At 41.9% G+C, this 144179-nt stretch overlaps 1 protein-coding gene across 2 annotated transcripts; it reads left to right on the top strand.

The window, feature by feature from the left end:
• The first annotated feature begins 43872 nt into the window (after positions 1–43872).
• Positions 43873–143865, top strand: WWTR1 (WW domain containing transcription regulator 1). Of its 2 annotated transcripts, none has more exons than XM_056564865.1 (6): positions 43873–44815; positions 103148–103284; positions 119651–119871; positions 136176–136309; positions 136414–136526; positions 137945–143865. In XM_056564865.1, exons 1-6 carry the CDS (start codon positions 44406–44408, stop codon positions 138124–138126), a joined length of 1197 nt encoding a protein of 398 aa, XP_056420840.1. In that variant the 5' UTR covers positions 43873–44405; the 3' UTR covers positions 138127–143865. The 2 variants fall into 2 exon arrangements, with proteins under 2 accessions (XP_056420840.1, XP_056420841.1); XM_056564866.1 differs by having other exon boundaries at positions 43879–44815; positions 119651–119856.
• The last annotated feature ends 314 nt before the right edge of the window (positions 143866–144179 follow it).

The following is a 144179-nucleotide window of genomic DNA, read 5'->3' as shown; positions in this document are numbered from 1 at the left end:
GTGCCACAATTTTGTCTTGCATATGTGGTGCTGAAGTTCAGATGCAGCAAGCATAGTAAAAGTGGACCAATGTGTATAATTTTGAAACCTGTATTTAAAGGAGTACTCCGTCCCTAAACATCCTCTGGATAAGGGATAAGATGTCTGATCAGGCCGATGGAACCCCCCGTGATCAGACATCTTCAGGCTGGTGACCACGATGTTTGCAATGTTATGCCACGCCCCCTCCATTCATGTCTATGGGAGGAGACATGACGGCTAGCACATAGTACATGATGCAGTCACATATACACAAAAATGGTGTTGATAAAAATTACAGATCATGGTGCAAAAAATTAGTCCACAAACAGCTGGTTATATTGAATAATAAGAAAGTTATAGTTTTACATTTTAAACATACTTGTTTTGTAAAAACAAACAAACAAAAGTTTGACTTTTTTGAAAGTAGTACAATAATAGAAAAGTATGTAAATATGGGAATTGTTTTAATCATACTTACCCACAGAATAGAGATAACATGTCATTTTTTTCTCACCAAATATATTTTATTGGTTGCGCCAAACAAGTAAACGAGTATGGTAAAGTCGGGGTAACCATTATATTGAACATACTGCTATAGAATACTGTAGCTCTCTTTTTTAATACTTTACACCACTCATATGGCTTTTTGTCCTGCTTTGGAGCAACATGGCCGTCATCACCCCTCACATACTGTTAAGAATGAGGGGTGCTGCACAGAGAGGTCCCAGCGGTTGGGGATGGGGATAAGATGTCTCGGTGTGGAGTACCCCTTTAATAGACAGGGGTGTGCTCCTTCTGTCTAACCCAGTATTTCAAAACCAGGGTGTTTCAAAACTACAACTCCCAGCATGCCCAGACAGCCTTTGGCATTTCCTGTGCCTGCACTGTCCCCAAGCCATACATGTACCATCTGTATAGGGGCAGCATCATAAATGTACATCAGATATCAACATGGAGTTGAATATATTGATTCTGTCTACAAATATCATAAAGAACATTTTATATACCGTTATAGTTTATTTTTATATGTTCTCTCACCTGAAAAAAATGAATGTGACATAGACTAAAAAAAAAAAGGATTCCAGCAGATAGGTCCCATAAAACGTATACTTTTATTTGTTCATCTAAAATAATTTCCAGACAGTACGGACAGACATGGAGCTGACGCGTTTCCGTCACAGCTGACCTTAATCATAGTGTATCGTCAGCCAACTTATAAGCACTAAAAACATATATGCCTGTTCTTTTTGCTATAAAGTAACCAAACCTTTACCTACCTCCCCCACTCCCCCAGTATTACCCACTATGATCCTCTTCCTGGTGCTGGAAGTCAGTCTGTCACAGCACTGCTCTGTAAATCGCTGCAAAATCACTGGCAACAGCAGTGTCCCTTTTTGACCAGTGAGTGGCACTAGGCTATGTTCACACTGTAAATCTGCAGTTCCATCCTGCAAAGCTTGCCGCAGAATTTCTGCAGAATTTCGGCGGAATTTCTGTTCGCTCAAAACACAGAATTCTGCTAAAATTCAAAGCCCCATTGAGTTCAATGGAATTCCTCCTACAATAACACAAAATGTTAAGACAGAAATTCTCCAGAATTCAGAATTTCTGTTGTGGAATGGGACAGTGAAATCCCCATTGAACCTAATGGGCAGTAAATTTTGCCGAATTCTGCCGTGTGAACATGGATCTAGGGATAACCACATTGGGGAGATTTATCAAAACCAGTGCAGAGGAAAAGTTGCCCATAGCAACCAATCAGCTGGCTTCTTTTATTTTTAACAAGGCGCGAAAGAAGCGATCCGATTGGTTGCTATGGCCAACTGGGCAACTTTTCCTCTGGACAGGTTTTTTGTTACTTTTTTAATGGGGTTGCCACAAAGGCACAATGAAAATGGCCCAATAAAAAAGTATCAAGGTGCAGAATGTGTTTCAGAGTTCTGGTTCTGAGTTACATGTGGCTACTGCAAGATTTCAAATGTGAAGGGAACCAAAGACTAGGCGCAGGCATTCAGTGAAAGGAACGCACAGCGTATATACACTGCTCAAAACAAAAAACATCCTAGATCTTAATGCATGAACTACTCCTATGAAATACTTTCGTCTTTACATAGTTGAATGTGCTGACAACAAAATCACACAAAAATTATCAATGGAAATCAAATTTATCAACCCATGGAGGTCTGGATATGGAGTCACACTCAAAATCAAAGTGGAAAACCACACTACAGGCTGATCCAACTTTGATGTAATGTCCTTAAAACAAGTCACAATGAGGCTCAGTAGTGTGTGTGGCCTCCACGTGCCCGTATGACCTCCCTACAATGCCTGGGCATGCTCCTGATGAAGTGGCCAACTACTGGACAGTCTGTGGTGCAACATGGTATTGGTGGATGGAGCGAGACATGATGTCCCAGATGTGCTCAATCAGATTCAGGTCTGGGGAATGGGCGGGCCAGTCCATGGCAAAAATACCTTCCTCTTGCAGGAACTGCTGACACACTCCAGCCACATGAGGTCTAGCATTGTCTTGCATTAGGAGGAACCCAGGGCCAACCGCACCAGCATATGGTCTCACAAGGGGTCTGAGGATCTCGGTAGCTAATGACAGTCAGGCTACCTCTAGCAAGCACATGGAGGGCTGTGCGGCCCCCCAAAGAAATTCCACCCCACACCATTACTGACCCACCACCAAACCGGTCATGCTGGAGGATGTTGCAGGCAGCAGATGTTCTCCACCGCCTCTCCAGACTCTGTCACGTTTGTCACATGTGCTCGGTGTGAACCTGCTTTCATCTGTGAAGAACATAGGGCGCCAGTGGCAAATTTGCCAATCTTGGTGTTCTCTGGCGAATGCCAAACATCCTGCATGGTGTTGGGCTGTAAGCACAACCCACACCTGTGGACTTCGGGCACTCATACCACCCTCATGGAGTCTGTTTCTGACCATTTGAGTGGACACATGCACATTTGTGGCCTCCTGGAGGTCATTTTGCAGGGCTCTGACAGTTCTCCTCCTTGTACAAAGGCAGAGTTAGCAGCCCTGCTGCCCACCTACAGCCTCCTCCACATCTCCTAATGTACTGGCCTGTCTCCTTGTAGCACCTCCATGCTCTGGACACTATGCTGACAGACACAGCAAACCTTCTTTCCACAGCTCGCATTGATGTGCCATCCTGGATGAGCTGCACTACCTGAGCCACTTGTGTGGGTTGTAGACTCCATCTCATGCTACCATTAGAGTGAAAGCACCGCCAGCATTCAAAAGTGACCAAAACATCAGCCAGGAAGTATAGGAACTGAGAGGTGGTCTGTGGTCACCACCTGTAGAACCACTCCTTTATTGGGGTGTCTTCCTAATTGCCTATAATTTCCACCTGTTGTCTGTTCCATTTACACAAGAAAATGTGAAATTGATTGTCAATCAGTGTTGCTTCCTGAGTGGACAGTGTAATTTCACAGAAGTGTGATTGACTTGGAGTTACATTGTGTTGTTTAAGTGTTCACTTTATTTTTTTTTTGCAGTATATATCGCACAAGTCAAGGCTGATTGTATTATTCCTAATAGTATGTGCGCCATAGAGACTCAGTAAATGGTCGTATTTAGACAGCAGTTCAATGCCATCTGCATGTTTAGGACCTCAAATTAGTGACCAGCATTTGCCAGCCCCACCAACAAGCAATAACAATTGTCAGAAACAGTTGCCAACAAAAGGTAACTTTGAGGTCTGCTATTTCCATTTGTCACAACTCAGCTGCTTCCAGCAGATACCTGTTGCTAATAATACCCAGAAAGCAAAACAGGCTGTGAGTCTTGTGGTGCATGTCATAGTGATGTATCCAGACCAGATCTGACATCCGAGAATTTACCAGCAAAGGACTGGCACATTGATATTGAATAATACCATTTATCTTCTCTCTCGCTCTGTGTGTGTGTGTGTATGTATGTATATATATATATATATATATATATATATATATATATATATATACACTGATGACCAGACACCCGGCAGTGGAGGGGTGGGGGGGGGGGGGGTTTAGTAATAGCTGATTTTGGGGGTATCACTAAGCTTTGGCGTAGTAATAAATTTTGCTGAGATGACTTCTTCTATTAAGTCTTTAAGTTAAAAGTTAAAATATTTTATTACAAAAATACCTCCCATCAGCCATTTTATGAACCCCTTAAGGACCAAGCCCATTTTGGCCTTAAACGGGTACTCCACTGGCCAGCCTTTCGGCTGCATTCAGAACATTTAGTTCCGAATGCTGTGTGCCCACTGCGGGGGTCGTACCATTTTTGTTTTGATGGGACTTTTTAATCGCTTTTTATTAATTTGTTTCCAATATATGATGTGAATAAAAATAAGTATTTTTGATGTTTGGTATTTTTTTACATTTACGCCATTCACTGTGCGGGATTATAAACATTATATTTTAATAGTTTGGACATTTATGCATGTTGTGATACCAAATATGCTATTTCTTTGGGGGAAAATAAGGGGGACTTTTTCCCCATAGGACTTTTATATGCAATCATGCAATCATTAGATTGCAATTAATGTATAATGTTTCAGTAGGCAGGAACACCGGTGGAGGTGGATCTGCTGGACCTGTGTGGCAGATGACACGGACCGTACCAGGGAGCGGAGTCTAAGGTGCCCCTGGTTTTCACTAGAGCCCGCCGCAAAGTGGGATGGACTTGCTGCGGCAGGCTGCAACCAGGTCGCTACCCCTGGCACGGCTCAACCACACAGGCGGCTGAGGAATACGAGGCACAGGTAGGATATGGTAACTTGTGGTCAGGATAGCAGAAAGTCAAGGCAGGTGGCACAGTAGTGTAGTCAGGAAAGTAGCAAGTGGTCAGTAGGCAGGCAACAAAGGAGCAAGGTCAGGTCCCGGAGCAAAGGATTTGATGCACAGCAAGGCAATACACAGGAACACTGTCTCTCAGGCACTAAGGAAACAAAGATCCGGCAGAGAGTCGTGGGAGGTGCAGAAACTTTTATAATGAATGTATATGTGCAAAACATAATTACGGGTGCACTGGCCCTTTAAATCTTTGAGCTCTGGCGCATGCACGCCCTAGAAGGTGGGGACACGCTCGCCGAAGCTGTGAGGAAACAGCAGAGGACAAAGGTGAGTGACGGGCTGGGATTCGCATGCGGGCGCGTCCCGCAGTGCGAATCCCAGCCCCGCCAGCCAGAGAAGGAGAGGGGACAATGTACATACAGCCAGGATGTGCGGCCAGAGTGCAAGATGTCACAACATCTTGCTACAGCCTGTCTTCAGTCTCTATTTTGCTGATCATAATGGAGGAGAAAACCAAGGTTGCGTCATACTGAAATGAGGAATGTTCTCAAACAGTAGTTAAAACACATGAAAAATTACATTTTGTAGTATCTGTAGTATATTGGACTTTCATAAGGTTTTTGCTGAGTTTTTTTCCCATCATCTCTATCTCTAGGCACAGTTGTCATCTACAAAGGAAAGCCTGTCATCTATAGTGTGGGTGAGCATACACACACATATGTTAAGCTGACCATTTAGATACAAACATTAACTTTGATACTGTGAAAATATCTTTGGTATCTACAATTATTTCCTTCTCAAACTGTATGCTGATGTATGTGTGTATATATATATATATATATATATATATATGTGTGTGTGTGTGTGTGTGTGTGTGTGTGCGCACGCGCGTGCTTTGTATACCCAGTATACTTGATGTAACAAACCCTCTTCCATGCAGGGGGGTAATAGGTATATCTGGCCTTGTCAATCATGCAGCTCATTTTTCATTTATTGCAATAATTTCCAGTTATTGGGGGTTTTGATTCCACACTTTGGGGAAGTACACAACTTCAATGAGAATACACCCCCTAATTATCCATAGCTCTTCCTAGAAGGTTATAGTATATGACGATTGTGCTTGAATATAGACCTCCATATTTACACATACACTTTTATGTCAACAATTGGAAGATGGGACCCATTTTATACAATCACAATCCATGGTAGCTCATACTTATTGGAATACTTGTATGACTTTACTATGCTTAGGTTTAGCATTAACACTGTGTTACTATACATTGGTCACCCATACCCATTGCAATCTCCATAGAACACAATCAGTATTTCTGCTTCATCATGCATGTAGTTCTATCTCTTAAACAGTCAAGCACCGAACAAGAGTGCTCCGTAATGCTTTAGAAACTTTACATTTGTTTCTTTAGGACATCGCTTGGGACACCTGTCTCACCATCATCTGTCCTTAGTCTCCCAGCAGTCCCAAGCCACATGGGGGATCTTTGATGGGATGATTGACATACCTAACATAGCATGCACAATCCAGCAAGAAAATGCTGCCACAAGAATCTGTCCATGCAACATTGTCCTATAAGATTTTGTTTATATCACATGTATTACATGTTTAGCATCTCTGTAGTGTATATTATTGCTGTGTAGACTTATTGCTGGAGGGTGAAGATACATTTTTTTATGCATTTATGCCAGACAACTACATTTATAAATCTGCCCTACTGAATTCATAGCAATACTTATAGCGTATAATGTTCACTTATTCTATTGCACATTCTGTGCATTATATTATAATATATAATACATATATTCCTGTAAAAGGCCTTCATACACATAAAACAGTGTCATCTGTGAATGAGCATTGAGAACCATTACTACTGTATATAGATCCCTGAACTCATCAACTTGACAATGGGAGAAGTGGTGGTGTAAAATCAGCATCATTGTAAGCTTTGGGAGCAATCCTGATTCACCTAGAGCTGCTGACGGATAAGCTTTATCTCACACAAGCTCATCTGATAGCAGAATGTAGCTCCTCAGACTCAGGTTAGGAGGTTGCTTTGGTTGCACTCTACAGACATCGTGCACTCTACAGATAGATCTTATACAATGGTCAGCCTTTTTAAGTACTATATACTGTTTACTGTATCAGATGTTACCACAGTGTTTCATTCACAGCTTAGACTGTTCAGTACTGCTGTATAATGCCCTTGATCTTGCTTATGCTTTTTTAGGTTTGTGTAGAGACACAAGCAAGATCTTCTCTTTTGTGTATAGTGTATGGGAGATATCATAGATGCTAAGCTCCACCCAATAGCTCAGGGACAACTGAAAATCATAGATGAAATGATACAATGTAAGTAATGGCCAGGAATACTGCTGCTCTTCATACACGCATGGCAGCTTATCCTGAAAAGTTATCTGAAACAGCAGGTAATGCTTCATATCATTCAAAAAATTCAACATAGAATATCTTAATACTTTAGACCAGAAACATGATCTGTCTCTTTCGGTAAGCATGGATCTGCCATACTAAGGGTCTATTCACATGACAGAATTTCCGCTAGCGCAAGCAGAAATTCAGAAGTGTGAATGGGAGTGCAGAATCCCATAGAAGTCTATGGGCTTTAATTTGAGGCAGAATTCCGCAAGCGGAAATTCTGCCGTGTGAATAGACCCTAAGATTGATGAACAGAGACATCTGCTTCAGGTCCCATTCGTGTGTATATGCCAGAGTCACAGCTCTGCTGATCAGTTGCTCTTTGAGCTTACAGAGATTTAGACACTCACCAGACATTATGGGGGCAATTTATCAAAACTTGTGCAGAGTAAAAGTTGAGCAGTTGCCCATAGCAACCAATCAGATCACTTCTTTCACTTTTCAGAGGCCATGTTTAAAATGAAAGAAGTGATCTGATTGGTTGCTATGGGCAACTGCTCAACTTTTCCTCTGCACAGGTTGAGATAAATCTCCCCCTATATCCTGAGGATAGGCCATCAATGGATAAGCCTTGTGAAATACCTTTCTTTTGCAACTTGTATACCAAAAAACAATTGCTTTATTTTGGCATCACTAGAAGACAGGCCTTCTGAACAGTTTTCTTTGGTGGGCCAAGGATCGTAGTCTACCTTACGGGAGAAGGACGCATCTCAGAATGAAATCTTGTTTGCACTTGTCCAGTGGCCAACTCCTGAGAACTGGGAGCCAGATCCTGTATGATGCCTATTATAGTCTTAGTAAATACAAGCTGTGTGCTTCTTTTAGTTTTCAACCACTCTTGCAATTATACTGATGTGACAGAAGCTGTAAACTCCAGGGAAAGACAGTGAGATCTGGCATGAAGTCCAGGCTGGGAAGCGGCATGCAGTTTAGTCTTCCATCTGAGTTTATAAGAGCGGTGTTTGTGCTTCAGTAGATTAGGCACTGTCTCCCCCTCTGGGCTTCATCTTCTCTTACACTAGATTTCTGTTTTGTTTTTCTCAGCACTGACGCCACCATGCACACACAGACGTTGATTCACAAAGCCAAGCCTGAGCTCTTTTAGAAACTTGTGCTGGAGCCATTAACATACTGAAACCCTCTTAAATTAAATGCCAGAAAAATGACGTCTTTCGACCCGAGCCATGTGATAGCGTCCCATGATCCTATTGCATGCAGCTCTAACTTTTTAATCCTTTTACTCTTTTCACACAAACCTTTGCATTACCTTTATTAACTTAATGAAAATAATATCCAGTCCCCATGGCTTCTGATTGTTTTAAAGGTATACTAAAGGTGTGTGTCTGTTTTGACCAACCAGTCTCTGACCAAGCCTTTCAAAGTGCATTGGTTATGGTGTACACCACCTGCTATGGTTCATTTCCTTTTGTTACTATTTCTTATGAAGAGGACCATACGAAATGTATGTATGCGTGAGTCACACATTTCCAGTGAGAAGAAATAGTATAGCTAGGCCTCTGCCACAATATAGTAATAGGCCCCCATACTGCCATCATTTAGTAGTAGGCTCCCAATACTATCCCAATATTGCATATTGCATAAAGCCCCTAGTACTAGTAGGCCTCAATACCTTTCCTCTATATAGTAGCAAGCCTTCATACTTCCCCCTATATATATGTTAGGCCTCCATAATACCCTCATATAGTAGCTAGTCCCCATACTGCCTCCATATTGTATTACCCCCCCCCCCCGCCACTCTCAATCCCTTGCAGTTTCCAATTATCTGCTCCGCATGGCTCATCCTCTCTGAGCTCCCGATGCAGGCAGCATAATAGAGACACTGCCCGTACCAGAAGCTCCAGCTGATGTGACAGAAAGGAGCCGCCAGCTCAGTCCTGTCACCGATGTAGCATACATATAACTGTGAGTGGGTCTTACAGCAGCGCACACAGTTGAGTGCTCGCTCATCCAGGGATCCAGGACACGTGTCCTAAATCCCCAGATGGACCCCCCCTTCCCCTGGTCACACCCCGTGGTCACACCCCATGTGACTGTGATTGTTACGCTTCTACTGGATCCTCATGATATTTTGGTCTTGGTTTACATTGTACCCAGCTACTCTGAATTTGGATGCATGCTAGAACACATTCATGGTTTACATGGTTTTGCAGTACACTTAGTGGCATCTATCATCCAGAGCCTCCCATGTTAGAAAAACATATACCATGCTGTATACTTTTTTTTTCTTACCAATATCCTCTGTATGGAATAGCCATGATGTATACTAGCCAGACATAGGGGCCTTTGGATCTTGTAGACATATGTTTTAGATATATCACATGGGTCAATAAAACCCAGTGTGAAATGACCTTATTTTGCTTGGACAAGTGGAAGATTTACTTTTTATTTTTCTTCAGGCCTGGGTGAACATTGTTGTAAATATATGGCATTATATAATTGCAAATGTTTTTATAACAGGAAAGAAGAATCTAGAACCTGAGTTTTTTTATGTGTTTACAGCTATTAATATACAAATTAGTTGTAAATGACAAATCTAAGATATTTGTCTCTATGGGGGACATTCATGAAACTTTGCTTCTGTAGTCTATTTTTTAGCAATTTTTTTTTCCACTACTGTTTTGCTTACATGCGACAAATTTATTATTCTGTCGCATGGCCTTAATAAATTAGGCGCACGTAAGCAAAAGCGGGAAAATCCCCCAGGTAAGGAAAAGCTGTGAGGTAAGTGCCGGAGATTGCTCTGCTGTTCCCGCGTTAGCTGCAGAGGTGCTTCTTTGCTGTCCTCACTTGTTTATCAGGCTCAAAATCATCCAGCGTTGCCTAACCCAGTGTGGGGCCTTTATTTTGTTGTGATGGCACAAGTAGGTGCTAAGAGGAGGTCCAAATCCAAAAACATATGTGTTGTTTGCTTTTCTCATATTGTGAAATTTGGCAAAGCTCTTTTGCGTTTTAAGTAAATAAAACATGTTCTCATATGTGTTTTTTTTTTTTGTCATTATTCTTTTTAGTTTTAAATTTGAAGTTTAAATGACGTTTTGACAAGCCAACATTGGAATTAGCTGGAGTTGGAGTAGAAGAGGTTGATTATGCCAATCAGTGTGAAAAGACAAAAGCCACACAAAAAAAAAATCATAGACAGTGCCCAAAAGTAAGCAATAAAAAATAATCGATTTTCTTGCTTTTCACACTCTTAGGGATGATTGTCGCACAGAAAATTGCGTAGGCGCAGTTGTGACTTTTTTGCGACAATTATATGAAAGAAAAAACGGGTAAATGCTTTCATAAATGTCCCCCTATAAGATTACATACTGCTGCAGCATTTACATGGCTAGGACCTTAGGGAAAACAACATGGACACCTGCAAGAAAGTACGGTCTACCTGCTGGGTATAATAACAGAGTTTTCTATTGTGTTATATATGGAGTAACCATGATGCCAGCATCCACTCTTCTGCTTCCTTTTTTTCTTCACTTTTCTTTTTTCATTTTCCAGCTTTATTTTGTGATTTTATTTACTTGTTTATTCTCACTCGTGATATTGGGGGGAATTTCTCAACAGGTTCAGAGCCTCTTTTGGTGTAGAAAAGTTGCAGAAAAGTCTCTGCTGCATAAAATGTGAAATTTGTGCAACTTTTTGCTGCTCCACCCTGAAGCAATTTTGATTAAAATGACTCTGGTACCCACTTTTGGTTTTTCACTTTGCAGTGATAGTCACACTTTTTTTTCACAACGGGTTAAAAAATTAGCAGAAGAGGAAGCACACAAAGTGGTATACTATATATAAAGTGTAATTTAAAAAAAATGTGTACTAGCACCATATTTATCACATGCCATGCAACCAATTAATAGCGTACATGCACATTAACACATGTTTAAAGGGGTATTCCAGGATCTTTTTTTGACTATGCTACAGGGGCTGTGAAGATAGTTTAGTTCATAATATACAGGGTGGGCCATTTATATGGATACACCTTAATGGAATGGTTGATGATATTAACTTCCTGTTTGTGGCACATTAGTATATGTGAGGGGGGAAACTTTTCAAGATGTGTGGTGACCATGGCGGCCATTTTGAAGTTGGACATTTTGAATCCAACTTTAGTTGGATTCAAAGCATAGACAATTGCCTTCAGATGACCCCAAAGATAAAAGTCTAAGAGGGTCAGATCGGGAGACCTTGGGGGCCATTCAACTGGCCCACGACGACCAATTCACTTTCCAGGAAACTGTTCATCTAGGAATGCTTGGACCTGACACCCATAATGTGGTGGTGCACTATCTTGCTGGAAAAACTCAAGGAACGTGCCAGCTTCAGTGCATTAAAGAGGGAAACACATCATCATGTAGCAATTTCGCAAATCCAGTTGAATGGCCCCCAAGGTCTCCCGATCTGACCTCCTTAGACTTTTATCTTTGGGGTCATCTGAAGGCAATTGTCTATGCTGTGAAGATACGAGATGTGCAGCACCTGAAACTACGGATACTGGAAGCCTGTGCTAGCATTTCTCCTGCGGTGTTGCTATCAGTGTGTGAAGAGTGGGAGAAGAGGGTTGCATTGACAATCCAACACAATGGGCAGCACATTTAACACATTTTATAAGAGGTCAGAAACTTGTAAATAACTCATGAAAGAATAAAGAACCAAGCACATCATTGTTTTTCTTGTGAAATTCCCAATAAGTTTGATGTGTCACATGACCCTCATCCTATTGAAAAAACAAAAGTTCGATTCAAAATGGCCGACTTCAAAATGGCCGCCATGGTCACCACACATCTTGAAAAGTTTCCCCCCTCACATATACTAATGTGCCACAAACAGGAAGTTAATATCACCAACCTTTCCCATTTTATTAAGGTGTATCCATATAAATGGCCTACCCTGTAGTGTCTGTACCTGTGTGTGACTGTGGTCTCACAATTGTTCTGTAATTATCGCCCCAATATTTATTTTTAACAGCATAAAAAATTACTCATGTCTCGGGATTACCCAGGTTGCAGTGCGTCGTGACCTGACATCACTAGTCAGGTGATCAGAGGAAGCCTATCCTGCTTCAATTTTGCAACAGCTGTAGGCCCCCTGGTTAGAAAACACTGTTTCAATGGGTGGGGTGGCTGATGTGTGGGAGGAAGGAAAGTGATCTCAAACTTTGAAGCATGGAACTGTGGGATGTGTAGTTTTGAGAACAAAATCCAACAGGAAATACCCAGTTCTGGCAGGTAAGTACTAAAATCCCCTTATGGGTACGTTCACACGTACGCAGATTTGATGCACAGGATTTGATGCGCAGGATTTTCTGCTGCAGATTTCAATGTAAACTAAATGACTGAGCAAAACTTCTAATCTGCAGTTACAAATCCTGCGCATCAAATATGTGTGAATGTACCCTATGGTGGATAACCCCTTTAAAGGGGTTCTCCGATGCTTAGACATCTTATCCCCTATCCAAAGGATAGGGGATAAAATGCCTGATCGCGGGAGTCCCGCCACTGGGGACCCCCGTGATCTTGCACGTGGCACCCCGTTTATAATCAGTCCCCGGAGCGTGTTTGCTCCGGGTCTGATTACCGGCGACCACAGGGCCGACGGCGTGTGACGTCATGCTCCGTCCCTCAATGCAAGCCTATGGGAGGGGGCATGAGGGGGCGGAGGCGTGACGTCACACGCTGTCGGCCCTCTAGTCGCCGGTAATCAGACCAGGAGCAAACACGCTCCAGGGACTAATTATAAACGGGGTGCCGCGTGCAAGATCCTTTGGATAGGGGATAATATGTCTAAGCACCGGAGAACCCCTATAAAGGTGTAGAAAAAATTTCATCTATATCACCCTTAATTAATTGCCCTACAGTATGCGCAACATAACTCTTTGATATTTGAACTCCATCTTTATTTGTATAGGATACTCTCTAGATATATTGTAGGGTCTATTCATCAGTGGATGGCCATTGTGTAGTATATGCCCATGTTTTCCTGTGACTTCCTCCTCTTCTTGTGGCTAGCATAACAGTGCTGCTGAATCTTGTGCCTTTTCAAACCCACAGAGAAATGTGGCCTTGAAGTTAAAATAAGGTCTTTATAGTTTCTAAAAAAAACGGAATATGACCTAATATCTGAGTTATTGATAAAGATCACTCCAGGATACAAAGGATTTCTCAGTACAAGCCTGTATGTCATCAATAGTAACCAGAACTGAAAAGCAGCTTCTATATAAAATTTCTGCACCCATGAGGCAATGTAGCTTGTTCTTCACCCATGGAGGGTTTATTCAAGGTTTGAGCTTATAGACTGGACAATAAAACATACCGTATTTTTCGCTGTATAAGACGCACTTTTTCTTCCCCAAAACGGGGGGGGGAAGTTGGTGTGTCTTATACGGCAAATGCACATTAAAACCCTGTCCTATCGCCGCAGTCCCTGCGGCCATCAACGGCCGGGACCCGCGGCTAATACCGGACATCACCGATCGCGGTAATGCCCTGTATTAACCCTTCAGACGTGGCGATCAAAGCTGACCGCCGCGTCTGAAGCAAAAGTAACACTAACCCGGCTGCTCAGTCTGGCTGTTCGGGAGCTCCGCGGTGAAAACGTGGCATCCCGACCAGCTTACAGGACACCAGGAGGGACCTTACCTGCCTCCTTGGTGTCCGATCGGCGAATGACTGCTCCATGCCGGGATCCCCTGCATGGCCAGCGCTCTCCTTCGTCGTCATCACGTCGTCGCTCACGCTGTCCCGTCATCCAATAGGAGCGGCGTGCGTAGCGGTGTGCGTAGCAACGTGATGGCGGCGACGAAGAGCGAGGCTACCGGGCAGCAGAGACATTCCGGAGCGACGGGGACACCCCAGGGACGCGGTGACAGCGATGGAGGGCGACATCCAGGGCAGCGGTGACGAGCGGTGACGGGTCCGGAGCGGCGGGGACACGTGAGTATTGCTTTCTATACCAGTGGTTTTCAACCTGCGGACCTCCAGATGTTGCAAAACTACAACTCCTGGCAGGCCCGGACAGCCAACGGCTGTTCGGGCATGCTGGGAGTTGTAGTTTTGCAACATCTGGAGGTCCGCAGGTTGAAGATCACGGTCCTATACTTTACATTGTATTTGGTTCAGAATCTTTTTTTTTCTAGATTTTCCTCCTTTAAAATTGGGTGCGTCTTCCATGCCGGAGCGTCTTATATGGCGAAAAATACGGTACTATACAAAATGTCAACATATCCTGCACTACACAGGGGTACTGGAAAACATTTTTTTTTTTTTCAAATCAACTGGTCATAGAGAGTTAAACAGAATTATAAATGATAAATGTATCAGTTGCTGTATGCTCCAGAGAAAGTTGTGTAGTTCTTTCCAGTCTGACCACAGTGCTCTCTGCTGCCACCTATGTTCGTGTCAGGAACTGTCTAGAATAGAAGCAAATCCCAATAGCAAACCTTTCCTGCTCTGGTCAGTTCCTGACATAAACAGAGGTGTCAGTAGAGAGCACTGTGGTCAGACTGCAAAGAACTACACAACTTCCTCTGTAGTATACAGCAGCTGATAAGAGTAAAATAAAAGTATTTTACAAATCTGTATAACTTTCTGTCACCAGCTGATTTGAATATAATTTAATACAGAGTGAGTTAGGATATGTAGTAAGCCCAACATATACTCTGGTGAGGACTGTATGATTTTACTATGTACTGACAAGGCTAAAGATACATGGCTGGACAAACAAGGCTATAGCTACATGGCAATATTGGCTGCAACAAGGGTCACATGACTGCAGTGTCGCACTTTGTGGATCAGGCCGTGACTGAGCTAAGGTATGTAAATGGGGTTGCACTGCGGCCCAAAATTAGCAGTGACTGTGACCTGACAATCAGGTTGTGGTCGCTGCCACTTTTGGGTCTCAGTGCAACCCTATTTATTTACCCTAGCTCCATCGCAGTGTGATTCACACAGTGCAACACGGCGATCTTTGGTTGCATAACTTTTGTCACGGCCAAAATCACCATGTAGTCCTAACCAAAAGCAAAAAATATATATAATCTGTATATCATCCCTCCATGAATTTACTTAGTGAATCTGTGTATCTGTGTAGACTTATGGAGTGAGGATGAACAACAAGAGGGGTAAGTAGATCTGTTTACCTATATATATCTTAAATGGGTACTCCGGTGGAAAACTATATATTTTTTTTAAATCAACTGGTGCCAGAAAATTAAATAGATTTGTAAATGAATCACGCAAAGGAAGAAAGAAAAAGAAGGAGAGCAACTCTGTATATGAGTGGTACCAGTACGAGGAGTCTGCGGCAGTTGTCAGGGTCCAGTTACTCCGTAATACCTGCGGGGTGCATGCAACTAGGTAAAGTATCAAAATCTAACAATAGAAGAATGTAGCATTCACTCACCGCAGCACTGGCATCAATGTTCCCGGCTAGAGGGGATCGCGGGTCGGTGTCTTGTGGACTTCAGGAGCGCTCAGGGGCTACAACCCTCTGAGCGCTCCTGAATCCACAAGACACTGACCCGCGATTCCCTCTAGCCGGGAACATTGATGCCAGTGCTGCGGTGAGTGAATGCTACATTCTTCTGTTGTTAGATTTGTAAATGACTTCTATTTAAAAATCTTAATCCTCCCAGTACTTATCAGCTGCTGTATGATACAGAGGAAATTCTTTTCTTTTTGCATTTCTTTTCTGTCTGACCACAGCGGTCTCTGCTGACAACCCTGTCCATATCAGGAACTGTGCAGAGCAGGATAGGTTTGCTATGGGGATTTGCTCCTTCTCTGGACAGTTCCTGATATGGACAGAGGTGTCAGCAGAGAGCGCTGTGGTCAGACAGAAAAGAAATTCAAAAAGAAAAGAACTTCCTCTGGATCATAAAGCAGCTGATAAGTACTGGAAGGTTTAAGATTTTTAAATAGAAGTGATTTAAAAATCTGTTTAACTTTCTGCCATCAGAAAAAAAGAAATCCACTGGAGTACCCCTTTAAGTTGTCACCAGGCATAGAAGGACTTGTAATGGTCAGGGATCAATACTTACCTAAAACTTACCTAGTCATCTTCTGGACTGTATGGCTTCTCCAGAAGAAAAGTCTAGTCTTTCCAGGAGGGTAAGAAACCCTTCACTTATCCAAAATTTTTTAAAGGCTTTTATTAGGTGACAGTATTCTCAGAATTTACTAAATGTATTGCTGGCTGTGATGATCAGACAACAAATAAGCATTCACTCGTTTGTCAGCTGGCCGTCTGGCTTATTACACTGGTTAAAATGATCCCCTACTCATATAGGTTTGATTTTGTCTTACTTCTGGAAAAAATCATAACTACATGCAGGAAAATTTATACGTTTAAAAATTTAATCTTCTGACCCCTATAACTTTTCAGTTTTCCGCATATTGGGATGTATGAGGGCTCATTTTTTGCGCCGTGATTGGTACCATTTATTGGTACCATTTTTGTTTTGATAAGACTTTTTGATCGCTTTTTATTCATTTTTTTATGGTATAAAAAGTGACCAAAAATACGCCATTTTGGACTTTTTTTTTTTACGTGCACGCCATTGCCCATGTGGTTGATACCATATATGTTTATATTAATTTTTATTTACATCATTTTTTTAATGGGAAAAGGGGGGTGATTCTGACTTTTATTAGGTAAGGGGTTAAATCACATTTATTAACACTTTTTTTGTTCAAAATATGTAGAAAAATTGGGGCTCAGAGTCGTGAATATTAGATACAAATTAATTTATTGATAAAAAGATATTCATAATATTTGTGTCTTTTGACCCACAGGGCCCTTGTGGGTCAGCAGAAATACACTGATATATTAAATAGTCTACACATAAAATATTCAATGCATAAAATATGGCAAATATTATTTAAAACTAATAAAATACATAAAATGAAAAAAACTTTAAAATTACTCGCTAAGTGTCCACACAGTCTGTAGAAATAATGCAGGTAGATAATGTGAATAAATATATCAGTTGCGGCAATAAATCCAGATGATTTAACTTCAATTATGGTGTTTGTAGATATTTTCTTTATCGGATACAGCAATTGATACAATAGTAACTGGGCAACAGATGAAACAATTTGTAACCTTATATGAGGTTGTGATTCTAGTTCTCTGCACCGCGCGCTACTAGAGACTTGGCGGTCTCAAAAATGTGCAGCGGCGGTAATTATTTTTGGTTGCTACTGGTTACAGTATTTGAAATGCAATATGGTAAAAGTTGGTACCTTGTTGTATGCTGGGTTGGTCGCCGGACGGGTTCCGGTTTCCCTAGCAGTAACAGCGCTGCTAGAGACACTGCTGTCTCACAGGTATGCAGCGGAGATGGTGTATAGTGGAAGCGCTTCTCACATAATAAATCATTTTTAGTTGGTACCTCTATTGTGTTGTCCTGATCGTCAGCCGGTCACAATCCCTGGGCAGAGGGTGCGCTGTTAGAGACTTGGCCGTCTCAGTTCGTAAAGCGGCAGCGGTGGGCTTGATCTGAGGGTACTGCAGCAGTTCTCCTGCAAGCAAGAAAAATGGAAAGCCAGCGATGTTCTCCTGGTGTGGATGGCTCGTAGTGTCCTGTGATGATTAGCAGGTGCCGTGGGTCTTTGTGTATCGCTGTATCCTTGTGGGATTTTGGTGGATGACACTTAGGATAAATAGTAGTTTAAGCCTGGGCGTGTTTCAGGTCCTCCATAGGGCCTTTCTTCAGCAGCTCAACATGCATACCTGTGAGACAGCCGTGTCTCTAGCAGCGCTGTTCTATTGATGTCGCGAACATAAAATTTTCAGTTCACGAACGCGAACGTCCTCAAAAGTTTGCGAACCGGGCGAACCGCAATTGACTTCAATGGGCAGGCGAATTTTAAAACCCACAGGGACTCTTTCTGGCCACAATAGTGATTTAAAAGTTGTTTCAAGGGGACTAACACCTGGACTGTGGCGTGCTGGAGTGGGATCCATGGCAAAACTCCCATGGAAAATTACATAGTTGATGCAGAGCATAAATCACCTATTATTCCTAAATGGTTTGGAATAACGTGCTTTAGCCCCCCTTAGGCATCACATAGTTAGATTCCCCCCTTTAGGCCGCACATAGTTAGAGCCTCCCTTTAGGCAGAACATAGTTAGATCCCCCCTTTAGGCAGCACATAGATAGAGCTCCCCTTTAGGCAGCACATAAGATTCCCCCATATTAGGCAGCACATAATTAGAGCCCCCCTTGAGGCAGCTCATAGTGGGATTTCAACACAAGGCCCCAGCGCTGCAAGGAAGCAGTGCTAACCTCTGAGCCACCATGCTACCCTTAGCATACATCTAATATCCACAGTTGCAAAAATGGACAGAGATGTCAGCAGAGAGTACCTGAAAAATTAGGCATGTACACATGCCTGAAAAATTTGAAATTGTTGCAGCCGCTTCTGTAGCAGCGGCCATACAAATTGCAGCACCATAACAAGTGCAGCAGCAGAGGCCAGAAAAATTAGGCATGTACACATGGATGAAAAATTGGGTATTGTCGCAGCGGCATCTGTAGCAGCAGCCAGAAAAATTGCAGCACCAGAAAAAGTGCAGTAGCAGAGGCCAGAAAAATTGGGCATGTACACATGGATGAAAAATTGGGTATTGTCGCAGCTGTAGCAGCGGCCATAAAAGTTGCAGCACCATAACAAGTGCAGCAGCAGAGGCCAGAAAAATTAGGCATGTACACATGGATGAAAAATTGGGTATTGTCGCAGCCGCAGCTGTAGCAGCGGCCATAAAAATTGCAGCACCATAACAAGTGCAGCAGCAGAGGCCAGAAAAATTAGGCATGTACACCTGGCTGGAAAATTTGGTATTGTCGCAGCCGCTGCTGTAGCAGTGGCCTGAAAAATTTCTGTTTGTTTTGCCAGGCAGAAAGTGCCCTAAAACATTGCAGCTTGAACCCTAGTTGGTGGCGGATAAGTCACGCAAGTCATCCGGCATTCAGAGTTCAAATACAGCAGCGTGTGGACCATTTTTAGGCCAAGGCAGCTCATCTGATCAGGCCTTATTCAGTCAAATGTATCGCCCAGTGTCAGTCCCTTCAGGATCCATCCCTCATTCATCTTAAGAAAGGTGAGGTAATTCAGACTTTTTTGACCAAGGCGACTCCTCTTCTCAGTGACAATACCTCCTGCTGCACTGAAGGTCCTTTCTGACAGGACACTTGAAGCGGGACAGGCCAGAAGTTCGAGCGCAAATTGGGATAGCTCAGGCCACAGGTCAAGCCGGCACACCCAGTAGTCAAGGGGTTCATCGCTCCTCAGAGTGTCGATATCTGCGGTTAAGGCCAGGTAGTCTGCTACCTGTCGGTCAAGTCGTTCTCTGATGGTGGACCCCGAAGGGCTGTGGCGATGCATAGGACTAAAAAAGCTCCGCATGTCCTCCATCAACAGCATGTCTGTACAGCTTCCTGTCCTTGCCGGTGTGTTCGTGGGAGGAGGATGAGGATTACTTTCACCTCTTCCCCTGTTAGATCCCTGTTGTGCTGTGACATGACTCTTATACGCTGTGTACAGCATACTTCTTAATTTATTTTGGACCTGCTGAATCCTTTCCGCTTTGCTGTAATGCGGTAACATGTCAGGCACTTTATGTTTATACCGGGGGTCTAGTAGCGTGGACACCCAGTACAGGTCGTTCTCCTTCATCTTTTTTATACGAGGGTCCTTCAACAGGCACGACAGCATGAAAGACCCCATTTGCACAAGGACGGATGCCAAGCTACTCAAGTCCCATTCCTCGTCCTCAGTGATGTCAGGGAAGGTATAATCTTCTTCCCCCCAGCCACGTACAACACCACGGGAACCAGATAGGTGACAAGGAGCACCCTGGGATGCCTGCTGTGGTTGGTCTTCCTCCTCCTCTTCAAAGCCACATTCCTCCTCCTCCTCTTCCCCACAATCCTCTTCCAGCATTGCCGCAGGTCCAGCAAGCGATGCTGATAAGGCTGTTTCTGGTGGTGATGGTGTCCACAACTCTTCCTCTTCACGCTCATCTACTGCCTGATCCAGCACTCTTCGCAGGGCACGCTCCAGGAAGAAAACAAATAGTATGATGTCGATGATGGTGCCTTTGGTGCGACTGACCAGGTTTGTCACCTCGTCATACAAATATTAATTGACGGCTTTTTCTTGTTGGAGCAGGCGGTCGAACATTAGGAGTGTTGAATTCCAACGTGTCGGGCTGTTGCAAATCAAGCGCCTCACTGGCATGTTGTTTCGCTGCTGGATATCTGACAAGTGCCCATGGCCGTGTAGGAATGCCTGAAATGGCCACACACCTTCCTGGACTGCTTCAGGACATCCTGTAAGCCTGGGTACTTGAGCACAAAGTATTGTACAATCAGATTACACACATGTGCCATGCAAGGCACATGTGTCAACTTGCCCAACCTCAATGCCGCCAACAAATTTGTTCCGTTGTCACAAACCACCTTGCCGATCTCCAGTTAGTGCGAAGTCAGCCACTGGTCCACCTGTGCGTTCAGGGCCGACAGGAGCACTGGTGTGGTGTGACTCTCCGCTTTGAGGCAAGTCAACCCCAAGATGGCGTGACACTGCCGTATCCAGGATGTGGAATAGCACCTGGGGAGCTGCCGGTGATGTGGAGCAAGACGCAGCAGTGGAAGAGGACTCGGCCGAGGATGTTATGGAAGAGGATGGAGTAGGAGGAGTAGAGGAGGTGGCAGCAGGCCTGCCTGCAAGTCATGGCGGTATCACCAACTCCTCTGCAGAGCCACGCATTCCATGCTTGGCAGCCGTCACTAGGTTTACCCAATGCACAGTGTAGGTGATATACCTGCCCTGACCATGCTTTGCAGACCAGGTATCAGTGGTCAGATGGACCCTTGCCCCTACACTGTGTGCCAGATATGCCACAATGTTTCCTTTTGCACAATGGAGTAAAGGTTGAGGATTGCCTTTTGTGCAAAAATTTTTTGTCCGGGTACCTTCCACTGCGGTGTCCCAATGGCTACAAAGTTTTTAAAGTCCTCAGACTCCACCAGCTTGTATGGTAAAAGCTGGCGGGCTAGCAGTTCCGACAAGCCAGCTGTCAGACGCCGGGCTAGGGGGTGACTTTGAGACATTGTCTTCTTGCGCTCAAACATCTCTTTGACAGACACCTGACTGTGGGCAGATGAGCAGGAACTGCTCAAGGCGAGAGACGGAGAGGTGGATGGTTGAGAGGGGGCAAGGAGGGAAGCAGTGGTTGACCTGGCTGAAGATGCTGGACCAGGAGGAGGATTGCGGCTTTGACTTTTTGTGCTGCTTGTACTGACGTGTTGATCCCATAGGCGTTTGTGATGTGACATCATGTGCCTTCACAAAGCAGTTGTGCCTAGGTGGGTGTTGGACTTCCCATGACTCAGTTTCTTCTGGCACAGGTTGCAAATGGTCTCGCTGTTGTCAGAGGCAGACACACAAAAAAAATGCCACACAGCTGAGCTCTGCGATGACGGCAGTGTGGTAGTGGCAACAGCATGCGTTGATTGGTGTCCCGTCTGGCTGACCCCGGGTGCCGATGCATGCTGTCTGACTGTGCCACTAGCTCCTTGCGACGACCTCCCCCTGCTTCCAACTCGTCTCCTCCTCCTCTCTGTCTCCCCATCTGAACTTTTCCCCTCTTCTTCTCTTCTAGCGGGCACCCACGTGGCATTCACGGACACATTGTCATGATCAACACCTTCACCGCTATCTGACACCTCAAGAAAAGAAGCAGCAGCGGGTACAACATCATCATCACATCATAGCTATCACGCCCCCTCCCGTAGGCTTGCATTGCGCGGCGGAGCGTGACGTCACACGCCGGCGCAGGCTTGACGTCACACGCCGCCTGCCCTATAGTCGCCGGTAATCAGTCCCGGAGCGAACACGCTCCGGGGACTGATTACAAACGGGGTGCCACGTGCATGATCCCGGGGGTCCCCAGCGGCGGGACTCCCGCGATCAGGCATCTTATCCCCTATCCTTTGGATAGGGGATAAGATGTTTAAGCATCGGAGAACCCCTTTAAAGCAGATGTTACACTAGTGCTTTAGGAGTAAACTGGACCCTGAATACACCACCTAGCAGCAACCTAGCTATCGCTTTCCCTATACAGCAGGAGCAGCTTCTCTGACCCTTCACTTCCTAAGCCTGCAGCATGCTGAATGAGGCTAAAATGGCGTCCGTGCAAGAGGTAGGAGGGTCTGGAAGGGAAGGACTGCTGCTGATTGGCTGTAATGTGTCTGCTGACTCTGACTCACAGGGTCAAAGTTTACTGCAATGTTAAAGTATAGGGGGCAGATCGAACTTCACATATGTTCGCCCGGCGATGCGAACGCGACCATGCGAAATTCGACGGGAACTGTTCGCCGGCGAACAATTCGCGACATCTTTAGCTGTTACTGCTTGGGAAACCGGGACCCTATCCGGCAACCAACCCAGCATACAACAAGGTACCAACTTTTATCATATTGCATTTCAAATACTATAACCAATCTACTGAAGGTGGCAGGTTCAGTTAACTTTTGTCTCAGGTCTATGAGCATATTTAGGCTGGGCCACAAAATGCTTTTTGGGAAGAAAACTGCTGTTTTTGTAGCAATTTTTTTTTATTCTTGTGCCAAAAAACAGAAGTGGGTTCAAAAGGAAGGGGGGATCAGCTACTGGATCCATTTCTGTCTTTCACTTACAAGAACTATATGAAAAACTGGAGGGCAGTTTTCTATAAGTATTCTCAAGTGGAACACCAACGTTAGGTTACGTTCACACATACAAGATCTGCTGCATATTTTGTGCAGCTTATTTTGCTACCTATTAAAGGGGTATTCAGTGCAAAAACATTTTAGCCCCTATCGAAAGGATAGGGGATAAGATGTCTGTTCGCAGGGGGGATGGGGGGGGGTTCGCCGCTGGGACCCCCGCGATCTCCCTGCAGCCCCCACATTCTATGCGGCGTGATGTCACGCCACGTCCTCTCCATTCGTGTCTATGGGAGGATTCAGAAACTGGAGACACAGCTGCAGGGAGATCGTGGGGGGTCCTTTGGATAGGGTATAAAATGTTTTTGCCCGGAATACCCCTTTAACTTTAATGGGTAGCAAATTCAGCTGCAGAAAATATGCAGCAAAAATATGCAGCAGATCCTGTATTAGGCTAGGTTTCCGCACAGGTTTTTTTCATTTTTATTATTTATTTATTTTTTTACTTAAGTTTTTAAGCTAAAACCACAAGTGGATCCAGTAAGAAGGAGAAGTATAAGTCCTTCCTTTATATTTCCCATTCCTTATGAATATACGTCAGGCTTTGGCTAAAAACTGCAGTGGCAGATATAAAAAAAATTCCAGGAAATAACCTGTGAGGAAACCTAGCCTTAAAGGGGTACTCCACTGGAAAACATTTTATTTTTAAATCAACTGGTGCCAGAAATTTAAACAGATTTGTAAATTACTTCTATCTAAAAATCTAAATCCTTCCAGTACTTTTCAGCTGCTATATGTTCCACAGGAAGCTCTTTTCTTTGTGAATTTCCTTTCTGTCTGACCACAGTGCTCTCTGCTGAAACCTCTGTCCATTTTAGGAACTGTCCAGAGTAGGAGCAAATCCCCATAACAAACCTCTACTGCTCTGGACAGTTCCTAAAATGGACAGAGGTGTCAGCGGAGAGCCCTGATGTCAGAAAGAAAGGAAATTTAAAAAGAAAAGAACTTCCTGTGGAGCATACAGCAGCTGATAAGTACTAGAAAAATAAAGATTTTTAAATAGAAGCAATTTACAAATCTATTTAACTTTCTGGTACCAGGTGATTTAAAAAAAATGTTTTCCAGTGGAGTACCCCTTTAATGTGACGTCATCCACAGTGATGTAATTTCCCTTAGCCATGTCACCTAGTCATGTGACTGCAATATCTAATAGTTCTTGTACTGTACACGTACAAAGTTAAAGCCATTGCATAACATCATTGATGACATATATATATATATATATATACAAGAAACAATCCAAATGAAGAAGCACCATGCGTGGCTGTTGCCAAGGATTCCAGATCCTGTTGGGTGCTCAGCTCCAGGGTCCGACTCAGGCCCCACGAGATTCACCACAAAACAAAGAGAGCGGCACTCCAAGTACGTGTAACCCCGTGCGGGTGTATTTATTCACACATCTGTAGAAAAGCGCAACGTTTCGGCTCCTCAATAGAGCCTTTCTCAAGCACACGTGTGCTTGAGAAAGGCTCTATTGAGGAGCCGAAACGTTGCGCTTTTCTACAGATGTGTGAATAAATACACCCGCACGGGGTTACACGTACTTGGAGTGCCGCTCTCTTTGTTTTGTGATATATATATATATATATATATATATATATATGTATGTATCTCTGGGGTTCTTATCCATGGGCATCAGCTTAGAATTACTTATGGAAATATATTCAGATGTGACCTGCTTTTAGTATTGCCACACTTTTATCCAGGGAGTAACTTTTCTATATAAGGCTAAGTTTACACATTGTAAAATCAGAACCAAAAAAACTTCATGGGGGAGATTCATCAAAACCTGTCCAGAGGAAAAGTTGCTGAGTCGCCCATAGCAACCAATCAGATCGCTTCTTTCATTTTGCATAGGCCTTGTTTAAAATGAAAGTAGCGATCTGATTGGTTGCTATGGACAACTCAGCAACTTTTCCTCTGAACAGGTTTTGATAAATCCCCCCCCCCCCCCCCATATTCTTTAACTCACAATGTATTATATTAAAACCTATGAAAAAGCAGTCATCAGTGCACACATTGGCCCTCTTTGCTATTGCAAACCCAACATGTTTTGTCGGGTTGTGCGCCAGATTCTGTTGTATTGCAGCAGTTTCTGTTTGCGCCAGATTTTGCACCAGAATTTAAAAAACCCCGACTAACTCTCCATTTTGCTAAGAAAACCTGAAAAATGGGCGTGGTTGCCGGGAAAAGGGGACGTTGTCTCCGAAAAAGGGGCATGTTCCCGACATTTTCACAGAAACCCAACATATTTACTAAGGTTTCCACATAAAATGTGGTGGATTTGAGCAGAGGAAAACCCGACAGATCAGAGCATGTGTAAAAAAAGCAAAATGTAGGGAAAGTTGAAAATGTAGGGAACCCTTAGTAAATACCCTGGAAAATAAATTGTAGGGAATTAAAACCCACAAAGAAACCTACACAACACTCTTAGTAAATAAGGGCCATTTTTGTGCATGTGTCTGGTTTGCAAATCACACCCAGTCCCACAAAGCCACATCCCCTTCTATTTTCAACTTAGGGTGCATTCACACCACGTTTTTACAATACAGTTCCCGTATACGTTTTCTATGGGAAAACCGTATGGAACCGTATTGGAAAATGTATGCATTGACTCTCCATTGAAAACCGTATGCCAAAAGATGCATCAGGTTGTGTCCGTTTTGCATCCTGTACGGTTTTGTCAGGTTTTTTTTCTGTATCCAAAACTGTAGTCTACCACGGTTTTAGATCCGGTTGAAAAACTGTATTAAACTGTATACGTTTTTTTTTAACATGGGAGTCAATGGGAACCGTACAGAACTGTATGTGCATACAGTTCCATCCGGTTTTTACCATACGGTTTTTGACTTTGCACAGTTTTTTGTCTTGGAATTTCAATCAAACAAGTAAAACTTTATTCAAAATGGAGTGAAAAGTTAAAAATGTATACGTTTTTTTCTTAAGAAAATGATGCAACCGGATGTCAGATTTCAAACCGTATACGGTTTTTAACCGAATACAGGTTAAAAATTGTACACACGTTTTGATACATCTTAGTCAGGCTTTGAGGAATCCGTTTTTCCTCAAAAACCTGATATGGGAACTGTACTGCAAAAACGTGGTGTGAATGCAGCCTTACAATATCTTCATCACAAATCAGTCCCACCTGAGGACAGGATATGAGGATGGAACATAAGGATGGGATATGAGGTTGGGATATGAGGATGGGTTTCAAGGATGGGATATAAGGACGGTATATGAGGTCGGGATATGAAGACGGGATATGAGGTCGGGAAATGAGGTCGATATAGGAGGATGGGATATGAGGTCGAGATAGGAGGACGGGAAATGAGGTCGAGATAGGAGGTCGGGATATGAGGACGGGATATGAGGACAGGATAGGAGGTCGGGATAGGAGGTCGGGATAGGAGGTCGAGATATGAGGATGGGATATGAGTTCGGGATAGGAGGACGGGATAGGAGGTCGAGATATGAGGACGGGATAGGAGGTCAAGATATGAGGACGGGATATGAGGATGGGATATGAGGACACGATATGAGGTCAAGATAGGAGGATGGGATAGGAGGTCAGGATATGAGTTTGGGATATGAGGTCGGGATATGAGGTCAGGATATGAGGAAGGGATATGAGGACGGGATATGAGGTTGAGATATGAGGACGGGATATGGGGTTGGGATATGACAACAATATATGAGGACAGGATATGAAGTCAAAAGCTTCCTCCTTTGTTGATTTTCCTCCCCAACAAGGATTAGGAAGGAAAAACCGGGCAACGCCGGGTACTCAGCTAGTGTGTGTGTGTATATATATATATATATATATATATATATATATATATATATATAAAACTCAATGTGTGTGTGTGTGTGTATGTATGTTCTAGCATCACCTCCAAACGGCTGAAGATATTAACATGAAACTTGGCACACATGTTACTTATATGTCAGCAACAAACATAGGCTAGGTGATTTAACCATTACCCGCCCCCATTTGCCAGGGTCAGGGTTTTTGTTTAAAGTTCCATACAAGTTTATGGGAAATATAACTTCCAAACCACTGGAGATACTTTGATAATACTTGGTCACATGTTGCTTATATGTCCACTTAACCCCTTAAGGACTCAGCATTTTTCCATTTTTGCATTTTCATTTTTTCCTCATCACCTTCTAAAAATCATAACACTTTCAATGTTGCACCTAAATATCCATATGGTGGCTTATTTTTTGCGTCACCAATTCTACTTTCCAGTGACCAAAAAATCCACGGCGAAATGGAAAAAAAATTCATTGTGCGACAAAATTGAAGAAAAAATGTCATTATGTAACTTTTGGGGGCTTCCGTTTCTACGCGGTGCATTTTTCGGTAAAAATTACTCCTTATCTTTATTCTGTAGGTCCATATGGTTAAAATGATACCCTACTTTTATAGGTTTGATTTTGTCGTACTTCTGAAAAAAATCATAACTACATGCAGGAAAATTTAGACATTTAAAATTCTCATCTTCTGACCGGTATAACTCTTTTATTTTTCCGCGTATGAGGGCTCATTTTTTGCGCCGTGTTCTGAAGTTTTTATCAGTATCATTTTTGTATTGATCAGACATTTTGATCGCTTTTTATTCATTTTTTCATGATATAAAAAGTGACCAAAAATACGTCATTTTGGACTTTGGAATTTTTTTTCCGCGTACGCCATTGACCGTGCGGGTTTAATTAATTATATATTTTTATAGTTCGGACATTTACGCGTGTGGCGATGCCACATATCTTTATTTTTATTTACACAGTTTTTTTTATGGGAAAAGGGGGGTGATTAAAACTTTTATTAGGGAAGGGTTTTTTTTTTCCACTTTCTTTTTGCATTGTTATAGCTCCCATAGGGAGCTATAACACTGCACACACTGATCTTTTACACTGATCCCAGTGTAAAGCTTTGCATGGATCAGCGTTCTAGGGGCTCAAATGCTCAAGCCTGTAGCTCAGGCTTGGAGCAATCAAACGCCGATCGGACATGACGGAGCAAGGTAAGGGGGCCTCCGCTCGCGTCCTAGCTGATCGGGACATCTCGATTTTATGGCGATAGTCCCGATCAGCTAGACTGAGCTGCCAGGAAGCTTTTACTTTAGTTTTGGACATGGCGATCAACTTTGATCGTCACGTCTGAAGGGTTAATAGCGCGCGGCACAACGATCTGTGCAGCACGCTATTAGCTCAGGGTCCCGGGTATCATTAGAAGCCGGGACCGACCCGGTATGACACGGCTTGACCCCATTTTAAATACTGGGACCGGGTGAAGGGCGTACAGGTACGCCCTGCGTCCTTAAGAGGTTAAAATATAGGATAGTTAATTTAACCCTTACTACCCCCATTTGTGAGGGTCAGGGTTTTTGTTTAAAGTCCCATGCAAATCAATGGGAAATGTTTGTTACTGCATAACTTCCAAACCACTGGAGATATTTCAATAATACCTGGTACACATATTACTTATATGTCAAATAAAAAGATATGATAGTTACATTAACCCTTATCTACACCCTTATATAAAAGATGGGTTTTTGTTTCAAGTCCCATGCAAGAATATGGGACTTCCAGTACCTTACTCCACAAGCTCCGCTCTGCATCTCCTGGTGAATGTGTCAGTCCGGCTTGCAAGCCATGTCCCCTTCGATTTTAAGCTTACAATATGTTTATCACTAATCAGTCCCACCTGAGGACAGGATATAAAGATGGGGCATAAGGACAGGATATGAGGACGGGATATGAGGTCAAGATAGGAGAACAGGAAATGAGGTCGGGATATGAGGTCGAGATAGGAGGAAGGGATAGGAGGTCAGGATATGAGCACGGGATATGAGGTTGGGATAGGAGGTCGAGATATGAGGTTGGGATATGAGGACAGGATATGAGGTTGAGATAGGAGGATGGGATAGGAGGTCGGGATATGAGGACAGGATATGAGGTCGAAATAGGACAACAATATATGAGGATGGGATATGAAGTCAAAAGCTTCCTCCTTTGTTGATTTTCCTCCTCAACAAGGATTAGGAAGGAAAAAACGGGCAACGCTGGGTACTCAGCTAGTTATTACATAAAAATGCTTTTGCCATGTGGCCAGATGTTAGTTGGAAGTCAATGTGGAATCCGTATGTGATACCTTCATACAATACTTTTTTCTTTGTGGCATTTTCTGAGTGTACTTTTTTCAAAAACGCACTATGCAGTAGGTGTAGTGTTTTTCTCCAAAAGAGCTCCATTGTTTTGCTTTTTTCTTCCTGCTCAGGAACACCAGTGTTGCATTTTTGTTGTGTTTTATTGTGGCATTTAAAGAGGTATTCCGGCCTTAGACATCTTATCCCCTATCCAAATGACAGAGATGCAATGTCACACCCCGTCCCCTCGTGACATCATGCCATACCCCCGCCATTCATGTCTATGTGAGGGGCATGGCTTGATGTCACGAGGGGCCCGGAGTGATGTCACATCTCCATCTCTGGAGCAGAACCCGGCACAGAATGTTGGGTGCTGCATGGAGATAGCGGGGGGTCCCAGCGGCGGGACTCCCGTGATCAGACATCTTATCCACTATCCTTTGAATAGGGGATAAGATGTCTAAGACCGGAATACCCCTTTAATCCTTGAATTGCATGATCAAAGAATGACATAACTTGCAACTGAAAAGTTCCACAAATAAATAAATAAATGTTTGTACTAAAACAGTACACAGTGTCAAGGCCTTTTCACACTACAGACAGCCCCTTCCAAGTGGGAATCACTATAAGCTGAGGCTCCTAGTAAAGTACTGATTTTGCCAGGAAAGCAAATGTAGTAATAGTCTCTTTGCAAACCACAATTATAAAGGTATAGGTCAGGGGCAGTAAGATTGCTCCGTCTTAATGACCACAACAACTTGAGTGTCTTTTGCGCTTTATGATAGAAAATTATAAGATTTCACACAGATTAAAAATGTTGGTACATATTTAACATTTTCTGAACACATTTAGATTGATTGCAGCTGTACTTTCTGGTATAATTGCACAAATCTTAAAGTATGCCCTATAAATGATGAACCATGCCAAAGGCCAAATTTAGATCACGGTTTAGCTCCGTCCAGGGGAGCTCTGTCCGTTCATTCGTATGTGACTACGAGCAGATTAAAAAACACTGCAGGTCTGGTCATTTCCTTTGCTCATCTCCTCCAAAACAAAGGACACAGAAAACTAGACGGAACTCATTTAAAGTGTTACTCCTCCCCTAGACATCTTATCCCCTATCCAAAGGATAGGGGATAAGGTGTCTGATCGCGGGGGTCCCGCCGCTGGGGAACCCCGGGATCTCGGCTGCAGCACACCTCTTTCATTACTGCATAGAGCAAACTCGCTCCGTGTGTAATGACGGGCGATACAGGGGCCGGAGCATCGTGACATCACAGCTCCGTTTCTCATGACGTCACGGCCTGCCCTCATAATGCAAGTCTATGGGAGGGGACCCACACCCCCTCCCATAGACTTGTATTGAGGGGGTGGTCCGTGACGTCATGAGGGGGTGGAGCCGTGGTGTCATGATGCTCCGGCCCCTGCATTGCCCATCATTACGCACAGAGTGAATTTGCTCTATGCAGTAATGACAGAGGTGTGCTGCAGCCGAGATGCCGGGGGTCGCAAGCGGCAGGACTCCCGCGATCAGACAACTTATCCCTTATCCTTTGTAAAGGGGATAAGATGTCTAAGGACGGAGTACCCCTTTAAGTCAATGGGATCCATCTGGACCTGTAGGTGTGCAAAGGACATGTTTGGCTTTTTTTTGTGATGTTGAACAGGCCCTTTGATGGAGCTACCCTAGTGGAACCCTAATTGTTAATATATATAGTGCAAGAACGATCATTAATCGCCCTCATAACAGTTTTTTTTTACTTTTCTACTAATATGGCAAAATTTTAATTTAGTTACAAGATGAGTAGGGCTAGGTTCACACAACAGAATATCTTCGGCCAAAGATTCCTAGTGAGGCTGGCACCAAGGCAACTGCACAGACATTGACCATAGACAGCAATGTATTCCAGTTTGATTTCGCCAAAGAATGACCAAGATCACTCTTTTGTTGGTGGAAATTACCCCCTGAAATTCGGTGGTGTGAACTCTGCAGTGGAATCCCATTGACAGCAATGAGATTCTGCTGCATTGGAATTTCCAAGTGTAATTTCTAAACTGAATTATTCTCGGAAATTCCGTAGAGTAAACTCAGCCTAACGGTAAGATATCTGTAACTAAAATTGTGAAGCATGTGTCTTTAAAGAAGAAGTCCAGTGGTAACACATTTCAGGACAGGACATCGTGGTTGGTCCCAGCAGTCAGAACCCCTGGGATTTAAAACTTTAGATAGGGGGATAAGCTTTTAAGCATGATATATCTCCATAAAGTGCCAAGATCGGGGGAGATTTATCAAAACCTGTTTAAAGGAAGAAGGATGCAGTTGTCCATAGCAGCCAATCAGATTGCTTATTTAATTTTTTAGATGCTTTTTAAAAAAATTAAAAAAGTGATCTGATTGGTTGCTATGGGCAACTAGTCAATTTTTCCTCTGCACAGGTTTTGATAAAACGTGAAATGGCTGTTGCCTAACATATCTGTGTGGGGTCCCGGTACCGTATTTCATACGTTACCTTTGCAGAGGTCCCCATAATCGGACTCCTATAGTTATCCCCTTGTCACCCCTCAGTTAGTCTATATCTGTATAGAAGTTCCTATAAATATTAGTATAAAAATGTATATATTTAATTGCCTACCTATTCAGCGTAGCAGGACCTGTGGGTCACGTGATTAGGTTCAGAACTCTATGGTTTTGCTAAAGGACCTTTGGTGCTTGTAGTCAGGTGATCACCCACAATGCAATGTAACGGTGAGTGACAGCTGATTGGACCAATCCAAAATGGCTTAGCCCCCTGCCCATATAAGGGAGCTGTAGCCATTAATCTCCCTCTTGTTCCTGTGCTGCCAAGCAAGCAGCATCTCTCTTGGGTTGCTGATTCTGGAAGAGGTAAGACCTCCGCAGCTTACAAGACAATTTACTAGGCCAAAGCCTTGCGGCCTCGGCCTCTAAGGTAGCGGATATACTAAGCAATTCCCCGCTACTCACCGCAAGATCACTGGACCTAAATGCACCCTTAAATCCAGAGGATCTATGCTACAAAATTCCTAGGAAGCTAAATTGAGCTTATCTGATCCCAACCGTCAATTGCTGCTCAGCCATATCTGTAAAGACTCTGGACTGTTACTATTGCTGCATGTACAGAAATTCTTCATTAAAAGTTCCAGCAAGTTTTCAGTTAACAGTGGTTGTGGACAATCCTTTATTTCTGCATCATCTGTTGCTCTTGGGAAGGGTGGCAATAGGCCCATTAAGATTACAGTATTTAACCCTCACCCTGGTGTCACGAGTGACAAGGGTTAACAGCGCCCTTTATTATCCTGAACAGCAACACTCTAACTACCCTACACCCCACAAGGCTTTATCCCCCAAGGTTACCACAAAGCCTTTTTGGCGTAGCACGAACAGGATTTGGGTGTGTGCCTGCTGCTGTTGCCACTAGTGAAATTGTACTCCCCACCCAGAAAGTAACGGACTTTATTCATGTGTCGCAGACCGCATTACAGTGTTCAAGAGCGGTTCGTGTGGTGCAAGTTGCAAGGGGGCCACGCGAAAAGTAAGGGGGAGGCAAAAATGTATGTGCAGCAAGAATGTGTAAACTGCGAAACGAATTAATGCTACGATCCTCTGGTCTGGTCGGCACAGGAAGAGTTAACCTGTTACCAGAGAAGCGCGCAAAAAAGTTGCTGTGTCGCAGCCGAAAGGGAACTTGGAAACAGAGGAGTTGTTTCTGGGAGGACAGGAAGTCGGGGCTGCACCAATGACGTCCTTCCTGCCGGCCGCCATTTTGGGGAAGCCCACTATAAAAGACACCATGCACAGCGACCTCTTCAGTCTGCACAGGGAGCCGGAGAGTACAGACATGGTGGAGAGTAGCGTTCCACGTGGTGAAGACAGCAAAATGGCGCTGGAACAGTGGAAAGTTGTGGCAGTCGCAGCCCGACTTTTCCAAGAACTTGCTGACCGTCTGCAGCGGTTGTTATTAGATGAAGAGGGGGCCTGCAATCTTCCCCCACTGCCTGATGATGGCGACGATTGACCAGACACACCTCCAGCGGAGAGCGGACACCTGGAGGTGCATCGCTGGTGAGATTGTCCCCTCACCACAGAACTTGGGGCTTGTGGGCCGAAATCCCATCGGAGGAGTCTGCAGTGAGTACACCGCCAGAGGCTGCCTTTTCTTCCTCCTCCAGCCCTGAAGCTAAAATTCCCCTATCTACTTTGCCAAGTGCACGACCGTGCTCACCAGATTTGCCCCGTGGATCTTTGGGGACGAGCCGGGACTCATCGAGTATATGCACGCGGTTCTACAACCCATATCTGGGAAGCCACTTCCACCAATTCCAGCCGCACAAAGGGAAAGGGCCAGTCAAGAAGCCGAGCTGGCTGAGCTGATGGATAAACTAAAGGCCCGACACAGAGAACTGTACGCCCCTAAGCATGTGCATTTACTTCCTGAGGAAAGAATTCGCTATCAGGAGAATACTAAAGAAATGGAAGCATTATTCATCCGCAAATGGGACCATCCCCGAGAAGGGGAGGAGCCTCTAGAACGACAAAGAGCAACTGTGGCCAAGTTCGACAAGGTCAATAGGTTATGGGACACTCCTAGATTGCCATACAGGGCAAACCATCCTTGTAAACCGGCGAGCAGTACAGAGGCCATATCTTCATAAAAAGTTCTACTCCTTGGAGGTGGGTGAAATTGTGGAGTACACCCCCGTCCAGAGCCTGCGTGGAGAATGGGCTGAAGCGGTCACAAGACCAACAGCCCCAACACAGCTTCCTTTCAAATACTTTCCGTCTACAGATTGGGAATCGGATCCTTTCAACTTGAGGCCGAAATGGTCTGCTCCTGATGCCTCCACCACCGTACTCAAGGAGGAGGAGCCTCCACAACATCAATCATCTTCTGTGTACAGTAAAGTGCAAAGTCCTGCTCAAGGTCATGAAAGTAAGCCCAAATTGCGGGCACCAAAGACCGTACCTAGACCCTCTCGGAGCAATGAGAGTTTGTCTGTTCCAGAGGTACCAACGTATGTACCTAGGCCCTCTTGGAGCAATGAGAGTTTGCTTCCTGCACAGGTACCAACATATGTACCAAAGCCCTCTTCCGACGAGGAGAGTTTGCCTGCTTCCAGGGTACCGACGAAAGTGCTTTGGCCCACTCCTGATATGGAGATGGTGCTAAAACCTTATGCACCAACTTTGATCCCGGCCAGTAAGCCTCTGGTTACTTTGAATCCTACTATTGCCCATTCTACTCTCACCAATGTGGTGTGGGAGAGTCACATTAACTCCTTGCCTGCTTTAGATGGTGGGAGGTATAGGGGATCTACAAGAGGCACAAGAAGAGTTCGGAGGAATATTTTCTGAAGGACTGTAAAGAAATGTCTGTTGTTTTTGTGCTAATCACTTTTGTTTTTCAGTAACCAAGTTCAAGACATGTGCCTAGCAGGACTGTGCTAAGATTGTTCCAGTTTCAAGTTCAGCAACATAACTATCAAGCTTTGTGCCTGACCATCAGGTCAAGAGACTCCTAGCCAGTAGGAGATCCGTAAGTTTTGTGCCCGGTTGATTTGGGGCAACCGTGAAATATAGACTCCTAGTGTAGGTGGACTGCAGATCCTTACACGTCCGTTCTATGTACATAACCCTATATTCATAGGACTCTCTTGCTAAAATTTGCACTTATCAGGTGTATGCGCCTGAACCTTGTTGGAGTGTTAATAATTGTGTAAGTCTGTGTAATAAAAATGTATATGGTTCCTGTACACAGAAAAATAGCTTCGTGTCTGTGTACATAAAAACTAAGTGAAGGTTGTACACGGAAAATTGTCTGCTAGATGCACGTGTACACCAAAACCAAAACTAAATAATTCTTGTACACATGTACATACAAATGTATAAAAATACTAAGAAGGTGTTTTAGTAGTTGCTAAATAGGTGACTCTCCCGGCTCCTCCGAGAGTAGCATTCCAGTCACCAATCGCTAGCACCTGTCTCAACAAAAATAACAGGGTAAACTACCTTTAAGGTACCAAGATTCACATTCAGTACCTGCACACATAGTACCTTCAATGACTCACTTCTATGTACTACCTATATCTTTTCACTACGCTAAATTGCTCACTTAAATGTACTACCTCATTCTTCTTCAGTTCATACACAAAAACAAAAATATATCTCACATTCAAGAAACACTTAGGAATTGTAGCCTATTGATACCCAATTCCTGCCAGTTAGGTACACTCATATTTCTTTTCTCTGTATTATGTTTGTGAGATGCTCTACCTGGCCAGTAGGTGCTCTGGCAAGCTTAAAATTAAACACGTATTTCTAAAGGTAACCTAGGTAGGTTATACTGTTGTGTTCTAGGGGTAAGTAGCGTGTAGCCGATAGACCTTAGTAGCTAACCTTATTGGTAGAGAGCCTCAGACAAGCCAATATACCCTTCTGTATACTAATAGGTGACTCATCGTGGCAAAAGAAAAATGTGATATTTCAAAATGTTTAGACAGCTTGAGACTAAATGTATAGAAAGCAGTACATAAATGTCTAGTTAGCCTCATAAATGTTATAGAGAGCTAAATAAAAAAAATATATATATGTGTCTAAGGAGCTAGAAACTAAAGGTTAGATAGCTTCATCACTGTCTAGATAGCTTCAAAATGCCCAGATAGCTTCAAAATGTCTAGATAGCTTCAGAATGTCTAGATAGCTTCAATATTGTCTAGTCAAGATGCTAGTCTGAGTAACAAGTAAGTACAAATGTGTTTAATATTTACTCAGGTTTTGTCAGGATGTATAGAAAGTATTAATAATCCTGTCCTAGTCCTAGTTCCTCTGCCTTAGGGGACAGACGTCGGGGTCGACTTGTTTTAAGTAAGGGGGTTTGTGGTGTCCTGGTACCGTATTTCATACATTACCTTTGCAGAGGTCCCCATAGTCAGAGTCCCTAGGAACTTTTGGGTCCCTCTCCTATAGTTATCCCCTTGTCACCCCTCAGTTAATCTATATCTGTATAGAAGTTCCTATAAATATTAGTATAAAATTTTTTATATTTAATTGCATACCTGTTCAGCGTAGCAGGACCTGCGGGTCACGTGATTAGGTTCAGAACTCTATGGTTTTGCTAAAGGACCTTTGGTGCTTGTAGTCAGGTGATCACCCAAAATGCAATGTAACGGTGAGTGACAGCTGATTGGACCAATCCAAAATGGCTCAGCCTTTCCCTCTTGTACCTGTGCTGCCAAGCAAGCAGCATCCTTTTGGGTTGCTGATTCTGGAAGAGGTAGGACCTCCGCAGGTTACAAGACAATTTACTAGGCCAAAGCCTTGCGGCCTCGGCCTCTGACATAGCGGATATACTAAGCAATTCCCCGCTACTCACCGCAAGATCACTGGACCTAAACGCACCCTTAAATCCAGCGGATCTATGCTACAAAATCCCTAAGAAGCTAAATTGAGCTTATCTGATCCCAACCATCTGTAAATCGCTGTTCAGCCATATCTGTAGAGACTCTGTTATCTGGACTGTTACTATTGCTGCATGTACAGAAATTCTTCAGTAAAAGTTCCAACAAGTTTTCAGTTAACAGTGGTTGTGGACAATCCTTTATTTCTGCATCACCTATTGCTCTTGGGAAGGGTGGCAATAGGCCTATCAAGATTACAGTATTTAACCCTCACCCTGGCGTCATGAGTGACAAGGGTTAACAGCGCCCTTTATTATTCTGAACAGCAACACCCTAACTACCCTACACCCCACAAGGCTTTATCCCCCAAGGTTACCACATCTGTACCTGTCATTGTGTTTTAATAAAGGGAAGAGCTCGATTTTCAGGACGCTTGTTCTGCAGTCTTGTTTTACTTGATCAGCTGGAGACCACCTGTAGTATACCTCCAATGTATGCCTATGACTCATGTCACTAAATCTTGTCTAATACATGGACTACCTAAACATATAATTCTGGTTCACAAAGGAGTATGCTGAGAGAGGAACCCTGTTCAATATGCCCTCTCAGTGCTCTCATAGAGACAAACCATTTTACAGGTCATTCTCTATTAGCAGAATGGGCTGTCCCTGATATCTGCAGTGAGTGGAGCGATCTGACATTCTGAACTTCAGTGGTTTCTATAGGACAATGGACTGTGACTATCCGGGAATGGTGGAAGTTGTAATTTTGCAACAGCTAGAAAGTCAGAGGTTGGGGAACACTGCTGTATAAGATGATATGCCACAATAGAGTTCTCTCCTCATCAAAATTAACATGCATGCTCAACGTGAATAAGTGGCTAGGTTTATTGTGAGGTTGGGAAAATAGTTATTTTTTCCAAACACTTGTTCTTATACCAAGATTTGTACTCAAGTCAATAGATATGCAATCCGTAATAGCCACACAGCTCATGACAATCGGTAGAATAAGAGCCTACCATATATAGATATCAGAAAGAGATATTGAAGAAATAGATAGATAGACAGAGGCGGCTATCCCATTAGGCAAGTTAGGCAGCGCCTAACTCATTCCCCTGTACACATTGCCACTATGCAGAGCTGGCTGGTCCTGGGTGCATTTTACTAACAGCGTGTCTTACAGACACATTTATAGATAAATACGGCACTCTGCTGAATGGCAGAGCAAAGAGCCATTGGCTCTTGTCAGTCTCTCTTGTGGCTGCCTTCAATATGCAGACAGCTGCATGAGGCCCGAGCGCCCGTCCTCTACGCTCTGGCAAATGAGTGACGTCATCATGCGCTGGAGCACAGACCAGAGGAAGAAGAGGCTGCACTGCAGAATACATAATGTTTTTTTTTACCCACCTAGAAGGGCTTGCTGCTGTTTAGGTTACCTAAAGGGGGCTGATGCTGTTTTTACTACCTAAAGGTGGCTGGAGATGTTTTTACTACCTAAAAGGGGGTGCTCCCGTTTTTACTACCTAAAGTGGGCTACTATTATTACCCTAAACCTTGAAAAAATTCATGCGTGCTTCTCGTATGAGCGCCAAGGCATACACTGTATGCACCACCATTCTTTTAAATTCACAGGGGTAGAGGGCCTCATGATCAAGTTTGCCTAAGGCCTCACAAAGTCTAGAGCCGCCTCTGTAGATAGATAGATAGATAGATAATCCAAGATGCAGAAAATATAGCAGCATCTTGGATTATCTGAGCTGTCTGCGATTGGGACTGCTATCCTTGCCTGCACCCCAAGACTTCTAGAATACGTGGTTGTGCTGCCTACCCTCTACATAGATAGATAGATAGATAGATGAAATAGAGATAGATATCAGATTGTAAGAAAGAAGGATCAATATTGGATAGTTAGATAGATATAAAACAAATATACTTAAGACGGATGGATGGGCAGATAGATAGATAGGCAGATAATCTAGAAGATCCAGAAGAGGAGCACATCAAAACAGGTAGTAGCTGCTTGAAAAAGGCTGCATTGGCAGCAGAAACGTTGCTCTGTATTGACATGGAATAAACACCCTCACTTATGAAGCTTTGATAGATAGATAGATAGATAGATAGATAGATAGATAGAGAAAGGTATGTAACCTACAAGAGTGTATGGTGGTGCATTAGCTACAGTATTCATTACTGCAACATCCTTAGAATACTATCATAGGGAACAGCAGGGGGAGGAAGACATACAGTGGGGATCAAAAGTTTGGGCACCCCAGGTAAAAATTTGTATTAATGTGTATAAAGAAGCCAAGGAAAGATGGAAAAATCTCCAAAAGGCATCAAATTACAGATTATACATTCTTATAATATGTCAACAAAAGTTAGATTTTATTTCCATCATTTACACTTTCAAAATAACAGAAAACAAAAAAATGGCGTCTGCAAAGGTTTGGGCACCCTGCAGAATTTATAGCATGCACTGCCCCCTTTGCAAAGCTAAGACCTGACAGTGTCATGGATTGTTCTCAATCATCATCTGGGAAGACCAGGTGATGTCAATCTCAAAGGTTTTAAATGTCCAGACTCATCTGACTTTGCCCCAACTATCGGCACCATGGGTTCTTCTAAGCAGTTGTCTAGAAATCTGAAACTGAAAATAACTGACACTCACAAAGCTGGAGAAGTCTATAAGAAGATAGCAAAACATTTTCAGATGTCAATATCCTCTGTTCGGAATGTAATTAAGAAATGGCCGTCATAAGGAACAGTGGAAGTTAAAGCAAGATCTGAAACACCAAGAAAAATATCAGGCAGAACAGCTTGCAGGATTGTGAGAAAAACAATTCAAAACCCACGTTTGACTGCACAATCCCTCCAGAAAGATCTGGCAGACACTGGAGTTGTGGTACACTATTCCACTAGAAAGAGATACTTGTACAAATATGGTCTTCATGGAAGAGTCATCAGAAGAAAACCTCTTCTACGTCCTCACGACAAAAATCAGCATTTGAACTTTGCAAATGAACAAATAGACAAGCCTGATGCATTTTGGAAACAAGTTCTGTGGACCGATGAGGTTAAAATTGAACTTTTTGGCCGGAATGAGCAAAGGTACATTTGGAGAAGAAGGGGAACAGAATTTAATGAAAAGAACCTCTGTCCAACTGTTAAGCATGGGGGTGGATCAATCATACTTTGGGGTTGTATTGCAGCCAGTGGCACATGGAACATCTCACCAGTAGAAGGAAAAATTGATTCAATAAAATATCAGCAAATTTTGGATGCTAACTTGATGCCATCTGTGAAAAAGCTGAAGTAAAAGAGAGGATGGCTTCTACAAATGTATAATGATACTAAACACACCTCGAAATACACGGGGATTACATCAAGAGGCATTAACTGAAGGTTTTGCCATTGCCTCCACAATCTCCTGACCTCAACATAATTGAAAATCTATGGATAGACCTTAAAAGAGCAGTGCGTGACAGACAGCCCAGAAATCTCAAAGAACTGGAAGACTTTTGTAAGGAAGAATGGGCAAAGATACCTCAAACAAGAATTGAAAGACTCTTGGCTGGCTACAAAAAGCGTTTACAAGCCGTAATACTTGCCAAAGGGGGCAGTACAAGATATTAACTCTGCAGGGTGCCCAAACTGCCATTTTTTTGTTTTCTGTTATTTTGAAAGTGTAAATGAAAGTGGAAATAAAATCTAACTTTTGTTGACATATTATAAGAATGTCTAATCTGTAATTTGATGCCTTTTGGAGATTTTTCTATCTTTCCTTGGCTTCTTTATGCACATTAATACAAATTTTTACCTGGTGTGCCCAAACTTTTGATCCCCACTGTAACAGGGTACTGTTAATAGAGCAGAATGTCTGCTATAAAATCTGGGTTCAGGAGTAGAGATAGGAGGGAGTATGGGACGCACTGCACTGGCAGCACTGCAAAGAGAGTTCCCGGGTCATAACCTGCTGTGTGACCACCACGTCCTCGTCTACCCCTCCTCTCTGACCCGACAGCTGCACAATGATGCTCTGGGATGCAGCAGAAGAGGAATGTGCAATGGAATGGTACACATTCTTCATTTTTTTTATTCAGCTGTATAGGGTAGGCAGGCCCCCTGATCCCTGCAGGCTCCCCCACCAGGGACAACTGAGCAGGCCACTCTACAGTGCTACAGCTCATGCCCCCCTAGGCACTTGAACTGGATACACCCTATTGGGATGATTTCACAAGCAAATAAATTTTTTGATGCAGATGTCGAAAAAATACACAGAAGAAACTGTTACAGATTTGCTGTGGATCTCACCCTCTATACTTGTATTTTCCAACCGGGGTGCCTCCAGCTGTTGCAAAACTACAACTCCCAGCATGCCCAGGCATGCTGGGAGTTGTAGTTTTGCAAAAGCTGGAAGCACTGCTCTGTACAGAGAAAGTGGTAAAATCAATCACAAATCCACAACATAATGGGGGTAATTTATCAAGGATGGTGTACGGGAATGATTTTTGAAAACCTTTAATTTGTTTGATGTGATGTACGTTCGTACGTCTAATAAATGGTTGCATGACATGTGATCATTTTTTTTTTAAGTTAGACTTTTATGCGCCACTTTGTTTGGTTCTTCCTCTGTGACTTCGAGATTTTTTAACTTGTTGCACCAAAATGCGCTGCGAGAAATCTACCGGGCAGCGGAAAATACGCTGTGCACGCGCTAGGAGCAGATACCCTGTGTCTGCAATAAGGTTCGGGAGCCGGCTGTGAGTCACTGTTATGCTGGCTACGCGTGGACAGCCTCTGAACCTTATTGCAGACACAGGGCTGTGTGGTGACACGGGGAGGTGTTGGTGGAAATACCTGATCACTTTGTGACACCAGTACACCGTTATCCTATACACGGGACATCGTCAGTCATCAACCGTAACTCTGTCAGGCAAAACAGTGTCCCGCCTCCTCCCTCGGACCAATCGCCGTCAGCCGCAACTCCGTCACCTGTTAGGCAAAACAGCATCCCACATACTCCCTCACACCAATCGCCGTCATCCATCAGCCACAACTCCCTCCTCCCTCATCCAAAACTCCATCATCCCTCAGACGATTTTCCCACAGACAAAACTTCCTGCCGCATAGCAGAGTCGACGCTGCACAGCAAACATCTCCAGGACGCACTTGCTTGATCTCTGTGGACCTGAGGAAGGCGCTTGTTAGCACCGAAACGCGTTGTCCTATTATTTCTATTTCAATAAAAAATTTTGTCCTGTGCAACCGTGGCTGTTGTGTCCTGTTTTTTACAAGCAGAAGCGCTCCCCCCAATTCCCCTCTTTTTGGATGTCCTAAAATGGACGCCATTCATGGGGAATAAATATACATGCTGACGTCAGGTTAAGGATAACTGTCTTTACTGAGCTGGTGCAGATGTTATTACACATACAGCTAAACTTAGTGTGAGAGTGCCTTGCTGAGACTTGTGGTGCTTTCACCGGACAAAATTATACTGACTTGAGACTGAAGACTAAGGCCCTCATTTACTTAGAAAATCGGGTTGTAAGTCTATGTTGCTTTCTTACCAGATTGCTTTTTTCCCCTGGTATTTATTATTATGTCGCATCCTGTTTGTCGCATGTGCGTCTTTTTGGCTTGGTTTCCAACTCCTCTGAGTTGTCGGGAAAAAATCCACAACAATTGAACAAATTCGGGTTGGAAAGCTTTAAAAATTTGTGGTAAAGCTCAGAAATGTCGGGTTACGCCCCTTTTTCGGGTTTGGGAGAATCCACATCGGGTCCTTCGGGAAAAAATGTTGCATCGTGTAGCAGACTGGCGCACGATGTTTGTGACATGTCGCAGACAAAGATGCGACAAAAGAACCCGACAAAACAAGTCGGGTTTAGAATAGTAAATGAGGGCCTAAATCCTGGTTGCTAGGGCTCTGCCAAGGTACTGGAGACTGTTCTGCAGAGGCAACCTTGTTGCGAGTAACACTTGCAGGATGACCAGTTGAGAAACTAGACTTAGGGTACGTTCACACGAGCGGATCCCCAGCGCATATTATTGCGGATCCGCCACTGAAGGACCACTGTATGCTGCCTTTACAGGTGCCTGCTCAGAGCGGCAATCCACCACTACGAGCAGACACACTGCGATGTGCAAGTTGCCGTGTGCATGTGCAGTATACTCCCACATCTCGGCAGCTCTCGGCCTAGCTCATAGAGCAGGGGGAGTGGCCGTGATGTGTGCGAGTACACCGTGCATGCGCAGCGACTCGCACATCACTTCAGTGTGTCTGCTTATAGCGGCATATTGCAGCTCCGAGCAGGCACCTATAAAGGCAGTATACAGTGGTCCTTCAGCGGCGGGTCCGCAGTCGGGTGAACGTACCCTTAAAGTAGGCCTCTCCTCAGAGCACACAGCACACACACCTCAGCTATTGCTCAGGAGCTTGGATGGAACTGGACTAATTAACTCCTCCCCTGCACATCACTATACAGGGGAGACTTTTGGGGTCTCATTGGCAGGCAGAATCACATGGGGTTCACTGCAGGGTCTCATGGGTAACACCCGTAAAGGCACAATTACATGGAAAACATATATATATATATATATATATATATATATATATATATATATAGAACAATAATGAAATTCATTTATGAAAATATATTATGCTGATATTAACAGAATTAACAATCCATCAACAGAACTTTAGTGGGCCCAACACCTTGTGCTGCCAAGCTGCCCGAGACGCAAAACCACAGGACGGCTACTGGTATTGGGACAGCACAGCCCTGAGTCTGCTCCTGGCACATACACAGCGTATTTCCCACTGCTCGGTAGATTTCTCACAGCGTTAAATACACTGCGTATCCGTTCAGTGTGACCCTACCCTAACACTGCCGCCCTAAGGGAACTACAGCCCTGCCCCACCTTTAGCCCCTGAGATATGTCTGCCCCTATATCTTGGCTTTTTTCAAAAGAACTTGTTTAGGGATGTGTTTCCCAACCAGCCTTTGACAGTCCTGGCATGCTGGGAGTTGTGGTTTTGTAAAAACTGGTTAAAAAAAACACTGGTTTAGGGAAAGAGATTCCCTTGACTTGCTGTGTTTCAGTTCCATGTTATTAAACTTTAGATCACTGTTTCCCAACCAGGGTGCCTCCAGCTGTTTCCAAACTACAACTCCCATCATGCCTGGGCAGAATCTGTCCAGGCATGATGGGAGTTGTAGTCTTGAAACCGCTGGAGGCACCCTGATTGGGAAACAGAGCTTGAAGTAGAAGGCAATGTCTGGTGAAACTCCAGAAAGTGTTCTCTAGGCAAACTCCTGCACGTTTTCACCCACACTTGTAACCCGAACTGTACGTGGGAGTAGTGCCTTAGGCTCTCGCCCTGTAAGGTAAAGTCCCGGTCTGGAGGAGGAGGAGGTTGGGCAGGGCTGGGCACAGCTCATGCATTATTCAGGGCCACAGACGCCTCTCCCTGTCCTGTGAGTTGACATTTTCTTCTCTGGTTAGGGACACGGGCTGAGGAGCAGTAGCCACCCACACACCCGGCTGTGGAGGACAGGACCTCGGCTTGTCGGGTCACACAGGGGAGAGAACTTTCGGGCCGTGACGTCACAATGCGCCTCAGCTTCTGCAGGGGAACGTTCACACCGTCTGCGTTGTAAGACTCCCGTGCCTCAGCTCCGCCCGCCCGCCGAGTGTGAGGTCTCCGCTTGTTTTCGGGTGACCCATCTGTAATCTTCCTCAAGGCTTCTTGTTACTTTGTTGTTGGTTCCACAAGGATGAACCAGAATCCAGGTCTCCCCCCGCCAGGGCAGCAGGTCATCCATGTCACCCAGGACCTGGACACAGACCTGGAGAACTTGTTTAACTCTGTCATGAACCCCAAACCCAACTCCTGGAGGAAGAAGATCCTACCAGAGTCCTTCTTCAAGGAGCCGGACTCGGGCTCCCACTCCAGGCAGTCCAGCACGGATTCTGGCAGTCACCCCCCGAGGCTCGGGATCCAGCACGTCCGGTCCCACTCGTCTCCTGCCTCCTTACAGCTCGGTGCTGGTACCGGTACCGTCCCCAGTGCTGCCCAGCAGCATGCCCACCTCCGCCAGCAGTCCTATGATGTGACAGACGAGCTGCCCCTACCCCCCGGCTGGGAGATGGCATTCACCCACACTGGCCAGAGATACTTCTTAAAGTAAGTGGGGGGCTACATCGCGATTCGGGGGGCTATATGGTTGTGTAAGGTCCATGCATGAGAAATACCTATGTAGGCTGAGAGGGACTTGCATTAACCCCTTTCCACCCACAGGGCTCTGCTAAGGAATGTTGCTATTTCCTTTCCTGCCTGTGGATTATGCAATCCCATGAACCAGGGGTGTCTGTATAGCTTTAACCCCTTAGCTCAGTGTTTCCCAACCAGGGTGCCTCCAGCTGCTGCAAAACTACAACTCCCAGCATGCCCGGACAGCCGAAGGCTGTCCGGGCATGCTGGGAGTTGTAGTTTTGCAACAGCTGGAGGTACCCTGGTTCAGAAACACTGCCTAAGGGTACGTTCACACGCGCAGATTTTTTAGCAGGTTTTCCGCTGCGTATCTGAAAGTGGGTGGGCTCTTCTCGGCTCTCCGCAGCCGATTTTCCGCGGCAAGCCTCATTGAAGTCAGTAGGGACTGTGGCGGATTTTCCGCAGCGTAAATTCTGCTGCGGATAGCCGAGAAGAGCCCGCCCACTTTCAAATACGCAGCGGAAAACCCGCAAAAAAATCCGCGCGTGTGAATGTACCCCTTAGGCTGCATTCAGATCTCGTTTTTGCAATACGGGTCCCGTATCCCGTTTCTGGACAAAAAACGTATGTCTCCAAACTGGAACGAAACGTATGCAACCGTATATGCCTCCTCACGTTTTTAAACTGTATACGGTTTGAAAACGGATGTCCGTTTGCATACGTTTTCCTTGAAAAAAAATGGATACGGTTTTATGTTTGTCGGCATTTTAAATAACAGTTCTTTTTTTATTGAATTTCCCCCAAAAAATAAAAATATATGAAAAACAGTATTGTGCAAACCGGATCGAACCATACGCACATACGGTTCAATACAGTTACCATAGAACTGCATTTTAAAATAACCGTATACAGGTTGGATACGGTTTTTGACCGGGACACAAAATCGTAGTAGACTACGATTTGGTGTACCGTTAAAAACCGTATAAACCCATAAATGATGCAAAACGTACACAACTGATGCTACGGTTGGCATACGGTTTACAATGAAATGTTTATATATACTGTTTACAATATGGTTGGATGCGTTTTTTTCAATGAAACCGGATACGGCAACCGTATTGCAAAAACGAGATGTGAATACAGCCTTAGGGTGGGTTCACACCACGTTTTTGCAATACAGTTCTTGTATCAGGTTTTTGATGAAAAACGGATTCCTCAAAACCTGACTAAACTGTATCAAAACATGTGTACAAATGTTAACCCATGTATGGTTGAAAACCATATACGGTTTGAAAAATGGTGTCCGGTTGCATTTTCAAGAGAAAAATATATAAGTTTTTAACTTTTCACTCCATTTTGAATAAAGTTTCACTTTTTTGATTGAAATTCCAAGAAAAAAAAATTGTGCAAAGTCAAAAACCGTATGGTGAAAACCGTATGGAACCGTACGAACAGTTCTGTACAGTTCCCATTGACTCCCATGTTAAAAAAAAAAAAAAAAAAAACCTATACGGTTTAATACAGTTTTTCACCCTGACCATAACACGTGGTAGACTACGGTTTTGGGTACGGGTAAAAAAACGGACAAAACCGTATAGGATGCAAAATGGACTAAACCGGATGATGCGTTTGACATACGGTTTACAATGTTAAGTCAATGCATACGGTTTTCTATACAGTTCCATACAGTTTTTAACTTGAAACCGTATACGGGAACTGTATAGCAAAAACATGGTGTGCATGCAGCCTTAGGTGATGGACACAACTGAAGTCCAGTGCAGAGAAGAGACCTGTACAAGGATTTGCCAGAACACCGACCATTCACGGAATATAAATAATGCAGGGTTATGCACCATTCCAAACAATGCATGGCAAATGTATATTACCTATGTGTGTTGCAACCAAGGGTTAATGTGCCAGACACGGAGACGTTGTCCTGGCTACATTCTGCCAACCTTTAGCCAAGCCATAGCATTTCAGTGTGTCCCACACCAAGAATGTGAAGTTGCTCCTCCCTTGTTATGTTTGTAAGCAAGACCCCCTATATGTCATAATACAATAAAGGTATTATATAAACATATACATCATGTTATGCAACAAGTCTTATAGGTAGGATTGCTGACTGAGCGCAGAGCTACCCCATAAGTGTCCAATGTTTGTTCTTCTTTTATATCTATATTTCTTTCTAAACAGCTTCATAGTATAAACTGCGGGGTCCTGTATCAGTGTTTATTTCTAATGTCCCTAGTATCACTATTAATCAGTGTGTCCCTATTATCACTATTTATCAGTGTGTCCCTATTATCACTATTTATCAGTGTGTCCCTATTATCACTATTTATCAGTGTGTCCCTATTATCACTATTTATCAGTGTGTCCCTATTATCACTATTTATCAGTGTGTCCCTATTATCACTATTTATCAGTGTGTCCCTATTATCATTATTTATCAGTGTGTCCCTATTATCACTATTTATCAGTGTGTCCCTATTATCACTATTTATCAGTGTGTCCCTATTATCACTATTTATCAGTGTGCCCCTATTATCATTATTTATCAGTGTGTCCCTATTATCACTATTTATCAGTGTGTCCCTATTATCACTATTTATCAGTGTGTCCCTATTATCACTATTTATCAGTGTGCCCCTATTATCACTATTAATCAGTGTCCCTATTATCACTATTTATCAGTGTGTCCCTATTATCACTATTTATCAGTGTGTCCCTATTATCACTATTTATCAGTGTGTCCCTATTATCACTATTTATCAGTGTCCCTATTATCACTATTTATCAGTGTGTCCCTATTATCACTATTTATCAGTGTGTCCCTATTATCACTATTTATCAGTGTGTCCCTATTATCACTATTTATCAGTGTGTCCCTATTATCACTATTAATCAGTGTGTCCCTATTATCACTATTTATCAGTATGTCCCTATTATCACTATTTATCAGTGTGTCCCTATTATCACTATTTATCAGTGTGTCCCTATTATCACTATTTATCAGTGTGTCCCTATTATCACTATTTATCAGTGTGTCCCTATTATCACTATTTATCAGTGTGCCCCTATTATCACTATTTATCAGTGTGTCCCTATTATCACTATTTATCAGTGTGTCCCTATTATCACTATTTATCAGTGTGTCCCTATTATCACTATTTATCAGTGTGTCCCTATTATCACTATTTATCAGTGTGTCCCTATTATCACTATTTATCAGTGTGTCCCTATTATCACTATTTATCAGTGTGTCCCTATTATCACTATTTATCAGTGTGTCCCTATTATCACTATTTATCAGTGTGCCCCTATTATCACTATTTATCAGTGTGTCCCTATTATCACTATTTATCAGTGTGTCCCTATTATCACTATTTATCAGTGTGTCCCTATTATCACTATTTATCAGTGTGTCCCTATTATCACTATTTATCAGTGTGTCCCTATTCTCACTATTTATCAGTGTGTCCCTATTATCACTATTTATCAGTGTGTCCCTATTATCACTATTTATCAGTGTGCCCCTATTATCACTATTTATCAGTGTGTCCCTATTATCATTATTTATCAGTGTGTCCCTATTATCACTATTTATCAGTGTGTCCCTATTCTCACTATTTATCAGTGTGTCCCTATTATCACTATTAATCAGTGTGTCCCTATTATCACTATTTATCAGTGTGTCCCTATTATCACTATTTATCAGTGTGTCCCTATTATCACTATTTATCAGTGTGTCCCTATTATCAGTATTTTTCAGTGTGTATCTAAGTATTATCCATCTGCCAAAAATGAGATTAAAGACAAATAACTTGAATGACTCCCTAGATATGTTGTTATGTTTCCCCTCTAGTTCTCCCTCTCATTTGTATTATAGGTAATAGTAATAATGTAGAATTCATAGTCCATCAAGTCTAAGAAGGAGGGGGCGGTGGGATGTTTATTTGGTCACTGGGTGGTATCGCAGTCCCTGCCTTCTTTTGAGAAGTTGTGTCCAGCAGATTACTGGAAGTGGGAATAATAGCAGCCACATCAAGTCTAGACTCCTGTCTACATATGTGCAGTGCAGCACCATCGCCTTCTGATGGATGACTATGACTGTCCATGTCTTCTGTACCAGCCAAGTGTCCTTGTGCTGTCATTCTGGTCCCTATAAGATGCTGGGATAGTTTATTCAACAACAAGGTCCTTATTCTCATATACCAGTATTTCCCAACCTGGGTGCCTCCAGCTGTTGCAAAACTACAACTCCCAGCATTATTATGAATGTCCATGTCTTCTGTACCAGCCAAGTGTCATTATGCTGTCATTCTGGTCCCTATAAGATGCTAGCATAGTATATTCAACAACGAGGTCCTTATTCTAATATACCAGTATTTCCCAACCAGGGTGCCTCCAGCTGTTTCAAAACTACAACTTCCAGCATTAATATGAATGTCCATGTCTTCTGTACCAGCCAAGTGTCCTTGTGCTGTCATTCTGGTCCCTATAAGATGCTGGGATAGAATATTCAACAACAAGGTCCTTATTCTCATATACCAGTATTTCCCAACCAGGGTGCCTCCAGCTGTTGCAAAACTACAACTCCCAGCATTACTATGACTGTTCATGTCTTCTGTACAGGCAAAGTGTCATTGTGCTGTCATTCTGGTCCCTATAAGATGCTGGGACAATATATTGAACAACAAGGTCCTCATTCTCATATATCAGTGTTTCCCAACCAGGTCACCTCCAGCTGTTGCAAAACTACAACTCCCAGCATGCCCGGACAGCCAAAGGCTGTCCGGGCATGCTGGGAGTTGTAGTTTTGCAACAGCTGGAGGCACCCTGGTTGGGAAGCACACTGTCATACACAGATTGTTATGCCTCATTCACATCTCATGTTCTGGAGATTTGGTAAAGTAACCGGATTCAGTTTCCTAATAATTCTGTGCCCTTTCAGCTGTTGTTCTCTGGTATCGCTCAGTGTTTACTTGTTGTTTAGCACTTGGGGGGTTGTAGAACTTGAAGCAACAGCTGGAAAACCCCCAGATGCCCACATTATTCTCCATTATCAGGATTAGTCTCAATTTGCGGCTATGAAAGTCGATAAAGGCTCGATAAACAGTACAACTATGTGTTAGGCTGGGTTCACATCACGTTTTTGTTATACTGTTTTCAATCAGTTTTTCTAAAGAAAACCGTATGGCAAAAAAACGGATGGAACAGTATGGAAAAAGTAAAGGTGCATTCGCACCGCGTTTTGTACATACAGGTGCCGGATCCGGGGGAATGGGCAAACCGGGCGCTCCCGTACCCCAGCCGGATCAGCCCGTGACTCCATTTACTTTAATGGCCCGACCGGAGTCAAACGGTGACTCCGGTCGGCTCAGTTTTGACCCGTATGCGGTTTTAGGTCCAGTTAGGCCCGGTTTGTCCCTCCCCCCCACCGGATCCGGCACCCGTATGTACAAAACGTGGTGTGAATGCACCCTAAACCGTATGCATTTTTAAACTATATACTGTTTTTAAAAGTGCATACAGTTCCGTCTGTTTTTATTTATTTTTTTAAAACCGTACGTTTTTGAAAATGTTGTCCCTTTTTAATGGGAAGGGTCTTGGGTGGGGATTTTAGGATGCAAATGTGCATGTGCAGACTAATAACTGTATACGGTTTCCCGTATGGAACCGTATACATGTGCGTTTCCCATTGACGTCCATGTTAAAAAAAAAATGTATCCGGTTGCATTACGGTTTTTAAACCGGAGACAAAACCGTGGACAACTACGGTTTTGAGTGCGGGAGAAAACCGTATTTCAAACATACCGTACGCAACCGGATACAAACGGTTTTCAATTATTTGTCTATGTATACGGTTTTCAATACGGTTTCATACGGTTTCTATAATGAAAACGCATACGGGAAACGTACTTGAAAAACGAGAGAGTTAACCCACTCAGCTGTGCTACATGTGTAAAGTAAATCCCGGTTGTAGTGTGAGGCCTACCCTGCTGCATGTAAAGGATTTTCTGGTTTGCTGTCTGTCAATGTTTACATGAAACAGCTGACATAGGGAACTTGGAGGGAGGTGAGGCGGCCCAGGACTGGCAGATACTGCGCCAGATCCGAAGTCTCTGGAGCTTTACAACAGCAAACACTACACAGTGCAGCAGAGCTGTGTTGGCTTCTGTAACCTCTGACTCTACACACATTCCTTTCTACCTCACCACCTGCAGGAAAAGAACAATGTGTCATGAGTGACAAGTGGTGTTCCTTGGTGGTTCGTGTGAAGGAACCAATAGGTTTAGACTCGGAGTGCAAGTTTTAAAAAAATTATTTTTATGTTTTTATAGAAAATAGAAACTCTGCCCCCCAATGACGACAGACAAAGCTCCACCCCTTTGTGCGAACGCAGATCTAGAAATACAATTAGAGATGAGCGAACTTACAGTAAATTTGATTCGTCACAAACTTCTCGGCTCGGCAGTCGATGACTTATCCTGCGTAAATTAGTTCAGCCTTCAGGTGCTCCGGTAGGCTGGAAAAGGTGGATACATTCCTAGGAAAGAGTCTCCTAGGACTGTTTCCACCTTTTCCAGCCCACCGGAGCACCGGAAAGCTGAACTAATTTATGCAGAAAAAGTCATCAACTGCCGAGCCGAGAAGTTTGTGACGAATCAAATTTACTGTAAGTTCGCTCATCTCTACATTCTCTGGTTCTTGGCTGCCCTATATGCATAACAAGTAGCTCATATAAGTCATATGTGTAAGGTGTAGGGCAGTGTTTCCCAACCGTTGTGCCTCCAGCCATTGCAAAACTACAACTTCCAGCATGCCCGGACAGCCTTCGGCTGTCCGGGCATGCTGGAAGTTGTAGTTTTGCAACAGCTGGAGGCACACTGATTGGGCAATGCTGGTGTAGGGTGTATCTTTTTTCTTTTTTTGCATATAGTGGGTTTTATTTAGGCTGGGTTCACACCACGTTTTTCAAATACGGTTACCGTATACGGTTTTCCGCTAAAAAACTATTGACAAAAACTGTATACAACCGTATGACTACAAATTAAAACGTATACAGTTTTTCCCCGTACGGTTCTATCCATTTGCATCAGTTTTTGCCAACGGTTTTGCTATTTTGTTGGAATTAGTTTTCCAGCAATTTAATAAAGTTACTATTGTTCTATTGAAATTCCAATCTGCGCCTGTGTCAACTCCCAAAACGGATTAGAAAAACTGTGTGCAACCGTATTCTGAAATTCTGTGTACGGTTCTCATAGACAACAATGTTAAAAGAACTGCATACGGTTCGCATACGGTTTTCCAATGGTTGAAAAATCGGCAAAACCGTATCCGAGGCAAAACGGATGCAACCGTACACAACATTTGGAATACGGTTTACAATGCATTCTAAATGCATACAGTTTCGGATACGGTCATATACGTATTTTTGCGGAAAATCGTATACGGTTACCGTATTTGAAAAACGTGGTGTGAACCCAGCCTTACTAAGGCTGCATTCACACCACGTTTTTGCAATACAGTTCCCGTATCAGGTTTTTGATAAAAAACGTATTCCTCAAAATCTGACTAAGCTGCATCAAAACGTGTGTATAAATTTCAACCCGTATACAGTTAAAAACCGTATACGGTTTGAAAAATGGTGTCCGGTTGCATCCGTTTTTTAAGAAAAAAACGTATACATTTTTAACTTTTCATTCCATTTTGAATAAAGTTTCACTTGTTTGATTGAAATTCCAAGAAAAAAAAAACGGTGCAAAGTCAAAAATCGTATGGTGAAAACAGGATGAAACCGTATGCACATACAGTTCTGTACGGTTCCCATTGACTCCCATGTTAAAAAAAAAAAACGTACACGGTTTAATACAGTTTTTCACCTGGACCAAAAACCGTGGTAGACTACAGTTTTGGGTACGGGAAAAAAAAACGTACAGGGTGCAAAACGGACACAACCTGATGCATCTTTTGGCATACGTTTTTCAGTACGGTTCCATACGGTTTTCACATTGAAAATGTATACGGGAACTGTATTGCAAAAACGTGGTGTGAATGCAGCCTAAGAGTGGAGTGTAGGTTTCTTTGTGGGTTTTGATTTCCGACTGGTATTTTCCACGGTATTTACTAAGGTTTCCCGACATTTTGCAGTTTTCCCTACACTTTGCTTTTTTTACACCTGCTCTGATCTGTCGGGTTTTCCTCAGCTCAAATCCACCACATTTTCTGTGGAAACCTTAGTAAATATGTTGGGTTTTTGTGAAAATGTCATGAACACGCCCCTTTTGTTGCCCACTTTATCCTGTGGCTGGATTTTTCTTGTAAAATGGAGTTTTTTTTATTTTTATCGTAAATTGTGTTGCAAGGGACGTGCGACACAATTTGGACGCAAAACCCGGCAAAAAAGAGTCGGGATCACGTTAGTAAATTAACCCCAGTGTGTCAGGAGAACCACATCAATGACACAGAAATAAATGAATGTACCGTATTTTTCGCCGTATAAGATGCACTTTTTCTTCCCCAAAACTGGGGGGAAAAAGTCGGTGCATCTTATACGGCGAATACACCCCTATCGCGGCAGTCCATTCGGCCATCAACGGCCGGGACCCGCGGCTAATACAGGACATCACCGATCGCGGTGATGCCCTGTATTAACCCTTCAGACGCGGCGATCAAAGCTGACCGCCACGTCTGAAGGGAAAGAGACACTAACCCGGCTGTTCAGTCGGGCTGTTCGGGACCGCCGCGGTGAAATCGCGGCGGTCCCGAACAGTCCGACTGAATAGCCTGGTTAGAGCTTACAGGACACCGGGAGGGACCTTACCTGCCTCCTCGGTGTCTTCTCTGTTCAGGGATCCCCTGTATGGCCGGCGCTCTCCTTCCTCGTCATCGCGTACGTGCGTCAGCGTGCGTAACGACGTGATGACGGCGACGGAGAGTGAGGATACCCGGCCGGCAGCAGAGACGTTCCGGAGCGACGGGGACACGGCGACAGCGATGGAGCGACATCCAGGGCAGCGGTGACGGGTCCGGAGCGGCGGGGACACAAAATATCTGAACCTGTTCACACATTCTGGTTTTTAACTGCAATTAATACAAGACAAAGCCAGGAAAATATTAAAAAAAAATTGAGGTCACTCTAAAGGTAGATTTCCGCTTATTTTTTAATTTTTTTGCAAATATCGCACTGCATAATTATTTCTTTTTTTTTTGGGTGAAAAAAACTTTGCAGCCAGATGTTAACTGAAAGTTAACGGGGATTTATGAAACGGCAAACCAACTTGGCATTTTTCCTTAAAAATTTTTAGCAGTTTTTTCAGAATCGCAGCATAAAGAGACTATGGCTTTTCTCTCCCATAGAAGTCTATGGTCTATGCAAAAAAAACGCCAAAAAGGCTATGCAAAAAAGCATTGGGTGTATTCCTGGATTTATTTTTTTCCCCCCACCATTTTTTTCTGTAGAAATCTTTGAGTCACATGATAAAAGGATCACATGATGATGAAAAAAAAGGGGGGAAAAAAATCCAAGATTAAATCCTACTATTTTTGAAAGAAGAAACACCACAAAAACTGCATCGTGGGAGTTCAGAATAACTGGGCAGTTTTTTGTGGGGTTTTTTAAGGCAAAAAAAAAAAAAACACCAGAAATAAAACACAAATGGAAACTTAGCCTTAGGGGTACTCAGGTGGAAAACTTTTTTTTTTTTTATCAACTGGTTCCAGAAAGTTAAACAGATTTGTAAATTACTTCTATTAAAAATCTTAATCCTTCCAGTACTTATTAGCTGCTGAATACTACACAGGAAATTATTTTCTTTTTGGAACACAGTGCTCTCTGCTGACATCACGAGCACAGTGCTCTCTGCTGACATCTCTGTCCATTTTAGGAACTGTCCATAGTAGGAGAAAATCCCTGTAGAAAATATATGCTGCTCTGGACAGTTCCTAAAATGGACAGAGATGTCAGCAGAGAGCACTGTGGTCATGATGTCAGCAGAGAGCACTGTGTTCCAAAAAGAAAATAATTTCCTCTGTAGTATTCAGCAGCTAATAAGTACTGGAAGGATTAAGATTTGTTAATGGAAGTAATTTACAAATCTGTATAACTTTCTGGTACCAGTTGATAAAAAAAAAAAAAAGTTTTCCACGGGAGTACCCCTTTAAGGAAATTCATTTCTACAAGTTATTTCCACTCTTTTTAATCAATAATTGCGCTTAAAAACCTGAAAGTGTGAAAACACTCTAAGGCATCTGACAGACACAAGCTTGTTTAAGCTGCCCCTTATTTTTAAGCTGACCCTTATTTTTAAACTGCCCCTTATTTTTGTGCTCCATGATGTCTTTTTTGTGGCCCTTCCCCCATAGTGTGACTTAGTATAAGCAATTTTTTGTGGCATTTTTCCCATGGATTTATCTTAGTACAAGTCGTGTGATTCTTTCATTATTAGACTTAAAGATCTCTGCTGAAAAGTAAGGGGGGGGGGGGGGGGGATTGCTGAAGAAACATCCACATACATGTACACATGCTTTTTTTCACAGGGGGCTTGGAGGTAAGAGCATGCTAGGAGGCCAGACTGTGGCATTTGAGCAGCTCGGCTCTGCCTCCTTGACACTTGGCTAAGATATAGGAAGAGGCATTTTACATGTTTGGCAACCGCCATCAGTGCCCAGTGCCAGGAACATTTTGCTGCTATACCCCAATATCCAATGGCGTCTGCAGCTTTTAGTGGCAAATGGAACTGACAGATTCCCTTCAAGGGAAATTGGTCATCCTGTTCACCCACAGTTAACCCTATACACCGGGTTATAGTTCGGGTGAACAGGAGACCGATGTGGTGTCTCTGACTAATATACATACCTACAGTCCGGTGCCCGGTCCCTCTGAAGATCGGCTTCTTTCTGAGCTGAATTGCACGCTAGAGGTGGGCCGTCGGCTGGATTTGAATATTCATGGTCGTTGGTCACATGAGTGCTTAGTAGGCACGTGACCAGCGACCCACCTCCAGCGCGCAGTTCAGCGCAGATAGAAGCCGATCGGGGTTTAGTGTGGGTGAACGGGATGACTATTTAGTGTGCTGCTGAATTACTTCCTTCATCAAATGCCAACTGACTCTTGGCTGACAGAGTACACAAGGTTATCCAATCACAGGGTGATTTTTATATATTTAGGGAGTTACTGTCCCTTTAAGCTTAGAAGGCGCCAGACAGAGGTGTAGTGAATGGAAAATCACATTGACTTCAAAGGGAGTTTCCATGCCATAGTGCCCTGTCCAGCAACAACAAGGCTTAATGAATAATCTGACAAGTATTTCATAGGAGACAGTGAAATGCAAGTGTTCCAACCTACATCCCTGCAGCTTAGTTTTGTTGTATTTGATATCTATGAGACTTCGGTTAGAGCTGCGTTCAGAATAAAGACAACCTTAGAAAGTATTTGATGTCTAGTCTGGGGGTAAAATAGTCGTGAAACAATAGCAGCATGTATTTAGTAGCTAAATCCACCCTTAAAAAGAAATATCAAATCACTTGGGTGCATTTTTAACGGGGTCAGACTGGGTGAAAAGAGAAAAAAAAAAGCATTACTCACCTGCCTGTTCCCCCACTGCTTACCTGGTCATCTGATCATCACTCAAGGAAATAAATGCCCTGTCAGCCAATTACTGCCTGAGGCGAGTTGTAGCTGTGACCTGGGATTGGATGAGCAGGTATTTCCTTGTGTGGAGGTGGGAAAATGAAGTGGTAGTCAGTGGGAGGAGAGTATCTTTTTTATTTAACTCTGAAAACCTCCTGAAAAAAATATTTTAAAAAAATGACAGACAACCCCTATTAAAAATAACCTATTATGTTCTCTTGCATAAGCAGGCAATGCAAGATTGTCATGACATTTTATTCTATTATTATTAGCTTATAATAAACTAGTAGTGTTTTTGCACTGTAACTTTATGTGGGCATACACAGTGAACTGAGATAATAATATAGAAAATGTTTAATGATCGTGTTGAAAACTTTTTTTTTACTACATACCGATCCTTCCTTAGATACATCTTAGTAACTGTTTAATGACTTCTACTATAAACAGCGTGTTCTCAGCCGCCGGGTGGTAAGAGTAGGTGATGTGGGGGCAATACATTGCGATCACTGTCAATTCATTTATAACTTGTACAAAGATAAGGAACAAGTGTTTACTCCCCCCATATCTTCGGAAATACTGAAGAAGTTATGAAATTAGTTTGGGAATATTTTTAGAACTAGGTTATATTTTCATTTTTTTTCCAGTTATCCTAACACGCAGCTAAGACTCTAAACGTGTTTTTATGTAATCGGAGAGGATAGAAATGTAAGCTTTTCTTTGCATTTGCTTGACACATAAAAATAGTAAAGTGTGACTATGATTCTAAAAGATTTATTTATTGATGATTCTACTCCTGCTATGATTCTGGTTGGTCCTATAACCATCTAGTCAATATATGATACTAAGGCAGTGATAACAGTCGGACAGATGAACCAATCTCACTGCCCCTTTAGCCATTTACATGGTATTGCCCGAAGCACACCACTTTCAGGATCACATGAGCATCTTTAAGACAATCGCCCTGATTTACTAAGAGTGGAGTGTAGTTTTCTTTGTGGGTTTTAGTTCCCTACAATACGTTCATTCGACAGGTCTGAGGAATGTATGGCCACCGTTAAGCCAGACAACCCATTTAAAACTCCCCAGCTAGTCCGACATAATAGAATTTGTTGCTTTTCATGGAGTCATCCAATGAAAACCCATGAACACAATTGGTAGGAATAGTTTTCTATAGCCCGATATCTTATATTGCTTAAAGGGGTTATCCAGGAAAAAACTTTTTTTATATACATCAACTGGCTCCAGAAAGTTCAACAGATTTGTAAATTCCTTCTATTAATTTTTTTTAATCCTTTCAGTACTTATAAGCTTCTGAAGTTAAGGTTGTTCTTTTCTTTCTAAGTGCTCTCTGATGACACCTGTCTTGGGAACCGCCCAGTTTAGAAGAGATTTGCTATGGGGATTTGCTTCTAAACTAGGCGTTTCCCGAGACAGGTGTCATCAGAGAGCACTTAGACAGAAAAGAACAACCTTAACTTCAGAAAATTATAAGTACTGAAAGGATTAAGATTGTTTTATGGAAATAATTTACAAATCTGTTTAACTTTCTGGAGCCAGTTGATATATAAAAAAAAGTTTTTTCCTGGATAACCCCTTTAAGTCAATGTAGAAAGCTGTGCCAGGGCTTTCTTTTCTTCAGGAGTATTACAGTCAGTTCAAGGGATTATTACACATTAAAGAGATTTACCTTCATCATATTTTTATTGATAGTATTATGTCGTTCATTCAGCCCAATGTCATGAACCGTATTGCAGGGTGAAGAACACCAAATGCCCCGACTGGTCTTTCTATAATTACACTAAAACCAACATTAGAGGTCAAGAAACAACTGCAAAGCACAGTTGCTGAAGCTTCTCTGATTCACAGTTTTATGTTTGAAGTGGAGATGGGTGGAATGCGGTGAAGCTGCTCATCACATAGCAGATGCTGCCTCTCCAAGCAACAGGGGAGACAAATAGGGACAGTGGTCCATCCTCATTTTAGTAGGGATTTTTACAGCTGTAGCTGCCATCGAGCACATACGTAGGATGACATGGCCTCATTCCACATAGGGAATGTACAGAGTCCTTGTAGAACCTGCGTAAAATCTACTAGGACATTTTGGGAGATTTACAGTTATGGCTGTAAATGTTGGCACCTCTTAAATTTTCTAGAAAATGAAGTATTTCTCACAGAAAAGGATTGCAGTAACACATGTTTTGCTATACACATGTTTATTCCCTTTGTGTGTATTGGAACTAAACAAAAAAATTTAAAAAAAGAGGAAAAAAAGCAAAATGGACATAATGTCACACCAGACTCCAAAAATGGGCTGGGCAAAATTATTGGCATCCTTTCAAAATTGTGGAAAAATAAGATTGTTTTAAGCATGTGATGATCCCTTAACCCCTTGAGGACGCAGGACGTAAATGTACGTCCTGGTGCGGTGGTACTTAACGCACCAGGACGTACATTTACGTCCTAAGCATAACCGCGGGCATCGGAGCGATGTCCGTGTCATGCGCGGCTGATCCCGGCTGCTGATCGCAGCCAGGGACCCGCCGGCAATGGCCGACGCCCGCGATCTCGCGGGCGTCCGCCATTAACCCCTCAGGTGCCGGGATCAATACAGATCCCGGCATCTGCGGCAGTGCGCGATTTGAATGAATGATCGGATCGCCCGCAGCGCTGCTGCGGGGATCCAATCATTCAGAACGCCGCACGGAGGTCCCCTCTCCTTCCTCCGTGCGGCTCCCGGCGTCTTCTGCTCTGGTCTGAGATCGAGCAGACCAGAGCAGAAGATCGCCGATAACACTCATCTGTTCTATGTCCTATACATAGAACAGATCAGTATTAGCAATCATGGTATTGCTATGAATAGTCCCCTATGGGGACTATTCAAGTGTAAAAAAAAATGTAAAAGTAAAAGTAAAAAAAAAGTGAAAAATCCCCTCCCCCAATAAAAAAATTAAATGTCCGTTTTTTCCTATTTTACCCCCAAAAAGCGCAAATTTTTTTTTTTTATAGACATATTTGGTATCACCGCGTGCGTAAATGTCCGAACTATTAAAATAAAATGTTAATGATCCCGTACGGTTAACGTCGTGAACGAAAAAAAAAAATAAAATTAGTCCAAAATTCCTACTTTTTAAATACATTTTATTTAAAAAAAAATTATAAAAAATGTATTGAAAGTTTTTTTATATGCAAATGTGGTATCAAAAAAAAGTACAGATCATGGCGCAAAAAATGAGCCCCCATACTGCCGCTTATACGGAAAAATAAAAAAGTTATAGGTCATCAAAATAAAGGGATTATAAATGTACTAATTTGGTTAAAAAGTTTGTGATTTTTTTTAAGCGCAACAATAATATAAAAGTATGTAATAATGGGTATCATTTTAATCGTATTGACCCTCAGAATAAAGAACACATGTCATTTTTACCATAAATTGTACGGCGTGAAAACGAAACCTTCCAAAATTAGCAAAATTGCGTTTTTCGTTTTAATTTCCCCACAAAATAGTGTTTTTTGGTTGCGCCATACATTTTATGATATAATGAGTTATGTCATTACAAAGGACAACTGGTCGCGCAAAAAACAAGCCCTCACACTAGTCTGTGGATGAAAATATAAAAGAGTTATGATTTTTAGATGATGTTTTGGGGTTGTTTTGCTGCCTCTGGCACTGGGTGCCTTGAATGTGTGCAATGCATCATGAAATCTGAGGATTACCAATGGATTTTGGGTCGCACTGTACAGCTCAGTGTCAGAAAGCTGGGTTTGCATCCAACATCTTGGGTCTTCCAGCAGGACAATGACCCCAAACATATGTCAAAAATCACCCAAAAATGGATGGCAACAAAGCGCTGGAGAGTTCTGAAGTGGCCAGCAATGAGTCCAGATCTAAATCCCATTGAACACCTGTGGAGAGATCTTAAAATTGCTGTTGGGAAAAGGCGCCTTCCAATAAGAGAGACCTGGAGCAGTTTGCAAAGGAAGAGTGGTCCAACATTCCGGCTGAGAGGTGTAAGAAGCTTATTGATGTTTATAGGAAGCGACTGATTTCAGTTATTTTTTCCAAAGGGTGTGCAACCAAATATTAAGTTAAGGGTGCCAATAATTTTGTCCAGACCATTTTTGGAGTTTGGTGTGACATTATGTCTGAATTGCTTTTTTTCCTCCCATTTTTGGTTTAGTGCCAATACACACAAAGGGAATAAACATTTATATAGCAAAACATGTGTTACTGCAATCCTTTTCTGTGAGAAATACTTTTTTTCTAGAAAAATCTCAGGGGTGCCAACATTTACGGCCATGGCTATACATCCTATGCATTTATTATGTGTTTATGTGGCCTAAAGTGTACCATTTAAAGTGTCACTCTCATTTAAAAACTTTTGAGATGTCACAGAGACATGTCAAACGTTTTGATCGGTCAGGGTCTTAGTGCTGATCATTACAATTGTTAGAATATGGACAGCCTTGTAGATTTATAATGGAGCCATCTAATGAAGATAGACAGAGATCGCTGCGAGCCAGGGGGGTAAGCACATTTCTCCCTGCTTGTTCTAATGATCAGTGGGGGTCTCGACACTCAGATGTCAACCCATGAAAATGTCTCAGTGACATGTCAAAGACTTTTTAAATGACAGGCACACTTTAATGGAAAATGAAGTGTGGCTTAAATGCAACAAAGTGAACCAAAATTTGGCACAACATCCTGCTGCAATCTAGGCCAAGCTATAGGTAGTGTAAAGTTAGACAAAGGAGTCTGAGGCACAGTCTAATATTAGTAAATCTGCTCCATTGTTTACATACAGCAAATTCTTCTAGCAAAGACACTGGAATAGTCCATTGCTATAGCATGCCATGATTGGTGGTAGAGCAGTTGCTACATTGCAGTCCTTTAATCATTGGTTTGATTGACAACCTCAAGCTGATCATATATTTCTTTATTTATTAAAATACAGCTCCTTCTAAATTACAAGATGACTAAGCATACACAGCATGATAAGGTTTGTTGGCACACATGGACTCCCATGGCAAAACTTGGAATAAGGCCCCATTCTCCAGTGACACCATCAATAACAAACATAGTATTTAAAAAAAAAAAAATATATATATATATATATATATATATATATATATATAAATAATAATATAGGTCATGATTGTCAAATATTCATTGTCCGCTGTGTTTGTTCTTACATTTAGTTCTGTGCGCACATTTACTTGAACGACTCAGTTTCTCTCTTCCTTCATTATCTACAGTGATCAGTATCCATCCCTCACCCATCAGCTACTGGGCCCCATAGCATCTGCTATATCTCCAACCCTGTTAGTTACACAACCATACTTTGATAGCGAGAGGCAATGTAGACTATTTTTGTTTTTGAGATATATACACAGATAGATAGATAGATATGGATATAAATATACTGTATAACCACTGCCAACACACTTTTTAGTAACGTTCCCCAGTACCAGTAGCACAAATCCTAAGGATTAGAGGGGAAATATCCCAGCACTTTATTCTTTTGCTATGCTCTTGTAGTAAATTAATGTTCCCTAGTGAGTCTCAATGACTCTTTCCTCAAAACTATCTGGGAATGTTGTGATTTCAATAAAGCTCCAAGTGAGTCACTGCTTCATTATTATTTCGGACATTGATGGATTCCATTTGCCTCAAAGCTCTGATTATAAATGTGCATAAAACTGTTGGAAAAAAAGATGAAAAACATCACCAAGAATTAAAAATCATCATATCCTTAATAATAATGCAAATGCTTTATGGTCAAGATAGTCATGATAACATTGTTATTCCTATTGTGTGATTTGTTAGATGTCACAGGTAGGCAGCTAGGGCTTCTTCAGTATTCATCATGTGCCATATTGAGATTGTTAACAGCGACTTTAGCATTGCCTTACATTTTTATGTATTTCACATACTGTATTCTCTAACTTGTTATCATTAAATACAATATAGGTGTTTCTAAAAATGGCCATATGTTTTCAATAACTGTCTGATGGTAATTGTTCCCAACCTCTACATACACATGAATGTTCAGCACTGCTTCTATGTCCATCTATGGGGAGGGGATTGGTAAGTCGCAGTCAGATAGGTCTGGCAGTGGCTTATCACTCCCAAACCTCTAGGGTCAGGTGATGATAATCTAATACGCCCAACCCTTCTCTTTACCAACATCGTCAGTAAAGTCGGGAGGCCGTTATAAGCCTTAGACAGTTGGCGAATTCCGCCTTAACTTTAGTCCATCATGTATGAGCACATATGCCCAGTGAAATAAGGCTATATTTACACTATGTTTTTGTTGCAGATTGGGCTCATACATTGGTAAATCTCCCAATGTATGCGTTACCCCAACATATGTCTCTGGCAGACGTTGTGCAATGCGGTAAAAAAAGAGCCTTACCCCAAGGCTATGATAGTATAAAGACAGAGTTTCCCTGGTTACATCCACAACAGGTTGAGAGCATGGTTCTGTCAGACCAGTAAGAAAAGATGTGAGAATATGACCCACAATACAACAGTGCCCCATAAGTTATAGTTTAAAGGGGTTTTGTCATGAAGACAACCCATGTCCATATGCCTTATGAAGGCAAATGGAACTAACAGAAGAGAGTCCCTTGTTTGAAATCCTCACTATGAGTGAGCACAAAGAGCTACAGTAGAAGAGCAACTCTATTCTGGTGAACTTGAGCTATTCATTTAAACACTATGCAATACTTCATTTCCCCTCCAGTGGCCGCTGCAGGGGGAATGCCTGGCTATCTGTGCCTATTTGCAGCCAAATCAGCTGTTTGCTGGGGGTGCTAGGAGTTGGCAGCTGCCACATTCTGAGGGGTTATCTATGGTGAGACAAACCCCTTAAGATCTTATAACTTCTTAAAAACATCAGATGGGTCTTATATTTCATGAACATTTTCTTTAGTATGGTCTTTGTTAGCAAAGGCATTTACATTTAGACTTGAGCCTGATCTGAGAGCCAGCCTCCCCAGAGTTATTGTTAATACTACCATTCACTCTTATGAAGTCTAAAGAACTGTACATTTCTGTATGTTACTGATACTGAAGTATATAAAGTCAGAAGGGGTTGCCTATTTGTCGTGGCATTGGTAAATACGTTTTTTTTATGACAACTAGTAGTGGGATTTTTATGTGCCTTGGAGTTCTGCTAATGTCTTTTACAAATGTTACTGAACTGATGGCTCCTGATCATGTGATCCTTAGTAAATCCTATTAATGGATGTACAATAATACAGTATACATGTAATAACTTATTCACACTACCCATTTTATGCATTTGAAGGTTACGTAGTGTTTTATTTTACTTTTTTTTTTGTGGAGAAGGATTACAGAACAATAATAAACTTGTACATGAAGTGCTGAAAAAGTTGGAATTTAAAGCTCATGACTGGAGGACATAGCCAGTCGTCTACATAGAGCCCTCATTGTTCTTCCTATTTGTCTCTTGCTTAAATTTTAATAATTATTGAGTTGCTGGTGATTATTAACTGAGATTGTATTAAACATTGAGAAAAGAGCTACATTCCAAGGCTGCGGAGGAGGACATTTACAGGTAGTTGGGAAAGTTGTTTGCTTGGCATACATAACATGTACTTAGGTTTTCTTTAGAGGGAGCAGTAAGACAGTCTGTATAGTAATGTCTCATGATTCTCTCTGTACATGCAGATAGGTGTTTATGGAAAAGTAAAGGGGAGGAGATGTTAGCTGCAGAGTGAGACAGAGACGCAGACACACAGAAGCTGTTAAAAGCTCTATTAAGTACAGTGACCCCCTCGACCTACGATGGCCCCGGCATACGATAATTTCAACATGCATGCTGAAGGCAGCATCAACATACGATGCTTTTGTATGTCGGGGCCATCGCATAAACGGCTATCCAGCAGCGCTGAATTCTTGAGCGGCCGCCGGATAGCCGTTTACGGTGCCCCATGTGGTCCGCTGACGATCACTTACCTGTCCTCGGGGCTCCGACGCATCCTCTTCGGGATCCTCTGCATCGTCGGCGCTCTCCATCAACGTCATCACGTCGCTGCGCACGCCGTCCCGTCATCCAATAGGAGCGGCGTGCGTAGTGACGTGATGGCGGCGACAGAGAGCGAGGATGCCGGGGAAGCCGAGGCCTTGCCGGAGCGTCGGGGACACCTCGGGGACGCGGCGACAGCAATGGACGGCGACATCCCGGGCAGCGGTGACGAGCAGTGACGGTCCGGAGCGGTAGAGACAGGTGAGTACAACTTCCTCTAACAGTGGTCTACAACCTACGGACCTCCAGATGTTGCAAAACTACAACACCCAGCCGTTGGCTGTCCGGGCATGCTGGGTGTTGTAGTTTTACAACATCTGGAGGCCCGCAGATTGTAGACCACTGTCCTATACTTTACATTGCACGGATCCCTCAAAATGCGATGGTTTCAACAAACGAGGGACCACTGTATTATATTTTACCCAGAGCTTGATTCACAGATTAAACTGCTACTGCTTACTGTTCTATAATGTCCTCCATGCTGCTGCTTCTGAGGGTGTGCCAAGGAGATAGGAGAGAAGGATTCCATCTTCTCTGTGTGTAATTAATTTCTGGAAAAAGGTTTAAGGGGGTGTTTACATCACAGTTTCACTATAATAAGTGGTAGAAGGGATGCCAACATAAACTGCAGCATACTAGTAGGGGACATTTCATTTTAAAGGCTCAAACATAGTCATTGTTATTTTACAGGACTCAAAAGCACAGCAGACCACAAAGTATTGCTCCCTTATTTTTACTAATTTAGTCACAGCTGACTTTCTACTACTTCTGCCTATTTACATTTGTACATGTTAAACAGAATCTGACAGCAGGGTCACCTGCACCAACTTAAATATGAAGGTGTATGTGCAATGCATTCTCCTGCACCGCTTCGGCAATAACCCCTCCCTGTTCACAGATCTGCTGTGAGAGAGGGGTGATATATTTTTCATGGGTTATCAACAGAAGGGGGCGAGGTTATCACCAGAGCATGCTGGAGAAAGCATTATACATAGGGCAGCAGGCCGCCTTCAGTGCAGTTAAAGAGTACCTGTCATCAAACTATGTTTTCTAAATTAACTAAAATTATATTCCCTAACTATTCCTAACACCCCTCCTGCCCTTAAAAGTATCATACCTTTCCCCTTTCTCACATAGTGTGAGCTCCCGGCAGTAGAAAGTGGGCGTTCCCCAGCAGGCTCGACATCACTGAAGTCTACGGAAGCTGTGCCTCCCCATGCTCTGCACACACTTCCCGAGCTTGGTCTCCTGCCAGACCGGGAGGAGACCAAACTAACTGTTTGACTTGCGTCAGGGAACAGAACAGAGCCACCTAGTGGCCATTTTTTTCAATCACATTAAAAACATTAAAGTTTGAGAATGTTAACAGCAAATAAATGAAAGTAAAGCAAAGTGTCTTATAATTACATAAGGAACAATATATTAAAAGTTTAGTTTGGTGACAGGTACTCTTTAAGGAAATACCATACTAGCAACAAGATGAATATCTTTTGAACGGCTGCACCAATTTTCTCCCGGTAAGAAGCGTTAGAAATAGTCACCCACAGTATCTACCTGTATATTCAGGTTAGTGCGGTTGACCCTGCTGTCACTTTGTTTGGGGTATACATCATTATATAGGCAGAATGTTATGCCAACGTATACTGCAGCATACCTGCACTAGGCCATTTAGTTTAATGGACTGAACATAGTGTACAAGTGAATACTTTCAGTCCATTTCCGAGCTAATATGCCAACATATACCTGGAACGTAGGGCACTTAACAAGTCTTGACATACCCTAAGAGGCAAACCAAACATGTCACACAAGGGCTAGGCGCTTACATTTGTCCCTGAGGACATACTGTCAGACTGGTAGATTGATGTGTGTGAAAAACAGGTGTTTTATATATTTGTATCCTAAGTGCCTGAAAAAGGAACAAAGGTGTAACTCCTGAGCTATAATGCAGAATCTGTAACACGATAAACAACCTACTGGTGTCTTCCTATGTTGCAAACAGGCCTAAATGCACAGGGCTGGGTGTAACTTCTATCCTAAAGGGGTACTATGGCGATAAACATCTTATCCTCTATCCGAAGGATATGGGATAAAATGTCTGATCGCTGGGGTCCTGCCGTTGGGGACCCCCGCGATCTCTGGTGCGGCACCCCGGTCATCCATGCATGGAACGAACTCCACTCCGTGCTGGATGACTGGTGACTACAGCCGCCACGCCCCTTCCTTTCATGTCTATGGGAGGAGGCGTGGCAGCTACATACTAGCCGTCACAACCCCTCCCATAGACATAAATAGTGGGGGCGTGGCGTGAAACAAATGCAGAAGCTCCAAGCTTCCGTGTTCCGGATGCCGCCGATACCGGCCCGGAGATCGCGGGGCTCCCCAGCGGCGGGACCCCCGCGATCAGACATCTTATCTCCTATTCTTTGGATAGGGGAAAGGTGTTTATTGCTGGAGTACCCCTTCAACACCCCCTAGAGCAGTGGTCTCCAAATTGTGTTGCAAAACTACAACTCCCAGCATGCCCGGACAGCCAATGGCTGTCCGAGCATGCTGGGAGTTGTAGTTTTGCAACATGTAATACTCCACAGTTTGGAGACTACTGACCTAGAGCTATACCCTAAAGTAAATTGACTTGCACACATGTAGGTGGCTATGACTGCTGGTTGGGTCTTAAGGGCGTAGCTAATAGCTAAGAGTGAATTATAGTTTATTATAGATGTATATTTACTTGAAGTAGACTTTATAGAATAACTCACTGTCTTGTCTTTAGGGAGTGTTTTACGTAGGCAGTCTGAAACCACTGCAGCGTCTGGTCTTAGCGCTGCCTGAAGGAACGTGCGGCCATTTTGCAGATCATGTATATTTTGTTCTTCAGCGCTGAGGTTCTATTTTGGTCGTGACTGTAAACTTGCTGTATAAAGAGGGGCCATGACCGCTCACTGTGAACATGCTGTAACTTGACTCCCGCTACTGAACTTAAAGTCACGGATTGGGTTTACTGATGCTGCCTAGAAATGCTTGCTTTAACAAAGTAAGCTTTGTGTTGTAAAAACAAGTTTCGGAGAAGCACAGAGCCCGCTTTTTTAGGATATGACACACAAAGCTGAGATTTTTCTTTTCTTCACCACCTCTGGTTTGGTTTTCCTCATATAGAAAGTTCTCTGACAACTATGTAGTATAACCTGCAGGGTTACTTTTCGACTCTTTTGGCACCTCCTCTTATGTTGTGGCACCACAATAGCAAAATATTACAAGTTTACTAAAGCATGAAAAATTCCACCAATTTTCGAGTAAAATGACGTATTGAACACTGTTCTATTTTATGTTTCTAGTTACTTTTTTAAGTTTTATATTATAAATATAACACCAGCACCTCTGCAAGGAGAATGTACTTACATGAGCTCACTCTTTATTGTTAATTTTTTTAAGCACACACCATGAACAATGCCACTTTGTTTGCTGCCATGTGGTGTCCCTATGATACCCTATATAATAGCAATGACTGCATATTATGGCATGCTGTGGATTTACACAGAGGTACAGTATGGACCCATATTTGTCTATTGTAGTGTTTCCCAACCAGTGTACCTCCAGCTGCTGCAAATCTACAACTCACAGCACGTCCGTACTGCCAACAGCTGTCTGGACATGCTGAAAGTTGTAGTTTAGCAACAGCTGGAGGCACACTGGTTGGGAAACACTTGTCCTTCGGCACATATGGCCATCAGCAATCTCTCCAACTGTCCCATAAAGGTGCACACTTTTAGGCCTCATTCACATTGGAGTTGGAGCTCGTAGTGGTAAGGATGATGATAATAGACTAGTTATTTGTCCTATATGCCATATCCTATTTGTAATACTGACTTATTCCATTGATATTTTGTTTCGGGTGGACATGTGTTGATGGTAATTCCTGAGATTTGTCATTAATTTTCTTCTTCTCTCTTTTATTTATCTGTTATTGGACAAATTGTAAAATCTTACAAATAAACAGTTATTAAAAAAAAAAAAAGAAAAAAAGGATGATGATGATAGTAGTGATAGTGATGATGATAGTAGTGATAGTGATGATGATAATAGTGGTAGTGTCCATTGTACTGTAATAATGCAACATAAGCTGAGAAAAAAAGGGTTTTTCCCCTCTGTAGTCAACACAATCTGATGCTACAACCTGAATGGTTTAATAACAGACTTCCGAATGTGTGTTCTCTGTTATTTTATTAACCTGCCCTTCAGAAATAGTCACATTGAGATTCATACTGCGCTGATTTGCAAAGCAGGAACTAAGTGGTTATTGGCAAACAAGAAAATCCCAAAACCATCTTTCATTGCAGTCATGCTACCGGCCTACAGCAATAATACACTCACATGATATAAACAACACATGAATGACATTGCATTTGCTTAGCTTTGAAACTTCTAATAATGCCAGATTGTTAAATTCTGGTAAAGGAAAATTACCATTGGAATATGCCTTTAATACCTGATAGGTATGGTTCCCACCCTTTCTTGAGACTCTCTACTTTGGCTAATAGAGAAGGGCCTGGGCAAGGGTGCCCTTTTCTAAGATGGTTTTATACGCCAGTAAGACATATGGACATAAATTATTTTAGTAGAACAAACCAACCGTTTAAAGGGTACTTGTAACTGAGACCCCCATCAATCAGGAGAAATAGAGGGAAGAAGTGAGAAGTAGCGCGATTCAACTCTTGGCTTGCAACAATCTCCATTGACTTAAGTCAATGGGGCCGCTTGATTGAGATAGCTATGATCTGGGGAGTGAAGCGTAAAGTGTGCTTCTACACTATCATTCTTCTGATCAGTGGGGGTCTCCATTTTTCTGTGGAGGTTTTCTTCTCAAAGAAAATGGACACTGTGTATGATGTATGGTGGACTGACAAACCAATCACATAAGAACTGGTCTGGATATGATGTTGCCTGTTTAAAGAGGTGGTCTTTTGAAGAGTTACACTTAAGTAAGAATAGCAGTGGTTCAAGCACCTTTCCCCCATTAGATAATGGACTATATGCACACTAAGCCCAAAGTCGTTCCCGGCAGTCCGCTCCCCCATGCACAGTGTACCTACTTCAAGAATAAAGTTGTACCTGCTTCAAGAAATACCGGTCAGTGCTCCGTCTTTACCCCTTCTCTGTTCAGGTCTTTTGAAGAGGTTTCACTATATCAGAACAACGTACTCAGATAATGTGTATGAATCAAGCTTTACAATGGATAATTTTCTATCATAAATGAATCTACATGGAGCTCAATCTAGGTGGACAAAGTTCATCACCACTGGCAATGTATTTAACTTCATTCACAACTCAAAACTATACTACACTACAAACAATTGTCCAAATGGGATCACAAGAATTTACTGAGGCATCCAACCATTTTAGATTTCCTAATTAATCTATTGTTTTTCAGCTACATGCTGTAACAATACTCCAATCTATCATTGGAAGTATTGGTTGGCTTCTCTTTATGTCTAGCTTTCTTCTCTGTTCCTCAGACTTTCCACGTCTTTGCAAGCCCATCTTATTCCAGTGTAAGCTGCTTTGGTGGGCCTCGCTTCCAAGTGCAATATCTTTTTTTACGAAACATGGCACTTGTCCTTTGATATTCCCCCAACTGTGAGGCCTGTCTTCAGCTTCATGAAGGAGCAGTGAAATGTGTCTGAACCAAGACTGGCAGTCGCAGCAGAATGTTGTGTAACTCTCTCTTCATAAAGGGAGAAACAGGCCAGCACATCCGCTCCATATGGCTGTGTATTGTTTTTGCGTCTCGGATTCTGATTGTGGCCTGCCAGTGGAAAGCTGTGCACGCTTTATTACTATAGGTCAGTGTTGTAATTTCGCATCTCTTAGCAAGCTGCTTTGGACCGCTTTTTTCATTCTTTGCCTGCGGATAATTTCGTGGTTAGACCTGACTCACTTCCTGCTCCAATATGTCCTAGATGAAGTGAAAAAACCTGTTTGTTTCACTCAGAACTTACTGGTCTTGCCCAAAGTTCACTGGACTGACTTTCGGGAGGTTATAAAAGGACAAGAGCTTCTTTGAAACAGCATGTGTTAGAAGTGAGAGCCCTAGCGTGACTAGCAGATATAAATTGTATGGAAGCAATTAAACTAGAGGGAAATGTCATGCCGGCCAAATATAAATCCACAAGTCCATAGATCTGATTAATGTTTTTTTTTCCTCTCTTCTAGCTTTAGATGGAGAGAGTCATTTAGGAGGGTCAATATAATCAATCCCTAATGCTAATGGTACATACCAGATACAGTGTGATCTAGTGGATTGTTATTATTTTTTACTATATTTAGTTCTGGTTATTTCAGTCACTACCAGTCAAAGTGCTTAGTTTTCTATCTCTTTGAGTTCACTGATACAGTTTTTATTTAGTAGTTAAAGAGGTTATCCACCATAAGGTGATTTTAGTACGTACCTGGCAGACAGTTATGGACATGCTTAGAAAGGATCTGCACTTGTCTTGGGGCTAAATGGCTATGTTGTGAGATTACCATAATATTGTGGCTAGCTTTTTGTTAACTGATATTTCCTGCTTGAGCTTTCTTTTTTTGCCTACAAATCCCATGATTCCATTTTCCTCCCTCCCACACATCAGCCACCCCACCCATTGAAACATAAATGAGCTGCATCCATTCAAAAGACCTGTGGTTTTCAATCAGGGTTCAATCAGCTGTTGCATTAGTTGCAGATTGACCTCTCTCCCACCAAGCGATCCCTCCACCCATTGAAGCAGACAAGGCTCCCTGTCATCAGCTGACTAGTAAGTCAGGTCTCGGCCGCATTGCAACCTGGGAAAAATCTGAGACAACAGTCAATTTGTATGCTGTTAAAAATAAATATTGTTGTTGCTATTGTAATGGCATAGTGTGAGCTACTCTATAAGTTTTCTCTGTATAACTATATATTTTTATGTCAATTATAATTTCTTACCCTTAAACTATGGAACAGATGTATTCCACCTTTTGTCATACGTCTAGTAGACTTCCAGCTAGAGCTGCAGCTAACGATTATTTTAATAATCGATTAGTTGTCGATTATTTAATTGATTACTCGATTAATCGGAAAAAATGTCAAAATGCCAAAAAAAAAAAAGGTGTTCAGCTGATTCTACTTGAAAAATTATGTACAATGGCCATATTAAAAGTTTCTAGCATGGGATGTGACCAAACAGCAGCAATTTTGGATTTTTTTATTTACTTATGTTTACGCTGGTGGCTGTACAGGATCATTATTAATGATCCTGTACAGAAACCAGCGTATATTTGATATTGCCGCATGGGTGACTGTCTGAACTATTAAAATAAAATGTTAATGATTCAATAATATTTTAATAGTTCAGACAGTTAGCCATGAGGCAGTATCAAATATGTAAAAAAAAAAAATATTACAATTATTTTACTTTTTTTTGTATGGCAATAGGAAAAGGGGGAGCTAATTTATTGGGGGAGCAGTTAATTTACATTTCTTTTTTTATATAGCACTCCTATACACATGGGGGTATGTGCGGACTGCAGAGCATTGCCCCCGACCCATGTCTGTAGTACAGATTCTGTAGTAAAACAAATACTAGGGTGCAAATGCTCTGCACACACCCCCATGTTTGTAGCAGTGTATATGTACTACATACACACCGCTATACCCATGGGGGTATGTGCAGAGCATTGCACCCATGTGTCTGTAGTACAGACACAAGGGTGCAATGCTCTGCACATACCCATGGGTAAAGTTTGCACGCCACTTATGCTGTTTGCATGCCACTTACGCTGTGGGACTGTGCAGGGGGGGGGGGGTCTTCTTACACTGTGGGACTGGGGAGGGACCACTGTGGCCACTGCTGGAGCGCTCCATGTCCGGTGGGGGGGGGGATTGGGTCCTGCTGGCAATGTGAGCGGTGGGCGGGCCTGTGAATGCGCATCCGAGGGGGGCGTTCAGCGGTCGGGATTGCCGCCCCTATGAAAAGTGAAGAACCAGCCCTGCCTGTGTGATTGGTAAGCAGATGGTCAGCGGAGAGTGGGACAGGGACATCATGAACAGAAGCCTAGCGTCTGACCGCCCTGCCCGCAGCATCCTTATGACCACCGGCGCCAACGAATTGGCTGATTATTCGATAACGGGTTTCGTTGACAACGAATCCCGTTATCGAATTTCATTGATTTTATCGAATAATCATTGCAGCCCTACTTCCAACTGGATAAATATGTTTTTTTTATCCACATGCTGTGCAGAACTTTACAAAACTGAACAGCACAAGAAAGTATTTATAAATGTACCAGTCTATAGCAGATGTATTCAGACCCATATGTTTTCATAGATTTGCAAAGTAAATGCTTCTACATTAATCAAATAAATTGTATCCTTCAATCTGATGCTTCTGTATGTGTCCTGTCAGGAAAAAAAGTGCATGGTTGGCATCATGGTAAAAACATACAGATGTGACGTAAACTTAGCAAAACAGGTTGTCATGTACTTGTCTGCTGTTAACATTGCTGAACAGCTATACAGATTTACTTGTGGTAGCCAAGTTATAGAATCTTTGGTGCTGTGTTTGATTACTTTGTTGCAAAAGAAATAAAGAAATAGAGTCCCAAGTTGGATGCAAGTTATATAGGCACTTTCATTTAAACAAACTTTGCATAAATCAATAGTACAAGAGAATATAAGAAACAAAAATCTGTCTCCTGTTATCAAACATTTTTCCATCACCCCCCCCTCTCCTGAGGCTTAAACCTTCTTCTCTGAAAACCAGGCCTGTGTCTACAAAATAAACAATACAAGTCTTTGGATGGGGGGGGGGGGGGGAGGAAGTTCCTCCATCAGCTCTGGGAGAACTGCAAATTAGAGATGAAGCCTACAGAGCAGAAATCCATTGAAAAATATCATAAACAATTAATATAATAGTACAGAGTTGTTGCAATTGTGCAGTTATTTTCATACACAACAATAGTACTGATAACTTAGCATACCAGAAAATATTTTCAAAAGGAAAAATCCAACATGGGCCAAAATGTAAAAAAAATGTTTCTAAAAGTACTAGCCTGCAAGCAAGACAACTCCTTCAAAAATTCTGAGATCTATTCTGAGATTGCTGTGTTTGTTGATTAAGTAAGAGACTACCCAGAACAAAAGAGGGGAGTATGTCTTACATGTAATGCTCAACAGCAGTGTTAAGATTTTTTGTTGTTGTTGGAGGATTCTTGAATTTTTCAGTTTATAAAATACGTTATCAGTTATTCATCATTATTACCCACCATTGCAAGGATTATTAAATATTTCAGAGAAATGCAAAGGTTACCCTTTTTTCTTGATTTCCATGTGTGTAGAAAAATATATTTGTGTGTGTTCTAAAGCATATCTGCCATTGCAGATAACTTTTTCAGCATAATCTGTCGTATGTGAATTATCAGCACTGTATCTGACCATTATATAACTTGTCTATGGCATTTTTACCATATTACTGCTTCGGCTTCATCTCTACTTTTCAGTTGTCCATGAGCTTGTGGGAGGAGACTAGGTGCTATGATGTCTCCCACAGACTGCACACATACAGAAGAGCATACAATTCCCTATATCTTTATAGCACACCCTCAGTATCAGCACCACCATGGAGAACATAATAGAGCAGTAGTAAAAAGACTAAGCTGTAAATCAAGCTCTGAGCTCAGATCTATTATTTACATTTTGCTTATGTAGTCTTTTTTTAGTCTCCCTTTGTCTCTTTGTTTGCCTCACTACTCACCCCTCCCTTCTCTATAGACCTGTATTGGCATTATGTATATGATCTCTCAATGAGAACCTAGGCTGTCTTTTAAGACAGGATGAAATTGAGTTGCTTTTTTTTTTCAGAGTTAATACAGGTTAGAGGAAGAGAGGAAAGAGGCTTGATGAGAGGAGAAAGAATCCTTTAGGATATATACAAAGTTTCTTATAGGACAAAGGGTAATATTTCCCCTCGATGAGAGCATCATAAATATGTGTGGAGAACTATAGGCCATTCATGTTTCACAGAGTATTGTTGAAAGTAGGATATGTAAAGCAGCTCTCTGACACCACTTTTTGGAGGTAGTGTTCCCTTCAAGTGAGTGTTCACTTCAAAAAGAAGCGGTAGACTGTGGATATGAGCCAAGCCAGAAAACTTTACAGAAGGAGGGGTTACCCATCTTATGTTTTCTTCTACTATTGATTTATGAAAGTTTGTTGAAACGACAGTGACCATTTAATGTTGTTTGTGGATAAACCTTTCTATTCTGTATTTTGGCTGGTTTAGAAACCGGCCTATAAGTACCAGTATATCACTTGCAGATGCTGATGACCTTGGTAACAATCTTCCCATTAACATTGGAGGATCAGCAGATGTAAAGAGCATCACCTCCTGCTCAATGACTAAGCTGCAAGAAGATAGTGACTAAAACACTATATTTTGTCTTCCACATTTCGGCACGATTATGTTATTTTAGTGTGTTAAGTGAGTCACATTTTGTTTCCTTTATCCTCTTTTGTAGTATGTAGGTGGTCATAGGAGCTGATGGTGGTACTGATTAAATAAGTAAAGATGTCTTTACCCTTCAGATACACGTCTTTCACCAGAAAACATGTTGCATATTCCGATTTTGGATTTACAGTGTGAAAGACAGATACTGCCAAGGAATGTGCATCCTGGCGGTCTTCCAGAGTGTTTGTTTAAGGAAAACTTTAGCAAAAATAGAAGTTGTTTATTATGAAATAACTTGTAACATTTTACTAAAATTTATGTTTTCTTGGTGGCACCACAATCTGCTGTAATTCTGTTATTCAATGTTTGTGAAAAGTCTTTGTGGAAATGTCCTTTTTCGAAGCCATCAGTTTTATAGTGGTTCTGCCATGTAATGACCTGACTGACCTCATGTCATCTGCTTTGTAGATCCTGCAACATGTACAGTGTATAATGATATTATAAAGCAGACTGAACCCCCCCCCCCTCAGGAATACATTAAATAAGGTTAGATGGTCCAAAGACATATTCTTGTATAACTAACTGTGGAAAAGAAACGTTCCTTTCTGTGCAGTATCACATCTTACTAAAACTTAGACCATTAAGAAGTCACAATGTGTAACTTGTGGTGTGAATCTGTACATAGCCCCTAGGATAACATAGATGATTTACTTTGTTTTGTACAAGTATGTTGTAGCCCAGAATATACATAAATTCTAAAGCAAGCTGATATTGAGTTATTGATAGGGATTTCTCAGCAGCGGGATATGTTTTTGACCATTATTTAGTGGACATGTCTTGAGAGGATTGGGAGAGATCACTAGCGCAGGATATTGACTCATAAGCCTTTCCATCCCCGGGTAAATTGACTTCTAAGAGAACAATATAACTTCTGGCTTTTTTTTCCAGTTTTATCTTAAACAAGCAAAGGACTGAATCATTTTCCTACTGAAAACAGGAAACTACAAAGTACAATGAAAATCTATACCATTCCCAAAAATAATATTGACTGAGTTGTGTTGCCATGTGTAACAGCCAGGTCTGAGTTAACATTTTTTCACTTTGTGGCCCACCTGTAGTCTCTTAGTTTTCTCTGTCAAATACTGTACAAAGTCATCGTATCTGGAGTAGATATTCCATAAAGACCACCTATTTATCTTTTCAGGCTCCGAATATCAGACTGCCAGAAACTCTAAACTCATCATATTTGACCCATTCTATTGGCCTATTTCACAATCAGGCCAAAAACCAGACCATGTTTGAAGCTAAAAGTGTTCATAGTGATTTACACTCTTTTTTTTTCCCCCCATAATAAAAGTGTATTAAAGTTTTCAATAAAACATTACAGGAATAGCAAAAAAAAAAATAATAATAACAATATCATAGCAGTCTCGACAGCATAAGTAAGTTATCACAATAGGGGAATCCCTTATCAGGATATAAAAGGCAATGTAATAACATCTCTACTGTAATCAAAACGGTTAATGTGTAACACAGCTTGACACCCAGTAAAGGGAACTCAGTCTTCAATGATGAAGAGGGGAGATACATTATGTAGTTATTAATGTCAAGTATTGGTTCTGCTCAATGGTATGCGACAACCAGCATAAAGGCGGGCAATGGGAAAAGTATGTCAGTTGAAAGAAAAAGGATAGGAAGAATAGAAAGAGATAAAGAAAAGAAGAGTAGGGGGAGTGAAAAGAAAGGGAACAGGAGAAGATTAAGTGCTTACCTTGCGTGCGGGAGCAGCCACGGACCTCCACGATCACTGGGCATAGCAAGTCAGCAAAATCTATCAAGCCACAACAGGTTCCAAGGGATGTGTGTAGGAACAAAGTGGTATGAGATGTGACCGGGGTAAGTAAGAGCAATCTGTAGTCTCAATTCGTAAGGTGTAGACTAAGGAGAGATTTACACTTTTGTGTCCTCAACGCCTGTAGTGCATTGGGGATTTGGAAGGCGAACAGGCATTCTACAGGCACTTGGTGGCATCTTTCTCTTAGGTTGGCTTCACAGTACCATTGGAGGCCCCTTCTAGTGCCTCCATCACATGTTGTGCTTCTTTGGTGAAATGCTGGGCACTATGATAAAAACCCGACAGACCACATTAAAGTCAAATGGGTCAGTTGGCTGCCACTGGTGTCCAGCTTGCAGTGGATATGCCGATTACCAATTTTGCATTGTTCTGCTGCATTGATAGACCAGAACAGTGGAAGAAATAATGGTAGAGTTAACCCAGTCTTAGCATTACATTTGTTTTTTCACTTTGAACCCTACTTTTCCCTCAGTATCAGAAGAAGCACTTGTACTAGGGTGGATACAATAATGAAAAAAACATGAAAAATGGTAAAGAGATTATTTAGTGACATTTTTCCCCTTTTTATGCGAGCCAGTGAAACTATACAAGACTTTCAGATGTTATTACGAGCGGTGGGATTAGTAAAAGGATGTGTATTTATGTGCGTGTCTTCACAGGTTTTCTCCTTGCTAAAAATACATCAAAGATCTAAAATGGAAAAACATATTTTCTGAAAGAGGAGCCCTTATTTAGAAACTGATGCTAAAAACCTGGGAGAGATCAGACCATTTCACAAGAGCATCTGGTACTTTTTATGTCACACCAAGACACGGATTAAGATCAACTAATAAAGACGGCCTAACTGGTTCAGGCTGCTTTTATATCTTTTTGAACTTTGAATGGGATCTTTTAAGTATACCAGCACCTGTTCAGAAAAGAAAGTCTTATCTTAAAGGGAATCTGTCAGCTGCAAGTCATGTTCCAAACTGCTGACACTGTTAGAAATCTGTTGGACAAGGAGACACATGGTACATTTCATATTTCTGTCTGTGCTTCATAATATAGAAAAGTGTTTTCAGTCTGTGGTGCCATGTGTCAGAGAGGCGTTCCAAAGTCCCTTAAGTGCCGAGGCCTGGAACACCTCCCATCCCTGTCTCTGCTTGATTGACAGTCAGCTGGAAGCAGAGCCCTGTTTTCAAATCTTGTTCCTGCGCACAATTTGTATTAGGGCTGGGCGGTATACCGGTTCATACCGAATACCGACATTTTTGGGCTGCACGATATGAATTTTTCCCATACCGCAATAGCAGTTTGGCCCCTCCCCCTTGGGAATGAATTATCAGCACAGCGCTGTCCCCACATCGGGGAACTAATCCTATGTTACCCGCCAGCGCTGTTCTGCCCCCCCCCCCAAATCATGTTACCCGCCAGCACTGTTCTGCTCCCCCCCCCCAATTAATTATCAGCCCAGCGGGGTACTACTCACATATGTCACCCGCCAGTGGTACAACTGTAGTTTTGCAACATCTGGAGGTCCGCAGGTTGGAGACCACTGGCGTACAGTGAGTTCCAGCGCCGGCGGCCCCCAACAAAGAGGAGGAGGGAAGTGCTTTCGGGTAACATATGTGAGTAGTACCCCGCTGGGCTGATAATTAATTGGGGGTCAGCAGAACAGCGCTGGCAGGTAACATGATTTGGGAGGGGGAACAGAACATCGCTCGTTGGTCACATGATTTTGGGGGGGTGAAAGAAATACTGTTATATACCGTGGAACCGCCATAAGTTACAAAAATACTGTGATACACTTATTTGGTCATACCGCCCAGCTCTAATTTGTATGCACAACAAAGGAACCCGATTCGGAGGCTGAGCCTTTTAAAAGCTGAAATATACCCTTATGTATTTTAGTAAAGTCATGTCTTCCAGGCAGCAGAGTAGGCTGTTTGCACAATAGAATATTTCCTTCAAGTAAAAAGAAACTTAAAATACCTGAGGTTGACATATTGTATTGTTATATAACACTGCCACCAAACATTAAAAAAAATTGGAACTGGTAAATATCAGATTTTTTTTAACGATTTTTAATAGTAGACAATTTGCCTTATTATACACACTTGCTAATATACAGCTCTCATGGGTTCTGACAACAACCAGCAGATATTTAATAACAAATTCTGAAACTGTTAAATTGATCGGAATAGGTTGTAAAAAATCAATGCACATTCTGCAGAAACAATTGTTCAGATGCATACACTGGCTTTCAAGTTTAAGATGTTTTGATGAAACGTAAGACAAAGTAGTCATGAGGCTAGGTTTACACCATATTTTGCATTCTATTGAGAAAAAAAAATACTTTTTAAAGGAGTTCTCTAAGCTAAAACTTTTAACCCCCGCTGTGCCCGGGCTGTAAAACTATACATAATAAACTTTCACTTACCTGCCTACGATCCCCCGTTGTTCCGATATCACAGTCCCGTTCTCCGGTCCCGGTCCCTTCCACTTCCTGCTGGTCGGTGACTTCACTCTGCGCTCAGCCTATCAGTGGCCGCAGCAATGTCCCGTCACGGCCGTTGATAGGCTGAGTGCAGAGTGAAGTCACCGACCCGCAGGAAGAGGAAGCTGACGGGACCGGAGCACGGGCGGCGATATCGGAACAACTGGGGATCATAGGCAGGTAAGTGAAAGTTTATTATGTATAGTTTTACAGCCCGGGCACAGCGGGGGATAAAAGATTTCAGTTGGAGAACTCCTTTAAAGAATAATTCTCATTTTTAAATGATATGTGGTTCTCAGTGCTTTGTCATTTTACTTCCACTCCGCTAAGTAGAAGCAAATATAATACAGAATTGTACCTTAGACTTACCGTATTTTTCGCTGTATAAGACGCACTTTTTCTTCCCCAAAACTGGGGGGGGGGGGGGGGGGGGGAGTTGGTGCGTCTTATACGGCAAATACACATTACAACCCTGTTATATCGCAGCGGTCCCTGCGGCCATCAACGGCCGGGACCCGCGGCTAATACAGAACATCACCGATCGCGGTGATGTCCTGTATTAACCCTTCAGACGCGGCGATCAAAGCTGACCACCTCGTCTGAAGCGAAAGTGAAACTAACCCGGCTGTTCAGTCGGGCTGTTCGGGACCGCTGCGGTGAAATCACGGCATCCCGAACAGCTTACAGGACACCGGGAGGGACCTTACCTGCCTCTTCGGTGTCCGATCGGCAAATGACTAATCCGTGCCGGGATCCCCTGCATGGCCGGCGCTTTCCTTCGTCATCATCACGTCGTCGCGCATGCCGTCCCGTCATCCAATGGGAGCGGCGTGTGTAGCGATGTGATGGTGGCGACGGAGAGCAAGGATCCCGGGCAGTAGAGACGTTCCGGAGCGACGGTGACACCCCGGGGATGCGGCGACAGCGATGGAGGGCGACATTCCGGGCAGCGGTGACGATCCGGAGCGGCGGGGACACGTGAGTATTACCTCCAATACCAGTGGTCTTCAACCTGCGGACCTCCAGATGTTGCAAAACTACAACTCCCAGCATGCCCGGACAGCCAGCGGTTTTGAAACATCTGGAGGCCCGCAGGTTGAAGATCACTGTCCTATACTTTACATTGTATCTGGTTCAGAATCATTTTTTTCTAGATTTTCCTCCTTTAAAATCGGGTGCGTCTTATATGGCGAAAAATACGGTACATTGCAATGCATGTCTATTGGACTCCCACATTCTGTATACCGCTCTCTGAGCAGAGCAAAAGTAAAAGGACACAGAGCTTGGAGCCATTTTAAAATAATCACCCTTTAAAAAATCAGTTTTTTTTTTCTTTAAAGCTCCATTGTATTTTTTTTTAAAGATAATTGAAAAGTATAGCCAGAAATAACGACCGTGGGGAATACATTTTGTGAAGATTAGACTCTGGTCACATGTGTTCCATTATAGGAAAATAAAAAAAATGTCAGTGCACATGCCAAACACCAGCATGGCCAGTAGACCCCATTGGCTGTATTTAGGTTTGTTGGATTTTCATCATGGTGTCTGCCATTTTTTCCTCCTTGTTTGCGCCTGGGAAGGCTACCAATGTGAAGACATCCAAATGTTCATGTCACACCGTATTTGCTGTAAAATTCTCGCCTCCATATGAACTCATGGCAGACAATGGTGCTAGACACTTTTCACTGCCAAATTGTGAAATCTGACAACTGGGGATTTATAGATGTGTGACATCCATGTGTGGTCACAGGTGGATAAACTATCCTCTTGTGCCTTGAATTGGCCATATAGGGAGCACTGCTTGAGCTGTCTTAATTCTTGTACATTTCCTGGGTAGCTCTTACATACAGGGTTAGGGATGTGATCACTTTTTCTAGCTAAAGAATGGTTAACTAATGTTAACATGAAGAGAACTGAAGCTGTATGGACAAACTTTAAAGTTTTTATGAGTCTTTATTAGAGTGATGTAGGCACTACTATACAATGCCTCCATTATGCACTGTATTTTCCCCTAGAAACAACACAGAATACCTCTCTTCAACAGCATATGATGAGACTTGCTCTATAAAACTTAAAGGGGTACTCCTCTGGAAAACATGTTTTTTAATCAACTGGTGGCAGAAAGTTAAACAGATTTTTAAATTACTTCTATTTAAAAATCTTAATCCTTACAGTACTTAGCAGCTGCTGTATGCTCCACAGGAAGTTCTTTTCTTTTTGAATTTCCTTTCTGTCTGACCACAGTGCTCTCTGCTGACACCTTTGTCCATTTTAGGAACTGTCCAGAGTAGGAGCAAACCTCTGGTGCTAAATTGGACAGAGGTGTCAGCAGAGAGCACTGTGGTCAGGGAGAAAGGAAATTCAAAAAGAAAAGAACTTCCTGTGGATCATACAGCAGCTGCTATTACTATTTTTAAATAGAAGTAATTTACAAATCTGTTTAACTTTCTGGCACCAGTTAATTTAAAAGAAAATGTTTTCCAGTGGAGTACCCCTTTAGGGCATATGACCCATAGAGATACATATGAATGTTTTACTTGGATGATACGAATTTCTAGACACATCTTTATCTTGCACTAGGTGCAGCTGGGGCAAAGACAAGTTCTCTTGTAGACTCTGCTTTCATGTGTTTTTAATGGCATTGGACCATTTTTCCCAGCCATTTGCAAACAGTGTCTGTCTGGCAGGATTTCCTGGATACAGCAGACAGTGGAATCGCTGAGGGCCAGCGTTTTGAACTTCTTGTGATCAGCCTGGTTATGGAGGCTGTTTTGCTTTTTTCATGGGTTATGAGCAGCTTATTACAAGGATAAAGCTCTGTTCAGGAAAGAATCCTCATTATGTCAGAAGAGTAAAACACTAAGGAAGGCTTAGGCATTATACCAGTGGATCACATCGGAGCAGCACTATAACCAGAGACTTGGTAAAATAATAATCTCGTAAGCTTTTTTGAAAGGTTCATTTAATTTAAATCAGTAGTGTCCAAATTGTGGACCTCCGGATGTTGCCAATGGATGTCCAGCCATTTTGGGAGTTTAGTTTTGCAACATCTAGAGTTCCACAATTTGAAGACCACAGATCTGAATGATACCCCATAAGTTAACAAATAACAATTAGTTATGTTCACAACATGGAAACTTTGCTCAAAATTCCGATTTTTCTGTAATTCCGAATTCCGTAATTTTGCATTGAGAATCCGTTTGAGCAGCCGTCGGCAAAATCCTTCAGTGCTAGGACCATGTGGACCTGCCCCATCACGGCAATGCAGTCCGTGCATATTTTGCCAAAAGAATGAACAAGTCAATGGGAAATATATGTTACTGCATAACTTCCAAACGGCTTGAGATATTTCCATAATACTTGGTCACATGTTACTTATATGTCCACTTAAAATATAGGATAGTTAATTTAACCCTTAACTACCCCCATTTGTGAGGGTCTGGGTTTTTGTTTAAAGTCCCATGCAAATCAATAGGAAATGTATGTTCCCACATAACTTCTGTACGCTGGAGATATTTCAATAACTGGTACATATATTACGGGTCGGGATAGGAGGAATGGGATAGGAGGACCTGTATAGGAGGTCGGGATAGGAGGTCGGGATAGGAGGTCGGGATAGGAGGACGTGATAGGAGGTCGTGATAGGAGGTCGTGATAGGAGGACGGGAAAGGAGGATGGGAAAGGAGGACAGGAAAGGAGGACAGGAAAGGAGGTCGAGATATGAGGACGGGATAGGAGGTCGGGATATGATGACGGGATAGGAGGTCGGGATATGACAACAATATATGAGGATGGGATATGAAGTCAAAAGCTTCCTCCTTTGTTTATTTCCCCCCCCCCCCCCAACAAGGATTAGAAAAGAAAAACCAGGCAACGCCGGGTACTCAGCTAGTCTTCAATAAAGCTGAAAAGATTTTAAAGTGCTGGATCATTGTATTGTGAGCCATTGGCTACTGTATGGAGGCATGGTTGCAACATCATACGGCCATCGGCTACTGAAAACGGACATGGTTGCGCCCACATACAAGTATCTACTGCACCCCCACATTACCAGGGTGTGGAAATACAGCACTGGGGAGGGGGGGGGGCATCTTCATAGCAAACCTATGCTGCTCTGGAAAGTTCCTGATACGGACAGAGGTTTCAGCAGAGAGCACTGTGGACAGAAAAAAAAAGAAATCCAAAAAGAAAGGAACTTTTTCTGTAATATACAGCCGCTAATAAGTACTGGTAGAATAAAGATTTTTTGAAGTAATTCACAAATCTGTTTAACTTTCTGGCACTAGTTGATTAACAAAAAAAAAAAAGTTTTCCACTGGGGTACCCCTTTAATACCGCTTTGTTCCCTGAACAATCCCTTTTAAGCTGGCCATATATCTTAAATAGCGAACATTGGACTGAAAGCTATCTCTTCCAACCCCCACATGTTGGGGGAGGTTTATCGTAATCTGTCCAGAGGAAAAGTTGCTGAGTTGCCCATAGCAACCAATCAGATCGCTTTTCATTTTTCAGAGGCCTTTTCAAAAATGAAAGAAGCGATCTGATTAGTTGCTATGGCCTTTTCTTCTGGACAGGTTTTGATACAGCTCCCCCGCTGAGTTTACCTGTTTTTCCAGTGGTTAGAGGGGTGTGGTAAGCTGCTACCAAACACTCTGAGTAGAAAAGGATTGGGCATGTTAAAATACAAATGCCTGATTCTAATTCCTTTAGGACAGTCGGGAGGCCACCATATACACTAAGGGTACGTTCACACGAGCGGACCCACAGCGTATTTTACGCTGCAGATCCACCGCTGAAGGACCCCTGGATGATGGCTTTACATGTGCCTGCTCAGAGCGGCAATACACTGCTATGAGCAGACACTGCGATCTGCGAGTTACAGCGTGTATGCGCAGTATACTCCTACATCGCGGCAGCTCTCGGCCTAGCTCATGGAGCAAGGGAAGCGGCCGTAATGTGTGCGAGTACACCCCCAATTGAGGGATAGCATTCCAGAGAACTGGTGCAGCACGAGTAGTTTTTCTTGTAGTTTTGCAACAGCTGGAGGCACATTGGTTGAGAGATAATGCTTTAAATGGTAACCTTGAAATTGGTGGCTCAGCCAACAGTAAAAATGGGTATGACAAGCTTAAAGGCGTAGCTTAATTGATAGGAGACTAAAGAGCCCAGATATGATCACTATCACTACTCTAGTGATCGCATGGCAGATACGGAGATGAAAATTCAATATGGTAACTGTGAGTCATTATTAAAGGCACACCCACCTCCTTCAGGATTGGGTAATGAAGAGGTTAATAGTTTCCCAAGTGGAAGGTTTGGGCATTGAGAATGATTAGTGTTAGAGCCGTGCCAGGACCTGCCTTGCACAAATGCACTTGGAGTGCTGGTGCTAATTTTCCACAGAAGGGGACTCGCTCCGTCAGACAGCTGAACTCTCCAAGACCTCTTGTATTATCTGCTGGAAACTCTGAGCAGAAGGAGAACTGAGTTTGTCACCGACTTGGAAAAAGCCCCTTCACAAGTGTCAGGAATCCAACCTGCCAAACACCTTAAACTGAACAGCAGAGTGCTCTCGGTTAACCTCGTAAGACCCGGCTCACTTAGGACGTTATGTCGTCTTCTCCTTTACTTGCAGGATGAAACAAAGCAGCACGAGGCACACTGGTTAGGAAACACAGCATTTTTTGTAGCTGGACAGTAAAAAGGGCAGGTGAAAAATATAACATATAAAACTATATAAAAAAAATATATGGAAATCCAGTCAACATGATTTATATGAAAGGGCTCTGAAATGTACTTGAACCCATTTGGCACTGTTCAGAGATTTTTGTGGCTGTCATTGATCTAAATGTCAGTTTGCTTAGACAGTTATGTCAGATTTTCAGGAACGGAAATCTCCGAGCAGTGGCAAAGGCATTGGAGCACTCTGTAGATCCTGGAGATCTGATTCCAGTCCGAGGTCACAGACTTCACCAATGAACACTCACGTCAGATGATCATATTGATTGTACTTACCCTTTAAATACATTTAACTTTTGGCAAAGCTCGGCAACATCTGTTCTGATCATCTTTACAGCTTGCTCAAAGATTGCCAACCAGCTTTGGCATTACAGTACTAATGGATGTGGATTATATAGGCAGGGATACGGGTGAAGAGGATTCACCTTCCTGCAACTAGACAGATTTGTCCGTCAGCAGAATGGGAAATCTGTGTTACGAACCCTTTGTAATGGGAGCAGTAATGGCAACCATATTTGTTGTCATCCAGTTTTCCTAGAGAACATCTCACAAACTTAAGGTCACACACCTTCAATAGCTGTCGGCCAAGTGTACATGCTTTCTTTGTGCAGAGAAGGGCACAGAGTGCTGCCAGTACCCTCTGGCGGTGGCTTGTGTTCCTTCAAGAACGAAAGAATTGTCACTTTAAAATTCAGCATCCCTAATCCCTCTTTCTTCTAATATTTTCTGTTGGGGGATATTTGCCACACCCCATACACAGAATATTCTTAACCAGTCCTGCCAAAATCATGGATTTGGCTGACTTTGAATGTATATGGGCATCTTTATTTATTAAAGGTTACTCACCATTCTCGGTGGGCTGTGCTGGCTGCTTCTGATTGTCACGGTTCTCCTATGCTCCATAAGCAGTATTGAGATCGACAGACAGCCCATAGCTGAGTGCTCCTGGGACTTTGATAGGCTGGGTTCACATTTGTACGGCATCTGGCATAGGTGAACTCAGCCTAAATTGCAACGCAACTGATGCGTGAACTGATGACAAGTTGTAATCAGTTGTATGGCATCCGGCGTCCATTGTTTCTGGGCAACGGACAGGGGAAAGCAGCAAGCTGCGTTCCCCTGTCCGGTGCCCTCCGGTGTGTCCAACCCCCCGTCATCAAAATTGAGATGCTGGATGATTGTGAATGGGGATCATAGGATCAGTTCTAGCATAAATTTTTCAACGGTGCACACTATAGGGAAACTGTGCCGGACGCCGCACATATGTGAACCCAGCCTTACAAGGATCAGTGATTTTATTTTTTTTATGCTTTACCTGGTAATTTCTTATTATATGAATATTTTAATATTTTAATTTTCAATATTAAAAAATTATAATTGTGTACTGACATTTTCTACCAAATTTTTTTTTGTGACCCAAAAACATCCAATTAATGGCTCAAAAATGTCCCAGAAAACCTCAGATTTTTTCCAGTTTTTCCCAGATGGCTCTTAGTTCTCACTTTTGTTTTATGGACAGAATTGTTACAGCCATAAAACTAAGTGCCAGGGGCTTTTGGGCAATTTGCATGCCACGATATGGACATGGTTTTTACCAATTAAAAACAGCCACTTTTTTTGGGCTATAGATCTTGCTGTAGCCAATTTTTTTTCTAAAAATACAGCAAAAGAAAGTTACAAAAGTGGCTAAAAATTTCCCAAATGCAAAAAAGCAGGCTCAAACAAAAGTCTGACATTTCAGTAAATATAGTCATTTTTTAAGGCCTTAAATGAGTCCCAAAAAACCGCGTGTGAACGGGGGAGCTATCTAAGAAGATCTGAAAGATGTCTATCAATTTTTTGTACCACAATAGGGAATTACATTTTTAGTGGAAGCTATATTGTACAGGCATTAAAGGGGTTGGTCAGGACTAGGTAAAAAGGGTCTGCTGTTTTCCAGAGACAGCACCACATTTATCCATGGACTATGTCTGGTATTGAAGTTCATCCCCATTCAAGTAATTCAAGGAATAGAGGGAGACTGCTGATTTTTTTTTGGCCTGGATAACTCCTTTAAGCTTTGCATTGTGGTTCTGAAAGGACTGGTGCAGGTCACACCACAGCAACTGCTCCATGTAATATATTCAATCCTTCGCCAGACGGAACATTCAAGTTGGAGATCAGGCCATCTGTCTCATGTTGAGTGGTCAACACTAAAGAGGGACTCATTGTAGCCAATGTGGAGCTGGAGCTATAGATGGGTTTTAGAGGAAATGCTCAATCTAGGTGCCTAAGTGGGCCACTTAAAGTGCCTGGGGTTACAGAGGCTAAGCTCCTCAGCCCACTTGGACATACCCCCATTTTCAGTGTTTGCTGACCACAAATGTATGAATGTGCCAATGAGAGGATCTTACAAAGTACAGTACGCTTTATAATTTAGCTTCTCTATACCATTAAATGAATGTAAATTAGCGCTGCACCTTACATTTCAAAGTTAGTTCAACTATGTGGGCTCTTCAATGGCCACATTATTAGCCCGATAAATGCATTTCGGCTAATGAGGCACAGACATTAGCAGCCTGTTTGAGGGCAGGGACACAATATGAATTGTCTATTTCAGTTTCTGTCCCTTTGTTCTTACTCCTTGGGCCCTGTCCAGATCTTAAATGTTAAATTACCAATAGAAATCAAAGCGGGTTTTGTTTCTCAATGTGTCATTGGTTACAGTGTTAAGTCTGGAGCATTCTTAACAATGAACTCAGTCAATAGCTTGGTACTCAGCAAGATTTCTTTAACTAGCTCTTATCTGGATATCTGCAAGAAGCCGGTTATTTACTGCCCACACCATTCTCTTCTCTCTGCATAGGACGATCTGGAAGCGATAGCTTTAAAAAGTGAACTTGTATGGAAAAATCCACTGTGCAGGGTTGTGACGAACAGCAGAGCTTCAGTGTAACATTTCACAATTAAATGTTTATTAAACATTTGACACTGTCCAAATCACTTGAATGAGAGATATACAGTCAGAAGTCACAATACGGAACCCTGTATTACCCTCCAGAATTCTTCTGGGTATCCTTCCTCTTGTCTTTTGGGAGATCTTGTTAAAGAGGAGCTCCTGACCTGTAGGAAATGCTTTTTAATTTCATAAAATAACAATTCTGAAGCATTTTTTTTATTTTTTTTATTCTCATTTTCTCTGTTATTCCTCTTAGAAATGTTTGACTAAATTGACATGTAGGTGTTTCCAGTTGGGGGTGTGATCCTGCACAGTCTGACATTGTCCAATTGGTGCCGACAGTACCAGATAACGCGAAAGCACTCCTTGTTGTCAAGAGAAATGGAAACGCCCAATTGTCCATCTATTAATACATTTTCAGGAGGCATGACACAACATAGAGTTACGACAAAAGATGCTCCAAAATTGTTTTCAGACTCATATTTTACTTTTCATTGAGAACTGCCTGGTTCATAAATATAAAGCCGCATGATTGGGAGGACTATTGACACACAAGAAAATTGGGCAGAAGCAGAAAGAGAAGAGAATGTAACCCTGCATAAGAGTGCAGATTTACGGTATATGAGCTTCATTTTCTTAGGAATGCTGAACGACAAGCACTATGGTTACTGTTGTTGCGACTGTCGCTACTTGCAATATATAAAACTATAGAAAAATATATATATTTAAAAAGAGATTTTAGGTTGAAATACTCTACCATTAAATGTAAATCTAGTGTGAATATATGTGTAGATATATAACAGCCATGTGACATGTGTTCCTTTACTACTGAAATGTCCATGATGATTCTCCACTAGTAGTCAGTAATCACTTTGAAGAGGATAAATCCATTCCTAAAGTTGGAAAGGAAAGTCTGACAGCTGCACTTAGAGACTGGTGCAAGGTTCCCTCCAGTTGTTTTCAAGGGTACAGTCAGGAGCCACCCATAGTGCTTTGCAACAGCTGTAAATGTGTGACGAAGGAAGAAGTTCATAAAGTGTGCCAACAATGTATTTTAAGAGCAGTCTAAGAATAGACACAAACAAGCAGCCCTGCTGGAATCCTCACCTCCATGGCAGGACAAGCCGCACTGTATGGAGGTTACTCTGGGGTTCTTCATCCTAAAATCACACTTCAACAGAAGCATGGAGTGTTATATTCTGAAGGAACACAGACAAATGTTGCAAGACAGTCTTGAGTTTTTATGGTGCGAGCACATCTGATGTGAATACTACACTGAAATTTTAAACATGGATATATATTTAGGTCCTGATATATGGTGATATGTAAATACATAAAAACTACATAAACTACATTAACTATGTAAATATTTTATAAAGCCAATCATATCTCTTAAAAACACCACTAGTAAAAAAAAATACAAATAAGGCCCCTTTCACACTGATGTTGTGCCCCAGCGGAGAACGTCCATCAGCCACCTTTTTTTTTTTTTTTTTTTTTTTGTGCCTTAATGGACGTTCTTCTTGATGGGGCACAACAGGAAACAACAGGTCCCGGCAGATTCCATTTACTAATATGGGGTCTGTCGGGCGCTGTTGTTTTTTGAAGGAAGTAATGGGAGAAAAAATATTGCATGATGTATTTTTCCTCTCGATATTCTCCCCGGCTTCCCCGACGGACATCACACTGCAGTGTGAAAGAACCCAGCATAGGAGAGTAGCTATAGGGGGTGCATAGATTGTGTCTGTACCCATACCAAATGTTCCCTCTGCCCCTATAATTAGATCAGTGCCTTAAATAACACATCATATTTAGGCACTCCCTTAAAGGGGTACTCTTTATTTTTTTTAAATCAACTGGAGCCAGAAAGTTGAACAGATTTGTAAATGACTTCTATTAAAAAATCTTAATCCTTCCAGTACTTTATAGGGGCTATATACTACAGAGGAAATGCTTTACTTTTTAGATTTCTCTGATGTCATGACCACAGTGCTCTCTGCTGACCTCTGCTGTCCATTTTAGGAACTGTCCAGAACAGCATATATTTGCTATGGGGATTTTCTCCTGCTCTGGACAGTTCCTAAAATGGACAGCAGAGGTCAGCAGAGAGCACTGTGGTCATGACATCAGAGAAATCTAAAAAGTAAAGCATTTCCTCTATAGTATATAGCCCCTAAAAAGTACTTGAAGGATTAAGATTTTTTAATAGAAGTAATTTACAAATCTGTAGGAAAAAATTGTATAACCAATCCTTCAAGGATTTTACCCCAAAAAGGTACACAATGATATTTAAATCAAATATTATAGGAATACTTCAATTATGATTAATTATTTATATTATTAAACATTAATAAAACAATAAAATAACAGTGCCAGCGCTGCCGGCATGTGGTGAGCGGAGAGGACAACATCTACCAGGAGCGGGTGAGATATATTGTACCAGCAGTGTTCTATACGGCTCATCTAAAAGACTATTACAGTTCAAAGACTGCAACAAGTAACAATATCCGTGTTACATTATTTATCATAACATCTTATACTTGCTACAATATCCAATGCAAAAGCTCTTTTTTACTAGCCATATTGAAGAGGACTTTTGAACATACTTTTTCCAGACTGGGATATACAGCAATCTCTATCATATACCATATGGTTGCCTTAATACAAAGTTTTTGGTGATTAATACCACTAGGGCCCAGTGGATTCTCACCTTTTTTTTTATATATCTGTGCCAGGATATTATTATTGTTATTTTATTGTTTTATTAATGTTTAATAATAAAAATAATTAATCATAATTTAAGTATTCCTATGATATTTGATTTAAATATCATTGTGTACCTTTTTGGGGTAAAATCCTTGAAGGATTGGTTATACAATTTTTTCCTACATATTTTACCTCTGGCCGTTGGGTTTCGGCATATAACCAGATATATCCTCGGATTTTTGGTTTGTGAGCTGCACACACATTTGCATTTTTTAATTTACAAATCTGTTTAACTTTCTGGCACCAGTTGATTTAAAAAAAAAAAAAAGTTTTCCACGGGAGTACCCCTTTAAAGATTTTGGGGCTGTGAAGTACCCTGCTCATGTTTACTCCAATGCAGCACCATTTGAGTATGAGTTGAAGATGTTTAGAATGTTTAGAATGTATAAGCCTATCACCAATATCAGAGCCCTTATACTCTTCTATTTATGGTTCCCATTTATTGTTAATATACCGTACTCATTGTTGCCATAGTCAGATTTAAACTCTTGGCCCCAGTATTGCAAAGCATCCATAAGAACCTCTGATCCACTATGCTAGAAATACAGTATTCTATAGTATATGGCTAACTACGTCAAAACTGACCATTTCTAGTACATTTATTTTTTGTACATACTTTTAAATGAGTCACTGGGTGTAACAACTTTTTTTCCCCCAAGGAGAAGCTCCTACCTACTCTTCAACCTAACGGATTTCATAACACTTTATAAGCAACGTTTACATTGAGTCATAGATAGAAAACTCTGTCGCTAGAAAGTTAGAGGCCTACTCAATGTCCATAGAGGTCATAGGTTACCAAAATAGCAAGACAGGCCAGACCACAACCAACCGTCCAGACACTAAATTGCTAGGTCAATAAACAAGCTCAAAGACTTATTCGAGAACAAGGCTGATAGCAAGAAAGTGTTCACAGTCACATATCACCAAGAAGACCTACAAATGAGTTGAACGCCAGTAATAGTACTTTACTGTATCTTGAGTTTAGGTACCGGCAGATTCCTGGCCTAATATCTCCCGGACAAGATAAACTTATCCTGGAGATATTTGTCGTTCTTATGATAGGACCCAATGTGAAACCACTTTTGGTAAAAATCAGCATGGGTTGGAAAGATGTATGGAGCATCTTTAGGAGGAAAGATATGCATAAGAATATAAACCTGTTGTCCACATCCACATAAATATCAGTGAGGAATCCTCTTAAGGCTAGGGTCACACATTGCACGTCCACATCGTATTTCACATAGTGGATGCGCCCACACCAGTCACTAGAGCAAGGTCCTCGCTCTAGTGACTGGAGTCGGTGCATCCGCAGCTTGAAAAACGCTGCGGATGCGCTATGTGTGTCCCTGCCTTAAATAGCTCTCGTGTGCAGAAGCTATATCATGCTCAAATCAGCAATTTTCTGTTAATTCTCTGACTGATCTATGAATCACCCTACATCGGTACGGTTATTAGGCTTTTACTCAACCAGTAATTTTAACTTGTTGCCAATTTTCTTCAAAGGCCACCTCAAACTGGATGGCATGCTGCAAAACAGACTTCTTATTGACTTCAGTCCATTTGAAGCGGCGCTGGATGAAGGGAAGTGTTGTGTTAGCAGGAAGTCAGAAAGCCCTATCCCCAGTCCAGCCTTGAATACACATGTATTTACCAATGGCACACAGTACACCTCTGAGGGAGAGTTGTGTCTTTGGAGGCTCTTGATTTTTTTTTTTTACGGTACTGTACATGGATAGATGTGGAACAATGTACCGTACGTGTCATAAATAATTGTAAATCAGAGGGTTGCTTTCTGGAAATGCTGTTTCAGGAAATGCTCTCATTTTGGTTACGTAATTGAAAGATTTACTCATTACAGTCATTTATTTATTGGCTGCTGAGGCAGTGATGAAATTTAGCTTTGATCTGGTTTTATTGTTATGGTATTAAGATGATCAAAGACGCTATATAATTTAAAATAAATAAATAAATTCAAGGTTTTCCAAGTAAAAAAGGACAGGGCCCCTAGTTCCTCTAATTGTTGCAAAACTACAACTGCCAGCATGCTGAAAGTTGTAGTTTTGCAACAGCTGGAGGCACCTTGGCTGGGAAACACTGCTCTACATGAATGACACATTATTATAAAGGAGAATTGTGTAGTTTATCATTTCCCATGTGGTGGCGCTGCAAGACAATTAAAGACTTGATGTCAGTTCATCCCCCCCCCTTCCCCCCAATAGTTTACAGATGAACACTAGGGGTCTTAGCAGCAGGACTCCCCTTCTGGATGTATTCCTAGAGAACTCATTTGGGTGTCCATATTACTGCTCTAAGCCCGTGTCTGACTAAGCACTTGAAGACCCTACCTGACAGCTTCAGTTGTATATACAGACAATGCGAGTTTGAGCTGCACCAGCTTTGAAAGGACTTCCTGGTTACTCTTTCCCTTTGAGGGGAAGCCTGTCATCACTTATGCTGCCTGAACCACAAGTCTTGCGGTAGCTCTTGGTGGCCTCTACCCACCCCACTTGCCCTTATTGATACAGCTCTTCCTTTACCCAAACTGGGAGAAATCTATTAAGCAAGGCTGGTGGGGCCGTGGAGAAGTTGTGGTGACAGCTGATGACTTATGGTTCAAGTAGCATGAAAGTGGTGACAAGTTCCCTTTAGGTAAATTGTAGAATACACTAAAAGATGCGTAATATTAAAAGGCAATCTGTACTGTGAGAAGGTGAAAGGGGCCATCGTGGTTTGTCTGTATGTGTCACCGAGGTTCCTGGCCTCGATGGAATAAGAGTAATTTTCCAGTGTCTTCGCTGCAGTTTGCAGACTGACACTGCAGTCGTAGCATAGCTGCAAAGCTAACCTGGGACGGCTCTTACTGGGGATGGCCAAGTGTTGGGTGGGGGCCATTCTCCGCAATCCAGGTCACCTTTTGTTGGCCTTAAAGGCAGCTTGCTCCACCAGCTGGGGGGGATTGTGTGTTTGTAGCTTACTCTGTGTGAGTGGTGAGCTGAAGTCCTCCATGCTCTGGCTCTAGTCTGAAAGCTGGTGAGCAACCTGCCTGGAGGCCTGGAAAAGACTTTATTATTGCCGCATGGTATGGACTTTGGTGTGAACCAACACCTAAGGAATGCAGGTGTACGTTGTTTTCTTTTTCTGCACTAAGACTGTTTTGTTATTGCCAAGTGTGAATAAAACACTTAACTTTGATTTCAAAATCCTGATTCCTTGCCTCTATAACTACAACCGCACCTGTCTACTAGAGCGAGTCATCACAGTACATTTATAACATAAATAATGCATGTATGCATTATAAAAATAGATGTAATAGCTGCTAAAAACAAACATGGATCCTCTTATGTAAAACTTATTACAGACTGATGGAACATTTGACCTCCTTACATATCTGGATTATAACTTTCTCCATAGTTCATCCAATCTTAAGATGGACATCTTTGAGGTGGAGAACCCTGCCCATGTTTGATGACTATAAATGGTACAAAGGATTATAACCACCCATCCGGCTCATGTTGCTTAAAACTCATCCTTATTTTGCTTGGGTTTTGTTGGTGTCACTGTTGACTCCAGAAAAAGAAATGCGGTATTGAATAGGTAAACCGTAGTGCTATACATCCCAAGTTGTGAATATTCTGTATAAAAGACAAACTAGATTGTAGGTTTCAGCATAATCGGCTTTATTATTCTATTTACAGCAGTATAACTAGGACACCATTGAAGAGTTACTGGTTCTTCTTGACACTCCAGCTGGAAACAGTAGAGCCTCTCACAGTTGTGTTAATGCAGAATGAACTGTTGAAAGATATGTTATGTCCCAGATATACAAATATAGAATAGAGCGTAAAAATAACAAACTACGGGTTTGTTCATGCAGGAGGCCATGCCATATAATTAGTATGTCGTGTGAGGTGCACACAGAACTGTGACAAAATAGTAGATTTTATCTCTGTAGTCTCGGTTTTTACGGTATCTGTGATATTGTTCGGTGCTGGTAACAAGACATGAGCAGGTTTTATTGCAAAAAACATTTACTTCAATGTGAGCTGTGCTGCAGTAACCTTGCGCCACCACTACACAATGGACAATCCATAGACTGCCAGCCACGTTCATTGTGTATGTGCCCGAGATGATTGGCAGGGGTGCCAGGTGTCAGCATCCTAAGGATAGGATATTGATGTCAAAGCCTGGGAAAACTCCTTTAATAAGCACAATAATATTCCTATCATGAAAAAAAAAAGTCATTGTCATAATCTGTGTCTGTTTTATGGTTCTTTTGACTAGTCTATCGGAATTTATTGTTCTGAGCATTGTATATGGTATATTTTGCCAACCTTCCCCTCTGCAGACCCCATATTTATTTGTTAGGGCATCCCTGATCTAGTGGGTAGAGACTAGCTACTTTAATGTCTCCAATACAGCACACACAAGCACTGGATTGATATATAATACTATACTTACTAGAGCTTTCAGCAAGGTCTTTATTCTGCAGCTATCTCCCCGTTTTTCCCTTTTCCTCACCACAGACTTCTCTGGGCAGCTTGTAATCTGATCTCTAAGCTCTGAATTTTTGCAGTTTAGCAGAGTAAATTATGAAATTGGGGGTGGGAGGTTACAAGTCTTTTTCCAATTTTTTTGTGAAAAGATCCATTTTAAAATAAAAAAAGTTGTTTTTTTCCACACGTGCTATTCATGTATGCAATGTTTGCTGGAGAATTTGTGACTATTTGAGCATTTATATGGAATATAAACCAAAAATTCCTGCTGAATCCAGTTCAGCAGAGCTTTATACTTCCCTGTGTCAGGGTTAGGCAACCTTTTGGTAGTGCTGTGCCCAAATTTTTTTTCGAAGTCGCTTGGTGTGCCATCAATATGGGTGTGGCTTGTTGTGAGTGTGGCATTCTGTGGGTGGGGTTTGTGAGGGTGTGGCTTGTCACAAAGTGGTTTTTTTTTTCAGAATTGTCCCTATATACTGTATTGTTCTCGCTGTAAGGACCTTACAGTGAGAACAACAATTTTAACTTAGACCTGTATACTACAGACCCCAGAATCAGTCCTCACCACAATACAGACCCCCCAGAATCAGTCCCCACATAATACAGACCCCAGAATCCCCACCCACCATAATACGGACCCCAGAATCAGACCCCACTATAATACAGACCCCAGAATCATACCCCACCATAATACAGACCCCAGAATCACCACCCACCATAATACAGACCTCAGAATCAGTCCCCACCATAATACAGACCTCAGAATCAGATGCCACCATAGTACAGACCCCAGAATCAGTCCCCACCATAATACAGACCTCAGAATCAGATGCCACCATAGTACAGACCCCAGAATCAGACCCCACCATAATACAGACTCCAGAATCACCACCCACCATAATACAGACCACAGGATTAGGACCCAGTCGTGTTGCGCAATAATATACATACAGTTACATTAACTGGCTCACAATTCATGTCTTTTTTCCAGTCAGCGTCGTCCTCTTTCCTACTGTTCTCCATCTGGCTCAGACCACCATGACGACTTCTTCCAGCCAAAACCCATCACTGCAGCATCTGCAGGACAAACATCTTAGTCTCTGCATTTTTCCAGTGCACTCCCCTGAAGTGCAGAATGCGGTGGAGTTCGTTCCATTCCAAAAAGTGTTACAGAGCAGGCTACGTTTCAGCGACCTGTCTTCGCTTTAGTCAAGCATGAGAGGCGACAAAATGTTGCCTGCTCTGTAACACTGTTTGGAATGGAATGAACTGCACTGAATTCGGCACTTTATACTTTGGTGAGCTACGATTTTTCTTAGATATAAGTAGGTAGTTATGCAGGTAGGTAAGTAGATAAGTAAGCAAGGTAGGGAAGTAGCCAGTGCTCCTTCACATCCAAATCAACATCCCCCTCCCTGTCACCTGCACCCCCTCCCCCATCACCTGCATCCCCATCACCGGCACCCCCCATCCCTGTCACTTGCACCCCCCATCACTTGCACCACCACCCCATCATCATCACTCTCACCCCCCATCATCATCACTTCACTCCCCCCCATCATCATCACTTTACTCCCCCCCATCATCATCACTTCACTCCCCCTCATCATCATCACACTCCCCCCATCATCATCACTTACACTCCCCCCATCATCATCATCACTTCACTTCCCCGCCCCTCATCATCATCACTTCACTTCCCCCATCATCATCACTTACACTCCCCCTCATCATCATAACTTGCACTCCCCCCTCACCATCATCATCACTTGCCCTTCCCCACCCCCTCATCATCATCACCTGCCCCCCCATCATTATCATCACTTGCACTTCCCCACCCCCCCTCATCATCATCACTTGCACTTCCCCACCCCCATCATCATCACTTGCACTTCTCCACCCCCCCATCATCATCACTTGCACTCCCCCCCCTCATCATCACTTGCACTTCCCCCCCCTCACCCCTCATCATCACTTGCACTTCCCCATCATCATCATCATCACTTGCATTTCCTTCTTCATCATCATCATAATCACTTGCACTTCCCCCTCATCATCATCACTTGCACTTCCCCATCCCCCTCATCATCATAATCATCATCGCCTGCACCCCCCATCATCATCATCATTTGCACTTCCCCCTTTCATCATCATCATCACTTGCACTTCCCCCCTCATCATCATCACTTGCACTTCCCCACCCCCCCCTTATCATCATAATCATCATCGCCTGCACCCCCCATCATCATCATCATTTGCACTTCCCCCTCTCATCATCATCACTTGCACTTCCCCCCTCATCATCATCACCTGCACCCCCCATCATCATCATCACTTGCACTTCCGCCCCCCCATCATCATCATCACTTGCACTCCCCCCTCTCATCATCATCATCACTTCCCCCCTCATCATCATATCCTGCACCCCTGGCTCTTCATCATCACTTGCACTTCCCCCCCCCCCCCCCCCTTCATCATCACCTGCAACCCCCATCATCATCATCACTTGCACTTCCCCACCCCCTCATCATCATCATCACCTGCACCCCCACCCCTCATCATCATCACTTGCACTTCCCCACCCCCTCATCATCATCATCACCTGCACCCCACCCCTCATCATCATCACTTGCACTTCCCCACCCCCCTCATTATCAACTGCACCACCCCCTCATCATCATTACCTGCACCCCCGCTTCATCATCATCACTTGCACTTTTCCACACCCCTCATCATCATCATTACCAGCTGCACCCCCCCTCATCATCATCATCACTTGCACTTCCCCACCCCCCCCATCATCATCACCCTCACTCACCCCCTCATCATCATCATCACTTGCACTTCCCTACCCCCCCATCATCATCACCTGCACCCCCACCATCATTATCATCACCACTTGCACTTCCCTCTTCCCCCCTCCCATCACCTTCCCTCCCCTGCTCTGCTGATGCCAGGATGAATATAAAAAAAAACTTTTACTCACCTATTTCCCACGCAGCGATCCCCTGGGGAGCACAGGCTGGCTGCGTTCTTCTCCCGCTACAGTGCAAGCGCCGATGAGTGACGTCATCGGCGCCTGCCCTACGTGAGGCCACAGGTCCTGCGGCTCACACTGAGAGGAGGCTTTAGTTGTGTGTGCGTGTGCGCACACAGCTTATAGCGACACTCGCTCGCCTGGGGATCCGGGACAAGTGTCCTGGATCCCCATTAGCGGAGTGAGCGCCTCTCCGACCAGAGCCAGCCCCGCGTGCCACTCAAAAGCACCCCGACCCATGCTCTATGTGGCATAGTAGTATTGTCATCTGATTTCCTTTCCTGTTTTACTTATGTGAGGTGTTCAGTTATGTGTAATGTTGTGTCTCTGATTGGTTGTTTATGTGGGTAGCACACAAGAAAAGAAGACAAACAAGGTACAAGATATATTTTACGTAGGAAATAGCAGGCATAGCAGTGACAGAGAAAGTATAATGCTATTGCCCTTGGAGTCAGTCAGCAGAATTTTGGTTTCCCTTCATTACAGCCTATATTCTGCCTATGAGTCTACAGAGAACCCTGCGACTTTCTGCACATTTAGTATAAACAGGTTCTTTATTTACAAACCTAGGTTTATCCTTTAATGGCTGTCGTGTTCAATGCTGAATCTCATTGCAATCTCAGTTTTTCTTTTGTTAATAGTTTACTTGGCTGAACTAGTATTGTTATTGTACTTCCTTCTGCCTGATTCATTATCTTTCATTCTCAATGGCAGAATAGCCGGTTTTTCTCCATGTCCTAGAGGTGCGGGCAGGCTGGGTAGAGTTTCCGTCTTTTCATCAGGTTAACATTTGCAGTCAGTCTTTGCTATTACCTGTTAGGTAACCTCCTGCTAGACTAGGTGTGCTTATGGGCCTGCAAAGCTCAGCACAAAATAAACAGGCTTTAACATGCCCTATCACCTCCACAGAAGACAGTCACCACTGAGCTGTGTTGTCAAAGACATTGATTAGGCATAGGGAAACTTGACTATAACTCTTTGCACACTTTCACGGTGACAGTGTACTTTGGACAAATAATGATATTAGTAATTAAACTGACATAAATGTTGACATAGGAGATTTTCTGCATATACTAAACCAGAACTCCACAAGCATAATGCAAGAGCACATCTGAATTTAGTGAAAAAAATCTGAAAAATAACGCAGAGGTAGGTAATAGCATCACTTAACTTCAGATTAAAGGGGTATTCCACCCCTAGACATCTTATCACCTATCCAAAGGATAGGGAATAAGATGTCTGATTGTGGAGGTCCCGTAGCTGGGACCCCCGCAATCTTTGTGCAACACCCAGCGTTCATTGAGAACGCTGGGTGCCGGCGGCGGGTGTCGTGACGTCACACCATGCCCCCTCAATGCAAGTCTAGACCCGCATAGAGGGAGTGTGGCGTGACATCATGGGGGGGGGGGGGTCTTGTGACGTCATGACCCCCACCGCCTGCTCCAAGCTTTTAGAAAAAAAAATTCTGAACGATGGGGAAGCGAAGTACCCCTTTAAACTGGTTACTAGAGATACACAATGACATATCTACTGCCATAGGGATGTCACTAGACCATAACTCCACAAGAATTTACAAACTAATGCAAAAACACCTAAAGAATGTAAAAAAATAGCATCACTTGACTTCAAGTGAAACTGGTTACTAGAGATACAAAATGACATACCTACTGCCATAAGGGCATTACTAGATCATAACTCCACAATAATTTACAAATGAATGCAAGAACACCTAAATTAAGTAGAAAAATCTGATTAATAATGCAGAGTGAGGTAGGCAATAGCATTACTTGACTTCAAGTCAAACTGGTTACTAGAGATACACACACCACAGTACATCCTACTGCTATGGACCTTGGGGATTGAGAGGCCTGGACTAATTCAGATTCTGCAGTTGGCATCTGTGTGGCCTCCACGTCTACCTCTTACAGAATATTCTGTATTGTGCAGCCCCATAGTATTAATGATCTCAGGATAGTGACAAAGAAGTGTAGTAATGTTCCAGTTCATATCTGGGGTGTAAAGGAGAGTATGGTTCAGCTAATCTGCCCTTGACACATTGGCTCATGTAGCAAGGGGCCCGTGCCAGGAGGAGCCCTGTTTTTGTTTTACTATAAGGCCTGCCACATTGTACATCCATGACTACATGACCTAACAGCAGCTGTCTTTTATATGGGGTTGTCATGCAATGCCTCTGTAGAAATCAGTCTGTTTTAGATTACCATGGTCTATACATCACAGTTATAATAAGCTTCTTTTAAAGCCAAAGAAAGCACAAGGAGCCTTGTTGCACCTCAATGTTCCTTATCTCTTCCTGCCATATTAATCAGATTTTTCTATATATAGGAGAAGATTTTCTCATTCATTTTTATGAGATCTTGTCTTAATAATAGAGTGTAACTATAAAGCTTTGTACTTTGTCAGAGTGTACAGGACATCATGAACGATCTCACGTTAGAGAATCCATCTCTGTATAGTTTATTATTATGGGCTGTAATAGTTTTCTTCTAAAGCCGTACGACTGCACACATCTCAGAAAGGGAAATGGCGCGGTATACAATCCTGTCATTATTTCTGGTGTTCCACGGAGTGACACATCGCTTACTCAACTGCAATGTCAATAGATTTCCCAACTCCTGCCTGTGCTTCTGATGGATGGAGTGGGTGTCTCGGCAGGATTCTGGCACATTGCAAGCTGTCAGTCAGTAAAATGCAATAAATGAGTCAAACCTTCACAAGTTTGAGTTTTGTAACATATCCTACCCTGACTTACCCAGAGGGTGGTCGTGCTTTGAAGTGACTGAGTCATCAGATTGTCTCTATTCTCCAAGTGACAAAGACCCTATCTTGGCACCAGTGGCCATCACTTTGGGTGTCTGACTCTAAGCTACTGTTATATTTAATTGCAACATGTTTGCATAACAAAAGCCTCAGACTTTAGTGTCTGCATTGCTTTCTGTTTCCTGGGGCTGTCTATAGAGATTTGTCATTAAATAAAAGCTGCTGCTCCGCAAATGAGAAAAGTTTGCTCCGACGCATTGAACTGATAGATATGTGAATGACATTCATCTAACGTCTAAATATCTTAAATTATAGCTAGGAAATCCAGAAAATAATCAATTTAAAATCTCTTGATTTATAAAAATGTAACTCCAACTCATGTCCGTATTTGTCAACTTTGCACATTAGGTTTTAATAATTTTTCTAAAATATTTTTTCCCTAAAGGTTAGACCTGAAATTCAAATACCGTATATACTCGAGTATAAGCCAATTTTTCGTGCTGAAAACACCCCCCCTCGGCTTATACTCGAGTGAACTCTCCGCCCTCAGTGGTCTTCAACCTGCGGACCTCCAGATGTTTCAAAACTACAACTCCCAGCATGCCCGGAGTTGTAGTTTTGAAACATCTGGAGGTCCGTAGGTTGAAGACCACTGCGGCCTTCGTCATCATCCAGACCCCCTCTCCCCCCTTTAGTTTTGTACTCGCCTCCGCTCGGCGGGAAGGAAGGGTGAGCTGGTCCGGGCCATCTGTGCTGCAGGGACCGTCCGGTGGGGAGTGATGTTGCCTTGACGACGACGCACAGGGACGTTGCGCATGAAGGTCCCTGTGCGTCATTGTCAAGGCAACGTCACTATTCCAGGGCCGGGCCCGAAGTCTGGATGATGACGAAGGCCGCAGTGGTCTTCAACCTGCGGACCTCCAGATGTTTCAAAACTTCAACTCCCAGCATGCCCGGACAGCTGATGGCTGTCCGGGCATGCTGGGAGTTGTAGTTTTGAAACATCTGGAGGTCCGCAGGTTGAAGACCACTGTTGACAGGCGGTGATGATGAAGGGGGGGTGGGTGGGAAGATGACAGGTGGGGATGATGAAGAGGGGGGTGGGATGATGACAGGGTAATGATGAAGGGGGGATGATGACATGCGGTGATGATGAAGGGGGGATGATGACAGGGTGATGATGATGAGGGTGTTAATGATGGGGGTCTGGATGATGACAGGGGGGATGATGACATGGGGGGATGATGTATTTCCCACCCTAGGCTTATAGTCGAGTCAATAACTTTTCCTGGGTTTTTGGGGCGAGTATATACGGTAGGTATAAATTACCTTTCACTAGTGATTCAAGTTTTATTTTTATTAGTAGAAATTGTCTATTTGGGACATCCTAGGGACCTCTCTCTACTATTCAGAGTGGGGAGCTGCTAACAAGCAAGTGGTGGACTCGGGCTACCATCAGTATAGCTGTGATATAATACTACATTTTCCCAGCAGCTACTGTTTCGTCTCGCTTCCTGTGCCAAAATCATCTATTTTCCAGGGATCCGGGATCTGGGGCTATGGTAGTCATCGACTCAATGTCTCTCATTTTAAAGAGGTTTTCCCTTAAATGCTAACAATGAGTATTGAACTTACATTATGTATTTGTATATACAATAGATATTGACAATGTACAACTTGGTATATGTAAGGTTGTTGATTTTCATAGGAATATGCTTCCTCCTTACAAGTAGCATTTATCGCTTTACAGTAAATAATTAATTACTGATTATTAGACTGGTAGCTTTGTCTCTGGATGACTATCCCAATATTTGTTCACATAATTAAATATGAAATACCAAATAGCAAGAAGCTTCCTGAAGAACCCCATATATATGTGCACACACATATCCATGTTATTCATTAATATTGGAGCGAAATGCACACATTGCAATGTGCAAAATGTTTTAACACGTTATTCCAGCTTTAAATTATTGTTTTGTCATCTGAATATATTGTCGGGGCTTGTTCTTGCCTTGTTTCTTCAGCTATTTACTTGTTTGCTATTACCATCATAACTTTATTTCTATTTCATTACAGTCACGTGGAGAAAATTACAACATGGCAAGATCCCCGCAAGACAATGACACAGCAAATGTCTCATATGAACCACCATCCGGTTACCACTTCTACCCCAATAAGTCAAAGATCACTGGCAATGTCCCAACCCAACCTTGGTATGTTTCCCTGACATAGCCTATAAAGCTGATACATATTGTGAATAATAGATATTGATATTAGTCCTTATCCTAGTATATTTATATGATTATGCTTATACGTGTGATTTTGTGCCCCAATGCTTACTACTGACTTACTCACATTTGTGACATAAGCATTTCTGACAATTAGAAATAATCATTGTTTTTTTAAAAGGAGTTTTCACCATATTGAAAGCGAGAGATTGGTCCTAGCAAAGCTGGCAGCTGGGTTTTAAGGACAGGATAGGCATATACAACTTACTTAAGGTAATTTTTTTTGGCAACAATTGTGTTTCACAGCAACAAAAAATAAGACTCTGTACACACTGCCAGCATTAGGAGGCTCTGTTGGTAGTTCCATCAGATCTGATGGGAAGAATAATGCTGCATACTGCACTATTTTTCCTGTGAATGGGATGCATTGGGCACCTTGGTTTCCGTCAATTCATAGATACAGCACTACCAGCATGGTTCCCATTACGACAGAAGTCATGGCAGCAGTGTGAACAGTGCCTCATAGTAACAAAAGCATTATTAGGGCCCATGTGACCTTATAGTATAGTATATACAAAAGATCAGTTCACTCCAGCTCACCATGTGAACCCGACTGCAGCCCGTGCCAGTGGGTGGTGGCACAGCAGATCATATACATATATATATATATATATATATATATATATATATATTAAGAACAAGGAAATCCAGCGCAGAGGTGTGCAAACAATGTAGAAAAACTTTATTCTTTAAAAGCGGGAATGGTAAAGCAACGTTTCAAGTGTTGATGTGCACTCTTAGTCATACATAAGAGAAAATAGTGGACAAGCAACTCTTAAATAGGAGGAAATATGTGAGTTTAACAGGTGCAAACAATGCTCTCGAAAAACCCATACCTAATCCCCTTACATCCACATTCCAATATAAGATTACATGATAATAAAAAAATCACATTACATAATAATAAAAAATATATATTATCAAAAACACACAACTATGGTGCATATTCATAGAAAAGTGGTAAAGTCAAAATGCCAATGGTATTAAATTCTTCATTGTCTCAAGGGCATAAAATCTATAGTATAAAATGTCTACTTTTCTAAAATATAGATTTTATGCCATTGAGACAACGAAGAATTTGCACCTGTGAAATTCACGTTTCCTCCTATTTAAGAGTGACTTGTCCACCATTTCTCTTATGTACGACTAAGAGTGCACATCTGCACTTAAAAGGCACACTGTTCCTGTACCTTTCCGGTTTTTAAAGAATAACGTTTTTCTACATTGTTTGCACACCTCTGTGCTGGACTTCCTTGTTCTTCTCATAGTATAGTCTACTACTGGTGAGTATTAAAGTCATTTTTATAAGGGCCAGTTATTGTCTGATTAAGGGTTTCTAGGAACACTTATGTCTGATAATTGGCCTTTGTAAAAATATCAGTGATCAGCCGATGAACGAGAAAACTCCAGTGTGATGGCCGCTAGTTATCAGTAGCCCGTTGGCGCGTCTTAAAAGGACTTTAATTTACTTTCATGAACTTATGAACTTTGCATGAGGCGCATACGTTACATAAGGGTTAGTTGAGTTTCTTCTGAGGTCTATTCGCAGGTTTAACTTAAACATAAAACACATAACTGATCATATTGGTAACATATATAATAAAGTTACCTTAATGACAACTAGTGCTGTTTAATGTGTGTTTTAGTGTGTTAATCCCTCAGTGGAACCTCCACGTGTGGGAAGACCTCCTGGTTCCAAGACAGGAAAAATGGACATCTATTGCAGGCACTCTTATAACTGATAAATGGGTTTAACCGAAAGAATGGACTGAACTATGAAATAAAATAAAAAAAATATGGTATTATTCTGATGGACAACGCATTTTGAGAACCAACCGTCCTCTTAGGTCTGACGGACAACGCATTTCGAGAACCGACTGTTCTCTTCGTCAGGTCGAACCTAACAAAGAGAATGGTGGGTTCTTGAAAGGCGTTTTTCTTTCTTGGCTCCCAGAGATCTTCCCACACGTGGAAGTTCCACCGAGGGTCTCCTTGGATTTTCTGCCACAACGCCAAGCTTACCCTAGCAGTGGCTGGACGTCGGGCTGAATCTGTGATCCTGCTGACACACCACTATTGTCGGTGCTCTTCCCGGTGCTCTTCCCACAGCACCATACATTACAAGGTGAGTAGTATTTCAACTACTATGCCAATATAGCTGTTCTACCTTTAGTAATGGCGTCTCCTCCTGTTCCATTTTTTTGGTTCCTACATATCGAACTAACCAGTGCGTTAGACATATTCCATTCAGAAATTCTTAGTAATGTAAAGGGGACCAAGGAAATTTTGCGTGTTATATAGAGCCCCTCTGGTCATCAGTTATATTCAGTATCTCCACTATAAGTGACCTGATGCTATTGATGTATCTAGAAACACCTATACACATCATGTGACTACATGAAGTACTGCATATTGCTATAATCCAATATGCACTGAAAGTAACTCCCAATTCTTGAGTTGGTTGATGTGTCTTCTGGCCTTGGACTGTTATGGAAAGTAGTTTAATAAGTCCATGGCCTGCATTTGTTTATAGGTTTCCAGTCAGATGTCACATACTTAACTATACATAAATTTCCAATTGCATTAGAGCCAAAGCAAGCGTTGCCAACATCCTCATAGACTTTTCAAGAAAATAATGAAAAACGCAGAGTGAGTTAAACTAATTTCTTGGCCAGCACCCCAGAACCCACTTTGAACTGTTCCATCTTGAAAGAAATGGCAGTCTACACCTATGTCTTTATCCTCCTGATTTTCTTCCTAGTCTTGGAATTGAAACATAGCTTTCTTTTGAAGGTCTGCCATCTCCTGGCTCTGAGCTCTAAGCATCCAGCCATTGAGCCCGGATCTCTACATTTAATGGGGAACATGTGTGTCTGTAGCTGAAGAACTTATTTATAACATGGAAAATGTAGTGTGCCTTGTACAGTCTGCTCCCCTGGCTTGCACTAGATCTTGGCATTGTTGGAGTATACAATAGTACTTATAAACATTTTTTATTTTTTTTTAAATCAAAATAATATGAATGTGACTAAGCAATACCACATCCTAACATGACTGTGAGCAAATACAAACCTCAGGGGAGAGGTCACGTAATCTTCAGAGAGTTTACCCAAAGCCACAGAACCTGCTTTCTTCCTATTTGTTTTCTTCCTTCTACTGCAAGCTGTTCGCAATGACTTTTCAAAAACTCTGTTTATTCCAAAGCTCATCTGTAAGACATTACGTGAAGTTAATTCTTGATAACAATGATGACTCAGTGTGACTGTACTGTGGCTTTGTTATATCAGAATGGTGGAATACAAGATTGAGTTTCACGTCTTCTGAAGTGGTCCTGCAGAGTAGAAGTGAAGAATACAGATGGAGGACGAGAAAAGGAGTCCGTAGTAAACAGCAGTAATGTGAGGTCTGGGGAGTCGCAGGTTATAGAAGTCATATTTTAGTGCACTTCTTCACTTCAGTTGTTTATATCCATTGGTCCTAACATTGGTGGGTGATCTCATTACACATTCCACTCTGGAACATTATAAAAGTGAGTAATGCTAGGCTTCAGCTCCGAATAGTCTGTCTGGTGATGATCTATGGAAGACAAATCAAAGAATGCTTCTGGCCTGTGGCATCATTACAACATTGCACATTACAAGCCTAGTTGTTGTACTGGAGATGGTAGTAAAAAACAACAGCGAGGCACCAAGGGCCCGGCAATGTGTCAATGTAGCATTGTACTCTTAGGCTTCTTTCACCCTGCCGTTCCACCGCTTCTTTCACACTGTCGTTCCACCCCATCAAGAACGGGCATTAAACTCTTTTTTTTTTCGAGTTTGACGGCCTTCATTTTGAGGGGGTGCAACGGGCAACAGCGGGTCCCGATGGACCCCATTAATAGTCAATGCGCCGCTGTTTTTCAGTGGGAGAAAAAGACGGCGCAAGCTGTATTTTTTCTCCCGCTATTTGCCCAGAGAGAATAGCAGAGAGCACTGTGGTCAGACAAAAAAGAACTATGCAACTTCCTGTGTAGCATACAGCAGCTGATAAGTACTGGAAGGGTTAAGATTGTTATATTGAAGTCATTTACAAATCTGTTTAACTTTTAGGCACCAGTTGATTTAAAAACATTTTTATTCCACCGGAGAACACCTTTAATGCCACTATATATCATACTAGTTTTTTTATATAATTTCTAATATGAGAATACCTTGCCTATTTACTAAAAGGTATAAGCGGTTTTAGTAGATGAATCTCATTTTAAAATGGGATAGTTTAGCAGTGTATAAAAAATGTCATTTTGGAAATCCAGAGGCACAGATTCAGCATCACGTTCGAGCTGTTCTAGCGGTCAGGTATTGCACCTGCTACTTTTTTATCGGAAATGAAATGGTCAGGAAACCTCGAAACAATGAGCAGTTTCAGTAAAGCGGTCCTGAAGGCCATAAACACATGCAACAGACTTTTCCATATCCTGCTGAAAGGAGGAGGAGAATGTCCTATTGTTTAAAGAGGATATCATGAAATAATGGTTATGTTGGCTTCATAGGCTGCTCATGAAAATGGAAAAATCTCATTTTTTATTTTCCCACCTTTTAACCTATGATTTTCACCACAAGCTGCCAGGTTCCTATTTGATATATTTATTTTGTGTCTGCTAGTTAGATCTGCCATGGTACTACGTGGCTTGTCTCCAGCACAGAAGACTCAGGAATGAAAGGAATGGTGCTTAAATGTTATAGGGGTACTCTGCCCCTAGTGAACTTATCCCCTATCCAAAGGATAGGGGATAAGATGCCTGATCCCCCCCCTCAATCTCTCTGCTGCAGCCGGTGTTTGTATCGGGTGCAGCGCTTGTGGCTCGTGACGTCATGGCTACGTCACAAGTGACGGTCATCACGCCCCCTCCCATAGACTTACATTGAGGGGGCGTGATCACGACATCACGAGTGGGGCGTGACTGTGATGTCACGAGCCTCTGCCCTGCATCGTTAGTCATCCAGCACGAAGAGAAATTCCCTTTGTGCACTGGATGTCTGGGGTGCCGCTCTATTCACTCTAATAAGCATGTCGATTTGCTTCTCATTGGAGTAAATATAGAAAGTGACTTCCGTTTCACACATAACCCGCTGCAAGTTTCAGCAAGTCTGGTTCCTGATCTTAGATATGAGGATGAAAATCGTGACCTTAATGATCAGGTGCTGCCGGTTTCTAAATGAGAATAGATTCAATCCAATCCAATGGTATTTTGCAAAGTAGATCAAATGGATTTTTTTTAGCAAACATAAAAGCAAAAAAACATGAGAGAACAGCTGGAATAATGGATGGACGACACATTTTGGGGGTTTACTTCCCCTTTTTTTAGATCAGTATGGTCTTGTGAACCAGAACCAGAATAGAGTCGATAATAAGTTAATAAAGGCACCAGAAAGGCTAAGTTCACACTACGGAATTTCCTGCCGGAGATCTCGATTGCCGCCACTGCCGACTGAATCAGTTGGAGCTAGGAACACGCAGACATTGCCATCCCCAAAAATGGCAATGTCATTGAGGAGAATTCTGCCTGAAGAATGGACAAGAACCATGCTTTGTCAGGAGAACGTCCGCCACTGAAATTCTGTAGTATGCATTATGCAGCGGAATCCCAGCAATGGGATTCTGCTACTCTGGAATTTCCAACCAAAATTCCTATGTGAAATTCTGGTCGAAAATTCTGTAGTGCGAACCTAGCCTAAAGGACTACAAATATTTCTCTTTGGGAGTGCTTCTTTAAAGGGGTACTCCACTGGCCAGCATTCAGAAGTAAATGTTCTGAACGCTGTTTTCGTGCTGCGGGGGTCGGCCACGCCCTTCGTGACATCACAGCCATCCCCCCCTCGATGCAAGTCTATGGGAGGGAGTGTGACAGCCGTGGCGGGGCCGACCCCCGCAGAGCAAAAAACAGCGGGCGGAACATTTACTTCCAAACGGTGGCCAGTAGAGTACCCCTTTTAAGGAAAGGCCATGGATTTTAATTTAATTTTAAACCCATTTTTTGTTTGTGTATGTAAATTTCCACATGGGGTTGTTGTCCGGGCATACTGGGAGTTGTAGTTTTGCAACAGCTGTAGGCACCCTGGTTGGGAAACACTGGTCTAAGAGATAACAGCATTGGCTTCTTCACACTTAAGTCATAGTGTACAGTATTTTTCGCCCTATAGGACGCACCGGCGTATAAGACGCACCCAATTTATAGGTGCAATATCTAAAAAAAATAAAGATTTTGAACCCAATAGTGGTCTTCAACCTGCGGACCTCAAGATGTTGCAAAACTACAACTCCCAGCATACCCGGACAGCCGTTGGCTGTCCGGGCATGCTGGGAGTTGTAGTTTTGCAACATCTGGAGGTCCGCAGATTGAAGACCAGTGCATAGGAGGTAATACTCATGTGTCCCGCTGCTCCGGACCCGTCACCGCTGCCCTGGACGTCGCTCCATCGCTGTCGCCGTGTCCCCGTCGCTCCGGAACGTCTCTGCTGCCGGCCGGGTATCCTCGCTCTCCGTCGCCGCCATCACGTCGTTACGCACGCCGACGCACGTACGCGACAACGTGATGACGAGGAAGGAGAGCGCCGGCCATACAGGGGATCCCTGAAAGGAGAAGACACCGAGGAGGCAGGTAAGGTCCCTCCCGGTGTCCTGTAAGCACTAACCCGGCTATTCAGTCGGGCTGTTCGGGACCGCCGCGGTGAAATTGCGGCGTTCTCGAACAGCCCGCCTGAACAGCCGGGTTAGTGTCTCTTTCCCTTCAGACGCGACGGTCAGCTTTGATCGCCACGTCTGAAGGGTTAATACAGGGCATCACCGCGATCGGTAATGTCCTGTATTAGCCGCGGGTCCCGGCCATTGATGGCCGCAGGGACCGCCGCGATAGGGGTGTATTCGCTGTATAAGACCAGTGTTTCCCAACCAGGGTGCCTACAGCTGTTGCAAAACTACACAAGAAAAAGTGCGTCTTATACGGCGAAAAATACGGAAATTGTCAGGAACTCCAGATTTCTGTGGGAGTGAATGGGCTTCTCATCCTCTCGGTGCAGTCAGTGCATTTGAATCTCTCCCTAGTCTGCATTGTGTTTATTTATAGCAAAGTTTTCTCCAAAACAAGACTTACCAGGACCCTCCGTAGCATTTCCTGCTCAGGATTTCCCCTCTCCTTCTACATGGGGCCCCATACACAAATAGCTACATACACTTAAGAGTCATCTGCCATTGCCATGGTCATCAGGACTTTCCAGTCCTTCATATGTTGGCACGTGTTCCCGCCTCACAGAGAGACATTTATCATTATGTGTCTTTACAAAGTATCTTTTCAAATCATTATTTAATTTTTTTTGCTTATGTGCAACATATTTATCATTTGATAAATTTGTCACTCGAAAGCAAAAAAAAAAACAATCACTTCAGAACACTATTTCATATGATTTCTCCTTTTTGAAACTTTTTACCCCATTGTGGAAAAAAATAAAAAATGATAATGCTCTCCACAGCCAGTTATGTAAAAAGCCAGGTCTGGGCTGGTGAAGATTTGTGACAAATTGAGTGCTTTGCAACAAACTTGTAACTTTGTAACTTTTTAAATAAAAATCACACTTCATAAATCAGAAACCACTGCAAAGTGAAAAACCAAAAGTTTTTACCAAAGTTATTTAGTTCAGGTTATTTAGACAAATATTTGCGCAACTGAGAAATTTCTGCGACTTTTCTACACAAAAAAAAAAAAAAAGCTCTGAACTTGTTGATAAATTCCCCCCATTGACTTTAGTTGCTTTAGGATTCTTTTTCCGTCTCTGCCCTTGTGTCTGGGCATTGTGATTCTATATTTGACATAATACTTGTTTATTATGTATACTGTATATGCATACAGTATTCTAATTATACATTAAACCACATTGAATCAGAGCCGCATTATGTTATGGAATCGTATACTAAACATGTGAGATCATCTTATATAAATGTGATGAACACCTTTTGGGTGTAGTGTGCCCCTTTAAGGATTGGCATATAAAATTGATTGAGGATTTCTTTATTACCTAATCTAATGTATTATTTTAAGGGATGGTACTTTCTGCACTTACTACTTTCACTGCTGGGCAGGAACATTTACTGCTTGTCGTATTCTGTCCTATATGGCTCCAGCGTCACTGCTGGTATCATAAGTGTTGTAAAGCATTGTTGTAAAGAACAATATGCCATTATAATTAATTGGTTGTTTTTTGTTTCCAAATGCTGCCATGTCTCCATTATTGGTAAGTAGTATTTACTTGTCGTCTTTTCCTTTAGATTCTTCTGCTGAAAGTAAAAAATAATGAAATGCTGCCACATTGGAAATGCAGTCCAGTCTGCAGGCATCATGTTATAGAACAGGAGGAGCTGAGCAGACAACACAGTGAAACCTCTCCAGAAGACCACCATTTTCAGAAGACCACCCCTTTGTCCATACCAGATGTTATGTGATGGATTTTCAGTCCACTATAGACATGTTCTTTCTGGTCACTTCACACATGCATATTTTTGCTGCAGATTTGCTGCTGAAGATTTTGCTGCCCATTGACTTCAATGGGCAGCAAAATCTGCTGAAGCAAATCTGCAGCAGATCTTCAGCAGAAAATATGCATGTGTAAACTGACCCTTATAGATGCAATTTCTGGTGGTCTTCTCAAAGAGGTTTCACTGTATAGTTTTGTGAGAAACGTCCAAGGATAACTTGCCATTTATTTATATAAATCTTAAGTAGTGATTGACAGGTCCCTCTATAGACACACTCATACACACACTAAGTAAATCCACCCACATGGCTGCTTAGCCCAGAATTAAAGGGGTTATCCAGGAAAAAACTTTATATATATATATATATATATATATATATATATATATATATATATATATATATATATATATATATCAACTGACTCCAGAAAGTTAAACAGATTTGTAAATTACTTCTATTAAAAAATCTTAATCCTTTCAGTAGTTATGAGCTTCTGAAGTTAAGGTTGTTCTTTTCTGTCTAAGTGCTCTCTGATGACACGTGTCACGGGAACCGCCCAGTTTAGAAGCAAATCCCCATAGCAAACATCTTCTAAACTGGGCTGTTCCCGAGACACATGTCATCAGAGAGCACTTAGACAGAAAAGAACAACCTTAACTTCAGAAGCTCATAAGTACTGAAAGGATTAAGATTTTTTAATAGAAGTAATTTACAAATCTGTTCAACTTTCTGGAGCCAGTTGATATATATAAAAAAAAGTTTTTTTCCTGGATAACCCCTTTAACTTTACTTACAAAGCTATATGTCAACCTGCTCAGCTTCCCCTGCTGTATAACATGGTATCTACAGAATTGACTACATTTTCAGTGCAACATGGTCCCTTTAAAGATGTTTTAAAAAAGATATAAAAAAAAAAAAAATCTCAGATGATTTTTTAAACATTTTTTTTAAACAGTGCCAGTCTTGACTATGGGTTGTAAGTGGTATTGCAGCTCTGTTCTACATAAAGCTCATTGACAGGAGTCCAGTTTTTAGTCCCATAAACCCCTTAACACTACAACACTGAATAAACATGCTGATGTGAAAAAGCTTATCAATAGCTCTTATCGGATCATTTTCAAGCAAATCGCTGCGGTATGAGGTCACATGCTTGCTGTTGCATCTCCACTTTACTGGATATGGCTGTATTACATGTACTGTGTGACCCTATGGGTGGAGGATGGAATTACAATCGGTCCAAACATAAGGTCTTAAAGCAGTCTCAAGTAATTTGTTTCCAGATATATACAGATATTTACAGTGATCCTTCAACCTACAATGGCCTCAACATACAATAGTTTCAACATACAATGATCTTTTCTGGACCATTGTAACTTGAAACAAGACTCAACATACAATGTTACAGACAGTCCAGATCTACAAAACATGTCAATGGCCGGAAGAACCGAGCAATCAGAATGGGCAATTTACTGGTAAAACCCCTGTATTACTGAAGTGTATGCACTGACTGATGTCTGGTAGCGCCCCCTACAGTACCGGGTGGTATTACATGTTCTGTACACTTTACCTGTACCAGGGTTATCTGCTCCTTTTGGACACCAGGTAAGGGCGACTCCATGTTACTTTTTTTTTTTGGACATTGCATGTACTGTATAGGACCCTGAAGAAGCTCCTGTCCTCATAGACCAGTGTTTCCCAAGCAGGGTGCCCCCAGCTGTTGCAAAACTACAACTCCCAGCATGCCCGGACAGCCTTTGGCTGTCCGGGCATGCTGGGAGTTGTAGTTTTGCAACAGCTGGAGGCTCCCTGCTTGGGAAACACTGACATAGACAGTGATTTACAGCTCCCAGCAGATCTTTATTACTTTTATATATAAGGATTTGCTTTATCTATATCAGTTATCTGCTTATTTTTGTTTGATCCTCACTTTTTCCTATTTTTGGATGACATTTTGGTGGCTTCAGAACCAATTACCAGGTTTCCATAGAGTTATGGTCTCAACATACAATGGTCGTCCCAGAACCAATTAATATTGTAACTTGAGGGACCACTGTACATTATGGCATTGTTTACACCATGTTTTTGTTAAACGGTAGAGGATTATGTTTTTTACTGTTAACTGCAAAAACAAAAGACAAAATATACTGTTACAACGGGATGCAGCGGGATGCCCATGTATAATCCAGTGGACATCCAGTGGCTAAATGTATATTGCCTTTTTACAGAAGAAAGTGTATGGTCATGGGATCCATCTGTATAGATATCCTGTTGCATTGTGATGTAGTGGTATACATTTTTTTTATTTTTTGCAGTAAGCAGTAAAAAACTTATATCTCATGCTATGTTCACATCAATTGAACCCAACAGGTCCCATACACTTTGAATGGGGTCCATCGAAATTCCGTTAGTTGCCTTTTATTTTACATGATTTTAGCAGAGAGAAAAACCTGAGATGCAGGGTTTTTTTCTTGGCTAAAGTCCCTTCATTATAATGGAATTAGCAAACGGAGCTCCAAACGCTGATGTGAACCTAGCCTTAAAGGGGTACTCCGGTGAAAACCTTTTTTCTTTTAAATCAACTGGTGGCAGAAAGTTAAACATATTTGTAAATGACTTCTATTAAAAAATCTTAATCCTTCCAGTACTTATTAGCTGCTGAATGCTACAGAGGAAATTCCTTTCTTTTTGGAACACTGATGACATCACGAACACAGTGCTCTCTGCTGACATCTCTGTCCATTTTAGCAACCGTGCATAGCAGATGTATGCTAAGGGCAGCATGGTGACTCAGTGGTTAGCACTGCTGCCTTGCAGTGCTGGGGACTTGGGTTCAAATCCCACTAAGGACAACAATAAATAATGCGTTATTATTATTATAATAACGTCAGCAGAGAAAACTGTGTTCGTGATGTCATCAGAGAGCATTCCAAAAAGAAAATAATTTCCTCTGTAGTATTCAGCAGCTAATAAGTACTGGAAGGATTAAGATTTTTTGATAGAAGTAATTTACAAATATGTTTAACTTTCTGCCACCAGTTGATTTAAAAGAAAAAAGGTTTTCACCGGAGTACCCCTTTAACGGCATGGCAAAAACATGAAGTGTATATCTAGGAGTATACACTTACCATATACTTCAATGAACATAAAAAGTATATTGTACTGTATAAAACAAACAAACAAACAAAAAACGCAATCTGTAATTTGTAACCAGTGTAAGCAGTAAATCTAATGCGTAGATGAACACTGTATGAACAGAGCTGTATTTTACCAGGGAAATGGTTATGCAACTTGAGGCCTCTTGAAGTCAAACTAATAGTGCAGCTCTTGAACCACAATGCTGCTTCACTCTTATTTTGGCTGTTGTTTAAATTCTAGGATAAGTTTATGTTAAAGTATTGTTTCCTTGCAAAAAGTAACCCTACCCTTGTCATCTGGTGTTTTGACCCATCAATATAGATGTTACCTACCTAATACCATATAATAGGCCAGTTTTACATGCAGAGGCATTTTCCTCTACCAAGGCCAAGTGCCCCAGCCTGACCACAGGTTTATAGACCCAAACTGACCATAGAGTGTAGCTTAAAATGGATTCTTATCCATTTGAGAATATTCAAATCACTTTTAAACAATTTTGACAAGATCCATTGTCCTCCATGTTCTAGATTAAAGGTCCTTAAAGGGGTACTCCACTGCCCCAGTGTTCGGAACATTTTGTTCCGAACGCCGGGTGCAGGCTGCGGGTATCGTGACGTCATGGCCATGCCCCCTTGTGATGTCACACCACACCCCCTCAATGCAAGTCTATGGGAGGGGGCGTGGTGACTGCCACGCCCCCTCCCATAGACTTACATTGAGGGGGGGGGGCGTGACATCACAATCCCCGTAGCCAGCGTTTGGAACAAAATGTTCCGAGCGCTAGGGCAGAGGAGTACCCCTTTAACTGAGTTCTCAAGGCCCAGCAACAGTCCAGAATTTGAATCCTTCCTGAATATTGGTGGGCCGTAAGGACTGGGTTTGGGACCACTGCCTAGATGATGTAGCAGCCAAGTTAGATTTTTCACGACTGACAACATAATACATTGTTTCCTCCTCAGACCTAAGACATTTCCAACAAATGTATGTCTATTGCAAAATAAATAGTTGTGTTCTTGGCTCACACCTCAAACCAATGCATCAATAGTCTCCAAACTGTGGAACCCCTGACGATGCAAAGCTACAACTCTTAGCATGACTGCAACATCTAAAGGTCCACAATTTGGAGACAACTGATATACAACATAGTGTGGGATGTCGTTTTTGCAGTCCAATTCTATGAACTTTTTTTGTATGATTGCCTTTAGGATCGCTTTTTGTGTAATAATATAACTACCAGAACAAAGTTCATTCCATCCCCGCCCCCCCAAAAAAGAAACATTTTTTTAAAAAATCTACATTTACTTGTATTGCTTTGGAAATCTAATTCTGCTTCTCGGAAATCTGCGCAACATACGTCTCTCATTGCTGGCGGAGTCAAAAGAGGGAGAATAGGGGCCAAGCTCTTGTTTCACTCATCTGCAGTGAAATAACTGTTGTGAAAAATAAAGTTGAGTTTATCTGTCCATAAACCACAGACATGTGTTTTCCATCAGGCTCTCTACTGTCTGACACCTGACATTGGATAGTCCTTATAAGCTAATGTGAAGACAAACAAATGGTGGGTAGGGAGGGGGGGATAAAATGGCTCTCAGCTGAATTCACTTTGCTGACACAAGCAGAATGAGTCCTCAGTATAAGGCAATCTGTCAGGTTTGCACCTGGCTGTAGGTTGTCTTCTTATACTGACAGCTCATATAAAATAATACTTTTTATTACATCATTTTCAGAGTGGGCTCCAGAATTAAAACTTCCATAAAAGTCTTCTTACGTTTCATTATCGTTTTTACTCCTTTCTCTTATAAAGACGTTTCACTATATCATTATTATTAAAGGGGTATTCCGGGTTTATACATCTTATCCCACTTTAATATGAGGACGGGTCTACTTCCCAGTGGTTCATGTGTTTCAAAGGGGTTTACCCCTCTTCATCAGGAACTGATGAAGCGGGGTTAACCCCTCCGAAATGTGTCGTTCATATCATAATAATTCCCTTTTTATTATTTTATTTGTCTGGCATCAAGAGAGTATCCTTCTTGGGCATCCTGGGGATGCTTTCCAGCTTTTGGTGATGGGGAGAAAGGGAATCCTGTAACCCCATTTTGCCAAACAGTATAGCTGACAGTAGTCAAGAAAAGGGGAGAAGTAAAAGCAGTCTGGGCATGTTTGCTGCATTCTCCAGTTAACAGGGGTAACAACCAGTTCACCACCAAGGAAGTCCTTTCTGTGAACTTTCCATGTGTTGTTATTTTTACAAATTTTTTTTTTCAGGCTTTCCAAGCTGCAGTTTAAATATCTGGTCACTCCCATAGATATAGATTAATATACAAGAGAAATATGTGGCTGGGATTAGCGGAGGATCGGATTGTATGTGTCTTGGGTGGGTAGCCTGGGGACACGCAAAGTGTTTCCTTATTGATTTTACCAAGATGTAACTCTAGCCCATCAGCTTATGGAAATTAAAGCATTAAGTTCTATTCTAGCTTGAGTATATAATTATTAGGCTGGGTTCACACAGTATAAAAATCAAAACCAAATATACCACAGTAATAGAAGTAAAAAATGCGGCAGTATTATTTTTTTTACTTATAATGCGTTTCCTGCAGTTTCTGCCAGTGCACACATTGTATAAAAACTGCAGTAATTCCAACAATGCAATCACTAACTTATTTTAAAGGGGTACTCTGGCCTTAAGACATCTTATCCCCTATCCAAAGGATAGGGGAAAAGATGTCTGATTGTGTGGGTCCTGCTGCTGGGGACCCCTGCAATCTTGCATGTAGCACCCACCTGTGGCATTTGCACACAGTGCCGCAGCCTCCGAATCTGCTGGGTCACGACTACGGGGACGGAGTATTGTGACGTCACAACTCCGCCCCTGTGTTGCGTCATGCCCTGCCCCAGCAAAGCAAGTCTATGGGAGAGGACCATGCAGTCTCGGAGGCTGCGGCGATGCGTGCAGCTCACACAGGTGGGTGCTGCATGCAAGATTGCAGGAGTCCCCAGCGGTGGGAACCCCACGATCAGACATCTTATCCCTTTAAACAATGTGTGCACTGACTGACACTTTCCCATAGACATTTATAGAGCACATTATTAGATAACAAAAAATACTTGCTGTTTTGTTTGTTTTTACCTATTTTACTGCAGTTTTTTTGTTTTTATTTAACACCAGCCATATTATTACATGGAACATCTCAAAGCATTCTCTGTTCTTTACTTGCCAAAACTTTAATAACCAACAAAATGTTTGTTTACATTGCTTTACTTGTCAGTGCATGCCTTCTGAGTATCATTTGCAAATCCTATTTCCAGGGGGTAGCCTTGTTTACATGGAAACCTCATACATGGAGGTTTTTATCAGCCAAGTATTTTGGTTGATTTCAATAGATTTCTGAAACTTTTAGTCTAATGATGGAATGTAGTTGTACTCCAGACCACATCACTTCTTTGTGACCTTTTTTTAAGGAACAGTTAAGTGAGTTTTATAGTACATCAATATTCCCATTAAAGGACAAGTATCATGTAAAAAAAACTTATCCCCTATCCAAGGGATCCTGAAGATTGCTGAACAGCTCTCTCATAGAGCCTCGGGTGGGGGTCGTGACGTGCCGCTGTATAGGAGAGCTGGGGCTCTAAACAGGAGATCAAGGGGGCCCTAGCACTCAGACCCCCCAGGATCTAAAACTTATCCCCTATCCTTTGGATAGGGGATATGTTTTTTCCATAATACGTGTCCTTTAATTTCCTAGATAAATTTTTTTTTTTTTTTTTTTTTTTTACAAACCTTCTATATGTTTAAATTGGTCAACAATTTTTAATCTACTTCCAACTGTTTAGTCAATACATGCATATAATAACTGGAAAATAAAAAGTATATGCTATTAGTGCTAAATACTGTAACTACGGCCAAAAAACAAAAAGCTAACCTTTGGCTGATTTTGCATCTTGTATTCCCTTTTCAAAAAGTTAGGCTCTGTTCACATATGTCCATGGATCTGGCAAAGTTTCACCACTGCATGGATGCGATGGATCAAAAACCGTTGCATGCAACATTTGTTGATCCAACTTAACCACACCACGGGACAACTATGCCAGATAGTCCATAGGTCTGATGCCTTGCCCCGTATTAGCCTATGGGGTGCCAAACGGGATTCTGGTTGGCACAGATGCTTACATGACAAAGACTTTTTTGTGTTTGGCCTCTCATGAAAGCGTTGCTTGTTGGCCTTCATAATTACTTAATAGACGTTGGTCATTGAGGATCTATAGGCAGATATCTGAAATTTACTTTAAGTCCTCTTATGATTACTTATTATGGACTCCTTTACCACTAGATTAACTGTAAAGGTGTCCGCATTTACCCTATACAACATGTCCTTTTGTAGTTCTAAACCAAAAATAGATAGAGTAGAGAATATAAATCAAGTATTCTATATTGAGATCTCTTTGATCCTCCTACCTAGTAACATGCAACGTGATTCACATTGCGGCCTCTACTCTCGCTTTTGAATACACCCCATGATTTCCACAGGTCTATGTTTCATAAATTATTGTTAAGTACTAGTTTATGCAATGGCAATTTCCATTAACATTATCACACATGAATATTTAGTAATCTTAGACTGTCCCATCTTTCATCTCTTCTAGTACTGAATCACCAGCATCAGCAACAGATGACTTCCAACCCAGCCTTATCCCAGCAGACTCACCCCTCCCAGAGTCATCAAGCTGCCTTAATCAATTTGCCCAATGCGCTCACCACCCAACAACAGCAGCAACAAAAGCTCCGACTCCAGAGAATCCAGATGGAAAGAGAACGAATCCGAATGCGGCAAGAAGAACTGATGAGACAGGTGAAGGCATACAATGTCAGTAGTGTTGGTACAGCATTACAAGTTATAAACTGTCCTTGTAACCAGGGTAGAACCGAATAATTTCCTTCTTGGCCTCAGACACAATCGGGCTATTGATGTTCATTTAAGTTCAGAATGCAAATAAAGGGCACCTGCACCTATTTTGTATTGCTGGATGGTGGTCCCTTGGTCCTATTTTTGGTGGACTCAAGGTAAACAAACAGAAAAACCAATCAAAGCATATGATGTGACAGATTTTTGTCTCAGACAGACAGCTACCAATAACAGCTCAGCTTTTGTTTCTCAAAATTATCTGTGACAGATTTATTACTGTCGGAGACAAAAATTATTCCCTTTTTTTGTCTAAGACAGATTGATAAATCTGGGCCTCAAAATTTTAAGGGGTTATCCAAAGATGTCTACTTATCACCTGTCCACAGGTTCAACCACTTCATCAATCACCAGAATTAGGGTTGTGGAACCTGCCCTGTTTGAATGAAATTGCAACCAAATATGCTCACTGCCACTTTATGGGACTGCCAAAAATTACTGAGCACTCTACTGAACTTTCTTCAACCCGCATACTTGTGATTTGTGAATGTCCTATTGATTGGACCCCCATGGATCACCTTTATCTGGGTAGATATTAGGTTGTCATCCTGGCCTAACACTTTTAAGTATTTGACACCCTACCCAGATCTTCAATGACAATAAATTTAATAAAGCCAAAAGCTTACTTTATGCTTTATGTAACATAAAGAAAAACCCACTATATAAACATGTGCATAGACCATTAGGTGCATTTTCTTCAGTTTAACTGTGAGAAATGCAAACTATTATTGAGTAATAACAGGGTGGGTAGGTAGGTCATGGTTATAATACTAGCAGTGTTTGTACCACAGATATTTTTGGCTACTTGAATGAATGAACATTTTAATTGTGACTATAGCAGGCACCAAATTATGGTTTGTTGGCCAGTCCTGTAATATCACTCAATGCCATCTGGTAGGGCACAGTACATTTCCTTCAGCTACTAAACTCTTTGGGGGAGATTTATCAAAACCTGTCCAGAGGAAAAGTTGCCCAGTTGCCCATAGCAACCAATCAGATCTCTTCTTTCATTTTGCAGAGGCCTTGTTTCAAATGAAAGAAGCAAGCTGATTGGTTGCTATGGGCAACTGGGCAACTTTTCCTCTGGACAAGTTTTGATAAATCTCCCCCTTTGTTTTAGACTGAACTGCTGGACCAGACTTCGATGAACTGTGCGATTTTCCATAAATACTTAATTATTATAATTAGATATCAAGAAATAATTAGTATCTCTCCCCATTCACATCACAATTTTAGTCTTTGTTGCCAATATACATGTAGATATCAGGAAAAATAGGTATGTTGACGTATACCACAACTTGGATTGAATGTAGTCTGCTAGTGAGTATATTTGGTCCATTTTCTGAATGTATACTTTTGTTGCGGGACTCAAAAACATGAAAGAATGGCAATATAGGCCGAAAGGAGAAGTGAAGATGCCCCACTAAGGTGTAAACACCTCTTTACATAGTAAACATGCAGTAAAAAGTGGTTTGTAGGCTGGAAAAGAGTTAACCATATGGGGGGACATTTATCAATGTTTGCTTATGTATTCCTTTTTCTAGTTATTTTTTTCTTACAATTTTTTTGCTTATGTGCGACTTATTTATCAACTGCTTTCAGCCTGTTGATAAATTTCTTTCACTTAAGCAATGTTTCTATTTTTGCTTTGGTAGTGGCTTTTTCTGCTCCATATCTGAGCTGGAGTAAATTTAGTAGGTTTTTTCATGCAGTGCGACTTTTTTGTGACTTTCGCACTTGATAAATCTCTGACCACTGCAAGTTAAAAATCATTTTTTGCTTTGGTAAACAAGATTTTAATTTTTTGCTTAGGACACTGAAAATGCAAAAAGTCGCAGAAAAAAGAGAGTAGTCGCACATGCGACTTTTATGTGACAAATTTAAGCAAAAAAAACTACGAAATGCTTTGATAAATGTCCCCCATAGTGTATACAATGATGGCTGTCTGCAAGGACACTAAAGGCACTGAAGAAGAAACTTATAAGTGGCCAAGAAAATTCACTAAGGAAACAGCAGCCATGATGTTCACATATTAGCCTACGGCACTCTTTATTATTGGTCTCCGATTGTTTTTTCTGGGGAAGGCACATCAGGGAAATTGGAACAAATTTTATTAAAGGTCATCTAAGTGTATATTAGGGATCGACCGATTATCGGTTTGGCCGATATTATCGGCCGATAATCACGATTTTGGGCATTATCGGTATCGGCAATTACCTTGCCGATAATCCGATAATGCCCCGCACCGCCCCCACCGCACTGCGACTGCCGACCCGCCCCATGCACCACGTCGCACCCCCCACCGCACCGCCCCCGCCCCATTGCCTCCCCCATCCCCGGTTTTATAATTACCTGTTCCCGGGGTCAACGCTACTTCTGGCTCCTGCTGCGTCCTGCGTTACGCTGTGCACAATGACGAGTGACATGACGCGACGCAACATCACCGTCAGTACGCACAGTGACAGCTCAGGAGGACGCCACTGGAGCCAGATGTAGAGTGGGCCCCGGGAACAGGTAATTATAAGACCGGGGATGGGGGAGGCAATGGGGCCGGGGCGGTGCGGTGGGGGGGCGCGGAGCGGCGGTGGGGGGGGGGGGGGGGTCGCGGTGATAGGACTCAGGACCCCGGACAGGCAGGGGGAGAGAAGCGGGCGGCGGCGGCGGTCTATGGCTCCGCAAAAGCCGCTGCAGTTCATTGATTTAAAGCGCCCGCTTTAAATCAATGATCTGCAGTGGTGTCGCGGGGGGATAAATAGCCAATAACTTATACCGGAATATCGGTATAAGTTATCGGCTATCAGCCCTAACCTCCACAGATTATCGGTATCGGCCTTAAAAAAACGATATCGGTCGATACCTAGTGTATATTCACATGTGGCAAAACCTGTTGCAGAAAACACTGCAATTGTCTCATTCATCTCTATGATGCTAGCAGATATATGTTACTTGCTGCGGAAGAAATCCTTTTACAGAACAGATTTATTACATTTTATTACAATTTATTATGGCAGTTTTTCAGCAGGTCCGACACACTGGTAAGGTTCTGCACATACCATACACCATTTTCACAGTGAGAATAAGTACAGCTGGATCATATCTGGAACTTTTCTAAAGACCCCAAACTAGTGCTGGGTGGTATTTTTCTAAACTACGGCGGTTTCACAGTTTTTGACAGTATTTCGGGGGGGGGGGGGGTCCTCAGTATTGTGTCAGGTGGTCAGGGGTTATAACCATGGCACACGGGTCTCGGTCAGGCCGCCCGGTAACTCTCCTCTATGTGTCCGCAGTTTTGCTCGAGTTTCCCGGTGGTTGGGGGTCCTCACCAGGGTACCCGGGGTCTCGGTCAGGCTGCCCGGTAACTCTCTACCATGTCTCCGCAGTTCTGCTTGAGTTTCCCGTGCCCGCTCGGAAGACGTGCCCACAGGCAGTTGTAGTCCCCTCCCAGCTCCTCACAGTCAGTTCAGTGTGGCTCGGACTACACTTCCCAGAGCCGCTGTGTGGCCGGCTGGAGTTGGTTGCTATGGAAACGGTATTGCGGTATGTGAAAAATTCATATCGTAAAGAAAAAACACTCCGGTATTCGGTATAAACTGGTATACCGGCCAGCACTACCCCAAACTACAATATATGTTACGGCTGTCAGCCTTCTTTAAAGACTACTCCGGTACACATCAGATAATTGTATAGGCATGCTGTCCCCAAGCTAATCCCTAACTCTTACTTTAACCCCTTAACGACGCAGGATGTAAATGTATGTCCTGGTGAGCTGGTACCTAATGTACCAGGACGTACATTTATGTCCTAAGCATAACCGCGAGCATCGGAGCGATGCTCGGGTCATGCGCGGCAGGTCCCGGCTGCTGTTAGCAGCCAAGGACCCGCCGGTAATGGCGGACATCCGCGATCACGGCATCTGCAGCATACAGATCACGGCATCTGCAGCATCACGGTCACTAAAATGGATGATCGGATCGCCCACATCGCTGCTGCGGCGATCTGATCATCCAGCACGGCAGACGGAGGTCCCCTCACCTGCCTCCGCTGCCTTCCACAGGTTTTCTGCTCTGGTCTGGCTCAAATGATTGCTATAAATAGTCCCCTATGGGGACTATTAAAGTGTAAAAATAAAAGTTTAAAAAAGTTAAAAAAAATAAAGTTAAAAAAAATGTGAAAAACCCCCTACCCCAAAAAAACGTAAATTGTCCCATTTTCCCTTTTTTACTCCCAAAAAGTGTAAAAAAAATATTTTATACACATATTTGGTATCGCAACGTGCGTAAATAAGCGAACTATTAAAATAAAATGTTAATGATACCGTACGGTGAACGGCGTGAACATAAAAAAAAAAGTCCAAAATAGCTGCTTTTTTTTAAATAACATTTTATTCCCAAAAAAAGTAATAAAAAATGTATTAAAAGTTTTATATAAGCAAATATGGTATTAATAAAAAGTACAGATCACGGTGCAAAAAATGAGCCCTCATACCGCCGCTTATACGGAAAAATGAAAAAGTTATAGGTCTTCAAAATAGGGGGATTTTAAATGTACTAATTTTGTTAAAAAGTTTTCGATTTTTTTTAAGCGCAACATTAATAGAAAAGTATGTTATCATGGGTATCATTTTTATCGTATTGACCCAAAGAATAAAGAACACATGTCATTTTTACCGTAAATAGTACAGTGTGAAAATGAAACCTTCCAAAATTTGCAAAATTGCGTTTTTCTTTTTAATGTCCCCACACAAATAGTATTTTGTTGGTTGCGCCATACATTTTATGGTAAAGTGAGTGATGGCATTACAACTGACAACTGGTCGCGCAAAAAAACAAGCCCTCATACTAGTCTGTGGATGAAAATATAGAAGAGTTATGATTTTTTGAAGGCGAGGAGGGAAAAACGAAAATGTCAAAATAAAATTGTCTGAGGGCCCAAATGGGCTGAGTCCTTAAGGGGTTAATACCCTTAATGTAAACTGTCCAAAAAAACGCTGAGTTAGTACTTAGTGCCGTTGCTACGTAACTGGAATGAGGCGGAAGGGTTTGGGTGAAAGGGTGTGGAATTCCTTTGGCAGGTCTCTCCAATCTCTTTTTAACCTGACAGCAGCTACTAGCCGACCTCTCCAGACGTGACAGCTGCTGCGCAGGGAGCAGACACACCCAGCTGAGAGAAAATACCAGTTTCAGGGAGTTTAACTTGAGATTTCCATATTGCTGGGTGAAGTCTCAGGACTCCTTCTGGAAGTTATTAACTCAAACTTAATTCTGTTTGTATCTTATAGAACTTATCTCCAACCTGGGAATCTCCATCTAGGGCAAATCTACGACTCTGAGTGTAAGCGCATGCTGGGAGTTGTAGTTTTGTTAAAGAGCCATAACTTGATCACTAATGCCTCATGCACATGGTCATGATCACATGAATTTCAGAGCAATTCTTGGGCTATGAGGTTGCCTAGGAATTTTAAATTTTCCTTGACTCCCTAGTGAAGGGGGATTAACACTTTAGGGTGCGTTCCCACAGGGCGTATACGCAGCGTATTTGATGCTGCGCAAAATGTATGGCAGCAGCGGGAAATACGCTGCGTATCCCTTGCTCACTATACACACAGGGCTTTCCGGCGGCAGCCCTATGTGTGTAGTGAGTTTTGGAGGCGGGGCCGTGTGCCGGCGTATCTGTGACGCGCGGCTCCGCCTCCAAAACTCACTACACACATAGGGCTGCCGCCGGAAAGCCCTGTGTGTATAGTGAGCAAGGGATACGCAGCGTATTTCCAGCTGCTGCCATACATTTTGCGCAGCGTCAAATACGCTGCGTATACGCCCTGTGGGAACGCACCCTTAAAGAATACAAAGAAAGGGTTCAAAAATGCTCTAAATGCCTTAAAAAATCTCAAAATACTGTGTGTGCATGTTGCTTTATCTATTTGTACAGTACATCAGAAAACAATAGTTTTATTTACCACAACCAGATGGGTAAAATTGAATGTAAATGGTGATGTGCCAGGAGGAAATGTTAAGGGAACACTCAATTAACTATTAAAGGGGTACTACGGAGAAAGAAAATGTTTTCAAACAACTGGTGCCAGAAAGTTAAACAGATTTGTAAAATATGTCTATTTAAAAATCTTGATCCTTCCAGGACTTATCAGCTGCTGTTTACTACAGAGGAAGTTGTGTAGTGCTTTACCACAGTGCTCTCTGCTGACACCTCTGTTCGTGTCAGGAACTGTCCGGAGCACGAGAGGTTTGCTATGGGGATTTACTGCACAGTTATTGAAACGGACAGAGGTGTCACCAGGGAGCACTGAGGTCAGGCTAGAAAGAACTACACAACTTCCTCTGGGACATACAGCAGCTGATAAGTACTGGATGGATAAGGATTTTTAAATAGAAGTAATTTACAAATCTGTAAAACTTTCTGGCACCAGTTGATGTAAAAACCCCTTTAAGCTAGCAACCCTTTGACTGCTTCGGGGCAGCAGGCAGATCCTGAAAGGAACACACGATTAAAAAAATGGAATAGCAGCTGCTGCGGAGCCCAAAATAGAGGAGAAAAACTTGTTTGGACTTGTTAAGACCTCTAGTGCATTTTTATCTAACACATTCATGAGGCAAATTTACAGTGCAATTCAATGACACCGAGAGATATACCCCGAGCCTGCACGGCTATTATTGACTTAAAGCTGCCAAGCTAGGAACAATCGGAAAGAGCTAGCGTGTGGACGAACAATTCTCAGTTTTCCCAGTTTATTTACTGCTTAATACCTTAATGATTTGGATTAAAGGTGTTATTTCACTGATGTCAATTCAAAGCAAGACTGTGTGTACCTTTAAAAAAAACAAGCTCTCGGGAAACCACATACCACTCAACAGCATGGAGAGAACACCAGCATTTATCAGCTAAAACTTATATATATATATATATATATATACACTAGCTGAGTGCCCGGTTTTTCCTTCCTAATCCTTGATGGGGAGGAAAATCAACAAAGGAGTAAGCTTTTGACTTCATATTTCGTCCTCATATATTGTTGTCATATCCCAACCCCGTATCTCTTCCTCATATCCCGTTCTCATATCTCGACCTCATATACTGTCCTCATATCCCAACCTTGTATCCCGTCCTCATATCCAGACCTCATATACCTTCCTCATATCCCAACCTCGTATCCCGTCCTCATATCCTGTCATCATATCTCGACCTCATATCCCATCCTCATATACCATCCTCACATCCTGTCTTCATATCCCGACCTCATATACCGTCCTAATATCCCATCATCATACCCCGACCTCCTATCCCATCCTCATATCTCCACCTTCTATCCTGACCTAATTTCCCCACCTTCTATCTCAACCTCATATCCCGTCCTCATATCCCGACCTCATATTCTGACCTCATATCTCCTCCTCATATCCCGTCCTCACATTCTGTCTTCATATCCCGACCTCATATACCATCCTTATATCCCGTCCTTATGTCCCATCCTCATATCCTGTCCTCAGGTGGGACAGATTTGTGATGAAGATATTGTAAGTGGAAAATAGAAGGGGGCGTGGCTTTGTGGGACTGGGCATGATTTGCAAGCCAGACCGATGCACAAAAGGGTAGGTCATAAAAGGGGTGGGGCTTAAATTGTGGGCATGTCTTTGTGAGATGGGGTGTGGCTTGCAAGCCAGATTGACGCATTCACCAGGAGATGCAGAGCGGAGCCTGTGGAGTAAGGTACTGGAAGTCCCATATACTCGCATGGGACTTGAAACAAAAACCCATCTTTTATATAAGGGTTAATTTAACTATCATATCTTTTTATTTGACATATAAATAATATTTGTACCAGGTATTGAAATGTCTCCAGCCGTACAGAAGTTATGTGGGAACATATATTTCCCATTGACTTGCATGGGACTTTAAACAAAAACCCCAACCCTCACAAATGGGGTTAGTTAAGGGTTAAATTAACTATCCTATATTTTTTGTGGACATATAAGTAACATGTGACCAAGTATTATTGAAATATCTCCAGCCGTTTGGAAATTATGCAGTAACAAATATTTCCCATAGACTTGTATTGGACTTTAAACAAAAACCCCAACCCTGGCAAATGGGGGTTATTAAGGGTAAAATCACCTATCCTATGTTTATTATTGACATATTAGTAACATGTGGCCAAGTTTCATGTTAATATCTTTAGCCATTTGGACATGATGCCTTCGGCTGTCTGGACATGCTGCGAGTTGTAGTTTTGCAACAGCTGATAGTCCTAATTAATATATCTATTAGGTGCATTATTTAATTTACCTTAATAAAAAGATAACTCAAAGCACACGGTCCGCAGTGTTAAATCTGTAAAGTAAAATCCATGCCGCCATGTTATTTAACCCCATATTAGCACAGTTTTCCCCAGATCAAAAATGATCCCCTATTCACAGGATAGGGTATAACTAGCTGAATGGTGGGGGTGCGGCTGCTCGGACCATTATTGATACTAAGAATGTTGGAAAATTGTCCCCAAAATTAAGTGCAGTGCTTGTACACGCCTAGTGCACCATTCATTCTCTACTGGGCTTCACAGACATTGCTGAAAGCTTATTTTAAAAAAAAAAACAGCATCAAGAACTACACTAAAACTACATAAACTATATCTGTTTGTTCCAGCCAAAGGGAATGTTCCCACAACGTAAAATTCACATGGTGTATTTTATTTTACGCAAGTATTTTCATATACCCCATAGACGGCAAACTCTGCGGAGCGGAGATCCCCCAGAACATTGAACGAGTTCACTGTTCTGGCAGAATTTTTCAAGGGCATTTTTCGGGCGGAAAGTCTTCCTTGAAAACTCTGCAGTGATCACTGTGGAGCAGAATCCCATTGCCAGCAATGGGACTCTGCTGCACCGGAATTTCTGCTCCGAAATTCCATAGTGTGAACCCAGCCTAAGGCCTCTTTTTACAACACTTTTCTTTCACCCATGAATTCCAGTGATTTTCGTTATAATTTGACTTGGTTTTTTATTTGGGGGGAGGGGGATTAAATTCTATACAAAGAAAAGCATTTTCACAAGAAAAATATAAAAAAAAAGAAAACAAAAAAAAAGGGAACTCAAAAAAATAAATCTCCCTTTTTTTATATATGTGCATGTGCAGCTTTTGCTATAAAGGTTACAACTTGTGACAAGTATGTTTTATTGTCTATAATGATGCCATCTTTCCCGTTCTTATTTGGCCAGCCAGAGAAGGTTGTGTTTATGCAGAAGTACACCCCCTTGATGTTTTTATTGAGCTTTTTACATTGTTCTCTTATTAGGCTGGAATGCGTATTGGCTTGTTGATCTTTGTTAGGATTCGTGAATGAAAGATCTGTTGATACCATGTTACAAGACAGTAAATTTACTGCACCACAACCAAGAAAACAATCTTACATACCTGAACAATCCACATCCTCCTCAAAGGAGGCAGAATATCCCCGAGAAGTGCAAACTTTATTTTATCTGAACAGTTCAGCAGCTCCCAGAACAGAAGCTTTCTTTTTTGGGCTATCAGTTCTTACTTGCAGAGCCTTTGTTAGAAATGTATAGCCATGAACGGCCCCTGGCTATGTCTTGAGTGCCCGCACATAACATGATGGAAAGTCAGATACCCAAATAAATCCCCTCCAGTTATAAAGCTGTGTGTAATAGACTTTCACAAAGCTGCCCAGCAGAGCTTTTCTTTTGTGTCTACTGATGTTTAAAGAATACACAGGAATACATAAGCGTGTTATAAGATCATACTGATAACCTTACTTCTCATTTTCTACCCCCTCTAATGATTTTATAGACCATGGATGGCCCTTACACATTAGCATTGTCAGCCAAACCTCTTGAATTCCGTAGAACCAGCTGATCATCTAATGCATATGGTGGCTTTCTGATTCTCCCCACTATATGATGTTAAGGTGGAGGAAGAATCGGTTTTCAATTTTTACTTATATCCTCACGTTGATAAGCCATACCCAAAGGTGTCTGGCAGTGGTTATTTCCTTCTCTCTAAGCGTTAATGTGTATGGAGGGATAGCTCTCATGTCTATGGAGGGATAGCTATCATGTGTATGGGGGGATAGCTGTCATGTGTATGGAGGGATAGCTGTCATGTGTATGGAGGGATAGCTGTCATGTGTATGGAGGGATAGCTGTCATGTGTATGGAGGGATAGCTGTCATGTGTATGGAGGGATAGCTGTCATGTGTGTATGGAGGGATAGCTGTCATGTGTATGGAGGGATAGCTGTCATGTGTATGGAGGGATAGCTGTCATGTGTATGGAGGGATAGCTGTCATGTGTATGGAGGGATAGCTGTCATGTGTATGGAGGGATAGCTGTCATATGTGTATGGAGAGATAGCTGTCATGTGTATGGAGGGATAGCTGTCATGTGTATGGAGGGATAGCTGTCATGTGTATGGAGGGATAGCTGTCATGTGTATGGAGGGATAGCTGTCATGTGTATGGAGGGATAGCTGTCATATGTTTATGGAGGGATAGCTGTCATGTGTATGGAGGGATAGCTGTCATGTGTATGGAGGGATAGCTGTCATGTGTATGTAGGGATAGCATAGCTGCCATGTGTATGGAGGGATAGCTGTCATGTGTATGGGGGGATAGCTGTCATGTGTATGGAGGGATAGCTGTCATGTGTATGGGGGGGATAGCTGTCATGTGTATGGAGGGATAGCTGTCATATATGTATGGAGGGATAGCTGTCATGTGTATGGGGGGATAGCTGTCATGTGTATGGAGGGATAGCTGTCATATATGTATGGAGGGATAGCTGTCATGTGTATGGAGGGATAGCTTTCATGTGTATGGAGGGATAGCTGTCATGTGTATGGGGGGATAGCTGTCATGTGTATGGAGGGATAGCTGTCATGTGTATGGGGGGATAGCTGTCATGTGTATGGAGGGATAGCTGTCATATGTGTATGGAGGGATAGCGGTCATATGTATGAAGGGATAGCTGTCATGTGTATGGAGGGATAGCTGTCATGTGTATGGAGGGATAGCTGTCATGTGTATGGAGGGATAGCATAGCTGCCATGTGTAAGGAGGGATAGCTGTCATGTGTAAGTAGGGATAGCTGTCATGTGTATGGAGGGATAGCTGTCATGTGTATGGGGGATAGCTGTCATGTGTATGGAGGGATAGCTGTCATGTGTATGGGGGGATAGCTGTCCTATGTGTCTGGAGGGATAGCTGTCATGTGTATGGAGGGATAGCTGTCATGTGTATGAAGGGATAGCTGTCATGTGTATGGAGGGATAGCTGTCATGTGTATGGAGGGATAGCTGTCATGTGTATGGAGGGATAGCTGTCATGTGTATGGGGGATAGCTGTCATGTGTATGGGGGATAGCTGTCATGTGTATGGAGGGATAGATGTCATATGTGTATGGAGAGATAGCTGTCATGTGTATGGAGGGATAGATGTCATATGTGTATGGAGAGATAGCTGTCATGTGTATGGGGGGATAGCTGTCATGTGTATGGAGGGATAGCTGTCATGTGTAAGTAGGGATAGCTGTCATGTGTAAGTAGGGATAGCTGTCATGTGTATGGAGGGATAGCTGTCATGTGTATGGGCGGATAGCTGTCATGTGTATGGAGGGATAGCTGTCATGTGTATGGAGGGATAGCTGTCATATGTTTATGGAGGGATAGCTGTCATGTGTATGGAGGGATAGCTGTCATGTGTATGGAGGGATAGCTGTCATATGTGTATGGAGAGATAGCTGTCATATGTGTATGGAGGGATAGCTGTCATGTGTATGGAGGGATAGCTGTCATGTGTATGGGGGATAGCTGTCCGGTGTATGGAGGGATAGATGTCATATGTGTATGGAGAGATAGCTGTCATGTGTATGGAGGGATAGATGTCATATTTGTATGGAGAGATAGCTGTCATGTGTATGGGGGGATAGCTGTCATGTGTATGGAGGGATAGCTGTCATGTGTATGGAGGGATAGCTGTCATGTGTATGGAGGGATAGCTGTCATGTGTATGGAGGGATAGCTGTCATGTGTATGGGGGGATAGCTGTCATGTGTATGGGGGATAGCTGTCATGTGTATGGGAGGATAGCTGTTGTATGTGTATGGAGGGGATAGTTGTCGTCTATGAAGGGATAGCTGTCATGTGTATGGAGAGATAGCTGCCATGTGTATGGGGGTATAGGTGTCATGTGTATGGAGGGATAGGATAGGTGTCATGTGTATGGGGGGATAGGTGTCATGTTTATGGGGGGATAGGTGTCATGTGTATGGGGGGATAGGTGTCATGTGTATGGAGGGATAGGATAGGTGTCATGTGTATGTGGGGATAGGTGTCATGTGTATGGGGGGATAGGTGTCATGTGTATGGGGGGATAGCTGTCATGTGTATGGAGGGATAGGATAGGTGTCATGTGTATGGGGGGATAGGTGTCATGTGTATGGGGGGATAGGTGTCATGTGTATGGGGGGATAGGTGTCATGTGTATGGGGGGATAGGTGTCATGTGTATGGAGGGATAGGATAGGTGTCATGTGTATGGAGGGATAGGATAGGTGTCATGTGTATGGGGGGATAGGTGTCATGTGTATGGGGGGATAGGTGTCATGTGTATGGGGGGGATAGGTGTCATGTGTATGGGGGGATAGGTGTCATGTGTATGGGGGGATAGGTGTCATGTGTATGGAGGGATAGGATAGGTGTCATGTGTATGGAGGGATATATGTCATGTGTATGGAGGGATAGCTGTTAAATACAAAATAAGAGACAAACATTTTAGTAAATTAAAGGTTTTTTTTTTTTCTTCTCAAAACTAAAGCTGGCCATGCACTTGAGATGAATGTGCTCTGAACCCTCTAATTTCGGTAGGACAGCAAACTGGCTGTTTATGGAGGCCTCCCAATTTTTCCTGATTGCAGATGTCAGGGGAGAGAAGTATGGGGCAGTTTGATTGTAACATTCCCCCATTCTGTTATTATCCTTTTTACTCACTTTAGATGTGGTTGTGGAGTGCTCAGCTATAAAATATTTATGTGTTTGGTCAGCCATACTCCTTCACTTAAGACGTTCTTGTCAGCTGAATGTCGGGGCTGTAGTGATCCATTGGCTCAGCTGTGACTGGTACCGTAACTCACATAACTGTAACATTGAGAGTAATCCAGAGGTCCAAGATCCTTGCGTCCATCAATGTTTTAGTCCAGGAAAATCTTTTTATAATTTCCAATATAGTAAAGTTATGTTCAGTTTTTGATTTCTTGTCAAACATCTGTGTGCTTATACAAGATTTTATACTTATGCCTTACATTATTCTAGTTCAGATGTTTATTGGGAACTAAAGCTTAAAGGGGTACTCTGGTGGAAAAATTTTTTTTTTTTTTTTTATGAACTGGTGCCAGAAAGTTAAACAGATTTTTAAATTACTTCAAAAAAAAAAATCTTTACCCTTCCAGTACTTCTAAGCAGCTGTATGCTACAGAGGAAATTCTTTTCTTTTTGAATTTCTTTTTTTCTCTTGTCCACGGTGCTCTCTGCTGACACCTGACACCCGTATCAGGAACTGTCGAGAGCAGGAGAATATCCCAATTGCAAACCTATGCTGCTCTTGACAGTTCCTGATACGGACAGAGGTGTCAGCAGAGAGCACTGTGGACAAGACAAAAAAGAAATTCAAAATGAATAGAATTTCCTCTGTAGCATACAGCTGCAGCTGCTAATAAGTACTGGAAGGGTTAAGATTTTTTTTATATAAGTAATTTACAAAGCTGTTTAAAGGGGTATGCCAGGCAAAAACTTTTTTTTATATATCAACTGGCTCCGGAAAGTTAAACAGATTTGTAAATGACTTCTATTAAAAAATCTTAATCCTTCCAATAGTTATTAGCTTGTGAAGTTTTCTGTCTAACTGCTTAATGATGATGTCACGTCCCGGGAGCTGCGCATGATGGGAGAATATCCCCATAGGAACTGCACAGCTCCCGGGACGTGAGTCATCAGAAAGCAGTTAGACAGAAAAAAACAACTCAACTTCAGAAGCTAATAACTATTGCAAGGATTAAGATTTTTTAATCGAAGTAATTTACAAATCTGTTAACTTCCTGGAGCCAGTTGATATATAAAAAAAAAAGTTTTGGCCTGGAATACCCCTTTAACTTTCTGGCACCAGTTCATTAAAAAAAAATGTTTTACACCGGAGTACCGCTTTAACACCAATGCTATTATCAATATGACTCAAATAATGTTTTATGAAATCTGACCCTGATAGTTGGCCTTAAGGAAACAGAATGTTTATTTTTGTGATGCTCAGTCACATAGGTGCTGTCAGTTTAGTAACCTTTACAGATGATTGCTATGAAAATAAACTGTAAATGAACAGTCCACAGAACACTATCTATAGTCCTAAGGATCAGGTAGCACATTTTAGAGTGTTACTGACATATAATCATAGGAACATATGTAAAGTTTTGATTGGTCAAATTCCTGTGGCTGAGACCCCCACCAACCAGGTAGAAGAGCTCATCTAAGCCCTCACCTCTTCGGCACCTCCTCAGTGCTGGAAACAGACTCCATAGACTTTCTATAGTATCTTTCTCCTGTAGAAAGGAGATGGCGTAGAGACAATCACTCAGCTGAGCACTTCTCCCTGTTGTTTTCAGCACCCAAACCCCAACCAATCAAAACTTCTGCCATGTCTCTACGACACCCTCTACAACACGTAAAACATTGTTTTTGTAAGTGACAGTGAGGCTGCTTTCACACTATAAAATTCATCCGTTTTAAAGATCCGTCTGATGTTCCGTAATGAAAACCCTGAAAATCGGCCATTAAACGTCCGTTAGAAAATCCCATTATAGTCTATGGGATTTTTACATTATCCGTTTTAATCCGTTATAGTTTGTTATTAATAACGAACGTTATTTTGTGACGGAAGATAGTAACGGGAGAAATAGTGCATGCACTATTTCTTCCGTTCATTCTCCCAACACAAAATAAAGGCCGTTATTAATAACAAACTATAACGGATTAAAACGGATAATGTAAAAATCCCATAGACTATAATGGGATTTTCTAACGGACGTTTAATGGCCGATTTTCAGGGTTTTCATTACGGAACATCAGACGGATGTTTAAAACGGATGAATTTTATAGTGTGAAAGCAGCCTAACACTTTAATGTAGTTAAAGGGGTATCCAGGCCAAAACTTTTTTTTATATATCAACTGGCTCCGGAAAGTTAAACAGAGTTGTAAATTACTTCTATTAAAAAAATCTTAATCCTTCCAATAGTTATTAGCTTCTGAAGTTGAGTTGTTGTTTTCTGTCTAACTGCTCTCTGATGACTCACGTCTCGGGTGCTGTGCAGTTCCTATGGGGATATTCTCCCATCATGCACAGCTCCCGGGACGTGACATCATCATTGAGCAGTTAGACAGAAAACTAATAGCTAATAACTAACAGCTAATAACTATTGGAAGGATTAAGATTTTTTAATAGAAGTAATTTACAAATCTGTTTAACTTTCCGGAGCCAGTTGATATATATATATATAAAAAGAGGTTTTGCCTGGAATACCCCTTTAACATGTACACAACATGTGTGCGTTATGTTGTCACACCTGAAATCCTAAGACTTTCTTTCAAATAAAAGATGTCATTTCATGGGGTGATGTTGAAACAAGTGAAAATATATAATTAATAGATATAAGCAACACAACAAACTTGTTAGTACTGCCCAGGAAGCTAGGTGGAATAATGATGTTAATGAACAGAGTATAATGAAGTAGATCCAGGCAACGTGAGCGTAGGACACGTGCATAGATTTCAGTTCATGACTCCCTCTTCATGAGTCATGAGTCTTCCAAAGTGGAAGAGATGATGATACACCTTGTCTGTGCTTCACCCACCCATTGGCTCCAGGTTATCGGGATGAGTGGAAACTAATTATAGCAAAGCTTAATTAATGGATTGAGAATTTGTCGAAAAGACGACTGCTGACTAAAATATCATAGCTTACAGCAATCCAGTCACCTGTACAGCGCTTAGAAGCTTTTACAGAAATCTAATTAAAATATGTAGGTTAAATACTATTTCAACATTTATACATGTGACTATTTCATCATGCATGCTAATTTTTCGATATGAGAAGTCTATATCTGGTACACGTGTCCTAACTTATTTCTATTTTCTTTATCCAGGAAGCTGCTTTATGCCGACAACTTCCAATGGAGTCTGAAACCATTGCCCCTGTTCAGAACACAGTTAGCCCTCCAACAATGAACCAAGACATAAGAACCATAACAAACAACGGTTCAGACCCTTTCCTCAGCAGGTAAATTTACTTTGTTTCAAAGAAGACGTGGTTGATATGTAGAATATAGTTGACCTACATAAAGTCTATTTTCTAACCTTTTTTTAATCTGTATTCCTTTGCAGTGGACCATACCACTCCAGAGAACAAAGCACAGACAGCGGGCTTGGCCTGGGATGTTATAGCATACCAACAACACCTGACGATTTTCTTAGTAATATGGATGAAATGGATACAGGTAGGAATCTGTCTCAACCTAGATTTATTTACATTTTTTTGATAATGTATGTGCTTTATTAAAATTTTCAGTATATTATCTATGGGATTAACTCATAAATGTCACAAAAGAACTGGAGGCAAATTTATTATTAAAAACATAAAACATTTGTTTAAGACTGACCCATATTAAAGGGGTACTCCACCCCTAGACATCTTATCCCCTATCCAAAGGATGTCTGATCGCGGGGGTCCCGTCGCCGGGGACCCCCGCAATATAGCATGCAGCACCCACTGTATCTGCTTCCGGAACCGCTGGAGGTTCTGGCTCCCGACCACCCCGCCCCCTCAATGCAAGTCTATGGGAGGGGTTGTCACGCCCCCTCCCATAGACTTGCATTGAGGGGGTGGGGCCTGACATCACACGGGGACGGAGTTGTGACGTCACGTTCTTCCTTCCCCATGGTCGGGAGCCATAACCTCCAGTGGTTCCGGAAGAAGATACGGTGAGTACTGCATGCTATATTGTGGGGGTCCTCAGCGGCGGGACCCCCGTGATCAGACATCTTATCCCCTATCCTTTGGATAGGGGATAAGATGTCTAGGGGTGGAGTACCCCTTAAAACTTATATCATATTAAACTGGCGACTGGTGCCCACCTTTCCCCCATTGGTTTCTTGGTGGCCATCCATCAATCCATGTCATCAGCCTTGCTATGAAAACCAAGTGACTCAGCCACCCCCTGGTGCTTGCTGTTAAGCACTATTGCAAACAAACATATAAAATATTCATGAAGAAATCTGAAGACAGTCACTAGAACAAACTGATGACTAGTTATTGGCCAACACTCTTCCTGCTTGGTGACCTACATATTAAATAATAAAGTATTTATATATAGACAAAATGTTCTGCAGCACTTCATAGTTGGGAAAGTTACAAGTATGTAAAATAACAAAGAATCAAATAACAGTAAGATAAAATGGGAGAGTTCCCTGCCCATAAGAACTCAAAACCTTAATAATGCACTTGGGGTTACTGACTCTCACCGAGGACACTTAGTAGTATATGGAGACTTAATTTCAGGCAATGCTCCATGGGTACAAAATATGCAAATTCACTCCAAGAAGGAAAAATATTATACTTTCTTTTCCAAAATAGTCACTCCTCTGTAGACAGCTGTTTTAGTTTTTTTCCCCTTGTCGATACACACCAAAAATGTCTTAGATGCAACTCATGAGGATAATATTTCTCATTAAAGAGACTCAGTAATGTATGGAGACTTATTACGGGGCAATGCTTCATGGGAAAAATGTACAACCTATAAAAAAAAAAACTATAACAACCTATAATAACCAACCAAGTTCAAATCATAAATCTAAATATTAACATGGGTAGACATTTTTTTTCCTTTTATAATTGAATGCAAATTTGTCTCTACAGGTGAAATTCTGGGACAACCTACCTTGAACCTGAATCCACAGACACGCTTTCCAGACTTTCTTGATGCCCTTCCGGGGACGAATGTTGACCTAGGAACACTTGAGTCTGAAGATTTGATTCCAAGTCTGAATGATGTGGAATGCGTGCTGAACAAAAATGACACCTACCTCACCTGGCTGTAGATGCTGGTGCTCGGGCTGACCTGTTCCTGTATTCTTCCCTTTCCAATAACCTAGCTTTATGTTTTCCTCTTGTGGAAAGATATGATGAGCCTCATAAGAAGTTGTGCTGCCAGACTGCCTGCAGCTGTCTATCAACAGATCAAAGCTATATACTTCTGTATGTATAGAACATTTTCATTGTATCACCACTATGCAAGAGCTGTGAGATTATATGCAACAATCTGTGGCATATCTATACGAGGCCATCTTTAAGTTCTAGAGTCAGACCTGCACACGGGTTTACTTGTTTAGGAGACTAGGTTATAAGTTACAAGCCAATAATCGTACACAACATGTGCAGTATACTTTATTTATAAATGTAGAACCTAATGCATTTAACCGTTTTAATATAAGCTTTACAAATCATTGTAACATTACAAAAAATGTGCTGGAAATAGAGTAACAAGTAGATTTTTTATGCCAAGCTACCTAGGATGTTCTCTTTTTGTGTGTGTGTGATTTTATTTTATTTTTTATTTTTTTTGCAGAAGCACAAACATTACGTTTAGAGTTTTTCTTCAGTATATTACTGTATAGCTTTCAGATGGGAAAAAAAAAATTCTTCCAAGTAGCATTATGTTCTATAATCGTAAGACACTACAACAATGACCAGTTTGGTACTAACTACCACCATTGTTATAATTTTTATTTTATTTTAATTTTTTTTTAACAATGTGACTACAACCTTTTTTTTTTTTTTTACTGTTATTTTTAATGCATATTAGATTTTATTGTTTATTGTGTTAAGCTCTATTTTTTTTAAACTAATTGTAACTGATAAATTCAGGCTTTTTAAAAATACAATGTAACAGTATCTCTGAGATTATCAAAGGGAGTATTTAAAATACAAAAAATGAGGTATTGTCTCAAGTGGGTTACTGAAAATATCACAAAATTGGGTAATAAAAAAAAAATCAATTTTTATATGATATATATTTGAAACCCACCTTGTGCATTGTTGTTTCTTATACTGTTATGATAAAAAAAAAAAAATTATATATATATATATACTATTTTTCTATCCTGACCTTCCAACAGTGGAATATTATTCATTAGCTACAGTTGGAGAGCAGGGACTATCTGCAATATATTGTATATTACAGTGGAGATGTGGGACTGATTAAGCATTGAAAGTACCGGTTATACAGAATAGTCACAAATGCAGATGACGTCCTAAAAATCCATAATACTTTTTGAATCATTATAATATTTATATCGATATACTAAACTTTATTTGTAACTTTTTGAATAAACCCATTTTAAAGGCATTATTGATCAAAGTCTCTTGTGTCCGCAAGAGATACTCTTTGCACTTACAGCGGGTATATGGGCTTACTCCCTCTATAGTGTCTTGCAGTACGCATGCTCAGTTGCAGACCTGTTTAACTTTGGGCAGATGAAGAATGATCCACATTTTGAAGGTGCAGTTACTGGAAACTAGTGGCCTGCAGAGGGTTTTTTTTAACTTGGGTGGAGAGAGAACGATATAACTATATCTAATATTAACATTTAAGGGTACTGTAGATTTGTATGAAATAATCTACCTTTACCGTATTTGTAATCAATGTAAACACTGCATTTTGCCAAGTTCAGAGAGGCTTATCATTTTACTGTAGTGGCAGTCATAATAAAGTAAATGAAGTATAAAAATAAACTTATTAAAATTAACACAGTGTATAAGTTTTGCCCAGATTGGTCCTTCAGGCCATGTTCACACACAGTTTTTTGGCCATTTTTGAAGCCATATAAAATTATTACTTTTCTATATTTTATTGCAGATTTCCTTAACCTTTTTAAAGCCATTTTTTCTGGCTATTTTGTACCCAAAAATAAAGTACATACCATTTATTTAACGGTGTTGAAATTACATGAATTTCACATACATTTTATAAATCGTGTGTACTCATAGCTGATTTTTTATAGATCTCCATATTATTCACAGTATTAGACAAAAAAGATTATTGAATCATATAACGGCCGATATACCTGAATTTTACAGTTAAAATAATGGATGATTGTACTTAATGTGAACATAGCCTTAAGCACAACCAATTGACTAGAAACTAATGGCAAGAGGAAGCCTATGCCTTCACAACTACATGATATTATTTCATAGGGGACAATAGTTCCCATGTCCATGTTTATGATACCTAAATTTTGCCATTTGGGTCTCAATAGTATAAAGATTTCGCCATTGGGAAGTCACGGGCCAATGGGTACATTTTAATTTCTACATTAGGAAATATCACAGTAAAAAGATATTTATCCATTGCATGAGTTAGAGTCAACGTTGTGTTTCAACCAATGCTGGTAGTGATTTGAAAGTGAATACCGGTAGCTTATGATATCAGAGGTAGAGTGTAGACTTGAGTACTAAGTAGCAGTCAGGAGATATATAAAGTGTTGATATAATGTAAGTTGCTTATGGAAAGTGGATAATAGCCATAGACTAGAGAAAGGAATGACTTTGTGATGTGTGAAATAAAATCCTGTCCATTTAGATAGCATCAGTCATTTACAAAATAAACATTTTGTAATGAAACATTTGATACTATGTTTTCTAACTTTATTACGTTGCTTTAAATAAGAAGTATAGAGTTTTACAGTATGCTGCATGGATTTTGAGCAGTCTAGTTTTTGGAGGTTGAAATACTAAGGAGATTTACTGATGTCAGTACCACTGAATTACAAGGGAGCTGAAGCATTTATAGGCATGCAATATGAGAGGTCCGAAAATAAGTCTGAGATCATTTACAGTATGCTTGGCTCCGCTATAAATGCAGTTTGATTTGTTTCCTGCTGTACACCAACAGAGACAGCCCTACCCTGACAACAAACAGAACAACACACACATTCAACAACAACCATAAAGAAGCTGAATTGCATAAAGAATGGGGTAGTTGTAGGCAACACATAATATGCCAAATCATAGTGTTAGTTCGGCATTGCCAAAAGTACCATGTAAAATACAGCAGTAACTAATAAAGCAATTCACCTGTTATCAACCAAAGTATACATGGTTTTAATATAAAATATAGCTAATTTTTCCATGTTTCTAAGACCTTAAAGGGAATGTATCGCTTATATTAAACACAGTGAAACATTTTTTCTTTTATAATTTTCTCAGATTTCAGTAATATTTTTTTGTACATGATTATAAAGGCCACATTCTAGCCCTAAATTATGTTATTGACATTCAGAGATACTTGACCACAGCCACATGGGCCCTAGGAAACAATAGTCTCCAGATGACTCATTGACTTCTGTGGGAAAGATTTCTAGGCATGCCCTTTGACCCGTGCATAGGTTTTTGAGCAAAGATAAGTAGACGAGCAGTAAAAACAAACAAAAAACCTACTTTTAAACAATATGTCATTTTCCAATGATACATTACCTTTAAGATCATTCATATGTCCTACAGTGTTATTAATTGTTCCAAGCAGGTGGAAAAATGGGGTAGTTTTACATACAGAGAAGGTTGTTTTAAAGCTATGTGCCCCCATTCATATTTTAAGACAAGGTACCTCCTCCTTTAAATATGCTTTATGGGGAACATCATTAGATATATCTTGAAGGGGTTTCATACCAAGACAGTGCCAAATACATTTACTTTATTTTTAACCTTGGCCAAGATGATTAAATCTCATTGCATGTTGCAGGGAGGGGGGGGTGGGGGCGGGATACATCATTGTTTTTTTTTTTTTGTTAATGTAAATATTCTATTCCAAATTTTTGCTTGGCTACATTACATCCATTTACACTTGTGGATGAATCAGCAGTGTTATGTTTACTTGGACCGCAGCAAGTAGGACTTCTCTGGCTACAGAATGTGTTACGTAGATGATGTCATTTCCCAAATCCCATCTCCTTCTTTAGCCCAGTGTTTCCCAACCAGTCTGCCTTCAGCTGTTGCAAAATTACAATTCCCAGAATGCCATGCTGGGAATTGTACTGTTGCAGTAGCTGGAGGTACCTTGGTTGGGAGACTCTGCCTTAGCCCCTTTTGGTAGACCCACACACTTATGAACATGAGCTCAGATATAACCTTGTCTCTTCTGCCCATGCAGTATCTGATCATAGAGAGCACAATGGGCCATCACATCCTTTTGCTGATCCTTGAAATCATGACATGAAGTATTGTAAAATTTTTGTGATCAGCATAAGGGATTTGATTACAAGGTTGAGCTATGGTAACAAACCACTAGACATCAGGGACTAGGACAGTAACCACTGGAATTTTTATAGGGGCCACTGGGAAGACCACCTGACAACCACTTAACTCTTCTGAGATCAGCTATTTGTGATCTACTAGCTCATATAATCTTCTTGTAAAGGGGCCCTTAGCTGTCTTCCTTTAGCTAACTACATCTTTAATGTACCATAAAGATAAGAACTGATAGATATCTGGTTGTTGTTGGTTAAAGTACATCCAAAATATAGCATTACTGTTTCAAAGTCTGAGTGTGATCAAAAAAGGAGCTAGGGAGTTGTATTTGCCATAAAGTTCTGTTTACCTGATTGTTGTTGATCCAGGGTCTTCATCTTTATTCTCTAAGGCAACGTCTAGTAGTATGTATAGGAAAAAAAGCACCTGCCAACTATTGGTGACCACAGACATTAGGTATCATGCCCAAAAAAAGTTTGTAACCATTTTCTATGGTAACAAATCAGATTTTCTCAGAGTTTAAAGTCTGATCTAATGTAATGTGATTGGTTCCTATAGGAAACTATTTCTAACAATAGCTTTTATGCATGAGGCTCAGTGTGTCTTTTGTATAAACAGTGGAGTCTCTCATACAGGTTCTTGACACGGTGGCAGAGCTGTATTTGCCATTATGACCCCTGGGCCTTTGCATAGGGCAGCAGTGTTGAAGTGGGCAGCATTTAAGTGATGAAAGAAGTTATGAATACTATTGATGTAACTGCTTCCATGCTATAGCCTGGAGAACAAGAAAATACATTTTCCCTCTGGGTTAATCCACATGGGTCAGAATTGCTGTGAATTTTACCTGCATATTTGCAGCCGCAGTTGCTCATAATGTTGTGGATTTGTGATAGATTTTACCACATTCTGTAAAAAGGGGTTAAATCTGCAGTGATTTTGCTACAAAATCTGCATGTAATTTTTAGGATGCATTTGTGTCAGATCTGCATGAAAAAATGTTGACAAAATGTAGATACGGCCCTGTACCTGGGGTGAAGGAATGCTCAGAATTTACAGATGGGAGATCTGAAGGGTGACTGCACAGTAGCAGGGGGCAAAATATTTTATCAGAATTGCATTACATAAAAAGTGATTTTACATGCGGAGTTAAGCTTTAAATAATTGAATGTGAAGTTACACATTACAAACACTATAGTCAATATTGTGTAGCCCTGTGCTGACCGGCACTACATCAGTGCAATGTTTTGTCGAGGTTTAATTGTATGAAATTATTTTTTATTCTGTAACATGTAATTTTTAGACACTACAGTTAAGCTGAATTGTTCTGTTATTTGTGCATTCTTCCTATGTACATTATACTCAACTGAGAAGTTTGTTTAGCATCTGCATATGAACATTTGCTGCCTATGAAGCCAAGGGCCGCTGGATGAAACAAATTGCTAATACTCATTGTATTTCTTTCCTTTTTATTATACCAGTTTATTTAAATGAATATCCAGCTCTGCTTCTTTGTTTGGGCAACTATGCAATAAACCCTCCAAAATGTATTAAGTCTCATTTCTTATTTACTTTCTATTGGTCATATTTTCTATAAAGGGACACAAAACCCTAAAAGGTGCTCCTTGAAAAAGATTTCCGTTACCATGTATGTGTAAAGATATGTAAATAATGAGCAAAAAATTAGCCCTCGCCTATACGAAAAAATGAAATTGTTATAGATTGTCAAAATAGAGGGATTTTAAACTTACTAATTTGGTTGAAAAGTCTGAGATTTTTTTTTAAACGGTACAATCATAGAAAAGTATGTAAACATGAGTATTTTATCATAAATTGTACGGCATGTAAAACA

The sequence above is a fragment of the Hyla sarda genome, chromosome 3 (assembly GCF_029499605.1).
Source record: "Hyla sarda isolate aHylSar1 chromosome 3, aHylSar1.hap1, whole genome shotgun sequence".
Lineage (NCBI taxonomy): Eukaryota > Metazoa > Chordata > Amphibia > Anura > Hylidae > Hyla > Hyla sarda.
The sequence above is the reverse complement of the archived record's forward strand: the minus strand, read 5'-3'. Positions and strand labels throughout refer to the sequence as shown.

Coding starts and splice junctions, on each gene's coding strand:
- WWTR1 (XM_056564865.1), top strand. CDS start 44,406: ATGAACCAGAATCCAGGTCTCCCCCCGCCAGGGCAGCAGGTCATCCAT. Junction 103,285..119,650: donor AATGTCCCAACCCAACCTTG/GTATGTTTCCCT, acceptor CATCTCTTCTAG/TACTGAATCACCAGCATCAG. Junction 119,872..136,175: donor GACAGGTGAAGGCATACAAT/GTCAGTAGTGTT, acceptor TTCTTTATCCAG/GAAGCTGCTTTATGCCGACA.